Below are 128,704 nucleotides of genomic sequence, written 5' to 3' on the forward strand. Positions count from 1 at the left end.
CATAGATACCATTATTAAAACTTTGTACGCCAGACGAAAGTTTCGTTTACAAAAGACTCATCAGTGACGCTCGAATAAAAAAGTAGAAAAAAATCCACATAAAATACAAAGTTGAAGAGTATCGAGGAACCAAAAACCCGAAAGGTTTTACCAAATAAAGCTAAGGAAATCTTCGGTAGAAAAACCTTTGCATTTCGAAAAATTCAAAGTTTTGTAACAGTTAATTAATATTTATGGCCATATCAATGATAACTCATGTCAACACAGAAGTGCTGACTACTGGGTTGGTGATATACTCGGGTAAGAAACCTCCAGCAGCAGTGTCACCGACCCAGTGATTGAAAATAATCTCATCATAGATACCCGAATGAAGTTTTGTACGTCAGACGTGCGTTTCGTCTACAAAAGACGCCTCAGTAACGCTCGAATCATAAAAGTTAAAAAATACAAAAAAATACGAAGCTAAAGTGCATTGAGGACCAAACATATCGTGTCAAATAGGGATATGTTATCTATGCAGGTAAATGTTTAAATCGTGCATGTCTAAATTTGAGGCAGACCTAACTGTAAATAAAGTATCCCTTTATTTCAAGTTCAATGGGAATGATACTATTTACATAGTAACCAAACTTGAGAGGACACCATGTATATCTCTTACGATATTTTTACACCGACAAAACATTCGGGATAGGTCAACAGCGATGTATACCAACGTTTACTACGCGGAAGATATGAAGTAATGTATGGCGATTTCAGTCCGTCGAGGTACGCCCAAGGATAAAAGTTTTGAAAAGTCTGTAAGGTTGATATTGCTCAAATTGAAGAAATAGATCTGATGATCTTCTTAAATCATACATGCAACTTAATCATACTGAACATTTCCGTATGTCAGGTACATGAGCATCTTGTCGGTTTTAGAAACAATTTCTAAAGAATAAGATACCGCAATATAGTGGACATAGAAATTAAAATCATCCTGTACTTTCCATAAAAGTGTAAATACCCAAAAGGCACAACTGATATAACAATTATCATATCATAGTAGTGTTTTATCGATGTTAGACAAAGTCGACATTTAATAAAGAACATACATTTCAGATCACAAGTAAAAGTACAGTACCACGTTTATAATTAAAGTTACTCTTAATTTTGATATTTGTGCATTTATTTTTTTATGAGGAATTTCAGGTACTTGTGAATTATATATAGTGTTTTAGTGAAAATGTCCTCTATTGCCTGTTTGATAAAACTAAAAAACTACAATTTATACTGTTTTGTATCCGTAGTTACATTATCTTTTCAGATTTTTTTATGATAATAACTCATCATAGTTTTCCATTAGATACAACAAATTCAGAGTACCTTGTTACAAAACTGAAAATCATGACCTACTTACAGTTCTGTCCTTAACATATATTAAGGTGTTATTTCAGTTGACATTCAGATGTTTCTTGTACCAACTGAATTACAGGTTGTTACGAAGTTGGGTTTTTGTTTTTGACAGAAAAGTTGTATTTGACATGCAAATATTTTCAAATTTCGATATAGTCAATATATCTATAAAAAAATATGTGTTCATACTAAAATTTAGTTTTCGGACGAATATAAATACTATTTTGTTTTAAAGTCAAAAGTTTTTGTATAGGTTGTTGCTATCATAAATTTTGGATTGTAATCTGCCAAAGGTATGAATTTATTCTGATGTGAAAACAAATCAATGATACTAGGCTGATAGCTATATAATTTGGTACGTTAGACGCGGGTTTCGTCTACATAAGACTTATCAGTGGCACACGAATCAAAACAGTTGGAAAACCAAATCAAATAGGAAGGAGGATCGAAAACCAAAATTTCCATATAGCTTTGCCAAATACGGCTACGGCAATCTATGCCTGTTGGTAGAACCTAAGTGTTTTGAATAATTCAACATCCTATACACAGTTAATTGACAGACAATGAACACAAACAGATATTCCAATCCAAAACGAAGGTGTTAATTACTTGGGGCTATTGAAACCCTCATTGAAGAATAGTCAACCAGCAGTGGTATTGGCCTAGTGGTTATAATAACTCATAGAAGATACCAGGCTTATAATTTGGAACACCAAACGTGCGTTTCGTCTACATTAGACTCATAAGTGGCACTCGAATTAAAACAGTTAGCAACCAAGATAAAAAAAAGTTGAAATAAACTGACTGAAAAACAAAAGTTCCGAAAAATTGTGCCAGAAACGGGTTTTCTTGTCCTCTTTGTTCCCCCATTATTCCCTTTTTTTATATTTTGGCTCGCCATTTTTTCTCTTATTTTTTTGCCTATTTTTTCTCTATTATTTTTTGTTCTCTATTATTTATTTTTTGCCCATTATTCTCTATTCTGTAAATCTCATCCAGACCCCCTTGTGTATGTTTTTCCGTCATTTATTTCACTAATCGAGGATAAAAAGTGTGGGGAATGTCCCAAGTCATTAACATCGTCAATACTTATTATTGATTAGATGTCGTTGGTTCGATCCCCGTTTGGGTCAAACCAAATTATGACAACAATAGTTTACCGATATTCAAGTCTTGTAAATCGATTAGGAAGAAACAAAACAAGGGATCAATACAAACGAAAGGCTTTGAAATTGATCTTCCGCTTCTCCTCTAAGCACGTGGAATTTAGGAGTAAGAGCAAATACTGGTCGGCCCTGAGTCAGAAAATAATGTGTCCGGTAAGGTTCTTCCAGTGAAGTAGCACGTTTAAAAACTGGCTATGCATGTCGATCTTGTACAAATCAGGGTTCATATTCATATCACATTAACATTTTCTCTTCATGAGAATACATTAAATTTGCCGCTTGTGCCGTCATCATAAGCATCATCATCTTTACAAGTGAATTCTAAACAAACTTGAGGTGATGTATCGATTTTTTTCTTCTTATCAAAGGAAGACAATCCAAATGTTTTTAAGAACCAGATATCCCATTACAAATACATATAAGCATGATATACCTATGTTCTACACAGATTGTTAATTCAAATGGTATGTCATAAGAATAAAGAACCAGTTGGCAAGAAGATGTGAGCAGATTTTAAAAAAATCAACTATTGAACTAAAATGTGTTATTGATTTTGAAAGAGTTTCAGATTCTTATATTGTTTGTCGTTTCAATATCTTATAGGTTATGAGGAACGTTTAAATAAAGCCAGTTTAAAATCTTCAGTATCAAATAGATGACGTTATGCGTAAAATAATCAATTTAGAAAAATCTAACCATATAGATTTTAGTATGGCATAAGACATGTATCAAAATTGTAATTATTATAAAAATAATCTGACGCACCATAAGTTAAGTCTCCCACAAAAGAATGCATCCGGATAGTTCGTGCTTGCTTTAGGCACATTCAGTAATGTTCTACAAAAGTCCTTTTACATCAATATTCTTTAATAATATGAATTCTTACAAAGCATACAATTCAGTTTACAGAACTGATTGTAAAATATTCTTCTTCAAATACCTTAAGTTCTCTAATTGTATTTCACTGTTTTAATTCATTTTTCATGTGCTCAATTCTATCTTCATGGCCACTAATAAGTGTTGTATTTGGCTCCAATTTGTTTAACTGGCTAAGAAGCTGAAATTTAGTTCTTGAAATTTTTTCAGCGATACATTGTTCTTTTATTTTATGTCTGAACACTTGTGTTTCATGGTCTTCTCCCATCTGTTTAAGTCTGTGTAAAATATCACTAACACCATTGATCGGATCATTACCAGTGTCACTATCTGTTAATCTATCCTGCTTACTGATAGATTTCAATTGATGAGATGTAAAGGTTTTAAGTGACGGGTGTGATTTTACACAATCCATGCAATATACTTCTTCACATTCGTTACATTTCATTATTCCTAGTGTTGATTTTCCATTCAGCTGGCAGCGATCACAGTTTCTGTTAGTAGCCATGGTGTCCTTCAAGTTAAAGGATAATTTATCAGCAAAGACAGAGAATTTTTTTTTCAAATTTGCGTAAAGTTGCAGAATACTCTGTGAATATTAATGTATGATGTTTACTGGTTCTTAAACTAAATTGTAAAGAAACGGGTTTTAAATCATTTAATATTGTATTGTAATAATCTATCCATATAATTTTAATCTGATATGGAATTTGTTTTATTTGAGAATACTATTAATACACAGCAATATCAAAATGTAGTACAAAATTATACCTGATTATTTGAACGATATAATCACACACTAATAGTTATGGTTCACATAAGGTGCTCACGAGACCTTTGTACCCAATTCAAGGCACTATTTTTTTATATTCTTATATCTCAAATGTAAACTTTCTTACCATATTTCATTTGTGTGTCAAATATTATTCCAATAATCGACCATTGTGTTTATACTCAACATAAAAGAATAACACAAAACAAAACAATAATTGTTCCTTTAAAATTATGTGTTTATCTTACCGTAAATGAATTGACAAAGATATTTTCTTTATAAAGTTGGCCATAGATATTGTTAAAAAAAATAATCAAAGATACCAGGCTTACAATTTTGTACGCCAGACGTGCGTTTGGTCTACATAAGACTCATCAGTGTAAAACATGACCACATGGACCACATGGACAACAACTTTTGTAGTTTTATTATGTTATTTCCCTCTTTATACAACATGACGGATGCCACATGAGGAGCATGATTTTCTTACCCTTCCAGAGCACCTGATATCACTTTCGGTCTTTAATGGGGTTCGTGTTACTCAGTCTTTAGTTTTCAATTTTAAGTTGAGTGTACCATAGTTTGTCTTTTCGTCGTTTTTCGTTTTTTTTGCCATGACATTGTTTTCGACTTAAAATGTTGAATGTCCCTTTGTTATCTTTCGCCTCTCTTATGCTTTTTTTGTCTAAATGCTAAAAGTTTCTTATTTGCTTACGTCCTTACCTTTTACGTGCATTTTTAACACTTGTCAACATAATATCAATACATATGACTGTTTTATTGTAGTTCTTCAGTTCTATAGGACATGGCTGATCATATACCTAAATCTTACAAAGAAGTGAAGTCGTTTATTCATTCCATTGTATTTGCAACTAAATGGATTTATCAACTGTTATGAATAGTAGAAATGTTATTTTCATAACGAAATAGAAATGTAGCATTTCAAACTGATAATTATTTTAACATGGAAAATTGTCCTGTTATGTTTCCTATCAGTGTTAAAAATAATAAGACTCCGACACATCGTATCAGCCACCTAGTTCATGGGGCTGACCGTAAAAACTATGTAGTGTCGATTTCAGTCATTCTTCCTCGTTACTCTGTTGAGCATTTTTTTGTGTGTCAGAAACACACCCCTGTAAATGAATTCCGTATAGTGTCAACAAACACGAGAGTAACTCATTAACTGAGATATGTAAGCGCCATACGATGGAGCAGCGGGTATGTTACCGTTTAGAAGTGGGAAGTTAGAAAGTTGAAATTACCATTTTGTTTTACATTCCAGTTTGAAGTCGTCAAACTGTGTCAATATGGAGGAAAAGGTCAAGATATAAAGCAAATTTTGTACTTTCGGTCGTATCCTTAATCTTTAATCCTTAAGATTAGTTTACTGGGATATAGGAGATGTAAGCACTCATTGTAAAATTATTAATGTGTTGGTAACTGCGAGTATTCTCAGATCTGTAAGTTGTGTCTTTTGTGTTTTTGTTAGCTGTTTTTGTGCTTTGTATAGATCTGATGAGTTTAGCTCTTTTCAACTGATTTTTATAGTGTGTTATTATTGTGCTGTAACCCCACTGTCCCAGGTAAGGGAAGGGTTGTCTCGCCCGCAAACATGATTAACCCCGCCTCATTCTGTATGTCCCTATCCTAAATCAGGAGCCAGCAATTCAGTGGTTGTCGTTTTGTTATTGTAGATCATATTTGTTTTTCATTTATTGTTTTGTACATAAATCAGGCCGCTACGGTTTTCTAGTTTGAATTGCTTTACATTTGTCATTTCGTAGTTCTTTTATAGCTTGCTATTCGGTATGGGTTTTGCTCATTATTAAAGGCTTTACGTATAGTTGCTAACCTTCTACGTCATTTTGGTCTCTGATGGAGAATTGTGTCATTGTTAATCAGGCCACATATTCTTATCTGTGATTTGAGTGATAGGAAATCATCAATATATCTGAAAGCGAAATTAAAAACTTTGCAAAATGTTATTTTAATTGTTTTATTTCAGAAGGTTTTGTATGAATTCTGCTTTATATGAGTACAAAAATAAGTCAGTCAATAGCTATGAATTAAAACCCACTATAATACCGGTTCAAGTAGTAATGTTGACCTTTGTTAGAACTTTTTATTGTTACATAAAGGAGGGAATGAACGTCAGACTTCAAACAGGGCTTTTCGGTATTTTGTGGCTCTTTCTTGTGGGCATTGGAATTGAATGTTCTTGTCCCAAACGTTATTATGCAGCAGAATCAATGAAAGTTTTTGAAATTTCATCAGCAGTAGAATCAAATGTTGTCTAAATTATAAACGGATGTTTTTTAGTACGTTTTCCATTTGTATCGATATCAATGTTACTTTGAGAATTGCAATTTTTTTGAATGACTTTTGTTTATTTTCTCGACAAAGTTTCCTTGGCATGTTTGCTCTATTTGTATTTCGAGTCTGTTACAGCTTTTTATCGTTATGTTGAGGATGGAACGAATGTCACAATACAAACTATTAAAAAGGGCTTGTTTTCGATATTTTGTGGCTCTTTGTTGGAGCATTGAAATTAACTGTTTTTCGATATCAATATAACTTTCAAAAATTGCAATTCATTTTCGAAATGCCGCTTGTTTATTATCTCGACATAGTTTCTTTGGCTTTTTTGCTCATTTTGCATTTTCGACCTTTCATATAGTTTAATACCGTTGCATATATGAGGGAATGAACATTAGGAGGCAAATTTTATAATCTATGATTTAAAGTCAATACGAGTTTGTAAAATAAACTAAATTGCTTTTGTTTCGGTGTGTCAACTTCGCTTACAAAACGCTTTTGAATCTTCAATAAATAATAAACATATCGTTCCCCTTGTTAAAATCAGGTAGCATTGTTTGCTTTATCCATAAAAAAGCATTTTGTTTCGAAATGTTTCTTTTTTTCGTTAAGTTTAATAAGCCAGAAACCGTTTCATCATCAGATATTAAAATTTAATCGTTATAATCGGCTGTGCGAGCATCAAAATTGCAAGTTTATTTTTTTGTGCTGTTACACCACTGTCCCACATTAGGGGATGGTTGTGCGCCCGAAAACATGTTTTACCCGACATATTCTGTATGTGCATGTCCAAAGTCAGGAGCCTGTTATTCAGTGGTTGTTGTTCGTTGCTGTATATCATATTTGTTTATTGTTTATTGTTTTTTTCATAAATCAAAAACGTGTTAGATACAAGTTGATCATTGAAAAAAGTTGTACTATCACTGAAATTCAATATGTTGCCATAATTTTTTTTATAATGCTAATTGCCAGTGGTTGAATGGTACTACTTTGGAAATAAAATTTACAAGGAAATGAAAGCGTAAGATTTTTATTGTAATAAGGACTTTTTAAAGTTGTAAAATTTCCTTAGACTAAATTATGATAAAATGATGATTTTTTATACATTCTAGCTATTCATTTTTGATGTCATTTCTTCTTGGGTGCTGCCTTGCAGTGATCTATGTCGTATAAATAACTGCATCTTTCTTTTTTATCATTCATGTAGTTGTAGAATGCCTTATGCTTTCATCTTTATATAGGAGTCGGGTTCCTTTATACAGGAAGCTTTTTGGTAAACGTGATACATGGAGAAAATGGTAATGAATAAATCAGGAACTATGATATCTATTACAATTCTTAAACCTACTTTTTGTTTCCTGAATTTGTATTTTCCTGGACACAAAGATAATCACATGTAGCTATGTCTGATATTATCGTCTGTTTTGCTTTGAAATAAACTAAGAAACTGGCAATCCCTGCCCTCAGGTTTCGAATTAATTCATACATTTTTGTATTATTCAAAATTATCAGTCAATATGTGTTCTACAAGGATCACCAGTCAATCACCTTTCCTCTGATACCTTAATTACTAAAAAATATTCTACATAGTTTTATATTTACACCTATGCGTAGGAACTATTTTGTTTTAAAATAGGTACCTCTTTCCCGTATGTTCTTTTTTGACCGGGCCCGATTTGGTGGTGTTACATCTAACAAAGACTATCTAAATTATTTTTGCAAAGAATTCCGCTCAAGCCGGTGCTAGGGGGCGTCTTAAACTTGCTGTAATTTGAGAGTGTTTTTGCTCCGTCTTGAAGGCCTCACTGTGACTTTGAGATAAAGAATAGCAACAAAAGCGCTGTTCCTTTGCTTTTCGTGTGTGATTTTTTTTTTTTGCTTTGCATGTACTGCTTTTGTGTCATGGATGGATACCCCATATCCTTTGTTTTTCTATTATTTTTTTTTAATTGTTTGCCTATTTCTGATATTCGAAAAGTATTCTGGCATGTGGTATTATGTAACATTTCAAAGGGTCAGAATGCAATTACAAAGTAAATGCATGATTTCAGTAAACATTGACAATTGGGAAAGATATCGAATAAGGTGATTTCAGAATAATGTAAAACATAACATTCTAGAAGGCATCACCTATATAAATATATATGTAAATAGTCGTTTCGTACCGTTTGGTCCCTGTTTGGCAGTTGTTCCAACGAAATTTATACTATATATCTTTATTGTATAAAATTAATTATAGTGATATTGAACAATTAGGATATACCTAGTTATGACCACCAGCAGCATCATGGTGTGAACATAGTAACATACTCTTATGTTATATAGACAATAACTGTTTAGTGTCTTTAAATTTCAGCTGTATTTGTACGAGGCTAAGAAACAGGTGTAATGCGAGCTTCAGCTTTCAACATTGAAAAAAGCACAAAAAAGATTGGTAAATTGTATGAAATTTAAAAAATTTAAGTAAACTTTCAAATGTGGACAGAGCGTTTTTGCTTTTTTTGAGCCCTTTGGTCTGATTTTTTCAGAGAGTCGTTACCACAAAGCAAACAAAACGTGTTATCGTTGTCTTTAATAAGTACAATTTATAGACTGAGACCAAAAAATGTTAAAATATATATGATTGTATCACAATTTTAGCCCTGGACAGAGAAAGTGGACATTTTTTTGAAAAAAACGCCCAGATAAGAAAAACGCACATTTTTTCGTTGATATGCAACCAATTCATATAATTTGTACTGATCATTCCGCAATTCTATTTGTGACGACAATGATATCAACAAAAAAACATAAAACATAACAATGATCCTGTGGTGTCATTTATGTTCCAAAATTTGTCATTTTAAATTCATTTTGATTCTATTTAATTTCAACAGTCATAAATTTGAACACTACCATTTGTGTTAAAAATATATAACTTTGTAAAAGTTTTGTTAAAGATAATTGTTTTTGGATTATTTATACCATCTCCTCCTTTCAAAATTTGTTTGTGATATTCTCCTTTCGAGCCTACTTCTATAATTGAGTTTGTTTGTGTATCTGCTATCAATAAATTACCGTATTTGTCGGACGTTATGCCACATAAGCTTTGAAAGTCTTTTAAACTGTACTTCATTGACAACTTTTCTGTTTTAAGGAAACGATATATTACTCTGCCTACTTTAAATACACAGCATAATCTGTCAGTGTTATCGAAATGTAAGTGATATACAGTAAATGAGTCAACGTTCAGTTGTGTTATAAGGTCCAGGTTCATGTTGCACAAGTAAACTTTTCCATGGCCACCAAACGCAATCCGGTCCTTTGTTACTGCAATGCCGCGTAGTTCACAAGGAAACTTCTCCTTAACTGATACTTTCTTTTCTAGTGCCAAGTTCTCAATTTTGACATACTGGATCGACCTCTCTCGTGTCAAAATTGCGATGGCTTCATCTGTGTCCGGTATTATAGCTATACTCCATGGGTTGCTTTGAATTTTTTGGATTTTAATAATTATTCCGTCTTCATCAATTACACCTAATGCAGATTCATTGAAAAAACATACGAGTAGCTTGTTTTTTGGGATAATAACAGCACTAGTAATAATTGAACCAATAGGGTTAAACTCTTTCGTGAGTTTAAACGTAGATGATTTTCTTGGTACAATTGGGGCTTGCATCTTGGTAGAAATATGATGAACAATAGTGCATGGTTTTCTATTTTCCTTGATCAAACCAAATTTTGTGGATGGAAGAATATCCATAGTCGGTGAAAATGTGATACCAACGGATCTTGTTGATAATAGTAGATGTTGCAGCCTGTCTTGTAATTCTTTTATTTTCGTTTTTAACGAATGAATCATCACGAACTTCTGGTTGTTGGAACCGAATTTTGTTGTTGATTCCAAATTTTGTTTCAAGCGGTCAATCATTTCTTTCATTTCTTTAATCTCTTCGTGAGTTGAATTTATTTCAAAGAAATGTTTTGTTTTCATATCCTCAATTTCAGTAATTATGTTTTCCTCCATTTCATCAATTCTTTTGAGAATACGATCTTTCAAATTAGTGACTTCTGAAGTTGCGATTGATGCAGAGTCGTCTACCTCACTTGATGCCGATTTCCTATCCTTTTCAAATATCCTGAGTGTGTCTGCTATTCCATCAAGTTCACATTTTGTGTCAACTAAAATGGCTGATTTGTCTACATTTCTAGAAGCGTCTTCTAATGGAAGTACTGAATCGCAGTTTCTGTGTTTGTTGGTCATGCAAGATCGACAACACAACGTGTCATGTTGAGTGCAAAACAAATCAAGAACTTTCTCGGTATGTATTTGGCAATATTGCTTTGAAGTGAAGACAGATTGGGGTAAAACGTCAACATTCACTAAATGATGCGACGTGAATGCTTTGAAAGATTGGTGAGCTTTAACACAGAGCTGACACATTGCTTCTTCGCATTCTGTGCACACTTTCACTGCTTTTGAACTCAGTTCGTTTCGTAAACAGGGGTCACAATGTACAGAGGTAGCCATTTAGAACTGAAATTTACAAAATAAGCAATTGAAAATCTGCATTCAACAATTGTTGCTGTGTAACATATTTGTTTTTCGTTCATTATTTTTTACATAAATTAGGCCGTTATTTTTCTCATTTAAATTGTTTTACATTTGTCATTTCGGGGCCTTTTATAGCTGACTATGTGGTATGGGCTTTGCTCATTGTTGAAGGCCGTACGGTGACCTATAATTGTTAATTCTGTGTCATTTGGTCTCTTGTAGAGAGTTGTCTCATTGCCAATCATACCACATCTTCTTTTTATATTCAACAAACCCTTTTCATATTGTCCATTGTACATGTATGAGGATGTGTCAATTTGAAGTTATCTTTTGACCTCTAAGAAATATCTGAATCAACTTATTGCATTCAATAATACTCTTGGTCATGATGTTTTTATTCGTGCCAATGAAAGTGTCTTTTGTATATTGTCATTTGGGGGGTTGTTCCCAACCTGTTAAATTTACACTATTGTTCTTAATATCCCTTTTCGTATTTCGGAATTCTCATTTGATTGTATGTGTTCGTCGTTGAATTGTTACTTAAAAAAATAATACCCGAGTAATAAATACTTTGCTAAACATTTAGTGTATTACAACACCATGCCCAAGTATTTCACTGTTCCTTAAACAAGAACAGATCAGATAGTAAACAGGAAGCCGGAAGTGAGTTAATATATAGCTCACCTTAACCTTATTTAAGTTACTTGTGTGGGAATTTTTAAATTTCATCTGAAACTGAAAAAATTTTAACATCCCCATTATCAAATTCTAAATTCTCGTATTGGTTTATTTGTTTGCCCTGTTCATCAATAAAGCATCATTATGAATTGGGTAGATTATGAAAATTATCGTTTTGTTACAAATGTATACATTACTATGATAAATGAGATTTTGTATTTATGTATGATGTATAACTGTAACTGTTGTATTTTGCACTCATTTGTTACAAATGTTCCCTATGAACACTCCTTCTTATCAGGATTTTGTGAGGTAACGGAAGCCAGCCTGCCAATTATCAAATTGATTTTTATATTCAAGATTAAGCAGAACTGTAATATTTTTCTTAACGTATTAAATAATATGTGAACGCCATACGATGGAGCAGTGTGCATGTTTACTGCTGAGAAATGGGAGGCAAGAAAGTTAAAATCATTACTTTTGTTATAGATTCTAGTTTGAAGTCGTCCATCTGTGTCAATATCGAGGAAAAGATCAAGATATGAAGCAGAATTTCTTCGTTCGGTCGTATCCTTTATCGCAATTTCACTTGGAAATATTAGTTTTTTTATCGTTACGTTACAGCTCTTCCATAAAAGCATGCAATGTAAACATTTGATCAACTTGCTTGCTATGTTTGTTTGGATGTTTGTAAACAAAAGGTAGGTAGTCTGTTTCCGTCTGTTTACTATATACTGGAATTTGATTGGACAATAAACATTAACTTCATTGCATGTCAATTTTTATTGTCTTATCAAATCCCAGTATATACAAAACAGACTGAAACTCCGCCTACCTATTGTTTGCAAACATCCAAGCAAACATAGCAAGCAAGTTGATCAAAGGTTTGCTTTGCATGCTTTTGTAGAAGAGCTGTAAGACGGGATTGAACCTCAGAATACATACTTTATAACAGTGCTTGTTTTCGGGTATTTTGTGACTCTTTGTTTGAAACATAGAAATTAAATGTCTTCGTCCCGAACGGTTTTTGCAGCAGAATCAATGACAATATTGCAAATGTCATTAGCAGTAGAATGAATCAAATTTTGGGTAAACTATGCTATAGTTATTTTCATAGCGTGTTTCGATATCAATATAACTTTGAAAATTGTATTTTTTTTCAAAACTTTTTTTTTATTTTCTTTACAAAGTTTCCATTGCATGATTGCTCTATTTGTATTATCAAAAACATTTTACAATTGTTTATCGTTACATTAAGGGGGTATCGAACGTCTGAATTCAAACTATCAAACAGGGCTTGTTTTTGGTATTCAATTTGGTTGCTCTTTGTTAGGTGCATTGAAATCAATTGTTTTGGTCGATTTTGCAACAGAATCAATAAAAATATTTGAAATTTTATGATCAGTAGAATCATTGATATTCTGAGTATATTCTAATCAGACGTTTTTAAGCACGTTGTCATTTGTTTCAGTATTAATATAATCTTTAAAAAATGCATTTTTTTTCCAAGATACCGTTTGTTTATTTTGTCGACATAGTTTCCTTCGCTTGTTTGCATAATCTGTTTTTTTCGACTTTTCATAGAGCTTTTTTTGTTGTTGCTTGAATTAGGGAATGAATGTCAGAATACACATTTTAAAAGATTTCGTAAAAATTAAAGAAACTAGATCGCGTATGCAATAATCAAAAACACATGTTACTTCCGGAGCACCTGAGATCACCCCCATGCAGTTTTTGGTGGGGTTCGTGTTGCTCAGTCTTTAGTTTTCTATGTTGTGTTTTGTGTACTATGTGTGTCTGTTGTTCTTTTTCTTTTTTTAGCCATGGCGTTGTCAGTTTTTTTCGACTTATGAGTTTGAATGTCTCTTTGGTATCTTTCGCCTCTCATTTAATTTCGTTTACAAAACGCTTTTGAATCCTCTATAAATGATAAACAGATTGTTCTCCTTGTAAAAATCAAATAACTGACTACCATAGTATTTTTATACTTCTTTTATAAGTTTACAAATACCCAAGTCAGAACCAGTTAAATCATCAGATATAAAAATGTAATCGTTATCCTCGGCTGTACGGGCATGAAAATATCAAGTATATATAAAAATAGAAGATGTGGTATAATTGCCAATAAGACAACTCTCCACCTAAGAATTTTATACTGACTCTAGCATAAAGGCGACTTACCTAAGGGAGCAACCATCTAACTTCAAGGGGGTTATGTCAACAATTTTTTTTTTCAAAATTTAACACTATAAGATATGTGGAAAATCTGGATGTAGAATATTTTTTTTTGTCATCTGCTTGACCACAATATTTTTTTCATCAAATTGGGGATCAGAATATTTTTTTTTAGGAAAAAACCATAACCCCCCTTGAAGGTAAATGGTCGTTCTCTGAGATTCAAATTTATCAGGCGTCGTACTCGTGTTACTGTTGTTCCAATCGAATAATGTGTCAGGTTCCATGATACAGGGAACATTTTGGTAAACAAGATACATGGAGTAAATGGTAATGATTTACTTATGATACCTACTTTAATTTAGCTATGCACGAATGTGTTGTCTTATTCGATTTAGATAAACTATTTAAAAAAATCCTGTTCTGATAGTTGACCAATTTTCTGGAATGTGCTATCATATAACATTTTAAAGGACTAGAATGCAGTTACAAAGAACAGTCATTACTTCTCAGAACATTGACTATAGAGTAAACTTAGGAAACAATATCTAATAAACTGTCGCTTGCCTAGGTCTATGTGCATCTTCAACAATGGAAACTCTCCAACACTGAAGACTAGAATAGAATTCATGACAAAAATCTCTTTTTTGATGATCTTGTATTGCTGATAATTTTTCCTGTTTGCAGTTTTTCTCTATCTTCTTTAGTTTTTGCACAAAACACAAAAAAGGATAAAAATTGTCATTTAAGGGCAATCATCCTATAAAGAATCTACTAAAAATTTTGACAAAATTTGACTTATTTGTAGATCTAGCATGCTTGTCTGGCTATCTATCTATAATAGTTTTCAAAATAAGAGGCAGAAAACTAAAAATGTACTGACAATTTCAAACCGTACACTTATCTGTAAATCTTGTCTTTTTGCTAATTTAAGTTTCTATCTATAATAGTTTTTTCAGATATTTGGCAAAAACACAAATACTTGGTAAAAATTATCATTAGAGCTAATTTCCTAATGTTTGTAGAGTAAGACTTTGGTTTGCTTACTTGCTTTGTTTGTATAAATGTTTGCTCAAGCATTGTAATTAAGATTGACATCTACAAACAATATAAATAGGCGTATTTAAACCTGTATACATTACATTTTGATTCCTAACCTCCAGGATAACATCAAATTTAAGTATAATGTATACAGGTTTAACTCCGCCTATTTATATTGTTTGCAGATGTCAATCTTAGTTACATTAATGCTTGAGCAAACGTTTATAGAAACAAAGGAAGCAATCCAACCAAGCATTAGGAAATTAGCTCTAAAGGGTAGCAACTCCAATAAGGGGTTGTAAGATGAATTCAACCATGTTTACTTATTTATAGATCTTGTCGTGCTGATTTTTGCTTATTTAAGTTTCTATATATCTATGATAGTTTTTCAGATATTAGGCAAAACGCAAAAAAAAAACAAAAATCGTCATTAAAGGGCAATAATTCCAATAAGGAGTCGTCCGATGATTTCGACTATATCAATTTATTTGTAGATCTTGTCTTGTTGGTCTCTTTTTGTTTGAAAAGTTTTTCTCTGTCTACTATATTCTTGAAGATAATTGGCAAAAATGAATAATTGTTAAAATTGTGCATTAACTTCTATCAGAAGTCCTCTGACAGTTCTGATGTAAACACAATACGTAGATATCACCATTCTTCACACTATTAATCCTGTCGTCAGATTTGCTCTATTTATAGCAGTTTTCAAGATAAAAGACAAAACTTGCATTTTACCCCTATGTTCTATTTTAACCATGTCGGCCATGTTGGTTAGCAGTCGGAGTCATTGGACACATTTTAAACTAGATACCCTAATGACGACGGTGGCCAAGTTTGGTTTAATTTGGCCCACAAGTCTAATGATGACGGTGGCCAAGTTTGGTTAAATTTGGCCCACAAGTTTCAGAGATTTTTGTAAAATTTAACAAAACGGCTGACGACGACGACGATGAACGCCAGAGGCCAAGTGATGAGAAAATCTAACCAAATTCGAAATCCAAACTTATTTGAGTATGATACTGAAAATCTTAAGTCGCTCGTTTCTTCCTCTTTATACCTTCACCATAACTTTAAATGGGGAATATAATTGTGTGCTTTCATTCTAAAACATCAAATTATTCCCAAAGGAACCAACTGTGCGCCTCTCCCTGTCAACCTTTGCTTTAAACACAGAACAACATGACGGGTATTTCGAAGGGAAAAAACTAAAGCTTAACAAAATTGGTATGATATTCAATTCTAAGGTAGAACTGGGACCAAAAGATAATATATTTATCCTATCTTAGTATGAATGCAAATGATCTGTCCATATAGTTACCAAAAGTAACAAACTCAAATTTTTTGTGGGACTGTTGAAAATAAATGACGACATTTTACTTGTTTTTCAAATACAGAGTAAGATTTAAATATTTCATTTTAATGGGATAATTTAGTTTTTTGAAAGAAATAAAATTATTGTCTTTATTATGAACAAACATTTACTTGATTGCTAAATTGGTGTTTAACGCCACTTTCAGCACTATTGACTATTTCGTGGTAGCCAGTCTTTATTGGTGAAGAATGGCCGAATGACAGAGAGAACCACCTATCTTTGGCAGGAAACGGGCAATCTTAGTCAATTGAAATTGGAGTCCATGGTATCATTTATCTAAATCGATCCGGCCCCAAGTCGATCCGGCCCAAAGTCGATCCGTCCCAATTCGACCCAGCCCACGTCGATCCGGCCCTATGTCGATCCGGCCCCATAATAAAATAATGAATAATTTATATTAACTTCGGAGGATTGTGTGACATATTTGAATCAGGATAAATGTTTTTTTTTTTCCTTCTAACGTCATGGTGGCTAAAAGCGCTTTCAATTCATTTGATAATAATAAAAAATTAAAAGAACAACCCATCCTGCCTCCTCTTTTATAGGAGGGATTCGGCAAATCAAACAACATTTCTTAATTTGAGAAGTTTTTATAACTTTAAACAAAAACAAAGTTTGTATACATCAGTTTGGGGATCGGCTTATACAGTCTTGTATGTAACGATTTGTTATTTTATTACATCAGTTGAAAGACTTGTCACAGTCAATTGAAAAAATGCGAATTACTGCTGATTAATGTTGATGGTACTAAATTCTGTTATATATGTTTTATTATAATTATGCATACTCAATAGTCTTGAAAACTTGTAATAAAAACATATTCAACAAAATTGTTTTATACTTCATCATCATCCGTATTCATTTCACTGTGTCTAAACTACCCCGGCAAAAAATGTTTGGACTCGATGGTATCTAATATCCGGCACGGTGACGGAACATCAATAGATAGAGAAAAGGTAGTTTTCTGTTTATTTATTTGTTATTGTTATGATATCGGAGAATATTTATACATATACAACTATTTTCTATTGTGAGATGTAATATTTTCTACAACCGTTCTAGATTAACGGAAAAATAAGTAAAAATGCACGTCAAAATGACGAATTGAGTGAACCTTGCCTCGAATTTGTTTAATTTCTCCTTAAATTGTTCACATGGTACGGAAAGAAAGGTACGGAAAGAAAGATATTGACATGAAGATTGCAAAACTAGTCACTTTGAGCACCTCAATACTTGTATTTCTGCGTATGAATCGAAAGAAATGGGTCATGTCAAAATGGAAGCACCCGGTTTTGTCAATGTGTACAACCTGGTTTTGTCCTAGATTTCACAAGGCAGAACCCGGTTTTGTCTAAGAAAAAAAAGGCATAATCGCATAACATAATTGAATTTCAGCAATTAGGAGGAAAAAAAGGAGTTTGGTGGCTGGTAAGAAAACGATTTCTTACAGAGGACAACTTATTATTTATTGAATCTGTAAACACTTGAATTCCTACTTTATTGGAACAAAAATAATTATAATTTTGCTTTGCATTTAAAAAAAAATACTCTAACTGCGAAATAGATAGAAATGAAGGTTAAACCGCAAATTGAGGTTTAAGCTCTCTATACGTTTTTTTTTTATATGAATTATGTAAATTTTAGTGTTTAAACTTAAAATTAGAGTTTATGGTCTTAAAAATTGAAGAACGCACATTTGATATGTGATTTTCTTGCACAACAGGATGGTTATCTTTATAAGTACCCCAATCTACCTAGGGGTGTAATATTTCCTATGATCGTTTTAAATAAATCTTCTTAAGGCTAAATGTTCAATATATGGCATGATAATCAGACACATGTATATATGCTTGCAGAATCGCCATAGAAAATGAATGTTTATGGTGAGAAAAGGATTACAATAATCATGCATTAAAAATCAAATCCATCTATCCCTAATTGTAACTATAATACTAAGTATAAATTAGTATAATAGTCTCAGGCCATCGAGAAAATGCAATAATGATTATGTTATTAATAGTTGTATAAATAAACGGTTCTGTTATCTCTCCATTGTGGTATGATTTTCGTACATTGACGTTGGTCAGTATATTATTGACAATATATAGGGACGGATTCAGGTTTTTCAAAGTGGGCGTAATTCAAACAGCTTACATACCGCAGAGCGTAGCAAAGCGAACAATGTTTTGGACGAATTAAGCTAAAAAAAATCGTAAAAAAAAAAGATTTAATATATTTTGGGCCATCAAAGGTGGGGATGGGGGCATGTGACCTATACGCCGCCTGGATTCGCCACTGATGTTATATAACTAAATCGTATACCAACTTAAAATTTTATAAGAAATAAGAAAGCAGGGAAACCCGCGAAATTGGATGTATGTGAGTAGGATTATCATGTTTATTCTAAAAATTCACATTGATATTTTGGAATTGTCGGAATGCGAACCAAGGGATGTAAGTTCGTGGCGGCTTGAACTATTTGTATGAAGCTTCATATGTCAGAAGTTAGAAGGCCTGACTGCAACATACCTCGCACACAGATCTTTTATGTAACGATGTTTCTATCTGTCATATGTCCATTGCCCTTGACCTCATTTTCATGGTTCAGCGAATTCCTAACAAAATGAATAGCTGATAATGGTTGATATCTATATGATCAAGGTTAACATTTCGTGTTCAAGTCCGTATCTCTAATACCATAAGTAATAGGTCAACTATATTTGCTCGTATGGCGCATATGACTATTTAAGTGACCTTGAACTTATTTTCTTGATTAATTGGTAAATGTTCAGTTCTTTTTTTTGTTGGTTTTAATGATTGTAATGTGTTCATGTCCGTCTGGCAGGTTTCATCAGACCTTGACTTTTTTATGGTTCCATGAACACTGTTAATTTTATGATATACTTTTATTAAATTATTTATCTTACACTACAGACCTTCAAAATAAATTCGATAACGATCATTCCAGCAGTCGCGACATGTCAGTGCGTACAATCACCCTTGTATACTAGTAAATAATACGTAGTATTTATTTTTTGTTAAAAAACAAAAAAAAAACGCAATTGAAGTTGTTTTGTCATGTCTGATTAGTTTATCTCGTTCGTGAAAGCCTTAATTATGAATTGTTAGACTTTTTTTTTTAATTCAAGAACGGTGCAATCTTGTTCGGAATTCTTGGTTGGTTTTAGCTCACCTGGCCCCAAGGGAAAAGTGAGCTTTTTTCATCACTTGGCCCCCGTCGTCCGTCGTATTCCGTAATTTTTTTACATAATCTTCTCCTCTGAAATTACTGGGCTACAATACATTTAACAAACCTTATCCACAATCTTATGTCGGGTTTAAAAGGTCTAACGAACTTCACGGTGGGTAAGGTTGTCCTGCGAGAGAACGTTCTGTGCTGGTGATTCGGTCCTGACTGGTGCTGTTGGGTCCTGATTCTGTGCTTATGGGTTTGTTTACATTGTACCAGAACGGCAATAAAACAACCGTTCTGTTGCTTAATTTTTCTCTGATACTTCCTAAGTACCATGCGAGGAATATTACAAAGATTTTTTATTGAAAAAGTCGTGCAAATTCGCCAAAAGAAATTGTCCTGACGATGTGCTGGTGATTAGAAAAACGGTCCTGGTTCTGTGCACCTATGTCCTGGTTCTGTGCCTTTATATTTTAGTTAAAAGTGGCAAATATTCAAGATCATTGATGCAGAAAATTTGTATTATTGATAGAAATTATACCTAGCATATATTTGGTGGATATTTCATACTAGTATGAGCCAAGTTGAGGCTGTTTTTTTTTTTATTTGATTTTTGAGAGGGGGTGCAAGATCTTTCTGTTGAGGTGTTTTGGCATTTTTAAACTTTTGTTAACTGTTGAAGATATATGTGATGTTAACTGTCATTGACTTATTAGCTGTTGTCTGTTTTCTTAAAATTGACATTGTTGTGAACTGTTATTATGAAAAAAAATACCCCTGTTTACTGTTTTTTTTTTGATTTTTTAGTTTACTGTTTTCTCATTTAAGATGATTTAAAATGCTGTTATCGGTTATCAATATTTTAAATTTACAGTAATCTGATTTGAGCAAAATAAAAAAAATATTGACCTGTTAATTGAACCCCTCTTGTCCCCTTTTGAGATAAGAAAATATGCATACGATTTGCGGGATTACGATCCTTTTGCATGACCATCAAAATACGGTGTAAAATATCCAATACCTATATAAAAAAGATTATCTGGTATGTTTGCCAATGGGCAAATTTCCATCAGAAACCAAATGAGCTAGGTGCTAACATCTATACGTCACCGTACGACCTTCAACAATGACCCGAAAAATCAAAATGTAAAAGGTTTTGCATAAAAATGGAGAGCATAAATATAGAATAAAGGACTTTTTTCTAATAAAATTGAGAATGGAAATGGGGAATGTGTCAGAGATAACAACCCGACCAAAGAGCAGAAAACAGCCGACGGACGCCAATGGGTCTTCAACACAGCCAGAAAATCCCGCACCCGGAGGCGGGCTTCAGCTGGTCCCTAAATAAAATGTGTACCACTTCAATGAAAATGGACGTCACACTAAACTCCATTGCATATAAATGAACTAAAATTACAAAAACATACAAGACTAACAAAGGCAAGAGGCTCCTGACTTAGGACAGGCGCAAGAATGCGGCGGGGTTAAACATGCTTGTGAGATCTCAACCCTCCCCCTATACCTCTAGCTAATGTAAAATAAACAAACACACAGCAATACGCACAGTAAAACTCAGTTTAAAAGAAGTCCGAGTCCGTATCAGAATGGGTAACTAAAGAAACTAAGCAAAATGACAATGATACATAAATTAACAAGGGACTACAAACAGTTACTCCCATGCCAGCTCCAGACCTCAATTAAACTGAATGAAAGATTATGTCTTCATCATATGAAAATCAAGCACAACCTAAGTTGATCACGGCAAACTATCAGGTGAGTCTGAACATTTCTTAGATGAGTTTAAATAATACATTCATCGTAGCCTAAGCATCCTGGATATTGTTTCTCTGACAAATTTGTACGATACTGTAGATACTTTTCTTTTTATTCAACCAAATGAATCTCAGCCTTGTTTCTGCGCGTAAGAATCATGTGTCCTCAGCAGCTAAAATCATATTTCTTTGTAACAATTTAGTGTTTGCTAAAAGGATGACAATAATATTGCGGGTTTTTTTTAAGTAAGGAAGAGGGGGTCACGGTGAAAGTTATAAAGCTTGGAATAGTTTTGAAATTCTAAAATTGTTGATAAAAAAAGGGCAGAATAGAATTTGTCAGAAAATGAAGACTAAATAACCTTGATAACACACACAAAAATAAGATTTTTTTTTTAAGTTATGCATTTTAAAGATCCAAAAGTAAAGTCTGTTGTCAAGGATTTTTGATAAAGAATTAAGGGGGAGTAAGTGAACGATGTGTCCTAATTTTCTATTTTTAAATATATTTCCTGAATAAAAATTTTTAGACCCCCCTCCCCCCCCCCCCCCCCCCCCCAAAGAAAAAAAAATACTGTTGCCGGGGACAGAGATGCAAATTAATGCTTTTTAAGATCAATATTTTATCTTTTCGTGCATGTTTTTTTTCAGTTGAATTTATGCTTATGCATCTTAAAAACCCAGAAGTATTGCACCTACCGAAATCGGATGTTTTGTTAAATATCTCGTAGCTTCATACTACCAATTGAGTATAAACAAGTATATAAGATGCAAAAAATCTTAAATTATACACCTACATTTAACTTTTAAAAGCCATAAAAACAGTTTTTCTAAATATACAAACTTTACAAAACTTGGTTTAATTTCAACTGGTTATCAACCCGTTTCGCTCTAAGCTCACTTGTATCAAGGGGCCGGGTGAGCTATTAACTTGGCAAATGTTACCAAATGAATTTTCCTGGGTGAATCTAGGAAAAACAATATTCATCAAAAAACATGACCACTGTTTGTTAAAATATATTCGAGTTTTTAGTTTATATCGCAAAAGTTCAAGCAGTTAGCATGGTTAGAGCAAAACTTACCGAGTAAAAATATTCAACAGGCCAATATCTATCTACCTTGCACTTTTCAGAAAATTCAGATCAGATGCCGAAACTTGGTCCAGCAACATTTATCAGCAATACAAGATTTTGACCCACACAGTTTCCATTCAATACAAATATTCTTGTTGCAATGAATCATTTTAAATGCAAAAATACCAGTTGCAGCCTTTAGTTTGTTTATTTATATATGTGCATAGATTATCGGGTTTTCTACACATTGATATCGTAACATATCAACCGCCAGCCACAATGTGAACCTTTTTAGCGAGTGAGTGCAGCGAACGAGAGAAAATGCTTCACATTGTGTCGAGCGGAAGATATTTTACGATATCTATACGAAGAAAACCCGATTATCTGTTTATCGTTCTATAACTGGTCTTTTTCCCCTCCTTAAGACAGTTTTACGCTTGACGAAAGCAAGCGTGAAAACGTCTCCTCTCACACTGTGACGTCGCTGATAACTTCTCCTCAGACATTGTGACGTCGCTGATAATGCCTGCTCTCGTCTCAAAGCCGTGATACGAGAATTACGGAGCGACTGAGAATGGTGATAAAGGCGAAGGGAAGGACGATAAATATGAATATATGAAGGGAAACAGGGTCACCAGGGTGTGAAATCCATGTCATCTGAAATAAATACTATGCATAGATCTAGAAATCGACAGATAATGATGACATTTAAAAAAAATACTCTCTTGTATTCGAAGTTTTTGCAGTTTTGTTTTGTCTGAACAAATTGACACACAAAATGAATATAGTATTGTGGAATTTTTTAACTTAAAATGTTTGATACATTGGTAACACCGGTTACTATGATAATAATCCTGTCACGTATGAATTGGGTAAAAAGATGGAAATGTGAAAGTTTACGGGCGGTAGGTGCAACAGGATACCGACAGCTCACATGGTTCGTCAGGGTGGGAGCTAAAAAGTGGATCAAAGTCCATGAAAATTTGATTTAAAACCTTTATTCATTCCAACATATTATTGAGATTTTGTTGAGGATTTTCCCATTTACGGCAACAAGAAAACTTTCAGAATTTAATGCAAAGAAGGTTTGAAGTCTTTCGCCAAAAATACTATCAATTTCTTCTTATCCTATGTTAACCTCCATGCAATCTCCATCCCTTTATGATCAAAAAATTGTACTGTAAAATACTTCTTAGTATCTTCCACGTGCCTTTATAATGTCTGATGTATACATATTTATGACAATGACTGTTGTGAGCACAAGATTCACTGCACAGTTTTAAAGTTTTGCTAAAACAAAAATTAAAATGTAAACTAAGTTTTGCGAAATTTGTTTGATGTGTACCGATTGAGATTTTAATCTAAGAGAACATGGTTTATCTATTAGTTGAACTAGCTTTCAGTAGATGCGAGTACTCGTGGTTCAATAATTTGTGTCTTTATGTTATTGTTTTTTGTGATTAGTGTTGTGTTGTTACACCACTGTACCAATGAAGGAGAAAAGGAGGAGGGATTAGGTGGGGTGTTGAGCGCAAACAAACATGTTAAGCCCTGTCACGAGTGCCCAAAACCAGTGGTTATCGATACTTGCTATCTGTCATGTTTGTTTTTTGTTCAAAGTTGTATTCTAAATCAGGCCGAAGGTCTTCATTTTTTAATCGTTTACCGTGATTTTTATAGCTAGTATTCGTTATGGTTTTTGCTCGTTGTTGAGGGTCATACTTGATTTGCAATTGTTCATTTCTTGTTTCATTCTAGAAAGTTTTTATCAGTCATGTATGAAAAGCAAGTCTAGGTCGGTTTTTTTTTATCCAGTCGAAATGTATTGGAGACAGTGTATATATTAAGGTAGAAATTAGAGGCACCAGTAGTAAGATCATCTAACCTCGTATATTTAACTGAAATAAACCAGTCAAACGTTTATTGTCGTTATAATATACATGTCGCTTAACCTTAAGCAACTTTAAAACTGTTTTAGTTAGCATATTATGTAGAGACTCATCAATTTAAGGGCATTTAATATCTTAAATAAAACTATTCTAATTAGATATATTTTCATCTGATATTGGACGGAAGATGTTGCCCTTTTATGTAATATAAGTTACGATTATTTGAAAACGCTTATTAAACAGCCAAATGGATGCACAAAAGTAAAAATAGGAGTCACAAATCCGATTGAACACAATTATCTGCCCAATTTTATTGATTCTGAAACGTTTGTTTCAAATATAACCAACTGTTTACCCAAAATCACCAGCACCGTATCAGGACCCACCAGCACAATGACAGGACCCACCAACACAGAATCAGGACATGTCTAAACTGAAAAATGCACAATTTTAATAAATTGCACAGGTTTTTCACAAAATAATTTTGTCGTGTGAATTTGGGTATAGAAAGCGGACTCCAGGAGCTTTTTGTTTTATTTTTTCAGTTCTAGATTTTCTAAAAAATGAGCACTTTTGTGTTACGCTTACTGAAACAGTTTAGAGGGTCTCATTTGTAATTGTTTGCCTATGAACCCATAAGAAACAAAATTAAAACATCTCAACTGTTTCCTTCCATTTATTATGCGAGAAAACGTCAAAATTCGTCATTTTCGTCTTTGTTTACATATTTTTAATGATCACCAGCACCAGTCAGGACCGAATCACCAGCACAGAACGTTCTCTCGCAGGACAACCTTACCCACCGTGAACTTATGTTTAATTGTTTTTCATCATCATTGGGGTATCTAGTTTAAAAGGATTTTGATGACCCCGCTTGTCAACAAAGATGGCCGACATGGCTTAAAATAGAACATAGGGGGATGCAAGTTTTGTATATTATTTGAAAACAGCTATAGATAGAGAAAATTTAACAGGGGCAGATATGTTCATAATGTTGAGCTGTATCTTTTGTCCATACACATCAAAACTCTCACACGAATTCTTATAGAAGTAAATGTCCTTGAATGACAAATTTCTCTTGTTTTTCCATTTTTGTCTATCATCTTGAAATATATAAAAGCCATAGCAAAAATGATCAGCAAGACAATATATACGAATAAGTCGACTTGGTCGATATCCTTGTAACAATTAGTGACGTTTAATTACGATTTTTACCATTTCTTTGCGTTTTTTCCAATTATCTTACAAACATCTTCTCCTCTTTAACAATTTAATCAAACTTGGCCACACGCTTTATTGACGTATCTGGTTTGAAAACCCACATGATCAGCCATTTGTATATTAATTTTTTGTTTCAGGGTACCAGTGTTAACGTTGCTTTTCATAAAATAAACAAAACCGGGTTCTATACATAGACAAAACCGGGTCATTGTGTAGTAAACAACATTGACAAAACCGGGTGCTTCCATTTTGACATGACCCATTTCTTTCGTTCCATACGCAGAATTACAAGTATTGAGGTGCTCAAAGTGACTTGTTTTGCAATCTCCATGTCAATATCTTTCTTTCCGTACCTTTCTTTTCGTACCATGTGAACAATTTAAGGAGAAATTAAACAAATTCGAGGCAAGGTTCACTCAATTCGTCATTTTGACGTGCATTTTTACTTATTTCTCCCTTAATCTAGAACGGTTGTAGAAAATATTACATCTCACAATAGAGAATAGTTATAAATGTATAAATATTCTTCGATATCATAACAATAACAAATAAATAAACAGAAAACTACCTTTTCTCTGTCTATTGATGTTCCGTCACCGTGCCGGATATTAGATACCATCGAGTCCAAACATTTTTTGCCGGGGTAGTTTAGACACAGTGCATTTAAGGTGATCAATTGATTTGAATTCAAATATTTTATATAAAAATAATATTATATTTCTATATGAAATCTTAATATAGATTAAAAAAAATATTCAAATAAATGTCTCATCTTATGGAAATTTAATATTCAAATATTCGTCAAAGGCCAACTTTTTTACCGTCGACCTTTAATATCATTATAAAATTCGTGAACATTTATGAATGTCACTGACTGAATTCATATATGTCTTTATTTTTATTCCTCATAAATATTTTTATATTGGGGACGCATCGACTTTAAATATGGGGCCAGATCGACTTGGGCCGGATCAACATGGGACGGATCGTCTGTGGGCCGGATCGATATGAAAGCGGAGTTCAACACACTTGCTGCTTGCAGGGTTCAATCTCACAACCTCCGTGTTGGCAGGCTGGTGATACAGTAGATGAACAACTTGGACAACTCGGTCACCGAGGCCCCTAAATTTCACTAGATTGTATTTTATGTCTATGTTATGAAAAGGAGAAAACGAGTACGGGCACCTCGTTTTATTTTTCATTCTATTTTATTTCATATTCTATCATCTTATTTCCGTGTATAATTATGCCAATTAAATATAAGAATTTTACACAGGCTTTATCTTGAAAGCAAGAATGACAACCTATCATTTATCTATGATGAGTTTATTTACAATCAATTAGTCGATGCCACTGCTGGTGGAGGTTTCCTCCCCGAGGGCATCACCAACCCAGTAGTCAGCACTTCTGAGTTGACATGAATTATCATTGATATGGTCATAATTATAAATTTATAACTGTTCACACAAGAGTGCACACGCTGAAATGTCTCGCCTACTATACTGACCATTGATTTTATGGTGATAGTCCTACATATAAAGTTTTACTACAAGTATCACATTAACATGTATGATCCAAGAAAATGAGGTCAAGGTCAGATAAACTAAGCTAGAAATACATGTACACCTTTAACACAATCATTCCATACACAGAATATAGATGACCTATTTGATTATAGTATGAAAGAAACAGACCAAACCATGGAAATTCTATATTGACCAATCAACCATGAAAATGAGGTGAAGGTCAAATAATACCTGCCAGACAGACACATACACCTTACAATCATTCCATACACCAAATATATTTGACCTTTTGCATACAGTATTAGAAAAACAGACCAAAACACAAAAACTTAACATTGAGCAATGAACTGTGAAAATGAGGTCCAAGTCAAATAAAACCTGCCAGACTGACATGTACATCGTAAAATATTTCAATACACCAAATATAGTCAACCTATTGCTTAAAGTTTAAGAAAAACAGACCAAAACACAAACACTTAACATAAGCAATGAACCATGAAAATGAGGTCAAGGTCAAATAAAACCTGCCAAACTAACATGTACATCGTAAAATGTTTCCATACACCAAATATAGTTGACCTACTGCATACAGTATTAGAAAAACAGACCAAAACACAAAAACTTATAATTGAGCAATGAACTGTGAAAATGAGGTCAAGGTCAAAACCCTGCCAGACTAACATGTACATCGTAAAATATTTCCATACACCAAATATAGTTGACCTACTGCATACAGTATTAGAAAAACAGACCAAAACACAAAACTTAACATTGAGCAATGAACCGTGAAAATGAGGTCAAGGTCAAATAAAACCTGCCAGACTGAAAGTACAAAAAAATGTACATCTTAAAATAGTTCCATACACCAAATATAGTTGACCTATTGCATACAGTATTAGAAAAACAGACCAAAACACAAAAACTAAACTATGACCACTGAACCATGAAAATGAGGTCAAGGTCAGATGACAACTGCCAGTTGGACATGTACACCTTACAATCATTACATACACCAAATATAGTAGACCTATTGCTTATAGGATCTGAGATATGGACTTGACCACGAAAACTTAAACTTGTTCACTGATCCATGAAATGAGGTCGAGGTCAAGTGAAACTGTCTAACAGGCATGAGAACCTTGCAAGATACGCACATACCAAATATAGTTATCCTATTACTCATAATAAGAAAGAAATTAATATTACAAATAAATGCGGAATGTGTCCATGGGACACACATGATGCCCCCGCTTGCATATCATATAAAGTTATGAAGGGACATAACTGACGAACAGTAAAAGAGACGCTACCCAAATTTGTACTTGATCTGAGTTTTGTGGTAATACGTATTGTGTATAAGTTTCATAACATTTGATAGAGGCAAACTTAAATTAGAGAAAAAAAAATCCATTTGTAAAGGGGCATAACTCTAGAACAGTAAAAGTGACACCACCAAAATTCAAACTTGATTTGTATTTTGTGGTAATAAGCATTGTGTATAAGTTTCATAACATTTAGTTGAGGCTTACTTAAGATAGAGAATGGCAACGGAAAATTCGTCAATTTTTCCTTTTGTAAAGGGGCATAACTCCAGAACGGTTAAAGTGAAGCCACCAAAATTCAAACTTGATCTGTGTTTTGTGATAATAAGCATTGTGTACAAGTTTCATAACATTTGGTTGAGGCAAACTAAAGTTATAGAAAGGAAACTAAAAATTCAGCAATTTTTCCATTTGTAAAGGGGCAGAACTCTAAAACGGTTAAAGTGACGCCACCAAAATTCAAAATTGATCTGTGTTTTGTGGTAATAAACATTTTGTATAAGTTTCATAACATTTGGTTGAGGCAAACTAAAGTTAGAGAACGGAAACCAACTTTGGGACGTACGGACGGACGGGCAGACGGACGGACGGACAAGGGTAAAACTTAATGCCCCCTCCACTACGGCGGGGGGGCATAAAAATCTTAACTTTTTTTTTCAAGTAGTCACTGAACCATGAAAATTAGGTCAAAGACAATGGACATATGACAGACAGAAAGTTCATAGCATAAGGCATCTATATACAAAGTATGAAGCATCCAGCTCTTCTACCTTCTGAAATATTAAGCGTTTAAGAAGTTGGTTAACACCGCCGCCACCGTCGGATCACTATCCCTATGTTGAGCTTTCTGGGACAAAAGTCGCAGGTTCAACAAAAACTATGAATTTTTCAAAATACTAGATTTTCTTCCCAGTAATAGCTGCCTTACCTGTATTTGGGAAAACCTTTTGGAATTTCGTGTCCTCAATGCTCTTCTACTTCTTACTTAATTAGGCCATTTTTTTTTATTTGAGCATGCCAATGTGATTGGCGAGTTTTGCAGACGAAACGCGTGTCTGGCGTACAATATTTTTTATCCTGGTACCTATAATGAGTTTATCTAAATATATCCGAAAATAACAGGATACAAACTAACTAGAGGCTCAAAAGAGACTGTCTCGCTCACCTGTATCTTCAACAATGGCCACTTTTTAGTTAAAATCACCATTAAGGGGGTCAACTTAATAAAGGGTTAAATGACAATTTTAGTAATGTTGATATATTTGTAGATCTTATCCTGCTGATAATTTTTTCTTAAGTTTTCATTTATCTATTTTTTTTCTTCCAAAATATAAAAATTATAATTAATAACTCCAATAACAAGTTGACTGAAGATTTCGACCATTACTGGCTTAATAGTCGATCTTGTCTTGCTGATCATTTGTGCTTTTTAAAGTGTCTATCTTGTCTATTACAGTTTTCAAGATTATAGGCAAAAAAGGGGGAACATGGGGGAAAATTGACATTAAAGGGCAACAACTTCAATAAGGAGTCGACACAATTTTGGTTATGTTTGACTTATTTGTAGATCTTATCTTGCTGATCATTTTTGCTCTTTAAAATTTCTTTTTATCTATTAAAGTTTTTAAGATATTAAGCAAAAAACGCAAAAATTTGGTAAAAATCGTGATTAAAGGGCAATAACTCTAATAAGGAGTCGTCTAAAAATTTTAATATTGTTGACTTATTTGTAGATCTTGTCTTGCTGATCATTTTTGCTATTTTAAGTTTCTGTGTATCTATTATAGTATTTGAAATAATAGGGAAAAAAATTAAAACTGGTAAAATTCGTCTTTTAATGGCAAAAACTCCTATAGGAAGTTGTCTGACAGTTTTGACATAAATCAACAATAGTTAGAGCTCAACATTCTGAACATTTTTGCTCATTCAGAATTTCTCTGTTTATAGCAGTTTTCAAAATAATAAGCAAAACTTGCATTTTTCACCCTTATGTTCTATTTTTAGCCATGTACGCCATCTTGGTTGGCAGGCAGGGTCATCTGACACATTTTTTAAACTATATACCCCAACGATGATTGTGGCCAAGTTTGGTTGAATTTGGCCCAGTGATTTCAGATGAGAAGATTTTTGTAAAAGTTAACAGACGACCACGACAGACAACAGACGCCAAGTGATGAGAAAAGCCAAATTGGACTTTCGAGAAGGTAAGCTAAAAAGTACGTTTTTTACATTTGGACAAAATACCCCAAAAAATTATGTTTGTTTCTTAACCCATACTATCTAAATTCGAATTATCAAGCTTAAGCTCTGATTTTTTTTTCTCTTATTATCTGTACACATTTTTGTTTTAGTGGTTTTTTTTTAGTTTGTCTCTGTCTGTAGTTGTCTGCTATACAATTTGTCCCATGTAGCACAGTTGCGTTTATAGCATCTTTTCCGTTAGTGTGATGAAAAAAGTTGTAATTGTGTGCATGTGTTTACTATAATTTTAGTTGGTTACAAAGCAATTTCTGTAAATAATGGAATCCTTCAAGTCCAAAGCCAGTTCCAAAATATAAATTGACATTCAACCATATAATTAAGATTAAGCTTATAGCTGCACAGGTGAGAGACAGGTCATGTGAAATAAGAGATATGTCACAACAGAGTTCTGGTTGACTTAACCAAATGTTTGCGTTGCTGTAGGCTTGTTTCTATATGTGTATTTTTAGATGACGACGATGAATGGCTGCTTTATGTCCAGCGGTAAATTAATATGCATATTCTGGACGAGAACATGTTAATGCAATATGAATATTAACCCTGCTTTGTACTAGAAAGTCATGTTGAGCTGGATTTTTAACGTGCTAGTTCACAAGGTAACAGTCCATAGGAAGACATGTCACCGGACCCTGAGCTGTCCCGTCTTTGCTCTGACTCCTTAATGAAGTGTGCTTAGCGGAGAAGCAGCAAATATCAATTTTAAAGTCTTTGGTTTGACCCCCGCCTGGTTGGAACCCACTACCTCCCGCACTCGAGGCAAAGATGCTACCATGAGACTACGAGACCAATGTATTTTAAGAAGCTATGATGTAGTTGCTGAGAAAAATAAGACAAATTTCATAAAGCTACATACCATTGCAAAGATGTGTTTTCGGCACACAGCAAATAAAAGACAGTAGAAACTTATTCACGTCACAAGGTCTGACGTTACCAGTGAAGATTGGTGATATATTTATAGAACCTATGACTTGTATTTCCTGTGACAGATGGGACAGAAAAGTGGGACAGACGTAAAGATGGGCAGAATAAAATAAATATACCCTTCTTTGGAGTGGGCTATGCACCAGTTTATCTAGAATGTTCCATCCTCTGTAAAATTTCACTACAAGCCAGTAAAATTTCTACCATTCTATCTACCTTAGAATGGGTCTATATACCAGTATAATTGCAGTGTTTCTTCAGCTATTTAATGAAGATATGAACTAACCTAGCTTCTTTTCAAATAAAGTGCATGTTTTGCTTATGGGCATGCAATTTCTTAAATCTATTGGTTTAAAAAGAATTGGTACTTTAAGGATGTACACCTCTGAGGAGACAAAAATTTCTAGAATTAAACTTTTTTTCTTAACCTGATTTTTGGGTTTATATGACTATAAAAAAATAATTGGTGAAGAAAAAATCATATGGTGGTGCACTTCTTTTTTTGCTACAGCCATTTGAAAGTACCCAATTTTGATGATTTTCCCATTTTTCATCAATTTTTACCCTTTTTTGGGCTATCTATCATGAAAAAAATCACAGTTTCACAATTAAACTTTTTTTCATACTTTTACTAAAGATGAAGTGGACCAATCTGAGTAAATTTAATTTAAAAGAAAATGCTCCGCTGGGCGCAGCTTGATACGACCGCAGAGGTCGAACCCTGAACAGTTGGGGCAAGTATGGACACAACATTCAAGCTTGATACAGCACTGAATTTGGATTGTGATTAAATATTTGACACAGCACAGGTTTCTGACACAGAATGAATGTGGTCTAAGAACTTAAAATTTTTTAATTTACCTATTCAAACCATGTCATTATTATTTGCTTTTATATATAAATCAGAAATAACCAATTTAAAATGGAAAATTTTAATGAAAAAAAAATCCCCCCCCCAAAAATTTTTTTGAACCCCTTTATGATTCATCACCCCCAAACTCAATCCCAGCCTTCCCTTTGTGGTATGGTACCTGCAGTACAATTTCAGAGAGATCCATACACTTGAACACAAGTTACCGTCTGGAAACTAGAAAAATGTATGTTTTTTTGCCCCTTTTTGGCCCCAAATTCCTAAACATTTAGGGCAATTACCCCCAAACTCAAACCCAGCTTTCCCTTTGTGATATGAAACCTTGTAGTACAATTTCATAAAGATCCATACACTTACACACAAGTTATTGTCCTGAAACTAGAAAAATGCTTGTTTTTTGCCCCTTTTTTGGCCCCCAATTCCTAAAATTTTGAAGCAATTACCCCCAAAATCAATCCCATCCTTCCCTTTGTGGTATGGTACCTTGCAGTACAATTTCAGAGAGATCCATACACTTGAACACAAGTTATTGTCTGGAAACTAGAAAAATGCTTATTTTTGGCCCCTTATTCCTAAATGTTTTGGTCAATTACCCCCAAACTCAATTCCAGCTTTCCCTTTGTGATATGGAACCTTGTAGTACAATTTCAGAAAGATCCATACACTTACACACAAGTTATTGTCATGAAACTAGAAAAATGCTTGTTTTTTGCCCCTCTTTTGGCCGCTTATTCCTAATATTTTGAGGCAATTACCCCCAAAATCAATCCCAGCATTCCCTGTGTGATATGGAACCTTGTGGTACAATGTCAGATCCATACACTAACACACAAGTTATGTCTGGAAGTTACAAAAATGCTTATTTTTGGCCCCTAATTCCTTAACTGTTCGTACCATAACCCCCAAAATCAATCCCAACCTTCCTTTTGTGGTATTGAACCTTATGGTAAAATTTCATAGAGATCCATTCACTTAAACTAAAGTTAGAGTGCGAAAACCAATGTGTCTTCAGACGACGACGACGCCAACGTCATACCAATATACGACCGCAAAAATTTTTGCGGTCGTATAAAAACTTAATACACAGTTAGATACAGCAGAATTCAAGAATAAAACCCCATTGAAATTGGTCAAGAAATAAGCAATTTATACGAAGTATCTTCTTTTGCACAATACAGTGCAATTGAATATTTCTTGCTATTGCGCGATACTGTACAATTGACAATTTCTTGCTATTGCGCAATATTGTGCTATTGGATATTTCTTGCTATTGCGCAATACTGTGCAATTGAAGATTTCTTGCTATTGGGCAATACTGTGCAATTGAAGATTTCTTGCTACTGTGCAATTGAAAATTTCTTGCTATTGCACAATACTTATTATATAATAATTTACACATCCTGTTTGGTGTGTATCTCCTACCATATCATTATTATTTGCTTTTAAATATTAATCAGAAATAACCAACTTGAAATGGAAAATTTTAAAAGAAAAAAAAAAGGAAAAAAATCCCCCCCCACAAATTTTTTGAACCCCCTTATGATTCATCACCCCCAAACTCAATCCCAGCCTTCCCTTTGTGGTATGGTACCTTGCAGTACAATTTCAGAGAGATCCATACACTTGAACACAAGTTATTGTCTGGAAACTAGAAAAATGTGTTTTTTGGCCCCTTTTTGACCCTATATTCCTAAACGTTCAGGGCAATTACCCCCAAACTCAAACCCAGCTTTCCCTTTGTGATATGGAACCTTGTAGTACAATTTCAGAAAGATCCATACACTTTAACACAAGTTATTGTCTGGAAACTAGAAAAATGTGTTTTTTGGCCCCTTTTTGACCCCAAATTCCTAAACTTTTCGGGGAATTACCCCAAAAACTCAAACCCAGCTTTCCCTTTGTGATATGGAACCTTGTAGTACAATTTCAGAAAGATCCATACACTTATACACAAGTTATTGTCCTGAAACTAGAAAAATGCTTGTTTTTTGGCCCCTAATTCCTAAAATATTGAGGCAATTACCGGCAAACTCAATTCCAGCTTTCCCTTTGTGATATGGAACCTTGTAGTACAATTTCAGAAATATCCAAACACTTACACACAAGTTATTGTCATGAAACTAGAAAAAAGCTTGATTTTTGCCCCTTTTTTGGCCCCTAATTCCTAAAATTTTGAGGCAATTACCCCCAAAATCAATTCCAGCCTTCCCTTTGTGATATGAAACCTTGTGGTACAATGTCAGAGAGATCCATACACTTACACACAAGTTATTGTCTGGAAGTTACAAAAATGCTTATTTTTGGCCCCTAATTCCTTAACTGTTGGTACCATAACCCCCAAAATCAATCCCAACCTTCCTTTTGTGGTATTGAACCTTATGGTAAAATTTCATAGAGATCCATTCACTTAAACTAAAGTTATAGTGCGAAAACAAATGTGTCTTAGGACGATGACGACAACGACGCCAACGTCATACCAATATACGACCTCAAAATTTTTGCGGTCGTATAAAAACTATAGGTAGGTGTTAATTTAGGAAAGTTTTATAAAATTTTGTTGCTTTTTCGTGTCAAATTTACCATGTTGTCAATTTTGTAAATTTGGGATTTTTCTCTCGTTTTTAGAACAAAAAGCATATTATTTCAACATCTTTGTTATAAATGATTGAAAAAATCATATCTAAGAAATTTGAAAAGAAAACATTGACATAGGATGTACATGTATCTGGTAAAATCATTTCTTGTACCCCTCATCCATTTTCTCAACATTTTGGCTAATGAGACTGACTTGATTGGTTATAAAATTTGAAAATTTTATTACTCAAAAACTGTTTATTGTAAATACACAATTTTTTCACAGAGTTAAGTTTGATTATAATATTTTTAAAATTCATTGATATTTTCCACTTTTATCACATGTTTTGGAAATAATTCCAGAACGAGATTTCAATGAGACTGAAACGTCAGAAGAATACATCCTTAATCTATTTGCACCAATATAACTGGAAATAATAGAAAAAAAATGTTTTAAAAGTGTTATTCTACATAAACAAACTCAAGAAATCATAAAGTCTTATTAAATTATTTAATAAACATATACCTTTGTAGTAGCAAGAAGAGTAGAAAATAATTTGTTTCATTTTATTTCAAAATAATGCAAATATTTTTGGTTGTCATTTACAATGTTGTACAATTACTTAGCAAAAATACATGAAAAAACATGAAAATGCAGCATCAATAAGTCAACTGCAGTGGAGATTAATCAAAATATTATGCATTTTTTTAAATTTTATTTGAGAAAATTTTGATAACTTATCAAAAGCTATACAAATGGCAATATACAGATATAAAAGCTTTTAAAATATCACAAATGCCCAATTTCATTATCGATTAGTATGAATTAGATTTTTTGTTTAGTACATATATCACATCACATGAGTATATAAAGTACTGATGAGAACAAAATGAGTGAAAATGTTGATATTTTTCATACTGTCTGATTAATTGAACAATATAATTTTTTTTATCCTTTTATCACCTGCACTATTAACATTCTCCTAATCAACCTTTCATTTCTCTCTAACAATTTATTAATATCATCAAGATTCACAATATATATCTGTTTTCAATCTCTGGCAAAGGTAGCTTCACTCAAACTTGATACCCTGAGCTAATGGCAATTCTTTACTGTAGTTTATTGTGCTGTAAATATAAACATATAAACATTACAACACAAGATTGACTAAATTTCACATTCAGAGAAAATTTACCTAATTACACCATAAAATATTATTTTAAGTTTCCTTTGTGGTAAGAAAATTGTAACTTTTTTATCGTTATGGAAGACATCTATAAGCAATCACTTGTTACGGTAAATTTTAATGTAAAAAAGATCATTAGCTAAACATTCATTGTGATTTTCTTGTACAGTGCAGCAGTCAGTTGTATCCGTGCACCTAAGACTTTTGGCTTCACTTTGGTAACCTCATAAAACCAATAATCAGAAAATATTGTGTGAACAAATTCCTGACATACTTTAATTTCATGAAGCCTTCATTATGTATGGTTTCATCCTTAAGATTTTATGTAATGTGTCCAAAATTAGGGAAACCCCTGTTTTGACAGGTCTTCAAATGTCAGGTGATTTTGCACATGCCTTCTAAAAATAGCAAATTTTGAATACAAGAAAGATTTTATACTACGAAATATATTTCAGTTTGAACCAAACAATTTGTCAAGGATGCAGAGCAAAATTTTCATTTTGATAAAAATTTGACTTAAGGTGGATCCCTACAGATAAAGCAATTTTTTTTTCACCAATGAATTTTTTTTTAAATTTGCATACATATACTATGCAATGGCCTCTATCAAAATTTGAGTTAAAAATATCATGTCACCAGATTCGTTTCCATGGTAACGGCCACCAAAGTTGGCACATCACATATGTGAATGAATACATACCTGAAGTAAAAATCCTGGATTTTTTTCAGGCCTTTGAAAGTATTTTGAAAGGTTTGTTCTTTATTTAGTACATAAATAATGTTGAAAATGTAAATAAAACACAAATAATAGCAGTTTTATACATATTTATTAAATCCCGCCCCCATTTCGTCAACAATAGTGCAAATGAAAAACAAAGATTTTGTTAAAATTTTCTATTTTTCTTAAATTTCCAAAAAATTGGTCCAATGAATTTTTTTTTAAATTTGACATAATATGATCCAAACAATGAGCTTTGAAAAAAAATAAAAAAAAATATAGGTCACCAGACTATTTTTTCATCGAAAAACATTTTTGTTACCCATGCCGACACAGTAATCAACAGCAATTCTTTGTATTTTTTCAAAATTTGTGTAAACAAAGTGTTGCACATGTTTCAATATCTTTTGTTGAACCTACACATATCAATAAAGTTTCACATATGAATCAAAAAGAAGACATTTTTTTGTTTTTATGTACAACGGTTACCATGGCAACTGGGCAAGAAGAAGTAAAATTCTAATTTTATGTATACAAAGTGTGGCAAATATTGTCATATCTTTTGTAAAAACCTAAACACAATAACAGATTGACATGAGAATCAAATTAAAGCTGTTGTTTTGTTTCTAGGAACAATAGTTACCATGGCAACCAGGTAAGACGTAGGAAAATTCAGATTATAACGAATTTTTTTTCTTTCAAATATTGTTTTATAAGTACGAATCAAGCATGTAAACAGATAAAAAACTTTCATGATTTTTTTCACCTGTCATAAATTAACAATTTTTGTTTGATGAAGCATACATATTACTTGCCATGGTAACATTTATACAAAAACTGACCATATAACATGAATATATATACAAAATTCAGTTTTCCTCCTTTGGGCCACCCGCCTCTTTACTGTGAATAATAATGTAAATTTTCACACCTCACTGATAATTATCAAAGTTATGCCAACATATAGTTTTCAAATAGTGTAATATTAGGCCAATTAAAATTAATTGATAGATTTTCATCCCCGCCTGCCCCTCTGAAATCGTCCCGCCCCAATTTTTATATTTTTGAAAATTTACGATTTCTGGATTTTGTTCATTTCCGTTACCGGTAACCACCGATAATTCCATTTCATTCAAAACTTCCAGTTTCAAATTTCGGTTTCGTATTTCTTCGAGTAATATAAGACAAGTCGACATATTCTTCTGCTTAATGATGACAACATTTTCTTCTGAGAATATAGATTGATTACTAGAAGGGCATGAAATATTCTGGTTACGAGTTATAGGTTGTGTCCAAGAACGCTAATCGCAGTATGTCACAAATTTCAGTGATTAGAAAACCATGGATTTTTTTTATTTATACAATGACTTTGTGTCAGGAAATTTGGACTGTGAATGATATCCAAAGCGCAAGAATCGTGGAACACATTGGTACAAAAACATGACTAGAATAAAGTAATTTACACAAGCACGAACTTTATGACCGTATATTGAGTACAAAGAGTCAGCCAACGTACAAAATGTATTATAGCAAGCCCTTAGATTTAACCCCCAAGACTGTCGTTTTTGTAGACAAACAGCAAACACCCTCTGTCCCAAGCCCCTCAATAGAGTCATTAAACAACTTCTTTTTGGTTCAATTCATGTTTTACATTGCAATTAAATTAAAAATGGGCACTACAAATCATAGCTTAGAAAGCAAAATAAATTTGATCTAGATAGTCTAAAAGAGAACATTTCTCCACGTTTTTGCTACAAAATGTATTACTAAAAAAAGGTTTCTAAAGCGGCAATTACATGTAAAACAGTGGTTGCCAATCAGAAATATTAATTTGAGAATTCCTTATATATACATGATATAAGCTTATTATTACCCTTGTATATAAACAACACGTCACAAAGGGGTATAGAAGGAAATAAAAAATAAAAAATAAAATCCTCCCACCCGCCCCATTTTAAAAAAAAATCTGGATGAAAATCTACTAATTAATTTTAGTTGGCCTTAAATGATAGGAAAAAAAAACCTATATATCATCAAAACTCTAATTTGTAGCAACATAACAAGTTATAACATATATAATATTGTTTACTCCTCTGGTACTGTCAAAAACTGAATGATAGGTCCAGCATATTTAGCGCTCACATGATTCTCTGTCAAAATAGCTTTTACTCCATTCTCATCTCTAGCATTTGCAATCTTTAAATGACACAAATGGACTCCACTTCTTGCCAATTTTGAACATATCAATGTATTTATAATTTTCATATCAATTAAAGGTTTAAATGATATCTTTGCATGGTTATAGTTCAGATTGTAAACATCTTCATTGATACATTTTTCCTGAAGCTTAACCTCAAAAAGTTTTTTCAACGAAAGAACATCTTCTTTTGCATTATGTGCACTGTAAGTCGACTGTAAAATTTCATTTACAAGAGTCTGTTGCTTGTAATTTTCTACTTCATGTTTTGGAATTACACGTTTAGAAACTTTTAAGGTGTCAATAAATCCTTTTGCACAAGCAGAAAAAGTTGAAAACAAATGGAATTCCTTCAATCTATTCTCTAACACCAACATATCAAAATTAGCAATATTATGTCCAACTAATATAGGTCTGTCATTAAGTTTTAAAAAATCAATGAAATCTAGCAATGACTGCTCAGCAGAACATGTTTCAACTATTGTTCCATTTACATACATTTTGTTTGAAGAATGTAAAAATGTTATACCAGTTATCGTACTTGCTTCTTGAGTAATTTCCGTTCTTGGAATAACATAACGTTGAAATGTATTTGAACCACAGGCTGCAGCAATTTGAGTTATGTCACTATTCCTTGACAAACCAGTAGTTTCCAAATCAAAAAATACAAAGTTGTCAGACTCATTTATGGTTAATGGTGAGGGTATTTCCTGGATATCTGGCATAGGTTCATTAACTTCTGCATTGTTTTCATAAGTTGTGCCTTCTTTTACCTTTGACCTAAACTCAGATTTCTTCTTTTGTTTTTTCAATTGAATACGCCTTCTTTTAAATTCTTTGGTATTTTGCCTTTCTCTTTCTCTTTTCAATTTCTTGTCCATTCTTTTACCAATTCTCAGTGTATGTTGTCCTGGAGACAATAAAGAAGCCTCATTTACCTGAAATAATTTAAAAATTTGTTAGCATGGATATACAATGTATAGCATCAAGAAATTTGAAATGTTTTATCTAAAAACCATGCAATTAATTTTTGTAGACATAATATTCTTATATGATAAGCATATCAACACATATTTGAATGTGATTGGTCCTTAAGAGTATCTTTTCTAGGTTTACACTTTGTTGCCAAAATGTCTTACATGGCCTATGGAAACTTAACATTGAAGTGTATGCATGCAAGACACATTCAAAAATGGTAAAATTAGTTTATTCCATGTTGTTTATTTCATATGAACAGTTTCACTACCATTCAAGAACCTGTTTCAGATTGCATTTAAAAGGGGATGACCATTTTTTTCTGTGTAAATATTTTTTATTACCATTTTGTTTCCAATTACTTGTTTAATTTATTCATTTACCTTTGACAGCCATGTATAGCCTTCATTCTTCTGTAATACTGAGGCAGATAACCTATTGCTTAATGATGATGATCCACCATAAAACCTATAAATAAAACATATATAATAAAAGCATGGTTTTAAATCAAGGTTATTATGTATAATTGAGTTAAAAAACATAAATCTTTTTTACATAAATAAGGCCATTAGTTTTCTCAGTTGAATTGTTTTACATTGTCATTTTGGGACCTTTTATTGCTGACTATGCCGTATGGGCTTTGCTCATTGTTGAAGGCCATATGGTGACCTATAGCTGTTAATTTCTGTGTTATTTGGTCTCTTGTGTAGAATTGTCTCATTGGCAATAATACCACATCTTCTTTTTTTTAGATTAAGACAAGTACAATAGAAATCTCAAAACAACTTTTACTGTAAAGCTAGTGTGTTAAAACATAAACTGTTATCACAGAGATATGTCTCGCCTTTTGTAATTTTGATAATGCAAATGTTGAAATTAAAATAGCAATACTTTAACATGTAAGTTGTGCAAATATTCAAAGTCGATGAACCATGACTGAAGGTACATGGCTAAACAATCTCCATGGAATGAGATGTGCCAATGCTAATACAACTGCATACCAAATACCATTGACTTATTATAAGTCGTTCCCTTTAAACAAACCTAAACACAAACATTAACTTGTAAACTATGTAAAAGTTTAAAAGTCAATGAACCATGATCAGGGGTGGGGCTATATAATCTCCATGGAAACAATACTTGCAAATGCCAATAAATTTGCATACCAAATATCATTGACTTAACATTAGCAGTTCATCTTAAACTGATCTAATCACAAACTTATACATGTAAACTAAGCAAAAGTTTCAAAGTAAATAGACCATGACTGAGGGGGCGGGGCCAAATATTCTCCATGGAAATGAGATGTGCTAATGCTAATGGTTCCCCTTGAACTGACATAATCACAAACTAATACATGTTAACTTAGCAAAATTTTCAAAGTCTATAGACCATGACTAAGGGGGCGGAGCCAAATAATCTCCATGGAAATGAGATATGCAAATGCTTATACAACTGTATACCAAATATTATTGACCTACCACTAGTGGTTCCCCATAAATTGACCTAATCACAAACTAATACATGTAAACTGTGAAAAGTTTCAAAGTCAATAGACCTTGACAGAGGTGGCGGGGCCAAATAATCTCCAAGGTAATGAGATGTGCCAATGCTAATACAACTGCATACCAAATATCATTGACCTACCACTAGTGGTTCACCATGAACTAGACCTCATCACAAACTAATACATTGTTGACGCCGTCACCGACGCTGGAAACAGCATACCTATGTCTTGCTTTTTGACTCCATCAAGGCGAGACAAAAATGATCCTTTTCATCAATATGTAAGTGCAACCCCTATAGAATTGAATGCATCTTACATGCCACAATAGAGTGCTTACATTTCAAATGTTCTCATTGTTATCAAATCTTGGCCAAAATTTCAAATAAAACATAGTCATAAAAATTGAAACTAAGGGGCAATAACTCTTATAATGGGTCAACAGACGATTTCTTCACTGATGTAAGAGATTTTCTGTAATAAGAAGGTGATCAAATAGTTTAAATATACTCATAGCTGTTTTTAAGATAACTGTTCTAAGTAAATTTTAGATTCAGAGGAGAAGATTTATATAATTAAGATCTTAAAAAGTTAACAGAAAATAATTGAGAAAAGTTCACTTCACCATTTTGTTTAGGTGAGCAATAATTGAAAAAAAATATTAAAATAAATCAGTCTGGTTATAAGTTTTTTATCAAATATTTACCGTGACTTTGGGGCTTTGCTTGCCACAATCTGGTTGAAATTTTCGTTTCCCTGTGTTGATCCCATATTCTGCAATGTTCCAGCTCTAGTACTATATTTCTCCATCAAAGTAGATATCTCTTTTTTTAGGGCATCATTGGAGAGAGATTCACCATTTGGCAAACTCTTATATCTAAAAGTAAACAATAATATATGAAATATTTTTTAAATACTTATATATAGCACTTTATATATATTTGTAGTGTACTGTATCATATTTATATGATCCATCACCCTGTAAGATTTTTCATTGACTATTTATTCAGTCATAATTATACTACTAAGTATAACAAAATTTGTCATTGATATAATTTTTATTATATAATCAATCAGAGACTTTATATAGTATTATTTATAGATTTTTCTTTTGGCATCACAACACGATTGATATCACCCGCTTGAAGCAAAGCTTTTATAAATGTAAAATCTACATAGCAAATATGACATGTCATTGCTAAATAAAAGTGGTAATAAAATGCTCCGCTGGGCGCAGCTTGATACGACCGCAGAGGTTGAACCCTGAACAGTTGGGGCAAGTATGGACACAACATTCAAGCTTGATACAGCTCTGAATTTGGATTGTGATTAAATATTTGACACAGCATAGGTTTCTGACACAGAATGAATGTGGTCTAAGAACTTAAAATTTTTTAATTTACCTATTATGGTCCAATATCCAAAATCTAAATACATGGTTAGATTCAGCATATCAAAGAATCCAAAGAATTCAATTTTTGATGAAATCAAACAAAGTTTAATTTTGGACCCTTTTGACCTCAATGTGGACCAATTTGATAACGGGGCCCAAAAACCAAAATACATGGTTAGATTCAGCATATCAAAGAACCCCATATATTCAATTTTTGTTGAAATCAAACAAAGTTTAATTTTGGACCCCAACTTGGACCAACTTGAAAACTGGGCCCATTATCAAAAATCTAAACACATGTTTAGATTCAGCATATCAAAGAACCCCAAGAATTCAATTTTTGTTAGAATCAAACTAAGTTTAATTTTGGACCCTTTGGACCTTAAAGTATACAAATTTAAAAAACGGGACCTAATATTAAAAATTTAAATACACAGTTAGATTTGGCATATCAAAGAACCCCAATAATTCAATTTTTGATGAAATAAAACAAAGTTTAATTTTGGACCCTTTTGACCTCAATATGAACCAATTTGATAGCGGGGCCCACAAATAAAAAATCTAAATACATGGTTAGATTCAGCATATCAAAGAACCCCATATATTCATTTTTTGTTGAAATCAAACAAAGTTTAATTTTGGACCCTTTGGACCTTAATGTAGACCAATTTGAAAACTGGACCCAAATTTAAAAATCTAAATTCACGGTCAGATTTGGCATAACAAATTCATAAATGTGGTCAAAGATTTTACAAATCTAATGCACCATACTGTGCAATGATAGATTACTTCTTGAAATTTTTCAATATTTGAAATTTGAAAAAAAAAAAAATATTTGAAGAATAATTCTTTTTAATTTCTTTTTACCCTCCCCCCCCCCAAAAAAAAAATTCTTTCCCTCAAGATATGGTCATAATCTCAATTCAAATTTCCAATGGAATTTGCAACCATAATTACCCATTTAAATTTACCATAGTGCTAACTTAATCTATTTAATAAAAGAATTTAAAATATGGTGTCAAATCTTTCATATGGATTTTTTTGTAAAAAAAAAAAAAGATGCAACATTTGCAGATATTTTTACTGGTCTTCCTTTATAAATATGCATTTCTTTAAACATAATTTAAAAGCAGTGTAAGGGAAGTAATCAAAATGTTGTATGTGGATTACCTCCCTTACACTGTTTTTAATTGTCTTAATTGTTCATTAACCATTACTTTATACATAATTTAAAAGCAGTGTAAGGGAGGTAATACAAATGATGTATTTGATTTATCTCCCTTACACTGCTTTAAATTATGTTTTATACTAAAGTATTTGTCCATGTAAAAATGCTTGTTTTTTGCCCCTTTTTTGGCCCCTAATTCCTAAAATTTTGAGGCAATTACCCCCAAAATCAATCCCAGCATTCCCTTTGTGATATGGAACCTTGTGGTACAATGTCAGAGAGATCCATACACTAACACACAAGTTATGTCTGGAAGTTACAAAAATCTTATTTTTGGCCCCTAATTCCTTAACTGTTGGTACCATAACCCCCAAAATCATTCCAACCTTCTTTTTGTGATATTGAACCTTATGGTAAAATATCATAGAGATCCATTCACTGAAACTAAAGTTAAAGTGCGAAAACCAATGTGTCTTCGGACGTCGACAACGACGCCAACGTCATACCAATATACGACCACAAAAAATTTTTTGCAGTCGTATAAAAAATGATGTGAATATTTTTTTGTTTTGTATGTTATTTGCATTTATATATACATTTTTTTACATAAATTGGATTTAATCAAGTATTTACATGTATAGTCATTACTTAACAAACATAAGATCCTTTTTTATGAGATGTAGTCTTTTGCTCATTAATGAAGGTGTATACATTTACAGTAACCTATTATTGCTGACACAATGTCTGCACTTTTCCTAAGGAAGACTGAGTTGTCTCTTTGCATGGCAATCTTACCACACCTTCTTATTTTCATATGCATACCAATTTTAAGGTGTGTTATTATGTCTTACATGTACCTACAATTTTCTGGGTCATTCTTATATGTACACCATTCAGCATCTGTACATAAAGTGTGGTCTCCAAAAATGTGTTGGACTAATCTGCTGAAGGCACTCCTTATGTTTTCTGAGGAATTGTTATTTTCTTTGATGGCATACATAAAGCATCGTACAAGGTATGGTATGACTTCTGGGTGTTTCAATTCCTTAAATGTTTTAGACAAATCATACAGTTTCTTAGAAAAACCTTTCTTGATATGGTTCTGGTCATCTTTCTTTTGCAGTTCTTTAAAATCAACCTTTAATCTTGCTGTTGTGGTCGAGTCATTATCAGCATGGAGAACATGAATAGGACATCCATTATCCTTCAGATTGTGGGTCATCTCTAAAGCCATATCAGGTTCCATGCCTTTACTTGTACCCTGCCAATTCTTGCTGCAGTCATGTGAAGGGACTGTTTCTTTTCTACCCATATGGTATTCACAGACTTTGCAATTCCGGCTTCTATGAGAGAAGTCTATGACTTTACCCGTCATTGTACCGATCATGCTGGCATGTCCTAAAATTTACGATAAAAAGATTATTTTGAGATACATGTATGCAATATTACAAATATTCTAATATGATTTGCATATCAACAATTACTTGAATGTATCTATCCATTAAATTTTCTTCTGATAAATTAACTCATATAAAACTGAATAAAATTCAGATTCCTTATAATATAAAAATTACAAAAAAAAAAACGCAAAGTGAAGCATCCCATGAACATAGGCGAATGCTTCTAAAGTTATCACAAAGTAATTATTATGTTAAGAATTTACAAGCTCCAATGTGACCTTTAGATTTTATTTACCTAATGATAATTGTGGACAAATTAGATTGACCCAGTAGTTTTAGAGGAAAAGAATATGTTATTGTTTTAGTGGGCAACCTATGACAAATTCTAGAATTCTTTGTGATTACAGCTGTTATAGTCATATGTATGATATTGTTGCATTACAGTTTTGAAGGTTAATATTTCATTACTGAACTGTCAAGATGAAGAACAGGAAAAAAGCCCTGTTTATTGATAATATTTTTTTATTTTGTCTCTGTATAGTTTGCAATTTTGTTGCATGTACATGTACATTTACTCCATATCCTGCTATTTTTTTTATACATATGTTTATATTGCAATTTATATTCATAATTGCTTTATTCTTGTGTGTGTGTGATGTATTACATGTATAGGGAACATTTTTTTTATTAATCAAGTTAAAGCCTAAACTGTTTAAATTTACCTGTATTACTATCATAATTCCAACCAGTACCCCGCTTTTGCCATCCTGCATCAAAACTGGCTTCAACCTAAATGACAAAAAATAGAATTAATGAAAGAACATGCTGTTTTCAATTATTTTGTAGCTATAAACATATTAAATATAAAATTAAATGGAAAATTAGGCTGTCAACATTGTTATTTGTAATAATAAATATAAAATAACCATACATTGTTTTGAAATATGAATGTTAGTTGTAAATGGCTAAGAACCAGGCCTTGCGGTCATAAAACTTTTGAGTCAGTTTTTTGTACTCATACTCCAAAATTAACCAATCAAAATCTTGGATTTCATTTTTCGAGCATGATTTTTGTGCTCCGAGCACTGAGCAAAGTTTTATGACTTCAACCCCAGGTATAAAGCGAGGCTATGCATCCTATTTAGAGCCAAGTTCAAATACAGTGCAAGGGAAGGAGAAAAAAGGTGGGGGGGGGGGGATTTTTTCTCAATTCAGATTTCAGAAATTAAAAAAAAAGGGGGGGGGGGGGGGTAAAAATTTTGGTGGGTCAATTCACAACAGCATAGTGTAATTTGCAAAAAAGGGGGTGCTAAAAAAAATTTAGGAGGGGGTGGTGAGTCAATTCCCAACAGCATAGTGTATTGCACAAAAGAAAACAATTGAATATAAATTCTGATCCTGTAACCAATTCTTAGTACCTTGACCACAGTTACACTGTGTCACAAACTTGTTATGTGTCAAATATTTAATTACATCCCAATGCAGACCTGTATCAAGTGTGAATATTGTATCCAATTTTGCCCCAACTGTTCAAGTTTGGATCTCTGCTGTCATACATGTATCAAGCTGCGCTCAGCGAAGCAATTTATCTAATTTGAAATATTGACCCTGAACCAAATATTATTACCAAGATCTGAATCATGTATAAACCTAATTAATTTTCTCTGACAGCAAGGGCAAAATTAAATATACGGTCCTCATTGTTCTCTATATATATACTTTGTAAAATTATCAAAACATTGCTTAAAAAATATCTGCCTAAATATTAAATTACCTTTCCATTACTCATTAACTGTTCCTTCTTTTGATTTGATTGACATGATTCTCTTGCAACTTCAAATATTTTTTTCCCAATTTCATTTTCCTTTTTCTTGATGGTGGAGGAATTCACAGGAGGTACATTCAATGCACCAAGAAAATTGTTGACATGTGTGGCCCCAATTCCTGCATGTATCATTCCTGAAAAATCAAGTATTTTCATTCTAAAACCAATGATTTTGTGCTTGATGTGAAACAACAGTCTGCATTGGTAAGTTAGATAATGCTAAATCTAAAGATTACAATAAAATAATCCAAGTTCTTTCTTCTTTGGAATATAATATTTTTTTTATATATAATTTATCTATATGATTGTAAATCCATATCTACATTTATACTTATAGATCAAAGACTCATATAAATTTCTTATAATGACTAATGATTCACTAATAATACTGTATACCCTAAAGGAAATTATATACCAACATATACTAAAAGTCATTTTTCTTTATTCATCCACCTTGTGCAGTTAAAAGTTTTGAAATGTGTGATATGATAAAGTTCACCAAAATGGTCACTAAAAGTATACATAGTATATAAATATGTTATATCCATAAACTGCATGTGTAAGGAGACTACCTTTTTAAACCGGTTAGGCATAACCCAACAAATGGGAATTATTTCCTCTAATTTGAACTAGAAGGGGGAGGGGGTTAAAAATTTGAAAAAAATGCATAAAAATGACTAAGTCCAGATTCATAAAAAATTTGGGCAGCACTTCCCCTGAAAATTACACTTTTTCATCCCAAACCCCATAAACCCCAGACCAGAACAGAGGGGAATTCAAGAAAGAAAAGGAGAGGTGTGGGGCAGTTTCATTTATACAAGACATGAAACCATACACCTTCTCCACCCAAAAGAAATTAGTATACAGAATCTAGAGAGAATCTTGTAAATTCTTACCTAATGCAACTTTTGAATTCACTACAAATGCACCAGTCTCACTTCTTTTTCCCGTTTCCACACTGTTACAAGCACTGCAGCTACTACAGGGTATGAACAAAATGCTACCAAGGCCGTACTTCCGTTCGCCGACAGTGTCAATTAACTGCAAGGGACAGTTACACATTTTGCAGAAGAGATTCTGTGCGAGGTGGAGCAATTCGACTAGCCGACGACCTTCTTTCCATGTTTCGTCAAAAGAAGGGTCACTGTGAACGGACACCGATTGTCCAACGTCCAACTCACAAAAACTTACATCTTGCGAATTATTAGTGAGAATATAAGTGTGGTCTTCCCGACTGAGGCTATTTAAATTATTCATTCTCAAAGAGCGCTTTAATTTATCCTTTTTGATGAACTTTCCTTCCCTACGTATGCGACCCATGACGAAAAAAGCGGATATATTGACTAACTAGTATTGTTTATCCGTTACCAGACGATAACAAAGCTGTTACCGTGACATCGTAATATACGCGATATATACAATGACGTAAATCGTAAACCAGTCTTATATCAGTAAAACGTTGTTCTCTCCCTTAGTGTCGGAAGTTACCTTAAAATGAAATAATATCTGATAATGTATTTTTTTTTAATGGAAAATGGCTTAACATGGTTAATCATGATTGCAATTATAAATTTATGCTTGAACTTATCAATTTAAATCTTTTTTGTCCTTTCGGAAGACTAAAACAATTACAAGAATGATTCTATTTGTGTAACATATCGGATATGATAAAATCAGGTACTGTGTGATATCACCGGCCGTACAGACACAATGGGATTCCACTGTAATCATACGAGTTTGAGTTTTGTTCCTAAGTGTAAGTGTACCAAATACAGTGCACTTAAGCGAAGACAAAAATATGATTTCTCAACATACATTTATAAGTTATAAGTACTTGGGCAAAGTCAAAATAAATGGTCCAAATTTATTTTTTTTTACCAAATTTCAACATTGTTTCAGTGCATTTTCTTTTAATGTATTTTGATACATATACATTTAAGTTCATGAATCCAAAAGGATATAAAAAAGTATAAAGAAATAAAAAAATTCTGAAACTTTAATGACATAAACAAATAAAAAAAATTTAAATCAAGTATACATTTTTGGAATATGATTTCAGACAAACACTATCAAATATTTATAATTTTTTCACCTCAATTGATTGCAGAGATCCAAACATTACTTTTGATGCATAGATTATTAATCTCCTCTTTGATTATCATTTTTTTTTTTATGTTTTTGACTATTTTTTGTATCGATTCATTTAAAGTTGATTGAAAAAGTTTTGATTAAAAAATAGTTCATCAATTAGTTGATAAAAAAACTTCTCCATATTAAAATTAACCCTTTTTCAAATTCACTGAGAACAAAAAATTGATTGATAAATCTTTTTATAAAGAAGATATATCAAATAGAAAATACATCAAATTTCCCCTGATTTTGTTGCACTCCTGACATATTATACACCAAACAAAAAATACATAAACTAGAACAAATACTCATGATTTTTTTTAAATTTGTAAACATTGCTAGTTTATAAAGACCTAAATCTGTCATTTGAATGTTATTTCTATTTTAACTTATGCATCTTATGCACTTCAGATCATATTTAAATAGATTTTTCTGACACATTATTATTAAAATGGGGTTAAGTTACCAAACTATGAACTAAATTCTATTAAATAATCAGCAGAATTGTTGTTAGACAACTTAAAAAGAGATCTGCAATTTTTAAAGTTTTTCTGAACTACTATTATTTTTTAAAATTATTACACATATAAGGTACTTTATTTCTCCTATTTTGTTGCACTCCTGACACTCAATATATATCATATCAAAACAGTTATACATCATCAAAATAGCCCATGATTTCTAGATTAAGTGTATATACCTTTCAGATTTAATGTTTTAATCTCATTTAAATAATATTTTTGAACTATATCATACATATATATATATATATGTATACCATTGTATACATAAGTTCAAGTCCCATCACATATTGCTACTATTTTGTTTTAATGGCAGTCTTTGCAATGTGTAAATGGGCTGAATTTTGTGGCTTGATGTGTAGAATAATCCTGCAAAATATATTTGGAAAATCTCAAGTATTAAAAAAACGACATTAAAAAAAGATGCCAAAATTGTCAGGAGTGCAACACTTTTTCTTGACATTTTGAATTCTTTATTTTTTTTATAAAGACACAGCAACTTGTAATATGATGATATGTGCCATTGATTCTAATTTATATTACAAATATTATGTCTTAGTGATGATTTTAGCTACAAATGAAGCTTGTCCATTAAACCTTTTTGATACAGATGTGTTTTGAAAAAAAGTTGTGCCCTGTCAGGAGTGCAACACTCAAATAAGTACAACTGAGGAATAGAATGATTTTTGAAAAAATAAATCACACCTTAACTTAAACAAGTCAATCCCGTATAAAAAGATGTGTCCTTTCCAGAATAAATACTTTATTAACCTGATTATTGATATAAAAAATGTGTGATAGTCAAGTAAAAAAGGCCTCCCTTTAAGTGTCCGGAGTGCAACTTTGAAGTTTAAAGACTCAAACTAATAAATACAAAAGTAAATATGGTTCTGTTTTATTTTTCAAAAGATACTATACTAGATACAAGATTGCTCTAAAGATTAGCCTGAGAGACAAGGAATTTTTCTCTTAGAACCATTTCTTTGATGTCAGGAGTAATGTGTTGAACTCCTGACATGAATTTACCATAACAAGCAGTTTTGCACAGATTCAATATTTTTATTTTATTAAAGTCTCACACATTTGGAGTTCATCTTGCAGATCCAACCTTTGAATGAATAAAAGATGGGAAAGATAGTTGATGAAACTGAAATAACTTGAGAAGACAGACTAAGGGATCAAATGACACCATCAAAGTCAACATCAACTATAACTTTGATGAGAAGAAAATTGAGAAAAACTCTGAAAGAAGATCCACCTTAAGGACACACTAGACAAATACATGTATAAGCAAAGAAAGAACAAAGGAAACAAAACAATGTAAAACTTAATTACAAAGACTTAGACTGAAGACGAAAACACAGATGAAGAAAATGAAAAAAAAACAAAACAGAGATTGGCAACAGAAGAGAAGAAGAAAATTGACACAAGCCGAAAAAGTTGCAAACCAACAGAAAAATCTCCAGTCAAGAACCAAAAGTACAGGTGCAGATACACTATCTAGAAAATCAGAAAGAGAAGACAAAGTATAGGGAAAATTCTTCCTGACCAACCCAAATCTTGCCCTAAAACAATTGAATACATCATATCCACAACTACACCAAGGCAGTAGTTGTAAGAAATAATCAGTACTGATGGAAGTGTGCAAGAAATTGATAGGTGCCGAAGTGGAAACAAAGGTGAGAGACCCTTAATTGATCTGGATCCTGTTAAAAAGAAACTGGCATTTTCAGAAAAGAAAAGAAGGCTACCTGATAAGTTTAGAACTAAGGGACTCTTTGATCATGCCATTTTCTTTTCAACAGTTTTCAGATCTTTTAGGGAATCCTCAACTTTGTTTATACTTCAACATGGTCAAGACTAATAAATTTCTTGCACACAGCTGCCATCAGTTCTCATTAACTCTGACAACCACCTTGGTGTAGCTGTGGATATGATGAGCTCATTTATTTCAGCCTAAGGTTTGGGATGGTCAGGAAGATATTGTCTTATTCTTTCAGTTCTCTTTCTGATTTCTCTAGGTATTATATCTGCATTATTCTGTTCTTTTGCTACGTATATACTTGACTGGACAATTTTCTGCTGGTTTGCAACTTTTTCAGCTAGTGTCAATTTTCTTCTTCTCTTCTGTTGCCACTTTCTGTTTTGTTTTCATTTTCTCATATGTGTTTTAATTCTGGTCTAAGTCTTTTGAATTTAGTTTTACATTGTTTTTTTTTTGTTTGTTCTTTCTTTGTTTATATTTGTCTAGTTTGTCCTTCTGATTTTGATTTTCTTTTAGTGTTTTTCTCAATTTTCTACTCCTCAAAGTTGAAGGTATTGTCGACTTTAATGATGTGTTTGTATGCACTTAGCCTGTCTGATTTTCTTCTAAAGTTCAGTTTCACAATCATCTTTCCCATCTTTCATTCATTCAAAGGTTGGATCTTAAAATTGAACTCAAAATGTGTTAAACGGCTTGTTATGGTAAATTGATGTCAGGAGTGCAACAAAATTAATTGTTTGTTATAACACTTATAACAATTTAATAAGTATTACATGAAACCATTATAAAACTTTTAAATTGAAATATGGTTATTTCCTAATCAAAAGACAAAGTTTAAGACAATAAGCTTCCATAATTTGAAAAAAATATGAAAATTTATCATTCAGATATTTTTGCTTGTGACAAACAATAATTCTTGGATCAAAGTCCTGCTTTTAAATTCACCTTTAGGAATTTATTATAACTCATACATGTAGCCTAAACAGTTAGAAAACATGTTTAGATGCAAATAAGTCACTAGGAGCTGAGATTATCTTAAAATGTAAGACCAAGAAAATGTCATTTTAAAACTGTTGCACTCCTGACATCAAAGAAATGGTTCTAAAAGAAAAATTCCTTGTCTATCAGGCTACTCTTTAGGTGCAATCTTGTATCTAGTATAGTATCTTTTGAAGAATAAAACAGAACCATATATTGCCTTTTGTATTTTGTAAGTGTGAGTCTTTGAACTTCAAAGTTGCACTCCTGACACATATAGGGAGGCCTTATTTACTTGACTCTCACACATTATTTATATCACTAATCAGGTAAATGAAGTATTCATTCTGGAAAGGACATATTTGTTTTACAGGGTTGACTATTGTTTATGTTTAGGTGTGAGTCATTTATGCAAAAATCATTCTATTCCTCAGTTGTACTAATTTTTGTGTTGCACTCCTGACAGGGCACAACTTTTTTTCAAAACATATCTGTGTCAAAACGGTTTAATGGAAAAGCTTCATTCTGAGCTAAAATCATCACTAAGACATAATAGTTGTAAAACAAATAAGAATTTAAGGCACATACCTCCATTCAACAAATTGCTGTGTCTTTAAAAAAAAGTATTTTTTCAAAATGTCACAAAAAAGTGTTGCACTCCTGACAATTTTGGCATCTTTTTTTAACGTCATTTTTTTATTACTTGAGATTTTCCAAAGATGTTTTGTAGGAATATTCTACACATCAAGCCACATCATTTGAAATTAATTTATTCAATCAAATGATCAGCATGATTGATAAATATTGCTTTATATGCAAGGAACCATTTATTTTGACTTTGCCCACTTAACAATTTTTTAATAGAAAACTTGCTTTCTTAATTGCTCATAATAATGTAAACAAATTCAACGTACAAATCATTACGGTAAATCTAATCTAAATTTTATTTGATGTTTTCAGCAAAATATTAATTCAAACAATGCTTTGAAAAACTAAATAAATGACCAACAGGTACAATTTTGATGAAGTAATGTTTAATGTATCTTCATCCCTACATTTGATACATACCATGTAGACCTTCTCATATACTGTTTCCATGCATCACTACCAGATTCCCTGCCCCCTCCTGTATGTTTTTCTCCACCTGTAAGAAAGTATTACTATATTATCATGTGCACTAATTTGATATATTTAATCACGTACTTTGATAAACTTTATAACTTTTAATGATAATATATTAGGTTACACCAAATTGAAAATAAAATCCTGCCACCTGACAAAATATCAATGATGTATCATGACAGTTTGGTCTACTAACTTGATATGTCTAACAATGAATTTTACTTTAAAAATGAAAAGTCTTTTATTTGCTTTTTATGGAGGCAAAGATAAAGGTAATAAAAGGTCACAGCCTAATTTCTTGGAAACCTCTGACAAACTAGTACCAATTGATAAAACCATGATGTCATTTTCATCTAAATTTAAAGAATGTCAGTATCAGGGTTTCCAAAAAAAAAAGAGTCTGTCTAATATGTTACAATCACATTTCAATCTATTTTACATTTAATTTAATTAAGATATGCAAGTGAATTCAAGGCAACCTCCTTGAGGCAATTAATTTTGTCACAAAAATTATTACGTCATATTTCGTCAATATGTCTTACAAATGACAATGCATCATCTGAAGTAAGGAATGTCAGCATATATCAGTTTATGATATACTTGTTATTATTGCAATTAAGCATTGAATAGAAGTTTTAATTTGTTTTTTTTTCTAGTATCAATTATTGACTTTTCAGCAATAAAAATTAAAAACAAAGATAGAAATGTGTAAATTCTGTGTACATATTTAATAAAAACATTTCAAATGCCTGTTTTCTTGAAGACCCAATACTTACCAAATGCCCCACCTATTTCTGCTCCACTGGTAGGAATGTTCACATTAACAATACCACAGTCTGAACCTTTAGGACTGAAAAAAATAACAAGTAACTGATAAAAGACTGAACACTTAGTAGATGACAGTAAAGCTTCAGATTTATTGGAGCTCTTGTCTGGAATAAATTTGACTGACAATGAAAATCTTAACAAACATGTGCTGAAATTTAACTGTTCTACATATTTTATTATTCCACTTTTAAACATATTGATAGTTTAATCAATATTTGATTGGTTGAGACTATCCCATGTGTCATTGAAAAAATCTTCATATTCCATTCTGAGGATCATATTCCCCTCTGAAATGTCGGGATTACTTCGTGCAACGTTACGCGCGGTTAATGTACATAACGTTTTGAACTTCTTATTCTTCTTAAAATAGCGATAGCAAAAATCATTATCATGTTCAAATTTATTTCAGACGATAAAACAAAAAGACTTATAATTAAATTTTGATCCTTACTGTTTATCAATGGTTATCTCGTGTTTAGTTTGACTTACAAAAACAAGCGGAAAAGAAAAAAAATGTATGCAAAATAATATTTAATGTATTGATAGTAAACAAAACATAGGCAGTGGAATAAAACATTCATTTCCCTTTGCCTCGGGAGATATGAAGATTTGTTCACCCTCGAAAAAATCATATTTCCCTCAGGCAGAGCCCTCATGAAATATGAATATTCTTGGGTGAACAAATCTTCATATCTCCCTCTGGCACGGGAAATAAATGTATAATATCCCATAACTGTCACAGCCAAAAATGAAGACTCCAAACATTAATAAGATTGTTATATTCCCATATAATAGTTTATGTAATAAAAAATCCTGCTAGCAGGCTGAGGTAATCCATGTTCCCACATGATAAGCAAACATTGAATGACCTCTACTTAAACACAGGATTTCATTTATAGTTTACCTTTTTTGCTGTACTAAAAACAACAAATTTAGTATGTCCTAGTTTAAAAGTTTGCATAGAATTCTTACTACAAATGCATTAATAGCAGAAATGTGGATCAAAATAAGCCAATTTATGCAGTTTCTGTAATAAAACTAATTAAACTATGATTCATCTTTTCTGGGCATGTACTCAAGTTAGAAATTTATGGATAGAAATTTCAGCACTTTTTTTAACATAAATGTAATATGACTTTAATATTAAATGCAAAAGATATTGTGTTTGGGTCAGAGTCATGGGATGTTTCCTTAAGGGCATACAATACAGTTTTGATCCCATGGTGAATTTTTGACGAAAGTTTGCATACAAGCTATTTTTCACCTCGTCAATTCAAATATAAATGTAATAAAATATATATCTTCATGTGCTACTTTTACAGATAAATGGGATCGAAATTTGGACATTTACTGTACATTTCAGTTTCTTTGATTTTTGTAAAAACATCTGGAATGTCTTCTCTTCATACGTGTGTTTTGAATTTGTGTAACAATTCTTTGGAAATAATTCATTTTTATTACATTTTCATGATTTAAGTCAAAACACAGCATTTTTGGCTGTATATTTATCTAATTTAAAAAAAAAATCATCAGTGATTTGTTCATAAAATTGGCACAAATAATTTAGAAAGACATAATCAAGCCAAATGTCATTTTTAAAAATAGGGGTTCATGAACTCATTTTCAAGTTAAATCAGTCTGAATGATAAAAATCAGTTGAAAAATGCATCTTTTCTCGATACATCACAGTTTGACGTCGCGAAAAATTACATTTTACATTAGTGACGTCATTACCTCCCCCAGGGGGCCTCGGTGGCCGAGTGGTCTAAGTAGTTACTACTGTAATCACTAGCCAGTCAACACTGAGGTTGTGAGTTCGAACCCCGCTCGTGCGGGTGCACTCGACTCCAATCTTAATTGACTAGGATTGTCAGTTTTCCTATCGCAGGTCGGTGGTTTTCTCCGGCTTCCTCCACCAATAATAACTGGCCGCCACGAAATAGCCCAAAAGCGGTGCTTAAAAGTGGCGTTAAAACACCAAAAATCAAATCAAATCAAATCATTACCTCCCCTGTAACTGTATCGTATGCCCTTAAATTTATTCACTGTTTTACAGTTTAGTATTACAATTATACATGTTGCTTTAATGCTTCATTACCAGCGCTTACAGGTGTGATTAATATGATTAATAAAATGCTCCGCTGGGCGCAGCTTGATAAGACCGCAGAGGTCGAACCCTGAACAGTTGGGGCAAGTATGGACACAACATTCAAGCTTGATACAGCACTGAATTTGGATTGTGATTAAATATTTGACACAGCATAGGTTTCTGACACAGAATGTATGTGGTCTAAGAACTTAAATTTTTTTAATTTACCTATTCAAACCATATCAATATTATTTGCTTTTATATATAAATCAGAAAAAAACAATTTAAAATGGTAAATTTTAAAGAAAAAAAAAGGAAAAAAAGGAAAAAAAATCCCCCCTCCCCAATTTTTTGAACCCCCTAATGATTCATCACCCCCAAACTCAATTCCAGCCTTCCCTTTGTGGTATGGTACCTTGCAGTACAATTTCAGAGAGATCCATACACTTGAACACAAGTTATTGTCTGGAAACTAGAAAAATGCTTGTTTTTTGGCCCCTTTTTGGCCCCAAATTCCTAAACATTTTGGGCAATTACCCATAAACTCAAACCAAGCTTTCCCTTTGTGATATGGAACCTTGTAGTACAATTTCATAAAGATCCATACACTTGAACACAAGTTATTGTCTGGAAACTAGAAAAATGCTTATTTTTGGCCCCTAATTCCTTAACTGTTGGTACCATAACCCCCAAACTCAATTCCAGCTTTCCCTTTATGATATTGAACCTTGTAGTACAATTTCAGAAAGATCCATACACTTACACACAAGTTATTGTCATGAAACTAGAAAAATGCTTGTTTTTTGCCCCTTTTTTTGCCCCTAATTCCTAAAATTATGAGGCAATAACCCCAAAATCAATCCCAGCATTCCCTTTGTGATATTGAACCTTTGTGGTACAATGTCAGAGAGATCCATACACAAACAATCAAGTTTTGTCTGGAAGTTACAATAAAATGCTCCGCTGGGGCGCAGCTTGATACGACCGCAGAGGTCGAACCCTGAACAGTTGGGGCAAGTATGGACACAACATTCAAGCTTGATACAGCACTGAATTTGGATTGTAATTAAATATTTGACACAGGATAGGTTTCTGACACAGAATGAAAGTGGTCTAAGAACTTAAAAATTTTTAATTTACCTATTCATACATGTGATGGACTGTGAAACTCAGATCAGGAGATTGGGAAATTTTGGTCAGGAGATTAGGACTCAGATCAGGAGGTTTTTAATTGACATAAATTTTGTAGTAAATGTAACAGTGTGCTGTAAAAATGGTCTTTTAAAGTGTGTTTTCTTCAACTTTCCATCCAATTTATTATGTTTATAGTACCCTTGTACATATAAAGTTTCTCCATCTTTATATTCTACATGTTCAATCTAACATTGTTTTTTTTCAGTATGTTCTTTAAATTTTTTACTTCATATTCTATAAAACAATCATTGCAACCAGAACATTTGTTTAACTATCTGCAAATAGATATTATTTGCATACTCAGAAAATCATTCTAACTGTAAAACAAGGGTCATAGTTATTATATATATTTCAATTTAAGCCTTGAAAGGAAGTATAGAATCCTCAAATAATTTTCAAATTATTATTTTTTTATTTGTCCTAAGACATTTAAAATCATTTAATTACCATCCTTTTATGATTATTTGTTCAATTTATATTTTATTTATATTCTTTTAAAAATTTTCATTATTAAAAGGAAAGTAACTTAAAACAGGATAAATCAAGGGAAGTAACCCAATAAATACACAGTTTTTGTTACACAACGGCAGTTAGCCTGAGGTAAAAATCGTTGATTACCAGTATGTTTGACACCCAAGCTGACAAGTGAAGCCATATAACTATGCATGTTAATTGATTTACAGGTAAAATATAACTTCAGGTAATGTCAGTTACACCAGATGCCTGAGATGATATGTTGGGCAGAAATTTTTCATTCATGAAAAATTTCATACACGGGATTTTTTCCTCTTTAACGGGAGTCGGGAGGAGACCCCTGAAAACAGGATTATTGTACTCCCGTCGAGAGGTTAACATGTATGCTATTCAAACTTGCTTTTATATACAAATCAGAAATAACCAATTTAAAATGGAAAATTTTAAAGAAAAAAAAGGAAAAAAAAATCCCCCCCCCCCCCCAAATTTTTTGAACCCCCTTGTGATTCATCACCCCCAAACTCAATCCCAGGTTTCCCTTTGTGGTATGGTACCTTGCAGTACAATTTCAGAGAGATCCGTTCACTTGAACACAAGTTATTGTCTGGAAACTAGAAAAATGCTTGTTTTTTGGCTCCTTTTTGGCCCCAAATTCCTAAACGTTTAGGGCAATTACCCCCAAACTCAAACCCAGCTTTCCATTGTGATATGGATCCTTGCAGTACAATTTCATAAAGATCCATACACTAACACACAAGTTATTGTCCTGAAACTAGAAAAATGCTTGTTTTTTTGCCCTTTTATGGCCCCTAATTACTAAAATTTTGAGGGAATTACCCCCAAAATCAATCCCAGCCTTCCCTTTGTGGTATGGTACCTTGCAGTACAATTTCAGAGAGATCCATAAATTTGAACACAAGTTATTGTCTGGAAACTAGAAAAATGCTTATTTTTTGTCCCTTTTTGGCCCCTTATTCCTAAACTTTTTGGGCAATTACTCCCAAACTCAATTCCAGCTTTCCCTTTGTGATATGGAACCTTGTAGTACAATTTCATAAAGATCCATACACTAACAAACAAGTTATTGTCATGAAACTAGAAAAATGCTTGTTTTTTGCCCCTTTTTGGCCCCCAATTCCTAAAATTTGGAGGAAATTACCCCCAAAATCAATCCCAGTATTCCCTTTGTGATATGGAACCTTGTGATGCAATGTCAGAGAGATCCATACACTTACACACAAGTTATTGTCATGAAACTAGAAAAATGCTTGTTTTTTGCCCCTTTTTGGCCCCTAATTCCTAAAATTTGGAGGCAATTACCCCCAAAATCAATAACAGCATTCCCTTTGTGATATGGAACCTTGTGGTACAATGTCAGAGAGATCCATACACTTACACACAAGTTATGTCTGGAAGTTACAAAAATGCTTATTTTTGGCCCCTTTTTGGCCCCTAATTCCTTAACTGTTAGTACCATAACCCCCAAAATCAATCCCCACCTTCCTTTTGTGGTATTAAACCTTATGGTAAAATTTCATTGAGATCCATTCACTTAAACTAAAGTTAGAGTGCGAAAACTAATGTGTCTTCGGACGACGACGACGACGACGTCATACCAATATACGACCACAAAAATTTTTTTGCGGTCGTATAAAAATGCTTATTTTGGCCCCTAATTCCTTAACTGTTGGTACCATAACCCCCAAAATCAATCCCAACCTTTCTTTTGTGGTATTGAACTTTATGGTAAAATTTCATAGAGATCCATTCACTTAAACTAAAGTGAGAGTGCGAAAAACCAATGTGTCTTCGGACGACGACGACAACAACGACGCCAACGTCATACCAATATACGACCACAAAATTTTTTTGTGGTCGTATAAAAATACCTATCAAATAGAAAATATATCTACCTCTGTCTAAAGATCACCTAAGGCAAGAGAGAAATTAGAGAGTAAATGAAAAATGATTAAAAACTTAGTTTATATGTGAGGGGAGATTTATCCTTTTGGACTCATTTAAGGCATTATAATAATTTATGAAGAATTAATAAGATGTTGACAGTGGTTTGTGTGCATCATTAAATTGCTATCTATGATGTTTATAGATATTGCTATTTATGTTGTGTACAAATTGTAATGTTGTACAAGTTATCATTGTTTTATGAACTGCTTAACACAAAAGGATGATATAAGCACACAGTCTTTTGTTTCGCATATTTCTGTCATATTTCCATGACTACATGATACAGTCTAATACTGAGCATTGATACAAAAAACAATATAGTAACACTAAAAGACTTTTTATGGATATGATTTTGGTAAATAGAGAAAAATAAAAATCGAATTTAAACCATTCAGGTGTCCTTATTTCCAATTCTAGGACAAGGAGAATAGCACTAAATGTTAGGTTGAGGTATATAAATTTGAATTAAAGACATTAAGCTAAGAAATTTTAGAAGATAAACTTTTATCATCTGGTGCAAAAAGGTATGTGTTGAAAAACTTATAACTTGTACAAAAACCCTGTACAATTTATAATTTGTACAAACTTGCATCTTGTACACAACATATATATAGATATACTTGTTTTTGTTTTTTTATTGTATTTGAGTTGTCTCCCCTTGACTATGGTTGTTATTTACTTTGTAATTCAATTCAACATGTCCTGTCTGACACTTATAATATAATGATCTCTGGTGGCCTCTCCTAGTGCCTTTCATGTTCGACGTCATATTATTGACAGGGATACATGTGGTAAGAGGAGAAGACCAATGCCATCATTAACTTTTCCTACGTATTCATGTTATTTATACCAGAGTAATCAAAGATGAGTACGATCAGGTAGATAGTTACCTATGTATTCATGTTATTTATACCAGAGTGATCAAAGATGAGTACGATCAGGTAGATAGTTACCTATGTATTCATGTTATTTATACCAGAGTGATCAAAGATGAGTACGATCAGGTAGATAGTTACCTATGTATTCATGTTATTTATACCAGAGTAATCAAAGATGAGTACGATCAGGTAGATAATTATCTAAGTATTCATGTTATTTATACCAGAGTGATCAAAGATGAGTATGATCAGGTAGATAATTATCTACGTATTCATGTTATTTATACCAGAGTGATCAAAGATGAGTACGATCAGGTAGATAGTTACCATACATACGTAAAATTAGGGTATCTAACATTTTAGCTTTAAACCCGCTTTAGAAAAATTCAATATCAATACTTATATTATATATTATGTCTGTATCTACGCATCTCAAGGCTTGGAGTTCTTTCAAATAAAATAAAAAATTCCAAAAAAAAAAAACAGTCCCTTATTAAAGACTTATTTCTAATAAGGAGTTTACCAAAAGTGTTGGTACCAACATCAGGACAGGTAAAAAAAAATTATTATGTGTGGAGTAATAAAATACTATTTAGTGATGATGTAGGAATTTTCTTCTTTTTTTGTGTTGATAATGGTCGTAAATGCATTTTTATGGTTAACTTTTTCAATACACAAAATAAGTAAAACTGTCTTACCCCATCCATTTAAATATATTACTGATATCTTTTGTAAAAAGACTGCTGGTTAAACCTTGTTTCACTTCGTTGTTAAATTTAATTGCCTCATCCACATTCTGAAAAAAAAGTATGAAGAAATTGAAGCATAGCATTTGCTATCCTTTTCATGCTTTCACAATTAGTGAAATGTGTTGTTCAAGTTTTAGGAATGGTTGAAGATTTACATTATCAATCAATAAAATTTTATTTCTTTTTAGAATCCGGACAAACAAGTTTTTTCGTTATTGGAGAATTTGGAGTTTTATTGCTTTTGTTTAATCAATTCACAACTTTTATTTACCCAGGACAATTTAGTTCTTGAAACATTGTATAGATCCAGTTTATTGTTGGAGACTAATGATTCTCCTCTAGATGTTTTTGGTTACTTTTGTCTTTGTTTTGTTGTTTCATACACTATTAACTTTATACAATAATTGATTATAGGTTTCTTTTTATGGTTTATATCAGAGAATAATTTAGTCAATGCAATCATGTAAACCATAACTGGCATTTGAGCTGATCTTTTTTTAAAGAAATGTCCTTTTGAATATTTTTTTCAACATAAAAATTTTATTAATGTGAAATTACAAGATGTGAGGCAGGTAGTAAAACTTAATGTCAGCCGTTTGAATCCTCCTTTCTAACAATGTACTTACTTTACATTTAAGAGCATAAACAATTGGGGCAAATGTTTCTTTCAGAACTACTGGTGCATCATGGGCTAGGCCAGATACTATTGTTGGTTCAACAAAATGTCCCTCTCTCTCAATTTTCTGCAATAAAATATTGTTTGTATTATGTAAATGCATTCTAAAAATTCTAAAAGTTTGTAAGAAAACAAGATTGAAATAAAGTTTCTAGTAACATATGTATAAATACAATGACATTTTTTTGTTTTTACCATCCCCTTGAGACTACCTGCATAAAAGTTTAGGTTTTATGCAGGTAGTTTCAAGGGGATGCTAAAAACAAAAAAAAAATAGTTGTACATGCACTGATTCCTTCTTAAAAAAATACAGGATTTCATTGCACTGGTTAAAAAAAATGTGATCATGACAATGGTTTTAAACTTGTATACCAAGTTGGAGATTATTGTGAAAATATGGAAAAAAATATATGACCTGTCTAAGACTCTAATGAAATAAACATAACTAGATGTGAGTGTACATGTATTTCCCCATCTGTAGAGAGACAGAAGAATTCCAAAATTCTGCAAAAAGAAAGTTATCCAAAATGAAAAAAAGGTTCAATCTGTAACTTAAAGTCATATGAAACAAGTTTCTTGTAATTATAATAATATCAAAATTATTGAATCGATGCATGCATATCATTTATACTAAACTAAGTCCTGTATGCACATTTTTTTACATTTATTAAAAATCTACAACGTATTATCAACAAATAGTATTTCATTCAGTGTTTGTTGATGGCGAGCTAATTAACGAGTTTGTTGCCAAGGTTTAACAGATTGTGACATTGATAAACAATCAACACCCACCATGTAGAGCATGAAAGAATTTTTACTTCTATCAGGTTGATTATCTTCTGTACTTATTTTTATGCCCCACCTGTTCATTCATCCGTCCGTTCGTCCGTCCATTCGTCCGTCCATCTGTCTGTCCCGCTTCAGGTTAAAGTTTTTGGTCAAGGTAGTTTTTGATGAAGTTGAAGTCCAATCAACTTGAAACTTAGTACACATGCTCCCTATGATATGATCTTTCTAATTTGAATGCCAAATTTGAGTTTTGACCCAAACTTCACGGTCAACTGAACATAGAAAATGATAGTGCGAGTGGGGCAACTGTGTACTATAGACACATTCTTGTTTTTTAAAGATATCACTTACTGGTACCATAAGTTCTATTTATATCTATGGCAGCCATGTTTGTTGTTCGGAGGGGACAAAAAGATAAACTGTATATTAAATACTTAAAGGATTATTGAAGCCAAGTTTTGTTGAAACTGGTATAGTATTTTCAGAGACTATTAAAGATTTTCTAATAGTTTATAGCTATGACAAAAGATTGTAAGTGATTGGTCATTCGGTCCATAGAGCTTGTTGAGCAAAAAATATTTTATCTACCTAACTTGGTTGACCTGTTTGTAAATAAATAACTTTAAACAGTTATATTGTAAAAAAATATAGATACTAACCATTATAACAAATAAGATAGAATGGATTATTTCCCTTTGAACCAACTGGTATATATTTTTGCAATTTTGTAAAAAATAAAATATTATTTTTGGAAATTATGTTCCTTATGAATCCAAAATACATTAATGAATTGAAAAAAATATTATCCAAATAAAATCAACTGCTTTCAGCAACTAACAGCTATCATTTTGTTTTATTTGAACCAGTGAAAAACAAAACTATAATAGCTATCATAAATTATTAATCCCCAAATGCTCAATGTTATCTCAACTCTTTCGTAACCGTAAAAGATAGTTTTTGCAGATCCAGCTTCTTGACTATGGCTAGCTATTATCATCTAGCTGGAATTAACAAAGAAATACCTCAATAAAAAAATGGTCAATCAGACTACTTCAACCTCTCTTTTGTTCGATCCTGTTCTAAAGTTCACATAGCTTATATTATTTAAATACAAAATGCTGTTGAAAATAACACATAAAGCTGTTTTTTACAGAGGCCCAAAATAACTATAATTGATTTTATAATGTTCTAATAGATAACAAAAAGATCTTAGAACTTCCTTGAAATATTCATGATCAGTTATTGGTCCTGGCAACCACGTTTCAATATCCGAAAAAAACAAAAACGCACAAACTCTGATATCAAAGCTACTAATGGAGCATTCCTACAAAGATGGGTTCTACTAGTAATCTAGATTAATTGATTAATAGTTGATCAACACATTGTGATCACTGAGGTGTTTATGGTTTCTTAGACTGTTGACACTAAAGGCTCAATGAAGGTAATGAAATCCACTCAGGAGTAGTAATAAGAAGCCATATTTAACTGGATAGACAGGCAAGTCAGCTTTAAATTTCACCTGCCCTTCTGACACCTTACTTGCCCTGCAAAATCTCAAGAACTTGGAAAATGTCCTGCCAATTAATACCAACGCATATTTGCCTTGATGCTGATTTTGTATTTTATAAATGTGGTCTTGTGGACGTTAATCCCATATCTCTCTATTTTATTACAAATACATTAACATACAATAAAATGTGCTGTTACACCGCTATCCAAGTATAGGAAGAGGGTTGAGCACTCACAAACATGTTTAATTCCGCCACATTCTTTATGTGTCTGTCCAAAGTCAGGAGCATGTAATTTAGTGGTTGTTTTTGGTTGCTGGTCTACCAAATTTGTTTTTCGTTGAATGTTTCTGGCATAAATTAGGCCAGTGGTTTTTCCCACATGCCTACACATGTTATTTTCACATAAAAAAAATATCAAACATTAATGACAGTTCTTAATTGGTGTGACCAGTAAAATTTTGGCCTTATCTTAACATTTGATCTAATGCTAATTATAGATGCACATGAAGTCTTTAAATCTTGTTAATTATAAAATGTCAAATGTACAATAGTCTGTCATCATTGGTGAAGGGACTCTTAGATATAATTTTATGTTCATTATAATGAAACTCATAGTGACGATTGAGTTGAGAAACATTTGTGAAGGTTATGATCATTTAATACTGAGGGAGTTTATTGTTTTTTACTAAAAAAATATTCAGATTCCCAACTATAAACTAAATTAAAAACCAATTGTTCAGAGAACAATTGAAGGTCTTTCCACATCAATTTTCTAAATAATTGATAAGAAGCTACTTCCCTTTTTCTCAAAGTTATTATTGGTGTCCAATCATATGTTTCTTCATACGGGTTCGAAAAAAAAAAAAATTTTCTATATTCTTTTGTGTGAAATAAGGGAGATAATTTGCACAGAAAAGTGGAAAGACCTAAAAAAATATATTCTGATTGAGAGTTTTTGCCATCAAGATCAATGACAAGATCTTAAAAAAAAATTTGACCTTTGGACGACAGAAAAATAATTATTTGATGTTTACACAAGCGGGTACAAAAGAAATTTTAAGATCGAAAAAAAAAATAAACATAACCCAACCCACCACCCTTCCCCTCAAAATTCATTGGTTGTTCCCTTAAAAGGCTTGTTAGAGAAAATTGGACACAGGATCTGTATCAGATTGAGTAAAACATAAACTTATCATTACTGACAAAGTGGAATGACCATAATTTATTCAAATTCCCAAGCAGCAGGGATATTATTGTACAGGAAATAACATAAACTGCTTCGCCGAGTGCAGCTGGATACGACCGCAGGTCAAACCCTGAACAGTTGGGGCAAAAATGGACACAATATTCGCGCTTGATACAGGTCTGAATTTGGATTGTAATTAAATATTTGACACATTATAGGTTTCTGACTCAGAATAAATGTGTCAAAGAACTTGAAATTGGTTGTATGATTTGAATTTATATTCAATTGAAGATTTCTTGCTGTTGTGCAATACACTGTGCTGTTGCGCAACACTTAGTAAATCTGTTTTCTGTTGCGCAATACTTAGTAACTCTGTTTTCAGACTATATACAAAGAATTAGCAAAATAAATTGTGACCCCCAATTTTTTTCTTTGGAAAATTGTTTTTTAAAAAGCGACACCCACTAATAAGCTATCAAATGTCTTTACTCGGACTGTAGCATTTTGAACCAACACGTGAAAAATCAATCTAGAATTAAACAGTTTCAACATTCATATCTCATTATCATGATCTTGACCTGGATATATACATTAAACTTGACACTGGACGCAAGCAAACCATCAATTCACCTATATCAGTAACCCATAACTGCCAGAAATTCGCATTTCTCTTCAAATATTGTGTTAATTGACTTCCATTATAAACAACTCGTCAGTTACTTGTGAAACGAGTTTCAGTAATGTTTAAGACTAAGGGCCAGTTAAAGTATGTCTGACATATAAGACTCCACCTCTAAAAGACAGAAATTATCTTTTAAACTTGGTATTAAATGTTAAATCGTTATTTACTCCTTTAAGGTAAGAAAAGAAGGACATATGGCAAGAGATCTAAACAGGCAGTTATTTCACTCATAAATAATGAAGACATAATCTTTCAATCAGTTTAATTGAAGTCTGGAGCTGGCATGTCAGTTAACTGCTAGTAGTCTGTTGTTATTTATGTATTATTGTCATTTTGTTTATTTTCTTTGGTTACATCTTCTGACATCAGACTCGGACTTCTCTTGAACTGAATTTTAATGTGCGTATTGTTATGCGTTTACTTTTCTACATTGGCTAGAGGTATAGGGGGAGGGTTGAGATCTCATAAACATGTGTAACCCCGCCGCATTTTTGCGCCTGTCCCAAGTCAGGAGCCTCTAGCCTTTGTCAGTCTTGTATTATTTTTAATTTTAGTTTCTTGTGTACAATTTGGAGTTTAGTATGGCGTTCATTATCACTGAACTAGTATATATATTTGTTTAGGGGCCAGCTGAGGGACGCCTCCGGGTGCAGGAATTTCTCGCTACATTGAAGACCTGTTGGTGACCTTCTGCTGTTGTCTGTTCTATGGTCGGGTTGTTGTCTCTTTGACACATTCCCCATTTCCATTCTCAATTTTAAGATCTTCTTGCTATCGACAAGACGACAATCAGTATATTTTTATATTTTTTTAAGGGGGGGGGGGGGGGGGGGGAAGGTTACTTTTTTACACAATATTCAAGCTTGATACTGCCTGAATTTGGATTGTGATCAAATTTTTGACATAATATAGGTTTCTGACACAAAATAACTGTGGTCAAAGATCTTAAAAATTTGAAATGGGACATTTAATTTACCTAGAATGGTCTGATATCCAAAATCTAACAACATAGTTAGATTCAGCATATAAAAAAACACAAAATATTTAATTTTAGTCCCCTGTACACTCTGAAAACTAGATCTTTTCAATGTTTGTCCCTTTATAGCAAGGATGCTATCAATTGAAATAAAAACAAAACTTCCATTTAATGTTAATTATCATTTCCCTCTTTATAAAGCAAATAACAAGTACAGCAAGCTATAGGAGCTCGATGTAAAATTGGTTTAAAATGTTGCTATGCAAATAAATTCCTGGAGTACCAACTTTAATTTATTTTTCTACTGGCTGTTTACCTCTCTAAAACATGCTAATTATCCATATATATATGCAGCTAGACCAGAGAAAGTCAGGGAACAAATTCCAAAGGAATCGGTTGATATGCAGCAAAGATTAACACTTTTGAAAATAAGTTCCTAAGCAAACTTAAATGCTAGTCACTTTTTCAATGAATAAAGTTCCATTACTCCTCAATGACATATCAGAAATAATTAAAAAAAAAAATAGAGGGAGCTTATCTTAACATGCTTAATAGATATAAACCAGTCACCAAAGTTTCATTAAAACTGCTCAAAGCATTTTTTGATTTATTGTCTGAAAACTAGAAATTCCCCTCTATTTTATGAATAAAATCCCTCATAACACAGAAATGTAAAATCTTAAATTTATATAAAAATTGAACGGTAGCTTACGTCAATAAATATAAACAATTCACCTAAGTTTCATGAAAATTGGTTAAAGCTTTTTTGAGTTATTGTCCGACATGTTGATGACGAATGGACGGACAGATGGACAAAGGTATACCATAATACGTCTCGTAAATGGGCATATAAAAATTGAATGTGAATATATCGATAAAACCGCAAATACATGTACAAAATTTGAGACGACGTCTTTTCAAAATTGTATAAAAAATAGTAAAAAGATACCTACTTTATAAAAATATTGACCTTTAATTTTATAAGGTGTTTATATTCTGCTATACTAGAAGATTTTTCCTAAGAAATATTTTAATAAATATATAGTTTTATGTATATGAAATTATTTTTAAAGCATTAACAACAAATCATTCACTAAAAGAGAAGCTTTTTATGTCCCTCTCTGGAACGCAGCTTAAATTTAAGTTTTATGTAAGGACTTATTGAAACCTCCTTGGAGACAGTAAACTTTTATACGGATAGTTCATTCAGCTTGAATACTTCAATTAATCATTAATTATAACATTTCTATCATAAATGAGTGAAAGTTACCCCAAAATTATTATTTATTGGCCTAAAAAGTAAAAATTTTGAGGAAATGAGAGGTATAAATGGACCAAAAGAGACCTTATAAGGAAGACAAAGAGGTTCATTAATAGTATTTATCATCCTAAAGTCATCTTTTGTATCATATTCAACTGTTTGTAGGCAGATAAGATAAATATTTGATCATTTATTGGTCCACACTATATTCTATCATGATGCGGCTTGGTTTGGATTTTTTCGAATAAATTTTGCTCGAATCACTGTAGATGTCGTCTTACATTATACTAGATTTTTCTCAAACTATTGAACTGATTATGACAAAACTTGACAGGAATGCTTGCAATAACCAGTATTTATACAAAGGAAAAAAGTCACATTCAGTTTATTTAACAAAAAAGTCTTCTTTAAGTGTAATACCACCAAATCATAGTACGTCACATCCGGTTGCATATGAAAATAGGTCGAAAAAAAATATTCACTTGAATTTGACAGTTGTATGTAATTGATCCTACATTTCATTGCAGTAAAACATTTCTGGGTCATAAACATATATCTTGGGTATTTCAAAGCACCATTTTTTTTTTATTTGGGGTTTCTATAGAATATTTTGGAGACTTGAGGTTACATGGTTACTAAAGTTTGTACACAGGTTAAAAAAGGGGGAAAATTTGATTGGTTAACTTCCAGTGATGGTTATTTTCTTATATGCAATGAAATGTTATGTGAAATTTTTTCTATAGTACTGGACAGTATAAAAATTTACTCAAGCCAAGTATTTCTTTATTTGATAAAGATAAATTCTGCACATTTTTTTGAAAAGTGCAAATTTAACAAAGACTAATAGGGGAAAATCAATGGTGGTATTGCACCTATAATCAGCACAGACAGAAATTGTTATATTCACAAAAAGACAATATTTCTATATTGAATGTTCATAAGACAAGAGCAGACCGGTGTACTCGAAAAAATTAAATGTGAAAAATAAGTATATTTGGGGAAATTGTAACATGCTAAGGACTTTGTGGAACACTCCAAAAATTGGTGACCCGAAATAGATCTATAGATTTTGAATGTACATGATTTTTTCCAATTCTTTATATCAATATGCACAAAAGATAAACAATTTTTAGATTTCAGTTTCACAAGCTTCTAATGCATTTATCTCTATAAATACTGAACATAAAACATCGTGTATTTGCATGTATATTTCTAATAACACAGTTTAACAAATAATTTCTTTAAAATGTACAATTGTTATTTAGAAACAACTTTTGGACAGTATTGTCACCAGCATTGTTTTATTATTAATTTTCTCAACTCTATAAAAAGAAGAGTGAATTTTCTATTGTTTTCGTTCACTAGATTTCCCACTGTTCAGCAACCCATCAAACCTCCTGCCATAATTTGTGCCTACATTATCATTTAATACCTAGCTATGCCACTGGAAATAGATCAGGCAATAGCTCATATTGCATCTAGGCCTGAATAAGCAAAGAGTGCTATACTAAAATTATTCTAAGAAATTTTTATTATTATACCTAATCTGGTTGAAGTCTATGTAAATCGTATATTAATAACTTAGAAAACAGTCAAAATATAAACAGTCAGGATTCTACTTCGTCAAAATTATCTCCCCATTAAGCCAGTTCATTTTTACAATCGTAAAAATGGAAGCCATTGTAGGGATGACACACTGCCAATTTAGCTCTTGAAAACCGATAAATTTATCCACATAGCACCATTACGATCCTTATATGCCAGTTGTATTTTAAAAGACAAATGTATCTACTAGCTAATGAGCATCAGTTAATGTACTTGTCTGCATTCAGTCAACTTAAAACTATTGTCTGATCGGTTGTCAGGTGGAATTTTCGAAAATTCATAAACATTTAAAAAAGTTCTAATTCAATATTTTGTGGAAGGGCAGACTAAAAATTTTCAGTGGTTGAAGACTATAAACCCTTGATATCACACACAAAAAATGAAGTTTTTTCGAAGATATGCATTTTTAAGATCCAACTTAAAAGTCTGTCGTCAAGTACTTTTAGTCAAAATTTGCTATTCTAACACACCTACTCTGTTTTTGTGATTCATTAGAAAGGTATTTCACTTGACCCATATATTTCATTTTTTTTGTACTGTGAATTTTCAATGTTATAAAGTCAACCTGTAGCCTTGATATATAAAAATGATAGAATCTGAAGCAAGATGATGTATCAAATACTTTTGCTTTTTAAGTTTTCAAGACAAAATATTCAACTCAAACACGCCCTAATATAAAAAGGTGCACTTGATTTTCTCTTTTCGATGCAATTGTTACCCATTTTTTCGAATTATTTATTGAGTCACATAATGGAAGGGCAGAAACGAAACTTAAGGAACAAATAGATTGATATGTTTTTCGTCCGTGGTATTATTTTTTTTTAAATCGGAGGTTATGCATTTTTTAGATCCAACTGAATAGACACCCATGTCGTCGACTTGATATCTAATTGTTCTGCTTAATTATGTAACAGATAAATTAAAAACTTATGCAAATGGTATTTTTATAATAAAATACTTCGTATTTTAGCCGAAAACTGTCATTTTATTTGTTTCTATTAACTTTTAAAATTTTTGTTACCAAAGTAAACATTACAGTAAGCATTTATCGCCTTCTCTAACAAAGAGCTTCGATTCTTTTGTTCTATTTCAACTGGGTTTCCGCCTGTAAAGATATCAACCAACAATTTTAAACAAATAAGAAATACTGGATTATCTCCCTTGAAATTATGAAGAACATATGTTTTTAATTTGGCTAAAAAATTAATAGCATATTTAAAAACTAATTAATTGATTTTTACAAAATACATTATTTAACTTAACAGCTTATTATTTGTACAAAATCAACTGCTTTCAGCAAATAACAGGTATTATTTTATATTAATTGAACCAATGAATATAAAACTGTAAAAGATTATATAAATTATTTTAAATAAAATCATAAAGCATATAAAGCCTATCTTTTTGTAATGAAAAAGGTAAATAGTTTTTGTAAATAGCAGCTGGATTACTTTAGCTGTAGACATAAACTAATAAACAATTAATGGGGAATGTGTCCATGGGACACAGATGATGACCCCCACTTGCATATAAGGTTATAGAGGAACATAAATCAAGAACTGTAAAAGTGACGCTACTCAAATTTGTACTTGATCTGCGTTTTGTGGTAATAAGCATTGCTTATAAGTTTCATAACATTTAGTTGAGGCAAACTTAAGTTAGAGAACAGAAATGAAAAATTCAGCAATTTTTTCATTTGTAAAGAGCCATAACACTAGAACGGTAAAAGTGACACCACCAAAATTCAAACTTGGTTGAGGCAAACTAAAGTTAGAGAATGGAAACAAATTTTGGGATGTACGTACGTACAGACGGACAAGGGTAAAACTTAATGCCCCCTCCGCTACGGCAGGGGCATAAAAAACACTTGGCCACTTTAACTTGATATGAGATGTTACAATTTACTCCTTTAAACTACCGATGAAGGAACAAGGATTATGGTGAATTGGCACTACAGAAAAATCTTTTGAAAAGATCTCAAATGATTGTTTCTGCCTTCATTTCTGTTTGCTTTTAATTATCAAGACCACTTTTCTCTATCCTATATTTCAGTTGCTCATTATTCTCTATTCTTTATATATTAGCACCCCATTCTCTATTCTTTATTTCTTAGCCTATTTTTCTCTCTTTTTTTTACTTTTTTGCCCTCTATTCTCTATTTTTGCCCATTTTCTCTATTTTTGCCCTCTATTCTCTATTTTTGCCCATTATTCTCTTTCTGTAAACCCCATCAAAACCCTCCTGTATAATGTTCCTAGAGATTAACAACAAATCTTTTAGAACTTAAAGCCAATTAAAAAACAAAAGCCTAATATGTACTATAAACTTATCCTTTCTATAAGATGCAGTAAAACAGTATCTAGACTTGCTCAACTATGAGGATGCAGTAAAAAGAAACATATATGACAACTTATATGACTTATCATAATAAAATTTTGATTGGAAATGTGAAATAGAAGCCAAATTTTGTTATCTTACTTTGTGAAAATTCATACATAATACTATTAAAAATTTGTTTCAGGGCTGGCTTAACTTTATTCTGTTGAATTTTCTGTTTTTAGATCAAAGTCTTACTACAATTAACATATAAACCTTCACAATAAACTATCAATGATCCATAAATATGAGGCCCAAGTCAAATGAACCCTGTCACCTTTTAATCATTGTATATACATTTTGTTTTACAAATTATGTAAAGTATATGAGAAACTGATCAAATCATGAAAACTAAATGTTGATCATTGAACCATGAAAATGATGTCAAGGTCATATGATCACCATGTACACATTACAATCATTCTATTCGCCAAATACAGTTGATATTTTATTAGCTAATCTTATCATAAAAACTTAATGAGAATCACAGAAACTTGAAATGAGGTCACAGTCAAAGTCCCATGAAATAGCAAGAATAAAATATCATTTTTTCATTGTTTTTTTGTATTCACAGAATCATGAAATAAAAGATAAATAAAGGATTATGGAAACAGTTTGTTCCAATGAATTCAAAGAGATATGTTCACAAGACAATGTTACCTTGCCTCCACATTCAATCTTTCCACCTTGCGCTTTAGCTTCCTCTATTGACTGGAGATACAAATCTACGCCTTGCTGACTATGCATTGGACCATAAAGAGTACCAGCTGAAAATCACATAAAAACTACTTGATACGATTTTAATTATCAAGATAAGCAATAATAAAGTTATTCAAATATAAATTGCAAAACAATACATTTTTACATTGCAATATAACATACAGTACCTTAACCTCCAATAAAAAGTCAACATGCCTAATTACTAGTCCAAATAATTATGACGTCTTGCAAGGCTATTTTATTTTTTTTCTGTGATGCCTTCCTACGACGTCATAACGCTGAAGCCATTTTTTACGTCTGGACTTTGAGAGGGAATTTTGGGGGGAACTTTGAGACCCAATTTTGGCATGAAATCTTCATTGCCGACTAGAAATTTTTGCATAGTTACAAAGTCTTACCTTATTTGTGCTTATTGATTCAAAATATTTCCAGAAATATCCAAAAAAAATGATAAAATAAGATACGATTCCATTTGAGGTGAGCAAATATTTACTTTAATTTCAAAATGGTCTCCTAGAATTTCAAAGATACACTTCCGGAGAGTATAAAATATCAAAACCGGTAAAATTTGAAGGACCTGAATTTCCGGATAATACAAATCGAACGTTCCGGAAATTCGAGTCCATCAAATTTTACCGGTTTTGATATTTTATACTCTCCGGAAGTGACGTATCTTTGAAATTCTGGGAAACCATTTTGAAATTAAAGTAAATATTTGCTCACCTCAAATGGAATCGTATCTTATTTTATCATTTCTTTTGGATATTTCTGGAAATATTTTGAATCAATAAGCACAAAAAAGGTAAGACTTTGTAACTATGCAAAAATTTCTAGCCGGCAATGAAGATTTCATGCCAAAATTGGGTCTCAAAGTTCCCCCCAAAATTCCCTCTCAAAGTCCAGACGTAAAAAATGGCTTCAGCGTTATGACGTCGTAGGAAGGCGTCACAGAAAAAAATTAAAATAGCCTTGCAAGACGTCATAACTATTTGGACTAGCCTAATTACATGCTCTTATGTTTTATATGCCACTTGTAACTGTGTTATCAACAGATTATTCTTCAAATTTCATCGAATGAAGATCATCCTTTATCTAACAGTCATATAAGATTTCATTGAGATAAAAAAAGGTAATAATTTATCTAACAGTCATTTAAGATTTTATCCAGATAAAGAAGGTAAAATTGAGAATGGAAATGGGGAATGTGTCAAAGAGACAACAACCCGACCATAGAGCAGACAACAGCCGAAGGCCACCAATGGGTCTTCAATGCAGCGAGAGAAACTCCCGCACCCGAAGGCGTCCTTCAGCTGGCCCCTAAACAAATATGTATACTAGTTCAGTGATAATGGACGTCATACTACACTCCAAATTACATTCAGGAAACTAAAATTAAAAATGATACAAGACTAACAAAGGCCAGAGGCTCCTGACTTGGGACAGGCGCAAAAATGCGGCGGGGTTAAACATGTTTTTTGAGATCTCAACCCTCCCCCTATACCTCTAGCCAATGTAGAAAAAAAAACGCACAACAGTACGTACAGTAAAACTCAGTATAAGAGAAGTCTGAGTCCGATGTCATTTATCAGCACAGGTGATCATTTATCTAACAGTCATTTAAGATTTTATCCAGATAAAGAAGGTCATCATTTATCTAACAGTCATTTAAGATTTTATCCAGATAAAGAAGGTGATCATTTATCTAACAGCCATATAAGATTTTATCCAGATAAAGAAGGTCATCATTTATCTAACAGTCATTTAAGATTTTATCCAGATATGAAGGTGATCATTTATCTAACAGTCATTTAAGATTTTATCCAGATAAAGAAGGTCATCATTTATCTAACAGTCATTTAAGATTTTATCCAGATAAAGAAGGTCATCATTTATCTAACAGTCATTTAAGATTTTATCCAGATAAAGAAGGTCATCATTTATCTAACAGCCATATAAGATTTTATCCAGATAAAGAAGGTCATCATTTATCTAACAGTCATTTAAGATTTTATCCAGATAAGGAAGGTCATCATTTATCTAACAGTCATTTAAGATTTTATCCAGATAAAGAAGGTGATCATTTATCTAACAGTCATTTAAGATTTTATCCAGAAAAAGAAGGTGATCATTAATCTATCAGTCATTTAAGATTTTATTGGGATCCTTTCTTAGTAATTCACTTAATTAATGCTTTCACTATGTATGTAGAAAAATGTAGAATTACCAGATTTAAATCAAAGATTATAGATAGATTTAATGTTATGTAACAAATTTCATGAAGTGATTATTCTTGTACTTGTCTCTGCAGATAAGTCGTAACTTACGCTCTAAAGGATCACCAATTTTAATCTGAGAATATGCTTTCTTCAGTCTCTCCACAACCTCATCATGGACTTTCTCATGGAGGATCTAGCAACAAAAAAAGAAAAACAAACATTAAATATGAAATTTAATTTGTAATCGTCACAATTACACAATATGGTGCATTTGCATTTATAACTTTTACAACTCTGTTATATTTTTGTTTTATCAGAGAAAATACAAAAAAAAAGATTTTGTCAACTGTGATGTTCAGGTGCGGATCCAGGATTTTAGGCTAGGGGGGCGCGCAAACTTAAATTATCTAAAAAAATTTTGAGGTAAAATTATCGAAATATTTTTCTAGAGTGGGTGCACAACCCATGCTTTGCAAATTTTAGGGGGGGCGCATGCCCGCCACGCCCCTGTTGTTGAACCAAGCGGTCCTTTTTGAATACCTTGTGCAAAGTGTTGGTAAATGTTTTCATTGACACATTAGTAGTACACAACTAATTACATGCCATGTGGCAGATTCAGAGCTGGTGTATTGCATTACACAGTAAATACTTGAAAAGGTGCAATTTTCATATCATGAGAATTCAGAATAACTTTCATCAATCTATTACCAACCACTCTGAGTCATGTGAAAATGTCTTTCATGTGAGAAGTCAAATTAAAAGATGTAAAATTTCCAGATGTTACACATTTAATTTAAGTCCAGCAATAAGACTGTAATCTTACCAAACGTCTAGTTGTGGTACATCTCTGTCCAGCTGTGCCAGCACAAGCAAATACTGCAGCTCTCACAAGCATGTCTAAATCAGCATCATCATTTACTGAAATAGAAGATGAACATCATTTATTTTTCACATACACTATCCTCCTTAGTATACTGAAAAATATATCATTTTATATTTCTGGACTGTCCAATGATCTATCCCTTTCCCTTACTATGCAGGCTGTAATTGTAACAGAAAATTCTGTCTGGTAGTAAATTTTCTCCTAGGTAATCAAGTCTGTGACAATAAATTTTACTAGCAATGTAAGTCCCTGGATAAACTTTCCTAGGAAAATAAGTCCATAGCTAGTAAAATGTGTCTGGCACATATTTTCCTAGGAATATTTTTATATATTTTCGTATTCTCATTTTTTTTCCATGAAAAAAGTCCCTTTAAAAATTTTATTTCTTAAAACATTCTTTAAATAAATCAATATCAAAATTAAGAAAAGAACATTTGTAAATATGTACATCATAAAAGTCTGTGATATGAATTTTCCTAGGAAAAAAAGTCTGTTTAATTATTAAACACAACCATTTTTAATAAAATAGTGAAATGTTAATGCACAACTGTTAAACAATTCACAAACATATAACAATTAAAAATTCAATTGTTTACATGTAAATCATTTTTCTTTATAAACGGTCTTATTTAAATATAGGACATGAACGTTTTTACCTAGGAATATTAATAATGACCTGGACAAGAATTCCTAGGAAAATTAGTATGGGCACACATAAATTTTATAAAGAGATTAATGCAAAACTATTAATCAACATTAAAACATAAGAAATAAAAATTCCATTGTTTACATGTAAATGATTTCTTTTATTACACATTTTCTTAGTAAAATAAAGAACATTGACATTTTTACCTAGGAACATTGATGACATGGACATAACTTCATAGGAAAATTAGTCTGGGGACATAAATAACTGACATCAGACTAAATATACTAATAAATTCTGTAACCATGGGCTTTTTATACTGTAATATTTGTCCACCCGGATTCATTTTACCTGGACTAATTTATCTCTAACATAATACTAGTCTCTATGCTTGGTCTGTTTTTTTGGTCCCAATTGATTTCCATATTTTTAGAGTTTAGCTGATACCAATTTCAAAATTTGGACCTGTTCTCCAACCTAAGGCAATCTGCAATCCATTGTTAAGTTATCCAGATTTAAGGAGCAGTTTGAACAAAAACTCAACTTTTGTAATTGAAATCAGAGTAAAATGGCATGTTTGGAGGAGTGACCTCCCTTTCACTGTCAGGCTCACTAACAACTGGTACTTTCGAAAAGACAACCTAAACCAGTGGTAATATAACTAATAAATGTATTTATCATTTAAATATTCTTTGAAAGCAAATACTTCTGGTTGCAAAAATACTTCTAGATGTCTATTTTTAGAATCTGTGTTGTTGAGTAGCTGTTTCATTATGTTGACTCCACATAATCTTGTACTCAAATCTACACTACAGGTAGTGAAAATGTCTTACCTATTAATGCATTGTTCCCTCCAAGTTCTAATAAAAATTTCCCTAAAAAGTAAATAATAAAAAATAAATTATACATAGCAATATATGTAATTTTAGTTGATTCAGTATTTATAGATTATCGTTGGTTATCTCAACGAGATTGATTTTCTCGCTTGAGCCGGTACGGCGAAAGCGAGAAAAGCAATCGAGTTGAGATGACCAATGATAATCTGTTTATCGCTATTTTACCTATGAAGACGATGTTAATTTCCTTGACAACAGCACATGTTCCCATAGTTTCTAGCAATAATTTTCATATCACTCGACTCCGTTTTCATATCACTCGACTCCACTGAGAACGGAAATTATCAGTCAGCAAGATCAAAGGAAAAATTCGTAAAATAGCGATAAATATTCTTCTTCATTCATCATGCAACAATTTCAATAAAGTTACAACATATACTAGAGAATGATTCTACATTTGAATAACTTAAACATTTTTTAATATAAATGATCAAATATTTATGAAAAATTATTATGCCAAAACCTAGACAAGGTGTTGTTGATACCAGATATCCTGACTTTCCTATTTTTCCTTCAGATATAAAACTAAAATACCAGTGCACAATTCAGTAAAGGTAGAAAAATGGAAACATTTGAAACTTCTTAACTTTAATAACATGTATATGAAGTTACAGACAAAACCTTTGAAAGAAAGAAATATTTACAAAGTTTGAATTATTGTAAAAATGTAGAGGTGTTTAATATCATATTAATAATAATTTACATTTTAAATTTTGATAACATTTTAATGCAGCAATACTTGAAAAGGCATTATAAATAAATCTTGCAAATTTTTTTTGTTGAGCTACCATCATAATAATAGTGTCATTTTTCTATTTTTAGTTATTTGGAGATTTGGGAGACTTGGTGTTGATGGTAAATCTTTGATGGTCTTGGTTTAATTTATTCAAACAAGCGATTTAAAGCTTTACATATTGTATAGACACATTTTTACCTATTGTGTCTGTTTGTTTTGTTCACGCATCGTTGTCAATATAATTTAATTTGATGCGACTGTCATACAAGTGAAAGTTTTAGCTAGCTATAAAACCAGGTTCAATCTGTACCAAGTCAGGAATATGACAGTTGTTATCTATTCTTTTGATGTGTTTGAGCTTTTGATTTTGCCATTTGATTAGGAACTTTCCTTTTTGAATTTTCCTCGGAGTTCAGTATTTTTGTGATTTTACTTTTTGCCCTATTGTTGAATTCTACAAGTCTTTTGGTTATTTGTGTCATGTTGTAGTTGTCTCTTGTACCATACATCTCCTTTTATTCATACACAATAATTTCTTAACTTACAATTTGTATAAAGCTTATTTTTATTTTTTAGATACTCAAGACTTTTGAAAGATCATGAAAATAATCAAAGAGCTATTCATTTGTGTCACACAGTATAGCATGCTCTCATGAAGCAATATAACAAATTTGAGGCATCTCTGATTTAGTAGTTCCCTAGAAAAATGTGACGAAAAATTTCATACATGGCTATTATATTTAGAATACATAAGTATTCTGTAAACAGGTTGTTGATGAGTGGTGAATATAAAACCATGTCACAAGGTATAGCATGATGACATGAAGACATAAAACAAATTTCAAGAAGCTCTGATATGCATTTTCTGAGAAAAATGTGACAGAAATTTTCATGGGACAGACCATGGGACAGATAGACGGATGTACAGAAAGACATAGGGACAGACAGGGGTAAACCAGCATAACTCCTCCTTTGGAGTGGGGATATAAGACATGAGACCACAGAAGCACACATGAGTAGTTCCTTATCATCAAAAAATAAATGTTTGACAAAGATTTTAACAGACAAATGCTTAAAAACTTTAATAGTATCTACCAAATCTTTCTTGAACCATCATAGAAACTTTATGTCCAACCTGAAATTTTAAATAGTAACATATTTACTACTCTGTTTTAAGTTGTGTTGTATTTCTATCTTAGGAATTCAGAAAAAGCAGATCTTTTTCTTGTATTATACACAAAGAAATAATATGAATTTAAAGTCTTTTCTAAATAAAACAGATAAGCAACACCTGCATATTTTTTTTTAGAGTAAGATTTTCAGATGCATACTTCTTTTGCAATAGTTATTATTCTGTTATTCTACAGCATAATAACAAGATAATACTGATACCCCTGCTATAGTTGTTCAGTAAACAGGAAAGTTGATATATGATTGATGTGAAAAAGCATCACAAAAATTTCAGAAGCTCTGTTTTGTAGTTCTGAAGAAAATGTGGTGAAAATTTCATACATGGCAATTATGGATTAAATTATGGTGTTTGGATGTATAAATACTCATCCACGCTTGCTATTTTTATTATTGCCCCCTGCTATGGTTTTACTTAGATTTCTTACAATCTCTGTTTTTGCCCCGTATTTGTTTTAAGTTTGTTTTGTATTACTTAAGTCCTTACGTCTGGCTTTTTATAACAGTTTTTGTAAGAGTTCTGTTACTGCTTTGCCTATTATTTCTTATTCCGTAAGTGTGATCCTTATTCTATGTTACAACCTCCAGTCTTTTTTATTTTGCCTATAACGTTTTTTATATAGATTTGACCAATGGTTTTCCTGTTTGAATGGTTTTACTCTAGTCATTTTTGGGGCCCTTCATAGCTTGCTGTTCGGTGTGAGCCAAGGCTCCGCATTGAAGCCGTACTTTGACCTATGATGGTTTACTTTTACAAATTGTGACTTGGATGGAGAGTTGTCTCATTGGCTCTCATACCACATCTTCTTATATCTAAAAACAATGTAAGTATTTGGTTAAAAGGATGTTGATGAGCAATAAATTTGAAGACGCTTCACACATTTAAAAATGTTTTTGTATTTCCTCAGAAAAAAAAGCAATGAAAGGTTCACGGGGAAAGAAAAACAGACAGAGGTAAACCAGCAAACTTCCCTTCTTTTACCGATAAAACTGATCTTAAAAAATCCTACATCAATAGATAATACATTGAATAAGAAGCTCTAAGTCAACAAAGATAAACTGAGTTTTAGTGAACAAACTTACGGGTGTACTGCCAGTAAACGAGAGAAGATTAATCCTTTCATCTTTGGCCATCAATGTTCTAAAAAATATGTAACAATCAATACTCTGTGATCAATCAACAGATTAAAGCATGAAATATAAAATAGCATGTAAACTTCATCATTGCGTGTGTTATACTTAAACTCTCCAAAAAATCAATTAACATCTGTAAGAATAAGGTATTCACATCATCAGTGTACCACATATTGGCTGTAATATTTTAAAATATCTTATTTGTATACTGTTAATAATATCTTGTGCATCTTTTTCATACACTGGTGATAATAACTTACACTATTCAATTCAAATATTAATTTTATTGAAACTTTCAATAGCCATTGGCGGATCCAGGGGGGGCCCTCCCTTTTGTGGGAAAAATTTGGTTGATTATATAGGGAATCACTGAATGATGACTGGAGCGGGCCCCCCTTAGGTCAGTCAGTGGGCCCCCCCTTACAAAAAGTTCTGGATCCGCCACTGATAGCTAATATTATCCCATAACATCTTATTAATACACTTGTTAAGCATTCAAAAATGTCTTCTTCATACATTGGTTATAATATTTTACATCAACTTTGATATTCATGTATTTGTGTTTACAATGTTACATAGTATTTCCCATCAGTTCAATTTTCACCAATTTTTCAGTTTCTGTGTGTTTAGTTACCAGTAAATAAATGTCAAACTAAGAGCTTATTTCATATGATAAATAATTTATTATTTTTACCCAATATCAGCGCCTCCTTGAACCAAAGAACAGATGGCACCTGGAAGATTGTTTGCTTTTAAGACAGCTTCTAAAATTCTGAAAAGAAAATAGATGAGCTATACAAATAAAAAGCATAAAAACTGATTTACACAATGCTAACTTATAGTAAATAATGATTTATAGTTTATCATTTGATGTTGGCACCCTCTTATAACATTTATTTGAGATAACTGCTTATCCTTTCTTTTTCTTGCCACAGGAAAAAAATAGCATCAACTCTTACTACTAAATCAAAACCTGTTCCTGATGATGGGTGTAAAGAACACTGAAACATGCTGATCCTTTGAAATGTTAGTTTCCTTACTTCTTTTTATCTAATACTTAATGAAGCTGCACTGACTTATCAAAAAACATTGAATCAAATAGTAACAACTATTGTAAACCAAGTTATTTTCATGGATACTTTATTTAGCGTCTAGGCCTTTCTAGCCGACGTTGAGGGGATTTATTTTAGTGATTTTCTACTTTTCTTGATGTATTTATATAAGGGAAGATATAAATGTTATATATTTGCGACAAATTATATTCCCATTATATTTTTTTCTTGAAAAAGTCATGAAAAATAAATAGTTGCAGCATTAAGTTGGTTTACAGTTTAATGGCTTTTTATATTTTTGACTTACTTTGTAATTGCAACGCTAACAAGTGGGGTAGTGGGTGCTCCTTTCCTGAAATATATAAAATGATTATAGAAAGTTTTAAAGCAAATATAACAAGTGAATCTGTGAGCTATTGCTCACTAATGATACCCCCGCCCGCAAAAAGTATAAGGTAAACTTTGAGATAACGAGAGTCGACTGTATGTAAAAGGGGAGATAATTGAATTGACCTACTTTATGATACTTATACAGTTGTTCAAGATTTATAATTATTTGTCTCAGAATAGCATGAAAACTAAAAAAATAATTATTTCAAATAATTGGGTTACCATAAACAACAATTTCCACAAATTAATGCTATTGATGAATTCCATCCATACACAGCTACAGGGAAGTTAAATGCTGTTATAATTCCTACAATTCCCAGTGGATTCCACTGTTCTATCAACATATGTCCAGGTCCTAAAATGAGCCAGAAATCATCATTTACCATTGTAAACAATATTTTATTGAACATAGACAAAATATAATTGACTACAGATAATTATTTCCAACAACACAACAGACATTAGGCTGTAGATAATTCTAAAATAGTTTTTTTTTTTTTATTTCATTGCATAATTGACACAAATTAAAAAAGTTATATTATTTGCCTAATAGTCATAAAGACACAGTATTTGTTAAAAATGCACAAACATTTTTGTCATACAGTCTTTTATCTTAGAAAAAGTATGGAGGCAACAAGTATATTGCTGTTCAAAACTGGTCTTAAATTTTCAGTAGTACAATAAGTGAAAACTGCTATAAAAATCATGTACACAAATACAAATTGTTTGCTGTCATTTTTATTGACACTTGGTTCAGGCAAGATGTATATCTTCTTTTTTTTAATAACATTGGTGTTATTTGTGTCTTGAAATGAAGAAGCAGATTATTCATTTTATATGGAATTGAAATCCTCATTAAAAAAATTTAGAATTATCATTTGTTCAGGTTCAAAATTGCAGTATTATATCTTTTAAAATACTAACGCTCTGATGGAAAGACATTGCCTGCAAACATTCTGGACAGTCCTACAGCATAGTCAGCAATATCAATATATTCTTGTACTTCTCCCTCACCCTCAGCTAAAATTTTACCCATTTCTAAGGACTCCTACAAGAAAAGCAAAAATGAAGTAGATTTCTAGCAGTTCAATAGTATATCATGATGACTCCTGCAATGGAGACTTCTACCTGGCTTAATTAAAATTCTACTAAATTTTGGCACTCCTACCAAAAAAATCAAAAATTAAGTAAATATTTTAGCAGTTAAATATATCATCCCAACATACTCTCCCTGAATATTCATGATACATGAACTTCAATTATGAAAATCTTTCAAAGCTCATGTATTACTAGTATAAAGGTAAGTCATGTAATACTAACTACAATGATAAAAGACTAATAACTTTATGAGAATTAAGATGTATCAATACCTCTACATAACAATTTAGTTGTTGCAACATTTTGTATTTTATTTACAATCACCACAAAAAAGCCTTTTTGTGCTAAGGTGTCATAAAACAAACATCGATCAATCAATTTGCCAAATGATCTAGATTTGAGAATCAAGTAAAAGAAATTGTAGTTGTAGTTGCTTCTTGATTTGTTCTTTTTCTTTTCTTTTGTCCATTTAAAAATTTTTGTCCATTTAGAAATTTCTTGCTTATTAATTAACTTCAATCTTCTGCATTGAATTCATCAGCCTTTAACAAGATTTAGACTCAGGGTCATCTACATATCTCTTGCACTACGATGTGAGTATTTGTCTGATTACTGTAAACCAACTAATTTTCGTGAGCGATTTATTTTCGTGAGTAGAAAAATAATGCGAATATAAATGGTCGCGAATATGTAAAACTTGGATCTTTCCTTATCTAACCACATCAAGTAAATTAGAAAATCGCTAAATTTAATCGCCGCGAAGTGGACTAGAAAGGGCTAAATGCGAAATAAAGTATCCGCGAAAATAAGTTGGTTTACAGTATTTTGTCCACCGTTAGATTTAGACTACTTGTATCATTTTGATGTCTTTTTGACTATACATGTGTTGCTGAATTGCTGTTGCATTTCTGTTGAACCCAAACCTCCTTTAATCCATGTATGCATTTGTATTTCTATATATAATTCTATGGACAAAACAGATCGTTGATGTTTTAAATAACCAGGAGCAGAAGCATTCAGCCCAAGAATTGTCCAGACGATTTACAAATCTTTATATTCATTTCACCTTTCTACAACAAACATAATGACATTTTAAAATATTCCTAAATTTCAAGTTGATTCGTTCATTCTGACAAACACAATCAAGAATGACTTACCAATTTTCCCAAGATGGTCTTCTTTTCCCTCAATGCCTCCCCCATTTGTCTAACAATTTCTCCTCTTTGTGGAGCTGGCACCTATCATAATAAAGTGACTTATGTAACTATGTCCTTGAAACAAAACCAATATTATGTATAATACTGAAAAACAATTATAACTATAACAAGAGGCTCTCAAGAGCCTGAATCGCTCACCTGTAATTTTTTGCTTAAATCTTTCATCAATAAATATTTTTGCTTTTCAATATATATTAATGAATGGCTTAAAACTTCCATTGAAATGTTCTTTGTATCTGTCATATTTTCTTCAAAGTCAAAGAAATGCATTTTACCATAATGTTTCATTTTAGCCATAGTAGCTATGTTTCTTGACGTACAAGAAAATAAAATACAAAATTTATACTAGATACTCTGAAACTCATTCAGCCCAAGTTTGGCTGAAATTGATTCAGCAGTTTCAGAGGAGAAGATTTTTTAAAGTAACAGCAAACTAAATGAACAAATTGTGAAAAATTGATTTTAAAGGGCAATAGCTCTTTAAGGGGACAATTGACAATTTTGGTCATACGAACTTATTTGTAGATCTTACTTTGCTGAACATTTTTGCTGTCTACAGTTTATCTTTATCATTAATAATATTCAAGATAATATCCCAAATCTGCAAAATTTCCTTCAAATTAGGCAATTAAGTGGCAGCAATCCAACAATGGGTTGTTAGATTCATTTAGAAAATTTCAGGGCTGACAGAGCTTGGCCTAATAAACATTTTTACCTTCATCAGATTAGCTCTAAATGCTTTGGTTTTTGAGATATAAGCCAAACATTGCATTTTACCCCTACGTTCTATTTCTAGTCATGGCCGCCATGTTTTTTTACTAAACGGAAAATAAAACAAAACTTTATTCTAGATACCCTTAGAATCATTCAGCTTAAGTTTGGTTGGAATTGGTTCAGTAGTTTCAGAGAAGAAGATTTTTTAAAGTAAGAAAACATGATAAACAAATTGTGTAAAATTGTCCTTAAAGGGCAATAACTCCTTAAGGGGTCAATTGACAATTTTGATCATACGAACTTATTTGTAGATCTTACCTTGCTGAACATTTTTGCTGTTCAAAGTTTATCTTTATCATTAATAATAATAATATTCAAGATAATAACCAAAAACTGCAAAATTTCCTTAAAATTACCAATTTAGTGGCAGCAACCAAACAATGGGTTATCAGATTCAACTGAAAATTTCAGGGCTGATAGAACTTCACCTAATAAACCCCATGTCAGATTTGCTCTAAATGCTTTGGTTTTTGAGATATAAGCCAAAAACTGCATTTTACCCATATGTTCTATTTTTAGCCATGGCGGCCATGTTATTTGACGAAACAGTAAGTAAAACACAAACTTTATTCTAGATACCCTAAGCATCATTCAGCTTAAGTTTGGTTGGAATTGGTTTAATATTTTCAGAGAAGAAGATGTTTGAAATAGTTTACACCAGAGGGACGATGACAGACGACGACGGACGCTAAGTGATGGCTAAAGCTTCGGAACGGTGAGCTAAAAATCTCTAACTTTAAAGGTAAATATAGTTTCATACAATTTCTAAGCAGCTTTTCAAATCAGAATCATGCATTAAAACTACAAAACATATATCGCATTCGGTCATCAAAATTTCGAGCAGGATTAATGTACTCAGACTCAGAAATCAATCAATCATAATATTGATTTGGTGTTTCCATCATAAATTTGGTACAGGGAGTACTGAGTAAAGTTTTATGACAGACAGCCCAGATTTTATTTTACATTACTCATTAGATATAAAAATACGAAAAAGTTTTTTCTAAATTATTTTGATAAAATAATATTCTAAGACTTATACAAAAGATACAATTGTACCATCATCAAACTGCAAAGCTTCTGTCTCAAAATCTTTCCATTTGTTCTATCATACAATGATACTGTTTCATTTTCAAGTCCTATAATTTTTGTCAAATATAGTCTTGTTATAGATTAGTAAAATTCTAAAGTGGTACAACTTCAATACTTATAGGCATTTATATATAAACATGATAAAATCAAAGCCTTAAAGGCTGTTAAAGCAATTGCTGCCTAGTTAATGTTTTTGTGACTTTTATTTTTCATCCACATGTAAAAGACTTAAACCTGACAGGAGTCTTATCTAGTAAGAAGTAAGGATGTTTTAACTTTATATCAATATAAAGACTTATCCAGCAAAAAGTCATTTTACAATGTTTTACATTTCACAGGGGGACGACACGTTTACCCGGCTGACGGTGGAGGCAAATACATGTGCAGAAACGTATAACTCCTCTTATCCCCTTGTAGAGTGTTTATTACTGGGCAATAATTTACACGACAATCCATGCACCTGGTTTCATTATCTTTATTGCTTTAATTCTAATTTTAAGTATATCATAATTGGTTTGAATTTAACCATTCAGTTGATACTTTCAACTTTCGTGACGCGAGTGTTCTACCTAACTATAGTTTTTTTTAAAATAAGAATCGTTCATTCATACATAAAGATTAAAGATTTGTAGATGGGACCGGCTTCTGAAATTTTCATGAAATGCATGTTAACTGTCGATTAACCTGGGAACTGCTCAGCTGTTTTAAACATACAATACTGTGGATTCATTATTATTCGTTGGATACCAATTTTCGTGGATTTCGTGGGTACAGGGGAACCACGAATTTAAATGTTCAACGAATTGGTAATTTTTTATATAGGGTTGTATGCAGACTTTGGCAAAACCACAAAATCACATATCCAAGAAAATGCAGGTTTTTCTCAATCCACGAAAATTGGTACCCACGAAAATTAATCCACAGTATGTGCTATCGTCATATAATTTTCACCATAGCACATGTTTCTGTCAATGGGGGGTTTACTATCCACACTTGTACGAATACAAAAAATCACGTGAAAAATCAAGAATTTTTTTTTGTACAAGTGTGGATAGTAAAACCCCCCATTGACAGAAACAAGTGCCTGTGAGTATCACGGACAAATATGAAATTTAATCGTCAATTCATGAACAAGAAAAATCAGCTTCATATTGCGTTTTATCAACATTCAGTAAACACATATCGTGGTGAATAATGATCTTCAAGCACAAAAACATGTGAAACAAGAGGCTGTCAGACGACAGCAAACCTGATTTTCCTACAGAGGTCGAACCCTGAGCAATTGAGTAAGTATGGACACAACATTTAAGCTTAAAACAGCTCTGAATTTGGATTGTGATTGAATATTTGACACAGTATATGTTTGTAACACAAAATGAATGCGGTCAAAGAACTGAACAAGAGGCTCCAAGGAGCCTGTGTTAATCACCTGATATTTTTGTTTACAAATTGATGCATGAAATAATGCAGCCATTATACTTTTGCTTTAGTTCAGAGATATAAGCCAAAAACTGCATTTAACCCCTATGTTCTATTTTTAGCCATGTTGGTTGGCAGGCTGGGTTATCATGAAAGCAATTGCTTTAAAATCTGTACTGTACCTCTGCCCAGACTTCCCATGCTTCCTTTGTTGCTGCAATGGCTTTCTCATAGTCAGCTGGACTGCCCTGAAATGAAAACAGCATACCTGTAATTAGGAATTCAATCAATTAAAAAAATCTAGTTATTAAAATTAATAATTAGACTTTAAAATTTTAATTGATGGTAGCTCTAAAAGTTTAAATGCTATAATTCAAAACTTTCTGATATTCAGATATTGTTCAGCAAGTTTTAAATGTGAACAAAATCTAAAAAACTATAAAATACTGCTCCATGCTGTATACTTTGCTGTTTTTCATCTTAAAGTCACAGTGAGACCATTATTTATTGCATACTTATTGCTTTCCTGTGAATAAAATATGCTGCACAAGTAACCTAATAGTGTGTCTTTTAATGTTGTAATGTTACACTACTGTCTCATGCTAGGGTGAAGGTTGGCACTTGTTAAAATGTTTAAACCCACTGCATTTTTAAGCACCTATCCTAAGTCAGGAGCCTGTTGTTCAGTGGTTGTCGTTTGTTGGTGTGGTTCGTAAGTGTATCTTGTTTTTTATATATAGTAGACCATTGGTTTTCCTGTTTGAATTGTTTTACATTAGTTATTTTTGGGCCTTTCATAGCTTGCTGTTCGGTGTGAGCCAAATCTCCATGTTGAAGGCCGTACTTTGACCTATAATTGTTAAACTTTTTATACATTGTGACTTGGATGGAGAGTTGTCTCATTGGCACTCATACCACATCTTCTTATTTATATTTGTACACTATCTTTTTCTTTGTTTTTGTATGTATTATTCCTTAATAGTTTAGTTAAAAAATATTTTATATTCAAAAGGACAAACGGATAAGACACATTTTTTAAAAACTTAGTAACGTCTTCTTCTTAATACATTGTATATACTCAGACATTTCTGGTAATTTATTTCTATGGTATATGATGACTGTTAATTTTAGAATATAAGGTTGCTGATAATTTTGGTACACACGTTTATACTGTGTCAGTTCCCTGGAATGAGACTTGTATAAGTATAGATACCAGTTACCATACCAAGTAGTAACAAGGCAGACGACATATTACAATGTCCATGGTGACTAGGTTCGTTAATTCCTTTCCGTGTCAGTTACACTTAGAAAACAACTAGATAAACTTTATAACAAATCTTTAAGTATCGAGTTTTACCATTTGCGGATTACTAAATTACTATTAGTAAACTTTCTGGGTATATTTTTCCGTTATCCATTTTCTTTATTTAAAAAAGTAGGTTGATAAAGTGTGTATTTATTGGATTTGAACACGGTTAAGTTATTTAATATATATATATATAATTGAGAATGTAAACGAGGAATGTGTCAAAGAGACAACAACCCGACCAAAGAGCAGAAAACAACCTAAGGACACCAAAGGGTCTTCAACACAGCGAGAAAATCCTGCACCCGGACATGAAAGACTAACAAAGGCCAGAGGCTCCTGACATGGGACAGGCGCAAACATGAGGCGGGGTTAAACAGGTTTTGTGAAATCTCAACCCTCCCCTATACCTCTAGCCAATGTAGAATAAACAAACAGCAATACGCACAGTAAAACTCAGTTTAAAAGAAGTCAGAGTCCGTTGTCAGAATAAGTAACAAAAGAGACTAAGCAAAATGACAATGATACATAAATTAACAAAGGACTACTAGCAGTTACTGACATGTATGCATTAATATCAACAATACATAATGCACAGGGCTCACACTTCTTCAGAATCATAGGGAGAAGTGACTTCTCTTATTGAAACTGATAGGGAGAAGTGGTGAGATTTGAAAGAGAAGTGCTTGTTTGCTCGCGGTGCTATAAAGTTTGGTTTTTACTATAATATATAGGGCCATGTTATCTTATTTTCTTTTCATTTTGTTCATTTTATATTGAGTATACAATTAAGTAACAGTTCAAATTCATAGTTGTTTAGGTTTATCATATCTAGTTGCACAATTATATTAGTCCTCTTGTGAGAAACTACTAACTAAATATCTAGCACTAAAAAGTTTTTTTTTATATCAAACAGGAAAAGAAAGCAGAATATATCAATTACAATTCAAATAAAAAACTATTCTGTTTATCATGTTTATGAAATTCACTGAATCAGTGTTTCTCAATAAAAAGATATATAAATTTAACAAAGTTAGTCTGGGCCATAATATATTGATAGTAGTATAATAGTCCCAAAGTTAAGCAACTATAATTAATAAATTGAAACAATGGATACACATGGAAATATATACATTAATCAAGTAGATCTAACCAAAAGTCAGTTAATAAGTGTGGAATGCATAATTTTTCCTTTAGATATTCCTTTATCAGCTGTGCCATTCGCGCGTCCGTAGTTATTATCGTAAAAATACTGATTTCCTTCATAGCTGGTCCGTTTCCGATGAATCCCACCTCCGATCCGTAGTTCGTACAATTTTTCAATGGCAGACGAAGAAAATTTACAATAAATGAGGAATGTGTCCATGGGACACAGATGATGCCCTCGCTTGCATATCATATAAAGTTATAAAGGGACATAACTGAAATACGGTAAAAGTGAGCTACCAAAATTTGTTATTGATCTGAGTTTTGTAGTAATAAGTATTGTGTATAAGTTTCATTATATTTGGTTAAGGCTAACTTAAGTAAGAGAACGAAAACAAATAAATGGAGAATGTGGACACAGATGATGCCCCCGCTTGCATACAACATTATAAAGAAACATAACTCAAGAACGATAAAAGTGACGCCACCAAAATTCAAACTTGATCTGTGTTTTGTGGTAATAAGCATTCGTTGTGTATAGGTTTCATAACATTTGATTGAGCAAACTAAAGTTACAGAACGGAAACCAACTTTGAGACGTACGGACGGACAAGGGTAAAACTTAATGACCCCTCCACTAAGACGGGGGCATAAAAATAACAATGTTTGACAAGCTTTGTGGAAAGGAATATGACGTTTTTAATGCAATAAATGGATTAAACATTTACTGAAGGCAACTTTCATCACGTTCTAATGAAGTAACAAACTTATTTTGCAGAAAGTTAGAATGATTTGATGAATGATGTACGCTCTCGAGTAACAAGTACTGGAAGTGATAAAAAGTTGTCTTTTTATGAAATAACATGCAACAAACTGTAAAGTCAATGCTTTAACCTCTTTTCTAAAGAAAATAAATCGTTTATGTCTTTGAATTATAAATGAAAAAATTGATGTTTCATTGACTTGGTAAAAATTGAAAATTGCCGATGACGAAAGCGAATGAAAGGGAGTATGGTGAACAACAGGGCGACTAGATTTCGCTTTTGACGGTTTGGCAAAACGAAGTGACGGACGGGAAAGGGACTTTATCGCCCCAATCGCCTGCTAGCGTGAGCCCTGATGCATATTAAAGTTAATATCAGTTGATTTTATCTAATGAGTCTGTTATTCATTCAAACATCAATGCGGAGAGTGTAACCATTTTACAAAACCACACACTATCACAGACCAAATATCTATACCCCAATCTACCCCTTTTTTATCCGAACTGTTACCTTACCAGAGGAACCAACCATACCAGGGTGCATACGGAATACCAGAGTACCATGCTACCACAGAACGATTTATTGAATGTTAACTTTTATCCCTTTAAGGTATATTTGTACTTTATTACAAAAACACATTCTTACAGCATTACACTAAGGATGGACCGCTCGGTTTTCTTTACAATACCATTATTGTCCATATATGTTAATTTTAAGATAAATTATAAGATTTATTAATGCCTTGCATGTGGCTTGCCAATGATTCTATTATACAAAGCAAGACCTTGTTATTCAAAGTTAAATTGTATTCCCAGTACCATTATCTTACCTGTACAACTGTAGCTATTGGCTTTTTATTTGTAGGGCAGTAAGATGTGGCTATCTGGAAAAAAATATTGAAATAATTAGCAAATCAACAAGAATATGTTAGGAAGCTAGGAAGGGTACCCAATGATGTAGGAGATTTTACAAATGTATGGTTTTCAATTCCACTCTCTTGTTAAATCTTCAGCTTTAAACATAAATGTGATTATCAACCGAAGTCCTCTTGAGAAAATTAGAAACAATATAAAAATCTCTTCAAAAAGCAAACAAGATGTAATTTCAGAAGTAACTGGGCATTTACTTTGGTGTTGCTCGCTAGGAAATTAAATAAAATCATTCTAAAAGTAAGTTTATATGTATCTGTTCATTTGACACAAATTGTTTATAGTGAAACGGTTGATTTTCTATAACCTTTTGGCTTCATCCAATTAAAATTGATGCCTTTTAAACACGACCCATAGGTTCACTTCAAAGTACAAAAGTTCTAAATGTTCCTATTAGAATCGAAATAATTCTATCATGCCATGCTCTATGGTAATTCTAAAATGGGTAGGCATTATATTTGTCATCATTTTACACCACACTAACGCTCGATATAAAGATATTGACAAATATAATGCCTACCCATGTTAAAATGAGCATAGAGCAAGGCACGAAAGAATTATTTCTTCAGTTTAAGTGAAGAAATTTAAAAATTAAGATCTGCAGGTACATGTAAACACTCAACACTTTGGTTGTTTTTTGTTGTTGCTATAAACAGTCACAGCTCTGACATAAACAAGTCAGAATTGTCAAGACTTGTGCAAGTCAGATTTTGCATTTTTACAAATGAGTAATAGCATTTTTAGACTTTATAAAGTCAGAATATGCCCGACTTATTCAGGTCGGATTATGTTCAGTGGATTGTGAAGTTTCAGTATTTTAAGATTTGTAGTAAACCTTTTCAGTAAGTTACCATGAATATTTGTATGATGCATAACAATACCAAAATATATCTTTTCATGCTGGTTTTCAAGTTAATCCATTGTTTATACAGCATATTTTTTACAATTTAACACAAATACATACTAACATAAAATGGTTAATTTCATATAATTCCATTTTTTTAGGGTCTTATTCATATTTTTTGTTGATAAAAAAGTGTTTGTGGAAAGCATTTTTAACATTGTCATGTGGATGCTCAACTTTTAAATATGGGTGCATGGCCCAAAAAGGTTGGCAGTTTAGGTGTATTTTAACTTGTAGAAGTCAAAATTTTTTAATTTTGTTTTGAGAAAAAAATTGCGTAGTATTTCATTAACATCTCCTCGGAGACGTTATTAAGAATTGAACGATGGACAATCTGCGGGCTGAATGCTTCTTACTACCTGATTGGAAGATATTACTGAGACGTGAATAATTATAGTTCGTTGATTGGTTGGGACAATCCAAACCTAGTAAATGTCTTTCAATCCCATAGAGTATCAGATTTGTACTCTCTATTTTAGCAATTAGATTTTGCCTAGTCACAAATCATGCATGTCGATACACAGGTAACCTTTATCTATAAATAGCCGAATCTTCTGATGTTTTGTTAACACACACATGATTGTTTCACATTCAATCCATGAATCCAGTCCTTTACTGTGACGTACATTTTATACATGAAAAACATAAGAAAACTTGAACATGGTTATGATATTTCATGATGAGAGAATGAATTGTTTGACAAACATGTAAAGCATTTACAACCATGATTTGAAGGATTAGTACGATAAGGACCTTAATATTTGATACACAGCATTAAACGATATACTATGTCTTCATAACGTGTGTGGTAAAATGTGTTGATTAATATGCAAGGCTATTTTGAATGAATTAATCTACAAAGCGAGAACACTTTCCACTTTTATCAGCTAAGAGACGGCTATCATTTTTCGAAAAGCTATTACTTGTCTGACTTGTAGAAGTCAGTTTTTGTTTCAAAATGATGGGAGGTAACTCATGACACCAAATATTCTGACTTCCACAAGTCACAAAATTCTGACTTGTTTTTGTCAGAGCTCTGACTGATAAACCATAACACAATTTTGTGGAAAACTTATGCATCATCAAATTTTTTTACTCTTGACCACATATTTATAGAATATTAATTACTGTTCAAAATATTTCTGCTGAACATGCTAAATCAGCTGTTTACTTATTGGGTGACCTTGAATCCACCAATGAAAACGGTTGATATGATACACACCCACGACTTTGTTTCGTGGTCTGCTTGTATTTAAAATAATCAGTATGGGATGGTAAATGTTGCAACAATTCCCTTTTTTATATGTATTGTGTTTAAACATGATAAATCAATATTTTCTTAAAGTATAAAGTCGGGATCAAAATCTGCATACTTCGCCTGATCCTCCCCATTTTCCATAAAACACGCCATTGTTTTCAGCTGACAGTCCTAAATCTTTAAGCCAGGCATACTTTGGATCGTCTACCAATAAACCTGACATTGTTCTGTGCAGTCTAAGCGATAAAAATCGACTTTTTCTGAGAAAGTGACCGGCTCTGCAATACACTCTGGATGTCGCCATTAGCCTGGTTTGGACGGATCCATTTAAAGGGAAGAAATTGAAAAATAATACAAATATTCGACAATATCTATAAAAATTATTTAAAAGGGAAATTCTAATGATTTTATTTTGAATACAAGTTTTATAATCCATGGTATGTTTGCAATTTTATTCTTAAACGTCTTGAGCGGAAAATATCAAATTGTTCCGTATACCCTGCAATAGAATGGAGGTGACAGGGAGACTTCATTGGAAAGATTTGGCGCACTAAACAATCGACTCTCCAAAAAAGACTATACTATCCAAAGTAGTATTATTCAATTTCACAATTCATATTATATTCACACGAATGTTGCCAACTGCTAATACAAGTTCAAATTCAGTATTTAAAAAGTTGCTTTAATTGGTATGAAAAGTAGTTGATAATTTTAAGGATTTATATAAGGGTTACTAGCGACATATATGATTTATGTGTATATATGTCTGATTTATTGTCAATATGTCTAATTCTTAATCATTGTTTATAAAATTACATATTAATATAGTCATTATTTGCAATACTTATTATGTATGATCAACTATGTAATTAATATACCATGAGCCTTAACCATTTATTGTTGATGAGTTTGTGCTAATAAAATATTTGTATTTGTATTTGTATTTGTATGTCTCTGGAGTCTCTGGAGTTACTATGTAAATCCTTGATAATTTGTATACAACCTACCTCAAGTGGTTGCTATCAAATCGGCCGGATTTCACACGATTTTGTCGTGTAAATGGGGTATCTTTAGTTGCTTCAGATACATATTATGTGTGTCTCTGGTTTCTTGAAGTGGAAAACTACATTATGATTAAAATTCATTGATTTAGAAGGCTTGTCTATACAAGTCACTAACTACTCATCGTAAACTGAGTGGGATAGAGAAATTTGTGAAGTGCAACTCGATGTGATGCAACCAGATGCATATAAGATAAGAAGATAAGATAAGAAGATAAGAATTTTATTAATCTAATCAAGAACCCATAAAGGGCATCATTTACAACAATATTAAGCACAATATGATTGGAAAAAAGAAGAACTATATCCTAATATAATACTATCATATATTGGACAGGATCAGAGCCTAACACATCATGTGTCTTACATAACATTAACAATAATTGCATAATAATTTTATATATTTTGTATCCACCTGGATCTTATTTCTAAACACTTAATTATATAATTGCCTAGGCACATAAGAGTTGGTAAATGCTCATTTGTGAACAGCCAGAAATATTTTTTATCCTTGGGTAATTCTTTAAAATTATTACAAAAACTGTTTACTTTATCCCATAATAATTTTCTCTGTTCGTTATATAAAGGACAACTTACTGTGAAATGGGTCTCATCTTCAATAGAATTTGATCCATGTGATAGGCAGTGATGACATAGACGCTGACTTCTCTCTATGTATTTTTTACTATACCTATCTTTCTCAATTTTAAGATCATGTGCACTTATTCTCAATTTACATATAGCTCTTCTTATATTAAAATCTTTAATTGATAAATAAGCCTCCTTTACGAAGTCAGTCTTGAGGTTGAAATAATTTTCTAATTTACTATTACCTTGTGATAAGGTATCAGATCTTTTGACCCCCCAAAATGTTTTAAAACTGTTACAAAGTTTACATTTTACAAATTTAATTAATCTATTGAGCTTTGTATTCAAATTTTGTATATCAAGTGATTGAAGGACATATCTCATAGATGAATACCAACAATTAATGTTTCCTGCATCTAAAATTTTATTACAAACATAAGCATCATAAAGTAACCCATCGTCCAATTTGTTAAGCCTGTGTACATATTTTACCATAGATATAATGACAGAAAAATAAAGAGGAAATCTTGCAACCTCTGATAACACTGCCAAATTTGAGGCTTTTTTATTTACACCAAGAATATATTTTAGATACCTGAAATGTGATTTTTCCAAATAATCATTTATGTAAATTAATTCAAATAGATAATCACTTTTTTTCTTGCAAGCAGCAGAGTTAATCTTAAAGGTACCCCAGATTTCACTACAATATAATAAAATTGGTTTTATTGTGTGATCATATAAATGGATTGCAGTATCAATACTTGGATTACAAGCTGACATGGATTTTTGTAGTTTAAATTTTGCCTTTAAGGACTTTTTGAATAGCTCTTCTTTCCCCTGCTGAAAAAGACCACTGGAAGTAAAGACTATCCCTAAATATTTATATCTGTTAACACATTCTATAGCCTCATTATCTAAACAAAGTGATTCCTTCAAAAATTTTCCAGGCTTGTTAAAAATTAAAACTTTTGTTTTGGACAAGTTAACATCTAGACACCAATCAATACAATAAGTTTGCAGGTTATCAAGTCGGGTTTGCAGACCCTGTTTAGTGTTTGATAATATAATAATGTCATCGGCGTACATAAGACAATCAATTCTACGCCCATTGATATAAACAGCATCTGGACTCGACTCAAATCTTGGAGGCAGATCGTTAATGAAAAGCTTAAATAAATTTGGGCTTAGAACATCCCCTTGCCTAACCCCAACTAGCGAGCTGAAAGATGGCGTTAGTACATTACCCACTTTCACCGACATTTCATTTTTTCTGTACATGTCTTTTAAAATAGTATAAAATTTTCCAGATATGTTATTTTCCAATAATTTGTATCTAATACCACAGTGTATGACCCTATCAAAAGCCTTTTTAAAGTCCACAAAGCAAGCATAAATTTTCCCCCCTTTTCTGTTAGTATATTTATCTAATATGGTTTTTAAAACAAACATATGGTCAGATGTTCTGCTCTTTTTTGAGAAACCAACCTGACATGGATGAATTATATTATTTTTATCAAGATGAATGTCAAGTCTTTTATTAAGAATACTGTTAAATAATTTTCCAATGCATGAATTAATTGCTATGCCTCTGTAATTTTCAGGTTTACTAGGACTCCCTGCTTTAAAAATTGGACATATATAAGACAATGACCATTTGCGAGGGTATGTTCCAGAGCAGAATATCAAGTTAAAAAGTTTCTGCAAAACAGGTGCAAATATACTACCCCCTGATTTTAATATCTCGTTTGGGATACCATCTAGTCCTGCAGCTTTATTATTCTTTAGTTTATTTATAGCATCCAAAATTTCTTTTAGGGTTATTTTGTAATCCAGTTCACAAAAAGTTGGATTATTTTCTAAATTTTTTACTTTCTTGTTAATTTCCTCTAATCTGTCTTTAAATTTGTCAGAGTTGAGATTTAAAGATTGAAAATATGAAAACCAGACGTTAGTTTGAATAGAATGTTCTGGACCATCCAAATAGTCTTCTTTTAATTCTTTGATGAGATTCCAATAACTCTTTGGATTATTATCCCTTAGATTATCCAGACTGTCAAGAATGTTTTGTTTAAATTTCCTTTGTTTATATTTACGTAGCTTATTATACTCCCTATAACATTTATAGTAAGACCCTTTTATAATTGGGTCCCAGGGGAATTTTGATAACAGCTCACCTTTAGAAATAAGGCTTTTACGTTTTTGTACCAGGTCTTTGTCAAACCATTTTTTGTTTTTGTATTTACGTGCAACTTTTTTCTTGGTTTTACGGAATATTAAACATTTACTGGCAGCATTATCTATTATATCAAAACATTCATTAGCTGCCTTTTCAATATAGTCCTCTGAAAGATTAAATTTTGTGTCTAAAAAATTTTTGATACTATTTCTAATAATTGGCTGGCATAAAGTATCTTGAAGTTTTTGTGTAGAGGTTTCTGACCATATATATTTTCCTGGAAATAAAATAGTATTGTCTTGCTCCTTAGCTTTATGCGAGTAACTAGCTAACAGGCCAAATGTCAGTTTACAGTGACAGTCTGACAGAGTTGATAAAAAATCAGCAACATGAAAAAATAAAGTATCTTCAATCAAGTCTTCCGACATGATAACATAGTCAACCACACTACTACCTACTGCTTTTATACAAGTGTATTTACCATAAGAATCGCCCCACATTCTTCCATTTAAAATACGTAATTTGGACGCAATACACAAGTCCAGAAGTTGTTTACCTCTTGAATCTACTTTCATATCATAACTTAATCTCTTTTCTTGAATAATATCACAACTATAATTATCATACATTGGTATATGTGTATCATTAACATCATTTATTATAAAATCTGGCTCTGACCCTGTCCTTGCATTTAAGTCCCCACACAATATAATACTACCTTGATGGCTAAAATTTATGATATCTTTTTCTATGTTTTCTAGTGTGTCATCTTTACCTTTTGTTTGCGGTATGCCATCTTTTTCGCAAGTTTATTGTTTTCTGTTTGGTATTAAATTAATAATTAAGATGATCCATTTTGTTACATCTGGTGATCCGTTTATTTGGCAATCGCCAATGACAGTCAGCAGGGTTTAGAACATCAGTTGTTCGACCTGCTAGTCAATTGCGTTTTGTTGAAATATACTTTTTCACTTTTTTTGGTCTTTTGGGAAATGGGAGTTGTTTGTGCTGTATTTAGACCCCTCTACCAAGAAATTTGATTTGCATGCACACGTATAAAAAGTTGCGTTTTTTTCCCAACGCAATCATATGTTTGAACGTTGTTTTCAATTTAGACTTATATATATTTATCCAACGCAATCATAGGTTTGAACGTTGTTTTCAATTTAGACTTACATATATATATGATTGCGTTGGATAAAAACCGCAACTTTTTATACGTGTACCAAGAAATTTGTTTTGCATGCACACGTATAAAAAGTTACGGATTTTATCCAACGCAATCATAGGTTTGAACGTTGTTTTCAATATATATATATATATATGTCTAAATTGAAAACAACGTTCAAACCTATGATTGCGTTGGATAAAAACCGCAACTTTTTATACGCATGCAAAACAAATTTCTTGGTATATATACATACTTGAATACAAAGAAAAGACGGCCCAGACAAATAAAATCCGGTTTGTTGTCAGCTTTCATCCTGACCTGACAAATCTTTCATCTATTGTCCACAAACACTGGCGCCTTATTGAAAATGATCTTTCCTTAAAAGAGATTTTTCCATCACCTCCCGTCATGGCTTACCGCAGACCCAAAAACCTCAAAGATATTCTAGTAGCATCTAAAGTATCTAAACAGGAGATATCGACAATAGGAGGTTATAAACCATGCGGAAGAGGCAATTGTAAGTGCTGCAAAGTCGCCAACATTGAAACCCAATTCGTCAGCACAGTCACAAAGAAAATATACAACATATTTATAACATCCAATTGCAAAACGCAAAATTGTACTTATGTTCTAACGTGTGGAACTTGCAAGTTGCAATATGTTGGTGAAACAGAAACACCATTTAACATCCGACTAAATAAACATCGGTCATTTTATACAAAAGAAAGAAACTGCCCAATCACAAGACATTTTTTAAGAGAAGGGCATGATTTTATTTTTGTCTTTATATTGTTCATCTCGGCTGATGTTGTTAGCACGAGGTAAACCTTTATCAATGTCTTTTCTTTTGTAGCCCCGATTTATATATACATAGATAGAAAGATTTGATTAGTAAATGGCTGTTCCTGTAGAAAACTGATTAAAAACGGTATTTCACATCCTAAATTTTACGGTAATATTGTACTTAAAGCGCGGAAATCACTATGTGATCCGTGTAAACTCATCGAACCTTTAAACAAACTTATTAGTAAAGGTTATCTTACCAATGTTGTAATTAGATCTTTGAATATAGTTTACATTGGCACTAATATCGATTTTGTCATCAGCAAATTAAAAAATAACTAAATTTATATTCTTTTCAAACTGGATGTGTAAAGACACACTCACGTTCATTTTGATCTGTAAAGGGGTTAACTCCTATCTAGCCTACTGCCTGTCGATACATTTATTTTTGGCATTGCACAAGTCATGTCTTCTTTGACTGCCCATGACGTTAAAATACTAAATCCCTGGGATGTGTTTTAGTTGATGCATGATTTTTTATTATTAATTGTTTTTGGCTTTTAACTAGCTGTCAGTAACTGCGAGTACTCTCAAATCGTACTTTCTTGTTTATGACCTGTTGATACTAATTGTAATGCTTTTTTGTTATTTAATTTCAGGGTTATATCTGGTCTATATACCAGCTTTGATAAGTGTTTGGTATTACTATAGATTTTCACTTCTTCGTACTATGAACATCTAAATTATTTATTTTGTAAAAATATTTCCTTTCTCTATTTGAACTGTACACGTATACCTAACAACAAAATAATTTTTATTTACCTGTGTTTAAAGTAATTGCAAATGGCTGATATTTTTGTTTAAGTATATTGTTTTTTTCTTAAATTGTTTAACATTTCACAGCGGTATAAAATGTTACTTTAATTATTCTTCCCTTAGTTTATTTATTTTGTATTTGCATTGTATCGTAGATCAAATTTATTTGATCAGTGTATGTTCACTGGTGTTAATATGTCCTTTGATTGAGTTAAGCCATTTCAATTGATATTTTATAGTGTGTTTTTCTATGTTGTGATGTTACACAATTGTTTCAGATAAGGGTGAAGGTTTGGTACCATGCATTAAAACGGTTAAACCCGCTGCAATTGTTTGCACCTGTCCTAAGTCAGGAATCTGATGTTCAGTAGTTGTCATTTGTTGATGTGGTTCATAAGTGTTTCTCGTTTCTCGTTTTTTTATATAGATTAGACCGTTGGTTTTCCCATTTGAATGGTTTTACACTAGTAATTTTTGGAGCCCTTTATAGCTTGCTGTTCGTTGTGAGCCAAGGCTCCGTGTTGAAGACCGTACTCTGACCTATAATGGTTTACTTTTATAAATTTTGACTTGGATGGAGAGTTGTCTCATTGGCACTCATACCACATCTTCTTATATCTATATAAGTACGTCTGAACCAGTGACAACTCTGATACAGATTTTATCCATCGAATCACCAGTGATGGTGATACAAGGCTGAAAACACATTCTGTATGTATAATTCGTCTAAATAACAGCCCAACAATGTTAGATCTGTAAATTTGCGAAAGCAAATATTTGTTCTTCCCTGGTCGGGATTCGAACTCATGCTACTCATGCCTGGCGCGCATAGTGCAAGGCGATTTGGTGCCACGATATCTCAGTAACATGAGTTCGAATCACTGATGATCCGATGGATAAAATCTGTCGTAGAGTTGTCACTGGTTCAGACGTACTTGTAATATAATTATTTCTATGACATTCTGCATCCTACATTAATTTGTAAGATCCTTTACGATCTGTATTATTCCATCTTCATGCCTTATATAGCATGTACTGTGTTACGACGCTAGATAAAAACTGACGAGGAAAGGTCACCGGCCACCGAAAGCTTGATTTTTGTCGAGCATATGTGGTCGAGTGGCCTAGCGCACCGGGCATAATGCAAGGCGATTTGGTGCCATGATATCTCAGTACCATGAGTTCGGATCCCGGCCAGGGAAGAACAAATATTTGCTTCCGCAAATTTACAGATCTAACATTTTTGGGCTGTTATTTAGACGAATTATATATATATATAAAACCACATACGATGTTTGTGTCTCAGGATGCAACTTAAGGAACGGTCATTATCTATCAGCTGAGAAGGTCGGTTCAAACTGCTCACCAAATAAAAGTGTTGGCAACCGCCCCATCATTCTTATGAACCACATAATGACCATAGAACATAGTTTCAAAAGTTTGACACCCAATCCCAATTGATGTTTTGTTTCCCCAAATATGTATATCTGACAAATGCATGTAGGAAAATGGACAAAATAAATTGACATGATACGTTATTCAACAACACTTACCGTTATCTTGATGATATTTTTTCGTTAAACAATCAAGAATTTTCTAAATATACTACTGAAATATACCCAAAGGAAAGTATAAATATATCAAATATAAACGGTATTAACTGTCCTTTTCTAGATTTAGATATTTCAGTTTTACATGCGAAACTCGACACTAAAATTTACAACAAAAGGGACGATTTGTCGTTCCCTATTGTTAATTTTCCTTTTTGGACGGTGATGTTCCTTTGGCACCATTTTACGGTGTTTATATATCACAAATCGTTCGCTATGCCCGTGACGTTTTGGATTCAATGAACGTAATCTATGTATTACAATGGTAAATTATTACTGATTTCGTTGCCACAAATTACTCAAAACCTTTACTAAATTCTTCTATAGATACAAAGAATTGGTTTGGAAGTTTGGTTGTACCTGTAGAAAACTTATTTCAAACGGGATAGCATGATATTCATGGCTCTACAATCTGTCGATACCTGTATCTTGGCAATTGCTTACAGTCTTACTGTTAATGACGTCTTTACACTAAATCGATTTGATATTAGATGTGTACTGAATGATATTTTAGTTTTAGATGCATGATTTTTTTATTAGTTGTTACTGGTTTTGAACTAGCTGTCAGTAACTGCAAGTACTCTCAGATCTGTACTTAGTGTCTTTTCTATTGTGGGGATGTATAAGTACCCTGCCACGGTCTGTGTTTTTGTTAGATGTATTTCTGATTTGGATCGATCTGATAAGCTAAGCCCATTTAACTGATTGTTATAGTTTGTTCTTTTGTTGTACTGTTACATCATTGTCCCTGGTTAGGGGAGGGATGGTGCCTTCAAACTGGTTTAAAAAATAAAATAACAAAAATACCGAACTCCAAGGAAAATTCAAAACGGAATGATCAAAATATCAAATGGCAAAATCAAAAGCCTAAACACATCAAACGAATGTTGCTTTATGTCATGATTGTTTTTCGTTCACTATTTTGTACATAAATCACGCCGTTAGTTTTCTCGTTTGAATTGTTTTACTTTAATTTGTCATTTCGGGGTCTTTTATAGCTGACTATGGGGTATTGGTTTTGCTCATTGTTGATGGTCGTACGGTGACCTACAGTTGTTGATTTCTGTCATTTGGTCTCTTTTCGGGAGTTATCACATTGGCAATCATACCATATCTTCTTGTTTTTATATTCAAATGAAAACATATCTTGCAATGTTTAACTTGAAACTTCGTATACAGATTGTCCCAAATCACATTGTGCCCAGAACAAATTCAAACAGAAAATTCTTTGTTCCTATGAAATTTGACTGCAACCCATAATTCTACAAATATCAATAAGTATATGTTTTGATCGTTTTTAAATGTTTTGTGCATTTTGCAACTAAACACAACACATTGCATATATCTCTGATTTTGCCGGTTATTCTGGTTCTGCCTAGAATTAAATGTACGTACATGATTTATATGAGGTACAAAAATATACACAAGTAGGTTTGTAATTATATGAACATTTAATAGTTCATTTCAATGTGAAAATGTTTTACAAAATTATAGTGTAAAAATAGGGAGATGTGGTATGATTGCCAATGAGACAAATATCCACCAAAGTTCAAATGAAGAGGATGTAAGCATTTATATGCAACCGTAATGAGAAAAACCCATACCGTATAATCGGCTATAAAAGGCCCGGCGACATGTAAAATATGAAACAATTCAACAGAGAAAACTAACGTTCTAATTCATAAACAAAACAATTTACGAAATTCAAAAACAAATATGACAGACATGAACAACGATAACCACTTATCTACAGGCTCCTGACTTGGAACAGATACACAAAGAATGCGGCGGGGTTCAACATGTTTGTGAGCACTCAACCCTCCCCTAACCTGTGACAGTGATGTTACAGTATAACATAAAACAAACTATAAAAATCAGTTGAAAATGGCTTAACTCATCAGATCGATACAAAGCAGAAAAACATCTAACAACAAGCTTTCTGAGAGTATTGCATGGCAATATTAGTACATAGTCCCCTACCGGGTAAAAATACATTATACTGGAACAAAATGCTAACTTGTTCTATAACTTGTCATGGTGTAAACAAAAAGAAAATATCATAATATATTTAAGCATGACTAAAAACAGTGTGGAAAACTGTTTATATGAGTTAATTTTTCAAGTCCAAGGACCATGACTCTGCACAAAATTATAAGACCGAAACAAAAATTTGAACTTGATCTGTAACTTGTCATGATAAAACTGATATATATATATACCATAAGCATGATGAAAAAAACATCAGATATGATTAATAGTTCTCTAAAATTAGATATGATGTAATACAGTGTATATCTATTTTCAAATAATAATCAAATATAATCCAAATATTTTTTTCTTTCATTTGTCACAAACTAATATAGATTTGTAACTTATCTACAAAATGTCAACAACTTTTATCTACACAATGTAATGTATTGAAATATATACATTAATAAAAATAGATTATTATCTAATTAAAGGATTTCTCTTCATAATTTTTCATTTTATATATATATATAGCATTCAGAAAATTAGTTTATACTAAATAACAAACAAACCTGCCAAAATTTTTCAAATAATTTAACAAAGAATGTCTTTTCAAAAATGAGTTATCTCCCTGTGTACAGAAATATAGTTTCACATAGTACTCTAACATTAGATATGGTCCAGAGTTATGGTCCATAACTCTGAACTTAATCATCAGACCGGAACAAAATTTAAACTTGATCTATAACTTGTCATGATAAAACTATATACCAAATATCAAATCAATATCTCCAAGAACGAAGAAAAAAGTGTGGAAAGCTGACGAATGGACAGACGGACAGACGGACAGACGGACATACGGACGGAGTGCAAACCTAAAGTCCCCTTCGACTTCGTCGGTATGGGACTAATACATAGGGAATGTGTCCATGGGACACAGATGATGCCCTCGCTTACATATCATATAAAGTAATAAATGACATAACTGAAGAACGGCAAAAATGACGCTATCCAAATTTGTACTTGATCTTAGTTTTGTAGTAATAAGTACTGTGTATAAGTTTCATAACATTTGGTTGAGGCAAACTAAAGTTACAGAACGGAAACGAAAAATTCAGCATTTTTTCAATTTTTAAAGGGCATAACTTTAGAACAATAAAAGTGACACCACCAAAATTAAAACTTGATCTGTATTTTGTGGTAATAAAGCATTGTGAATAAGTTGCATAACATTTGGTTGAGGCTAACTAAAGTAAGAGAACGGAAACGAAAAATTCAGCAATTTTTCCATTTTTAAACGGACATAACTCTAGAACTGTTAAAGTGACGCCACCAAAATTCAAACTTGATCTGTGTTTTGTGGTAATAAGCATTGTGTATAAGTTTCATAAAATTTGGTTGAGGCAAACTAAAGTTAGAGAACAGAAACCAACTTTATGACGTATGGACGGACGTACGGTCGTACAAGGGTAAAACTTAATGCCCCCTCCGCTACGGCGGGGGCATAAAAACAGACCGGACGTGGCAGGGTTTTTAAACATCCCTAATGTCACCATATGAAATATTTCTTTATGTTTATTATTGTATTGTTATTCATGTTTTTTTTTATGTTATACAATACAAATATTTCGGACCTAATTTCTATTTCAAAAAACAACGGTAGACACTATCTATTAACCAAGCTCTGTTCTTTGCCTGTTAATAAAGTACATCAAATTTTGGAGGAATGCAACACAATTCCATATTGCGGTCCTAAGTATGAAATCGTCCAAATTATAATTGCATATTGTTATTCTAAATTGTTTCCCAAAATTGATTGCCCTGAAGATCACAAAACACATTTTATTAAAATTAAATATGTCAATAAAGGTTTTGATTTTGTAAATATTGCCGGTATTTTTAATGATCATTCTGTTAAAGAACAAATTCCTAGCTATTTTGATAATATTGAACTCCCTCTTATTTGTTATGTTTACAAAAAATTTACCCGGAAATATGTGTTTAATTACAGCGAAGTGTGTAAAGATGTTAATATCAGTGACAATACACCTACCTCATGAAATTGCAGTAAATCCGAATACATTTATGGCCCCAGTTCCCATTTTATAACAGGAGACCTTAACATCGTTCGTGCCGAGAGTTGAAATCATTCCTCAGTAAAGGACCTAAATATCGTCCCCCGTCAATTATTAATTGGAATGAGTGTCGTAACATCATCCACGACTCACTCCGTGTTTACTGCTCTAAATGGATAAAACGAGAAAAAGCTGACAAAAAATCTAGATTCTTTTTTCAATTCGGTAATGAACATAGTTGATATACGTATTCAACATCTTAAAGATCATTTTACTCCAAACAACAACCATAATAGCCCAATTTCCCGTATCAAACATAAGCTAAAAGAATCGCCAAGGATTATATTTTCAGTGTCCCGGCTAATAAGGCTGCTAACAATATCATTATTGTTTGACGTAAATTTTACATTGATGTTCTACAAAAGGAAATCAAGAATTCACCAACACTCCAACTGACTCCATTTTCGGAAAATGACATCTGTAACAAACATAAACTTTTAGCTACCTCTTCACAAGCAGAACCAAATACAATGAAAGTTCCAACTATGTACTGGCTTCCGAAGCTGCACAAAAATCCTTGCAAATATAGATTTATTTCGTCTTCAAGCCATTGTTCCACTACTAAACTATCTATTCTACTTACTAGTACACTTGGTACAATCAAAAATCTGGTAATACATTGTTCAAATAAGGCCTTTGAAAATAGTGGAATTAATTACTTTTGGAGTGTCAAAAATTCGTTGGAAGTACTTGATAAATGGCATGCTTATATTGGTGATTTAGAATCTGTTCAGTTTTGATTTTCTACTCTATATACCACGTTGCCTCATAATCTTATTAAGAAAAACATCACTTGATTAAATGGGCATTTAAAAAGTCGGAATGCGAATATGTATGTTCAAACTCTTTTAGGTCATTTTTTAATAACAACAAACAAAAGAACTATGTCAATTGGACCTGCTTTGATACTATAACTGCCCTTGAATTTTTACTAGATAACATTTTTGTTCGCTATGGAGATTCCGTATATCGTCAGGTTATCGGAATTCCCATGGGGACTAACTGTGCACCACTTATTGCGGATCTGTTTCTGTATTGTTATGAGTTACAATTTATGACCAAAATCAGCAAAGACCCATCGAAACAACATCTGATTCAAAAATTTAATAACACTTTTAGCGGATCTTTAGATGATATATTGGCTCTCAATAATGACGACTTCAGTATGTACACTAAAGAGATTTATCCTGCCGAACTAACTTTAAATAAAGCTAATACTAACAATGAACACTGCCCTTTCCTAGATCTTGATATATTTATCTTTAACGGGAAGCTTAATACCAAAATTTATGATAAAAGAGATGATTTTTCATTTCCTATTGTTAATTATCCATTTTTAGATGGTGACGTTCCCTTGTCGCCGTCTTATGGTGTTTATATATCTCAACTTGTTCGATTCGCTCGAGTATGTAACAACGTATTTGATTTCAACGAAAGAAATCTCTGTATTACTGAAAAATTATTACGCCAGGGTTTTCGATATCACAAACTGGTCAAAACATTTACTAAATTTTATTATCGATACAAGGACATATCCACTGTGTCTAAACTACCCCGGCAAAAAATGTTTGGACTCGATGGTATCTAATATCCGGCACGGTGACGGAACATCAATAGATAGAGAAAAGGTAGTTTTCTGTTTATTTATTTGTTATTGTTATGAGATCGAAGAATATCTATACATATATAACTGTTTTCTATTGTGAGATGTAATATTTTCTACAACCGTTCTAGATTAACGGAGAAATAAGTAAAAATGCACGTCAAAATGACGAATTGAGTGAACCTTGCCTTGAATTTGTTTAATTTCTCCTTAAATTGTTCACATGGTACGGAAAGAAAGGTACTGAAAGAAAGATATTAACATGGAGATTCCAAAACTAGTCACTTTGAGCACCTCAATCCTTGTATTTCTGCGTATGGAACGAAAGAAATAGGTCTTGTCAAAATGGAAGCACCCGGTTTTGTCAATGTTGTTTACTACACAATGACCCGGTTTTGTCTATGAATAGAACCCGGTTTTGTTTATTTTATAAAAAGCAACGTTAACATTGGTACCCTGAAACAAAAAATAAATTTACAAATGGCTGATCATGTGGGTTTTCAAACCAGATACCTTAATAAAGCGTGTGGCCAAGTTTGATTAAATTGTTAAAGAGGAGAAGATTTTTGTAAGATAATTGGCAAAAACGCAAAGAAATGGTAAAAATCGTAATTAAAGGTCAATAATTCTTACAAGGATATCGACCAAGTCGACTTATTCGTATATATTGTCTTGCTGATCATTTTTGCTAATAGTATATAACTTTCATATTTTTCAAGATAATAGACAAAAATGGAAAAAAAATAAGAAATTTGTCATTCAAGGACATTAACTTCTATAAGAATTCGTGTGAGAGTTTTGATGTGTACGGACAAAAGGTAGACCTCAACATTATGAACATATCTGACCCTGTTAAATTTTCTCTGTCTATAGTTGTTTTCAAATAATAGACAAAACTTGCATCCCCTATGTTCTATTTTAAGCAATGTCGGCCATCTTTGTTGACAAGCGGGGCCATCAAAAACTTTTTTAAACTAGATACCCCTATGATGATGAAAAACAGTTAAACATAAGTTCGTCAGACATTTTAAACCAGACATAAGATTGTGGATAAGGTTTGTTAAATTTATTGTAGCCCAGTAATTTCAGAGGAGAAGATTATGTAAAAAATTAACGAAAGACGACGGACGACGGGAGCCAAGTGATGAAAAAAGCTCAATTTTCCCTTGGAGTCAGATGAGCTTAAACCAACCAAGAATTCCAAACAAGATTGCACCGTTTTTGAATTAAAAAAAAAGTCTAACAATTCATAATTAAGGCTTACACGAACGAGATAAACTAATCAGACATGGCAAAACAATTCAGTTGCGGTTTTTTTTTTAACAAAAATAAATACTACGTATTATTTATACAAGAGTGACTGTACGCACTGACATGTCGCGACTGTTGGAATGATCGTTATTGAATTTATTTTGAAGGTCTGTAAGATAAATAATTTAATAAAAGTATCTCATGAAGTTAACATTGTTCATGGAACCATAAAAAAGGTCAAGGTCTGATGAAACCTGCCAGACGGACATGAACACATTACAATCATTAAAACCAACCAAAAAAAAATGAACATTTACCAATTAATCAAGAAAATAAGTTCAAGGTCACTTAAATAGCCATAATTATGCGCCATACGAGCAAACATAGTTGACCTATTACTTATGGTATTAGAGATACGGACTTGAATACGAAATGTTAACCTTGATCATAGATATCAACCATTATCAGCTATTAATTTTGTTAGGAATTCGCTGAACCATGAAAATGAGGTCAAGGGCAATGGACATATGACAGATAGAAACATCGTTACATAAAAGATCTGTGTGCGAGGTATGTTGCAGTCAGGCCAACGTCAATGTACGATAATCATACCACATAAAATAATCATTATTGCATTTTCTCGATTGCCTGAGACTATTATACTAATTTATACTTAGTATTATAGTTACAATTAGGGATAGATGGATTTGATTTTAAATGCATGATTATTGTAATCCTTTTCTCGCCATAAACATTCATTATCTATGGCGATTCTGCAAGCATATATACATTTGTCTGATTATCATGCCATATAATGAACATTTAGCCTTAAGAAGATTTATTTTAAACGATCATAGGAAATATTACACCCCTAGGTAGATTGGATTACTTATAAAGATAACAGTTGTGCAAGAAAATCACATATCAAATTTCAATTTCAATTTTTAGGACCATAAACTCTGATTTTAAGTTTAAACACTAAAATTTACATAATTCATATAAAAAAACGTATGGAGAGCTTGAACCTAAATTTGCGGTTTAACCTTCATTTCTATCTATTTCGCAGTTAGAGTATTTTTTTTTAAATGCAAAGCAAAATTATAACTATTTTTGTTCCAATAAAGTAGGAATTCAAGTGTTTACAGATTCAATTAAATAATAAGTTGTCCTCTGTAAGAAATCGTTTTCCAACCAGCCACCAAACTCCTTTTAATTGATGAAGTTCAATTATGTTATGCGATTATGCCTCTTTTTTTCTTTGACAAAACCGGGTTCTGCCTTGTGAAATCTAGGACAAAACCGGGTTGTACACATTGACGAAACCGGGTGCTTCCATTTTGACATGACCCATTTCTTTCGTTCCATACGCAGAAATACAAGTATTGAGGTGCTCAAAGTGACTAGTTTTGCAATCTCCATGTCAATATCTTTCTTTCCGTACCTTTCTTTCCGTACCATGCGAACAATTTAAGGAGAAATTAAACAAATTCGAGGCAAGGTTCACTCAATTTGTCATTTTGACGTGCATTTTTACTTATTTCTCCGTTAATCTAGAACGGTTGTAGAAAATATTACATCTCACAATAGAAAACAGTTATATATGTATAGATATTCTTCGATCTCATAACAATAACAAATAAATAAACAGAAAACTACCTTTTCTCTATCTATTGATGTTCCGTCACCGTGCCGGATATTAGATACCATCGAGTCCAAACATTTTTTGCCGGGGTAATTTAGACACAGTGATATCATTCGTAAATATAAATCAACATGCAGACATCTTATACGTTCAGGTATTTCACATCCAATATTTTATGATGATATTCTTTACAAAGCACAAAAATGTCGGCATTCACTTCAAAAGCCAACCAAACCTTTAAACAGACTTATTACGAAAGGATATAGTTATGACACTGTTGTCAAGTCATTAAGGATTGCATATTTTGGTATTAATATTGATTCACTCATAGGGTCTTTGCATCGGAAATAAACACATTTATTATAAAACCAGTTGTTGGCATGATACGGGTTATGCTCTTCTCATATATTTTATGATGGTATGATACTAAACCCCTAACGGGAGGGATTGCACTTGATTTTCATATGATGAAGTTATAAATCTTTCAATCAGTTTAATTGAGGTCTGGAGCTAGCATGTCAGTAACTACTAGTAGTCCTTTGTTCATTTATGTATCATTGTCATTTTGCTTAGTTTCTTTTCTTACCTATTCTGACATCGGACTCGGACTTCTTTTACACTGAGTTTTACTGTGCGTATTGCTATGCGTTTCTTTATTCTACATTGGCTAGAGGTATAGGGGAGGGTTGAGATCTCACAAAACATGTTTAACCCCGCCGCATTTCTGAGCCTGTCCCAAGTCAGGAGCCCCTGGCCTTTGTTAGTCTTGTATGTTTTTAAATTTTACTTCATTTATATGTTTTGGAGTTTAGGGTGACGTCCATTTTCACTGAACTAGTACACAATTTTATTTACTAGGGCTGGGGGCCAGCTGAGGACCACCTCCGGGTGCGGGATTTTCTCGCTGCGTTGAAGACCCATTGGTGGTCTTCGGCTGTTGTGTGCTCTTTGGTCGGGTTGTTGTCTCTTTGACATATTCCCCATTTCCATTCTCAATTTTATGTCATATTTCATATTCATTATCGTATTACACTGACGCTAAACGAATGTTAATACAAACTTGTGACGTAAATCTATTGTTATAACTCTCCATTATATTCCAGGAATGGACAGTTATTTAAATTGGACTTTCTCTATAACTTAAAACACACTTGGGACGTAAATCGATTGTTATAACTCTCCATTATTTTCCAGGAATGGACAGTTATTTCCTATTATCCGTCTTTAATTAGGCGTATGGAATACCCTGAGGGAAAAATCTTTGTGACTAGTACCTAGACTTTGTAACCGATGACAACAATTTACCTAGAAGACTTGCCACAAGTGCATTTGATATTATACATTTATTATACCTGAGGGAGATATGAAGATTTGTTTACTCAAGAATATTCATATCTCCACTGCCTATACTTTGTTTACTATCAATACATTAATTATTATTTTGCATACATTTTTTTTCTTATCCGCTTGTTTTTATAAGTAAAACTAAACATACACATTGATAAACAGTACGGTTCAAAAGTTCATCATTAGTCTTTTTGTTTTATCGTCTGAAATAAATTTGAACATGATGATTTTTGCTATCACTATTTTAAGAAGAATAAGATGTTCAAAACGTTATGTACATTAACCGCGCGTAACGTCGCACGATGTAATCCCGACATTTCAGAGGGAAATATGATCCTCAGAAGGGAATATTATAGGATTAAACGCTTTTTTAAAGGAATTTATTGGTGTTTAAACTCGACCAAGTCACTCACAAACAAATAAAAGTCCGAAGGACTTTTATGATATGTTTGTGAGTGACTTGGTCCAGCTTATACACCAATAAATTCCTTTAAAAAGGCGTTTAATCCTTATAATTCTTTAAAATTGGAGATAAGGAATATATTTTTTCACACACGTAACCTCTATCACACTTAAGTTGTATATTTGTGTCATTGAATAGGCCTGGCGCACGAATATATTTGTTGGTTAACGCAAAAATATGTACTCCATGAAATTTGCTATCTGATTAAAAATAAACTACAAAAACTCTTATTATCATCCAAACGAATGTTTTTGTGTTTAATTTTTAATTTCACGATTAACGTGCATAGAAAATAAATTTTGTTAACGTCGGTGTTATTGTCGCCGCCATCTTGTTTACATTGGTTACGAAAAGAAGTTCGGTCAACGTCGTCTATCGAAAAATAAACAACGTCAAGATCAACTACCGGATGTCTTCTCGACCAATCATATCAACGTATTCCCTAGTATGCAAATCATATAAGAATTATGAAGATTTGTTCAATGACACGTGGGATAGTTTCAACCAATCAAATATTTATTAATATGTATAAACAGTGGAATAATTATATTTGTCCCCTCTAACATTGTTTCCTATCAAAATGCAGTAATTTTACTTAAAACCCCCTTTTGAATTAATGTTCCATATTACTGCGTATTTTCATAGGAAAGGTGAAAGAGAAAAAAATGAAATAAAAAATGTACTTGTAAGAAGTGATTACAAACATGAAACAAGGAATACATCTGAACTTGTGTTCGTTGTATCGGTGTTAAGGGGACATGACGACTGAAACTAAAAAAACAGAATATTGGAGCACTGCATATTTATTACTATACTCAGACATTTCCAACATCAAAACACAACACTGACTGAAATATTACACTTCACTTCATGGAAATATTCAATGTAATTGACAAATTGCCATCAGATTTGGATATTTTGAACTTCCCGGAATCATCGTATTCACTATCGGTTTGTCCTTGGATAACGGAATTGATTTTCCTTTTCTGTTTTTCATTTGTTCTTTTGTAATTTCTTACAGCATTCTATCTATGACCCGTGACCTCGCATATTAATTGCTCATCTACACCAGATATTCAGTTCCATCAGTTTTTACACACTTCACAAATAAATCGGGAAATGGAATAATTCAATTCATCAAGCGACATTTCAGCCAGATCTACGCGAATTGGACTAAGTCCCACATTTGGATCATTCGCCCTAATATTTCTGGTAGATTTCCATTGTTTGAATAAGGTCGTGGCCCTCTTGATTTTGCTCATCATCGGGTACTGTCAGCAAACCTATAATATTAATACCCAATAATAAATATTCAAGCACACACGCAGCAAAAATACATATCTACTCTATATTTCAATAATAGTATGAGGTATATATGAGAGAGAGAGAGAGGAATTTATAAAAATGTATGATTAGGGTAGACGTTAACGAGACAGCAACCTAACGATATAAAAAAATGGTCTATGAAGGTCAGCATACACGACTAAAAAACAAATTTCTATAATACGAATATTTTCTAATAATGTATGAATGAAGGGAGACGTGGTGTATACATCAATGAGACAGCAACCCAACGATACAATATAAAAGATATCTAGATAGAAGACAACATATACAATTTTCGGGCCTCCGCTCCATAATTTCCCAGGAATGGACAGTTATTTGGACTTTCTCTATAACATAAATCCAAATCAAGCATGATTTTTTACCTGCATGCTTTCTAGTAACCATTAAAAATTTCCTCCTTACCTGTAACATCTTTTCATAACTGTATTCTGTATTCAGGCGTTGTAACCTGTAGGTGCCTTACGTCATTAGCTATATATATTTTCATGTTGTTTTTTCTATTTGTTTGTTTTAAGGTTCAGTTCTAATATTTTCGTTTATGACCGTGTTATTTCTTTGACTACTATTGTTCAATGGTATATTTATATTATTTGTAGTTATTATTGTATATATACTGTTAATAAATAGTTACGAAATCATATGACCATTTGGGAAAAATACCCAGCGACATTAACATTACAACAAAATAGACACAAAGTGCAGATCTGAGAGTACTCTCAGTTACTGACAGCTAGTTCAAAGCAAATAACAACAAATAAAAAAAATCATGTATCTAACACTAAAATGTGTTTACTTTTTACAATTTTAAAGGAATTGTGCATGGGCTACAAATCGTATGAAATTGTAAAGCAATGCATGCCCAGTCCAACAAACAATTGTAAAACTGTGCACTTCATAAAGCATGCATAGTTTCTCAAATGTTTGACCAGAACCGGTTGCATATTACTTTACGTGCATTATAACACGCACAGTTTTAAAATTGTTTTCATCAACTCCGCTACATTACTTTTCGTGAATATATATATAAAAGAAGATGTGGTATGATTGCCAATGAGACAACTCTCCACAAATGACCAAATGACACAGAAATTAACAACTATAGGTCACCGTACGGCCTTCAACAATGAGCAAAACCCATACCGCACAGTCAGCTATAAAAGGCCCCGAAATGACGACAATGTAAAACAATTCAAACGAGAAAACTAACGGCCTAATTTATGTACAAAAAATGAACGAATAACAAATATGTAACACATAAACAAACGACAACCACCGAATTACAGGCTCCTGACTTGGGACAGGCACATACATACAGAATGTGGCGGGGTTAAACATGTTAGCGGGATCCCAAACCTCCCCCTAATCCTGGGTCAGTGGTGCAACAGGACAAAGAACTGTACAAAACAGTAAACAAATAACGCATATAATTAACAGTAACAACCACTCAATTACAGGCTCCTGACTTGGGACAGGCACATATAGAATGTGGCGGGGTTAAACATGTTAGCGGGATCCCAACCCCCCTTACCTGGGACAGTGGTGTAACAGTACAATATAAGAACGAACGATAAAAATCAGTTGAAAGAGGCTTAACTCATAAGATGGATAAAATACAAATACTACAAATATAAGTGGACGTGGCCGGGTAGTTGTAAATCCAAACAACAAAAAGACACTAAGTACAGATCTGAGAGTACTCGCAGTTACTAACAGCTAGTTCAAAGTCACTAACAACTAATCAAAAAAATCATGCATCTAAGACTAAATTATCAATCCGTACACATCCAACATCCAATGGATTTAGTGTAAGGACGTCATAAACAGTCAAAGAAAAACATGACCTTGTGCAATGCCAAGATACAGGTATCGACAGATTGTAGATCCATGAATGTGTATATGTATATACCAATAATATTTAGTTTGCTTTTAATTTACTGATAACAAAATCAATATTAGTACCAATAAAAACAATATTTAATGATCTAATTACAGTGTTGAATTGGTCACCTTTAAGAATTAGTTTATTTAAAGGATCGATAAGTTTACCAGGGTCGTTTCTAAATTTTCCGGGCACGGTAAACAATATTGCCGTAAAAATGAGGATGTGCAATCCCGTTTGAAATAAGTTTTCTACAGGTACAACCAAACTTCAAAACCAAATCTTTATATCTGTGGAAGAATTTAGTAAAGGTTTTAAGTAATTTGTGGTAACGAAATCCCTGGCTTAATAATTTACCAGTAATACATAGATTACGTTCGTTAAAATCAAAAACGTCACAACAGACACGGGCATAGCGAACGAGTTGTGAAATATAAACACCGTAAGATGGTGCCAAAGGAACATCAGCACCCAAAAAGGGAAAATTAACAATAGGGAACGAAAAATCGTCCCTTTTGTCGTAAATTTTATATGTACTGTTCAGTTTTACAATTTCCATGGGGAATTATGCATGGTGTGTAGATCGGATGAAAATTGTAAAACAATGCATGGCTAGTTGATCAACAAACAATTGTAAAACTGTGCATTATGTAAATTATAAGGGGTCTTATAAAGCTTGCTCGGTTTCACAATTAATTGCCCAATTCAGATTGATGTTTTCTTGCTCCAATTCATACGATCATATTGTTATTATAAGATCATATTAATAGGAGCAAGAGCATTAACTAAATAAATAAATAATTTAAAATTTTAAAGAAATTTTAATTCAATAGAACAAATTTAGAATATAGCAAAGTGCTCTCGGCCAATGAAATTGTAGGCTTTTGTGTTACTTAATTGTGAAGAATGAATGAAATCATGTTCTTAGTAAGCGATTATCCTATTGTTAAGGCCTTCTTCAGTTCAAACCAAAGAGTTTCTATATATGATTGAAATAATTTGTGATTAAAACTGACTAAAAGTTGAATTTAAAAAAAAATAAAATGCTCCGCTGGGCGGTTTGATACGACCGCAGAGGTCGAACCCTGAACAGTTGGGGCAAGTATGGACACAACATTCAAGCTTGATACAGCACTGAATTTGGATTGTGATTAAATATTTGACACAGCATAGGTTTCTGACACAGAATGAATGTGGTCTAAGAACTTAAAAAATTTTAATTTACCTATTCAAACCATATCATTATTATTTGCTTTTATATATAAATCAGAAATAACCAATTTAAAATGGAAAATTTTAAAGAAAAAACAGGGGAAAAAAAAAAAACCCAAATTTTTTGAACCTCCTTATGATTCATCACCCCCAAACTTAATCCCAGCCTTCCCTTTGTGGTACGGCACATTGCAGTACAATTTCAGAGAGATCCATACACTTGAACACAAGTTATTGTCTGGCAACTAGAAAATGCTTATTTTTGGTCCCTTTTTTGACCCCTATTTCTAAACGTTCTGGGCAATTACCCCCAAACTCAATTCCAGCTTTCCCTTTGTGATATGGAACCTTGTAGTACAATTTCAGAAAGATCCATACACTTAAACACAAGTTATTGTCATGAAACTAGAAAAATTGTTGTTTTTTCCCCTTTTTGGTCCCTAATTCCTATAATTTTGAGGAAATTACCCCCAAAATCAATCCCAGCCTTCCCTTTGTGGTATGGTACCTTGCAGTACAATTTCAGAGAGATCCATACACTTGAACACAAGTTATTGTCTGGAAACTAGAAAAATGCTTATTTTTGACCCCTTTTTAGCCGCTTATTCCTTAACGTTCTGGGCAATTACCCCCAAACTCAATTCCAGCTTTCCCTTTGTGATATGGAACCTTGTAGTACAATTTCAGAAAGATCCATACACTTACACACAAGTTATTGTCATGAAACTAGAAAAATGGTTGTTTTTCGCCTTTTTGGGCACCTAATTCCTACAATTTTGAGGCAATTACCCCCAAAATCAATCCAAGCATTCCCTTTGTGATATGGAACCTTGTGGTACAATGTCAGAGAGATCCATACACTAACACACAAGTTATTGTCTGGAAGTTACAAAAATGCTTATTTTTGGCCCCTTTTTGGCCCCGTATTCCTTAACTGTTGGTACCATAACCCCCAAAATCAATCACAACCTTCCTTTTGTGGTATTAAACCTTATGGTAAAATTTCATAGAGATCCATTAACTTAAACTAAAGTTTTAGTGCGAAAACCAATGTGTCTTCGGACGACGACGACGCGTCATACCAACTGCATACCAATATACGACCGCAAAAATTTTGCGGTCGTATAAAAAGGAAGTCATGCATTTATTACAAACATTGCACTGACAGTGAAACTAATTCTTAAATACAACCAATCAAGAGATCATTTGAGCCTTGAGCACTTTAACATATTCTAAGTTTGTAAGAGAATGATAATCCCTTTCTTCATGATAAGTGCTTGCTAACGCTCGTACTTAATCATGAAGAAAAGGATTATCATTCTCTTACATGTATATGTAATCATTTAGATATTTCTTGAAGTTTCGTAATACAAATCGTTAATGACCACGTAGAAATGATTACACTGCGAGTGAAATTCACTATATTTCATATTGGCTCTATAAATTAGTGAAATTTAAATTCAGCAATAATTTGACTTTGATGACAAAATACGTAAAAGTACCTGACAAATACAAAATCAACAAGTTTTGACACATAAGAGTACTAATGATGCCATTATGACCTCATAATTGTGCACTCTTTAAAAGAGTATCATAATTTTGACTAATTTTTGGTTAAAGTTCAATAGTTTTTGCTTCAAACGACATTGGCCACATGCAAGGACTATAATGATTTTTGTTAGGATATGTATCTGATCCAAATACATCTTTATATAACAAATTTATTTTGGTCTATGGGAATGTCCAATGTTTTTCAGAGGGAAACAGACCTAACAAATTCATAATAAAATGCTCCGCTGGGCGCAGTTTGATACGACCGCAAAGGTCGAAACCTGAACAGTTGGGGCAAGTATGGACATAACATTCAAGCTTGATACAGCACTGAATTTGGATTGTGATTAAATATTTGACACAGCATAGGTTTCTGGCACAGAATGAATGTGGTCTAAGAACTTAATTTTTTTTAATTTACCTATTCAAACCATATCATTTTTATTTGCTTTTATATATAAATCAGAAATAACCAATTTAAAATGAAAAATTTTATAGAAAAAAAAATGAAAAAAAATCCCCCCCCCAAATTTTTTGAACACCCTTATGATTCATCCCCCCAAACTCAATCCCAGCCTTCCCTTTGTGGTATGGTACCTTGCAGTACAATTTCATAGAGATCCATACACTTGAACACAAGTTATTGTCTGGAAACTAGAAAAATGCTTGTTTTTTGGCCCCTTTTTGGTCCCATATTCCTAAACATTTAGGGCAATTACCCCAAACTCAAACCCAGCTTTCCCTTTGTGATATGGAACCTTGTAGTACAATTTCATAAAGATCCATACACTTACACACAAGTTATTGTCCTGAAACTAGAAAAATGCTTGTTTTTTGCCCCTTTTTGGCCCCTTATTTCTAAAATTTTGAGGCAATTACCCCCAAACTCAATCCCAGCCTTTTCTTTGTGGTATGGTACCTTGCAGTATAATTTCAGAGAGATCCATACACTAACACACAAGTTATGTCTGGAAGTTACAAAAATGCTTAAATTTGGCCCCTTTTTGGCCCCTAATTCCTTAACTGTTGGTACCATAACCCCCAAAATCAATCCCAACCTTCCTTTTGTGGTATTGAACCTTATGGTAAAATTTCATAGAGATCCATACACTTAAACTAAAGTTAGAGTGCGAAAACCAATGTGTCTTCGGATAACGTCATACCAATATACGACCACAAAATTTTTTTGCGGTCGTATAAAAATCGGTAATCTGAGTAAAATCCTGTAAATATCAAACTGTAAAGCTGTCGAAATGGTTAAAATAAACAGCAAATAGAAAACTAGTCAAGTAAATCTATCTAAATTTGCATATTTAAGATAATAATTAACTGTTTTAACATTTGATATTGCAAAGTTCAATTTTGGGGGCCAAATTAAGGCCTTCGTTGCCATACTCCTTTAGGCCGACAAACACAGTTTTAGTAGTTTCGATCTACAGTACTGGTACACATTTTGGCTTTAACTGATTCCCGTAAAGCATTTGTCGATCTTGTAATCAAGTTCAATTTTATTTATACTGTCAAATTGAAAAAAAAATCTTTTAAAACAAAACAAATAGATGCATTATATTTTGCCATTGCCAATGATTGGCGTCATTGTCTTAAGGGGAACATTAAAGATCTCGCTTGCTCTCGCTTAGTATCTTACTATATAAATCCTTGCTCTCGCTTAGTATCTTACTATATAAATCCTTGCTCTCGCTTAGTATCTTACTATATAAATCCTTGCTCTCGCTTAGTATCTTACTATATAAATCCTTGCTCTCGCTTAGTATCTTACTATATAAATCCTTGCTCTCGCTTAGTATCTTACTATATAAATCCTTGCTCTCGCTTAGTATCTTACTATATAAATCCTTGCTCTCGCTTAATATCTTACTATATAAATCCTTGCTCTCGCTTAGTATCTTACTATATAAATCCTTGCTCTCGCTAATGTTTAAGGCAAACATTTTAAGAAATCAATAATTAAATGTGAACTAAATTTAAAATTAAACGTTGTCATTTTTTTAAATTTCCATTTTAATTGTTAAATTCTCAATTAGACGTCTTTTCCGACTTATTTGTACTTTGTATTTACTGTATTCAAGACTCGCGAAAGAGTAATAACAGAAATCATATTTTATAATAGGCCATATACATGTATAACATTTTACTATTAATTACCTCAGTAATTCTACCTATCATTTCAAGTTTCTTAGATTTTTAATATTTAGAAATTATGATTCTACAAATTAGACGGAATAGTTTTTAGACGCCCGACTTAGTAGAAAATTTGTATGGTATACACTAATCCGTCCGTGCTTCTGTCCGCCCGTCAACACTCTATAGACCAATATAAAAAGTAAGTAGATGTGGTATGATTGCAAATGAGACACTTACTCTCCACCAGAGACCAAATGACATAGAAAAAACCGTACGGCCTTCAACAAGTAGCAAAACTAATACTAACAAAACGAATAGCCCAGAAGGTAGTCAGTGTCATCTTTCATTTTCAATTTTTTATTTTCAATAATTCTGTCAAACAGAGGGGAGGGAGGGAAGTGAGGGGAGGGAGGGGGAACAAACTTTCCTTTTTAAAGTGGAGTAGAAGGAGATTTCGAAAAAATGTTACATTCCACGGGCGGCGTTTCTGGAAACTTATTTTAAAGCAGAAAACATCTAACAAAAACAGACCGGACGTGGCAGGGTATACATCCCTAATGTCACCGCATGAACTATTTGTTTGTTTATTATTGCATTGTTTTTCACGTTTTTCTATTTTATACATGTATTCATATCATATTTCATATTCATTATCGTATTACATTGACGCTTGACGAAGTACAAATCCAAATCAAGCACGCCTTTTTACCTGCATGCTTTCTAGTTACCAGTGGCGGATTCAGAGGGGGGCGTAGAGGGCGTACGCCCCCCCCCTTTTCTTGCACTTTTCTTTTCTTTTTTCTTTTGTAAAATGATTAATCAGACTAGACTTCGTAAACTTTGCCATTTCCCGCGTATTTAATTTTTATGCAACAATTCTTTACTTATAAAGATATGTTTCGCTCGTATTTACTGTAATATATTATTGATTATATCAAAATCATGTGATTCGCTACGGTGGAGTTGACCAGTGCATCGAAAAAACGTCACTCAGTCATTTTGAAATTCAAATTACAGTAACACATTGCTTAGGCTGAGAATGACAAGCATGACACCTTCAAAGCGACAAAGGATTGAGCAAGAACGTATTTATTGCCTTCTATTTCACAATTCCACCAAACAGAAAGTAATACTCTTATTACACTCTCGTGAAAAAAAAGTTACACAGCAATATTATTTACCTACGAAAACATGTTTAACCCCACACGCCCCAGCCTATTAATAACATAGCTAAATAATGATCCCCAGTCAATAAGCTCTAGATAGATTTAAAGTCTAAGGTATGGACCATTTGATTTGAGGGGGCAATCTGAGATATTTGAGAGAAATTTCAAAAATTCTGACCCTGATTTTTGCCTAAAACAAAAATTCTGGCCGTATCTGGATTGAAAACGATAATCTTGTCCACTTTTTTGCTATTAGAAACAAAAATTCCGAACAGAATTATTTAGCATTAAATAAACATGATGAACAGAAAAACGGGCGTAATTTTTTTGAGGCCTGGGGTTTGCATGTAAATCCCATATCTGACCGGAATGTCTGTTTCGTCGAACTGATAAAATTAATACTTTTTTCAAGGCTCGACTGCAACCTGCCTGCTGGGTGTGGCCTTTATGTCTCCATTTGTCGACCGTCATTCATAAGTTCGTTGTCATTTCAGACTCATTCGTAGCCTTTGGTTGATTTGGAACCCCTCACTTCCCTTGTTGGGTGAAACATTTCAACCAAACATTTGGATGAAAATCGTGTCGGTTGTATTGTAAATTTCATTGACTAGCCCGGCGTATATCTTGTTTACAACAAGAAATCCGTGAGGTTTTGCTAAATAAACATACAACAAACGAGAATTTTCCATGTCAATTTTTTACTGACAAGTCCCACATCAAATATATTAGTATATAGCTTTGGATCCATCCAATCATTTTATAATAGACAATTAATGGGGAGAATACGGCATCAAAAATGTCCAACCCTTACACTTGAACTATAAAATATACATGCCCCACGTCAGGAAACGTTAAAAAAGTGCATTTTACACTTATTTTATGTTTTTTAGCCAACAAAAGGTCCAAACACATTTTCGCCTCGCTCCGCTCGGCGAGATTTACATACTTCGCCCCCCCCCCCCTTTCCAAAATCCTGGATCCGCCCCTGGTTACCGCCAAAAATCCCTTCTTACCTGTAATATTTTTTCATAACAGTATTCTGTATTCAGGTGTAGGAACCTGCAGATAACTTGTGCCAATTTTATATATTTACAGGTTAGTTTTTTTATTTGTTAGTGTTAAGGTTCAGTTCTAATATTTAATAACTGTGTTATTTCTTTGACTACTATTGTTCAATGGTATATCTATACTATTTGTAACTTTCATTGTATATAGATATAAGAAGATGTTGTATCATAAGTGCTAATGAGACAACTCTCCATTCAAGTCAATATATATATTTGTTTTGCATGCACACGTATAAAAATTGCGGTTTTTATCCAACACAATCATAGGTTTGAACGTTGTTTTCAATTTAGACTTGTTTATATTTTTTCGTTTGGGCTTGTATTATATTTGCCATCAGGTTTATATGATCCGTTCATCCTATTTTGACTCTTTCAAAATTCAAGAGTCTATTATTAAGAAATTAGTAAATTATATGGCCTTCCAAATGCCGTTTTGATTCCTAACATCACCGAAGAGACATTAATTGTCGAAATCCGGATATGGTGTACAATTTTTTGCACCTCATGTTTGCGGTATACCATCTTTTCCGCAAGTTTATTGTTTTCTGTTTGGTAATAAATTAATAATAAGATCTATTTTGTTACATCTTGTGATCCGTTTATTTGGTAGTCAGCAGGGTTTAAGAACATCAGTTGTTCGACCTGCTAGTCAAATGCGTTTTGTTTAAAAAGACTCACTTTTTTTTGTCTTTTGGAAATTGTTGTTTGTGCTGTATTTAGACCCCTCTACCAAGAAATTTGTTTTGCATGCACACGTATAAAAATTGCAGTTTTTATCCAACGCAATCATAGGTTTGAACGTTGATATATATATATATATATATATATACAGACAAAATATTTGTGGGCACTAACGAAATTATATAGCCATATGGGGAAAATACTCGGGGACACTAACAACAAAAAAGCCACAAAGTACAGATCTGAGAGTACTATCAGTTACTGACAGCGATAGTTCAAAGCAAATAACAACTAATGAAAAATTCATGTATCTTAGACTAAAATGTGTTTACTTTTTACAATTTAAGAGGAATTGTGAATGGTGTACAAATCGTACTAAAATTGTAAATCGATGTCCAACACACAATTGTAAAACTGTGCACTACATAAAATATTTAAGCATGCATAGTTTCTCAATTGTTGACCGACTTTACGTGCATTAGCACACACAGTTTTAAAATTGTTTTGATCAACTCGGCTACATACTCAGGGGCCGATCCAGGATTTTAGTTTGGGGGGAGGGGGGGGGGGGGGCGCAAACAATTTTTTTTAGGTAAAATTATCGAAATATTCTTTATTAAGCTGAGGATAACCTACGCTTTGCAAATTTTAGGAGGGCGCACGCCCGCCACTCCCCCCGCTTGAATCCGCCCCTGTTACTTTGCGTGAACATATGTACGTACTGTTCAATTTTACAATTTCCATGGGGAATAATGCATGGTGTACAGATTGTATGAAAATGGTAAAACAATGTACACAATTATAAAACTGTGCATTACGTAAATTATAAAGCTTGCACAGTTTCACAATTGTTTGCCCAACCCAGCTGCATTATTTTACGTGCATAATTAGCTATATATAAAAAAGAAGATGTGGTATGATTGCCAATGAGACTACTCTCCACAAGAGACCAAATGACACAGAAATTAACAACTATAGGTCACCCGGCGTACGGCCTTCAAAGCTCATACCGCACAGTTAGCCTGGCATCCCGGCCCGATCTAGCTGCGCGTCGCAAGGCTGACAAGATTAGCCAGGACCCCAGGCTAACCGCACAGTCAGCTATAAAAGGCCATGCACACTTTTACAAGTGAATATACATTTATTGCTCATTGTGTACAGTATGTATGAAAACTGTAAAACAATGCATGCCCATGCAGTTTAACAAACAATTTCAAAACTCTGCATTACGTAAATTAATATTAAAGCATGCTTGCAAAGTTTCTCAATTGTTTGACGAATCTGGTTGTTATATTTTGCGACAAAACACCTCTGATCGTCACGGTTCATTAGACCACATTGTCAAAACATTCTCTGTCTAGTTACTTATGATTTGGCGGGTTATTTCTTTTGTTCTAATTACAACTCATATCATGAGCCAGAGGGAATTAATTTCGATGTGAGCAGCTAACACGTTAAACTGGTCCGCCGTTCCATCTATAGCTTCGCACCGATAAGTGAACACAACAGGGGTCCAGTTTACTAACACGTTACATTGAACTGAGTGTTCACAAAGATTTAACATCTTTTTGGTTGGAAAGTTTCTTCTACAAGGTCGGTTTTATTCTTTCTTTATAAATAACATAATAATGGTCTAGTAATAGTAGATTTTACACAGAATGAATGTGCAGTTTATGTTGGTGACTGTCGAAAAGGAGTATTATAAAGACAATCAGAAAAGTGGAGATGACTCTGTGGAAATGTTTCATTTGTGTCGCAATAAATAATATTTTTTTTTAATTTTCACATGATATAACATTAATTATAACAGAGACATATATTATTATATGTCTCTGATTATAATAAAATGGTAAATTTATTTTTATTTGTTTCTAAGAGGAAAAAAATAAAATATGAAACATAAGAATTTCACAAGTGAAGAATTTAATATCATGACTATAAATAGTATTTGACTGAATTTGAAATGGAAAAAGGTAATGCAGAAATAATGTTTGTTTTGTGGGGAAAGATATAGATAATAAACCATGTAAGAAAATGTTGTTGAAAATAGGAGCATACAGTTTTTACATCATGAAATAAAAACAGAGCAGTGCTGTTAGTAAATTTAATTTTAAAAGTCAGTAAGGCCATGTGAGTTTTGTCCCTTACATAATGATGAGGTATATAAATGAATGACCATTTGTACTTGGGACGCTTTAGTAGGCAGTACAGATGGTTAAAAATGTTTGTCAAAAACACTTGGCATCATACATATATTGCAATAAGCATTTTTTTGTGTATTTAATCATGTTTTTATTTATTTGACTGTCTGGCAGACCTAAAATGTTAGTTTCTAATGCAAATACTAAATATGATTCCCCTCAACTAAATTAGTTAATGTTATGCTTCAATAGTACCATGTGCTGTTGACAGTTGTTAAAAGAGTTCTGATAGATTATACAAATGTTTCAACCGTCTTACCTTGCAGTTCACATGCACTTTTATATATGGGTTGTCTGTTTTTAAATCTGAATTCCATACATATATATATATATATATACATGTAATGTATATCATAGCAATAAACTGAGCTTAATGCAAAGGACTTTAAAACTACACTTAGACAGAAAACTCAATTCAGTGATATACTTTGTAATACTGGATATAATCATGATAACTTGAATAATTCACAACTGATTGTTACCAAACTCCATGGCGATCCTGAAAAAAATATAAAAAAATGTTTCTACTAGAATACAAAGTAAGCTATCACAAATATTCAGTGCTAATCTAGTTGTAGTTACTACTTGCACAATATATATGCCAAGAGCTGACCGTGCCTCTCATTTTGACACATAAAATGACTTCAACCTTAATAATATTGTGACCAAGCAGAAGGGAAAAAAATAATTGTCTGATCAGGACGTTTTGCCATTAAACTCAATGTTAAGTTTGGACTTATTGTGCATCTTGAAATTGATGAAAAAAAATTAAATTGGATATCTAAACATTGCTAAAAGGAATTTAATCAGAAGCAAAATAAATGATTCTGTAGAAACAAATGCATGAAGATATCATTCTAGACAATTATGGTTGTTAATAAGTCCATAACTCTAGAAGGTGGAAGACCTGGATGCTTCATACTTTGTATATAGATGCCTTATGTTATGAAGTTTCTGTCTGTCATATGACCATTGTCCTTCATTTTCATGGTTCAGTGAATACTTGAAAAAAAAGTTTAATTTTTTTATAATGTTAATTTCTCTTATTATGAGTAATAGGATAATTATATTTAGTATGTGCATACCTTGCAAGGTCCTCATGCCTGTCAGACAGTTCATCTGACCTCGACCTCATTTCATGAATCAGTAAACAAGGTTAAGTTTACAGGTCAAGTTCACATCTCAGATACTATAAGCAATAGGTCTACTATATTTGGTGTATGGAATGCTTGTAAGGTGTGCATGTCCAATTGACAGGTGTCATCTGACCTTGACCTCATTTTCATGGTTCAGTGGTTAAAATTAAGTTTTTGTGTTTTTTTTTCTAATACTATATGCAATAGGACAACTTTATTTGGTGTATGGAAATATTTTACGATGTACATGTCAGTCTGGTAGGTTCAATTTGATCTTGACCTCATTTTCACGGTTCATTGCTCAGTGTTCAGTTTTTATGTGTTTGGTCTGTTTTTCTTAAAATATAAGCAATACGTCAAATATATTTGGTGTATGAAATGATTGTTAGGTGTATATGTCTGTCTGGCAGGTATCATCTGACCTTGACCTCATTTTTATGGTTCATTGGTCAATGTTAAGATTTTATGTTTTGGTCTGGTATTCAATTACCATAAACAATAGGTCAACTACATTTGGTGTATGGAATAATTGTAAGGTGTACATGTCTGTCTTGCAGGTATCATATGACCTTGACCTCAATTTTATGGTTCATTGGTAAATGTTAAGTTTTTGTGTTTTGGTCTGGTATTCATGGATCTTTAAAAATGTGAAGTTTATGTGATACTTGTAGTAAAACCGTTATCTTTAAGATTTTCAACATAAAATCAATTGTCAGTAAAGCAGGAGAGACATTTCAGCGTGTGCACTCTTGTATAATTTTATTGGGGTGTAAAAGCGTTGATGGAAGCACATTTTGTCAGCACTTCAGATTAAAAATGTGTGCAAGATCAACCCTTTTACAACCCTAGTTATATAGCTGAGA

General features: G+C 32.5%; 4 protein-coding genes and 2 long non-coding RNA genes across 8 annotated transcripts; 1 reads left to right on the forward strand and 5 right to left on the reverse strand.

The window, feature by feature from the left end:
- Nucleotides 1-3,407: 3,407 nt before the first annotated feature.
- LOC127735170 (uncharacterized) lies at nt 3,408-4,393 on the reverse strand. Its single transcript, XR_007998165.1, has 2 exons — nt 4,334-4,393; nt 3,408-3,948 (listed from the first exon to the last, which is right to left on the reverse strand). It is a non-coding gene; the product is annotated as an uncharacterized LOC127735170 (long non-coding RNA).
- A 4,332-nt stretch (nt 4,394-8,725) lies between these two features.
- On the reverse strand, nt 8,726-11,710 carry LOC127735158 (uncharacterized). Of its 2 annotated transcripts, none has more exons than XM_052245259.1 (2): nt 11,630-11,710; nt 8,726-11,041 (listed from the first exon to the last, which is right to left on the reverse strand). In XM_052245259.1, the coding sequence occupies exon 2, from the start codon at nt 11,033-11,035 to the stop codon at nt 9,395-9,397; it is 1,641 nt and encodes a 546-aa protein (XP_052101219.1). In that variant the 5' UTR covers nt 11,036-11,041; nt 11,630-11,710; the 3' UTR covers nt 8,726-9,394. The 2 variants fall into 2 exon arrangements, with proteins under 2 accessions (XP_052101219.1, XP_052101220.1); XM_052245260.1 differs by having other exon boundaries at nt 11,615-11,710.
- Nucleotides 11,711-35,502: 23,792 nt separating this feature from the next.
- Nucleotides 35,503-95,156, reverse strand: LOC127735160 (alpha-aminoadipic semialdehyde dehydrogenase-like). Its single transcript, XM_052245262.1, has 19 exons — nt 94,955-95,156; nt 92,578-92,631; nt 88,715-88,780; nt 85,188-85,268; nt 83,857-83,980; nt 83,155-83,287; nt 82,850-82,894; nt 82,185-82,262; nt 81,440-81,497; nt 80,264-80,303; nt 78,370-78,411; nt 76,831-76,925; nt 76,116-76,200; nt 73,732-73,838; nt 62,636-62,752; nt 61,959-62,056; nt 54,609-54,682; nt 53,779-53,854; nt 35,503-36,077 (listed from the first exon to the last, which is right to left on the reverse strand). The coding sequence occupies exons 1-19, from the start codon at nt 95,141-95,143 to the stop codon at nt 36,023-36,025; spliced, it is 1,617 nt and encodes a 538-aa protein (XP_052101222.1). The 5' UTR covers nt 95,144-95,156; the 3' UTR covers nt 35,503-36,022.
- On the reverse strand, nt 38,695-42,684 carry LOC127735165 (uncharacterized). Its single transcript, XM_052245268.1, has 3 exons — nt 42,237-42,684; nt 40,410-40,494; nt 38,695-39,989 (listed from the first exon to the last, which is right to left on the reverse strand). The coding sequence occupies exons 1-3, from the start codon at nt 42,338-42,340 to the stop codon at nt 38,940-38,942; spliced, it is 1,239 nt and encodes a 412-aa protein (XP_052101228.1). The 5' UTR covers nt 42,341-42,684; the 3' UTR covers nt 38,695-38,939.
- LOC127735166 (uncharacterized) lies at nt 44,725-48,803 on the reverse strand. 2 transcript variants are annotated; one of them, XM_052245270.1, is made up of 4 exons: nt 48,213-48,803; nt 47,266-47,450; nt 46,214-46,280; nt 44,725-45,489 (listed from the first exon to the last, which is right to left on the reverse strand). In XM_052245270.1, the coding sequence occupies exons 1-4, from the start codon at nt 48,634-48,636 to the stop codon at nt 44,939-44,941; spliced, it is 1,227 nt and encodes a 408-aa protein (XP_052101230.1). In that variant the 5' UTR covers nt 48,637-48,803; the 3' UTR covers nt 44,725-44,938. The 2 variants fall into 2 exon arrangements, with proteins under 2 accessions (XP_052101230.1, XP_052101231.1); XM_052245271.1 differs by lacking the exon at nt 48,213-48,803 and having other exon boundaries at nt 47,266-47,567.
- LOC127735172 (uncharacterized) lies at nt 56,557-58,284 on the forward strand. The gene is made up of 2 exons (XR_007998167.1): nt 56,557-56,925; nt 57,838-58,284. It is a non-coding gene; the product is annotated as an uncharacterized LOC127735172 (long non-coding RNA).
- Nucleotides 95,157-128,704: the final 33,548 nt, after the last annotated feature.

This window comes from Mytilus californianus, unplaced genomic scaffold (genome assembly GCF_021869535.1).
Source record: "Mytilus californianus isolate M0D057914Y unplaced genomic scaffold, xbMytCali1.0.p SCAF_3, whole genome shotgun sequence".
Taxonomy (NCBI): domain Eukaryota; kingdom Metazoa; phylum Mollusca; class Bivalvia; order Mytilida; family Mytilidae; genus Mytilus; species Mytilus californianus.

Bases quoted from the DNA above. Each gene is read 5' to 3' on its own strand.
- LOC127735166 (XM_052245270.1), bottom strand. From the start codon at position 48,636: ATGGGTCGCATACGTAGGGAAGGAAAGTTCATCAAAAAGGATAAATTA. The intron at 47,451-48,212 runs GTAAGAATTTAC...TTGATTTTTCAG, and splicing joins GAATTCAAAAGTTGCATTAG to GAATGATACATGCAGGAATT. The intron at 46,281-47,265 runs GTAATTTAATAT...TTTGTCATTTAG, and splicing joins AGTTAATGAGTAATGGAAAG to GTTGAAGCCAGTTTTGATGC.
- LOC127735160 (XM_052245262.1), bottom strand. From the start codon at position 95,143: ATGGCGACATCCAGAGTGTATTGCAGAGCCGGTCACTTTCTCAGAAAA. The intron at 82,895-83,154 runs GTAACCCAATTA...TATATATTTCAG, and splicing joins TGTGGAAATTGTTGTTTATG to GAAAGGAGCACCCACTACCC. The intron at 76,201-76,830 runs GTAAGATTACAG...TTTTGTTGCTAG, and splicing joins GTACCACAACTAGACGTTTG to ATCCTCCATGAGAAAGTCCA.
- LOC127735165 (XM_052245268.1), bottom strand. From the start codon at position 42,340: ATGGAGAAATATAGTACTAGAGCTGGAACATTGCAGAATATGGGATCA. The intron at 40,495-42,236 runs GTAAATATTTGA...TTTTATTTATAG, and splicing joins AGCAAAGCCCCAAAGTCACG to GTTTTATGGTGGATCATCAT. The intron at 39,990-40,409 runs GTAAATGAATAA...AAATTATTTCAG, and splicing joins GCTATACATGGCTGTCAAAG to GTAAATGAGGCTTCTTTATT.
- LOC127735158 (XM_052245259.1), bottom strand. From the start codon at position 11,035: ATGGCTACCTCTGTACATTGTGACCCCTGTTTACGAAACGAACTGAGT.